Source organism: Anopheles aquasalis, chromosome 2, assembly GCF_943734665.1.
Source record: "Anopheles aquasalis chromosome 2, idAnoAquaMG_Q_19, whole genome shotgun sequence".
NCBI lineage: Eukaryota > Metazoa > Arthropoda > Insecta > Diptera > Culicidae > Anopheles > Anopheles aquasalis.
The window spans coordinates 89,948,673-90,077,004 of record NC_064877.1 but is presented as its reverse complement, the minus strand read 5'-3'; the positions used below and the strand labels follow the sequence as shown (position 1 = coordinate 90,077,004).

The 128,332-nt window shown below is 43.0% G+C and overlaps 15 protein-coding genes and 1 long non-coding RNA gene across 31 annotated transcripts; 8 read left to right on the top strand and 8 right to left on the bottom strand.

The window, feature by feature from the left end:
• Nucleotides 1-8,115: 8,115 nt before the first annotated feature.
• On the bottom strand, nucleotides 8,116-10,140 carry LOC126569343 (uncharacterized). The gene is made up of 4 exons (XR_007607797.1): nucleotides 10,026-10,140; nucleotides 9,156-9,236; nucleotides 8,557-8,867; nucleotides 8,116-8,200 (listed from the first exon to the last, which is right to left on the bottom strand). It is a non-coding gene; the product is annotated as an uncharacterized LOC126569343 (long non-coding RNA).
• Nucleotides 10,141-11,256: 1,116 nt separating this feature from the next.
• Nucleotides 11,257-13,888, bottom strand: LOC126580963 (uncharacterized). 11 transcript variants are annotated; one of them, XR_007609130.1, is made up of 6 exons: nucleotides 13,730-13,888; nucleotides 13,522-13,661; nucleotides 13,314-13,453; nucleotides 13,186-13,245; nucleotides 11,505-11,644; nucleotides 11,257-11,436 (listed from the first exon to the last, which is right to left on the bottom strand). XR_007609130.1 is itself a non-coding variant. In XM_050244328.1 (5 exons), the coding sequence occupies exons 1-5, from the start codon at nucleotides 13,735-13,737 to the stop codon at nucleotides 11,365-11,367; spliced, it is 420 nt and encodes a 139-aa protein (XP_050100285.1). In that variant the 5' UTR covers nucleotides 13,738-13,869; the 3' UTR covers nucleotides 11,257-11,364. The 11 variants fall into 11 exon arrangements, 5 of the variants coding, with proteins under 5 accessions (XP_050100285.1, XP_050100281.1, XP_050100282.1 ...); XR_007609132.1 differs by lacking the exon at nucleotides 11,505-11,644 and adding an exon at nucleotides 12,417-12,542 and having other exon boundaries at nucleotides 11,257-11,411; nucleotides 13,730-13,869; XR_007609129.1 differs by lacking the exons at nucleotides 11,505-11,644; nucleotides 13,186-13,245 and adding exons at nucleotides 12,417-12,542; nucleotides 12,611-12,871 and having other exon boundaries at nucleotides 11,257-11,411; nucleotides 13,730-13,869.
• Nucleotides 13,889-14,846: 958 nt separating this feature from the next.
• On the bottom strand, nucleotides 14,847-25,071 carry LOC126577883 (uncharacterized). Its single transcript, XM_050239892.1, has 3 exons — nucleotides 22,868-25,071; nucleotides 16,033-16,594; nucleotides 14,847-15,955 (listed from the first exon to the last, which is right to left on the bottom strand). The coding sequence occupies exons 1-3, from the start codon at nucleotides 24,606-24,608 to the stop codon at nucleotides 15,064-15,066; spliced, it is 3,195 nt and encodes a 1,064-aa protein (XP_050095849.1). The 5' UTR covers nucleotides 24,609-25,071; the 3' UTR covers nucleotides 14,847-15,063.
• A 2,089-nt stretch (nucleotides 25,072-27,160) lies between these two features.
• LOC126571427 (serine protease grass-like) lies at nucleotides 27,161-30,241 on the top strand. Its single transcript, XM_050229917.1, has 5 exons — nucleotides 27,161-27,799; nucleotides 27,865-28,019; nucleotides 28,093-28,358; nucleotides 28,432-28,622; nucleotides 28,692-30,241. Exons 1-5 carry the CDS (start codon nucleotides 27,727-27,729, stop codon nucleotides 29,093-29,095), a joined length of 1,089 nt encoding a protein of 362 aa, XP_050085874.1. The 5' UTR covers nucleotides 27,161-27,726; the 3' UTR covers nucleotides 29,096-30,241.
• Nucleotides 30,242-30,552: 311 nt separating this feature from the next.
• LOC126571426 (serine protease inhibitor 28Dc-like) lies at nucleotides 30,553-33,153 on the top strand. The gene is made up of 2 exons (XM_050229916.1): nucleotides 30,553-31,363; nucleotides 31,438-33,153. Exons 1-2 carry the CDS (start codon nucleotides 30,885-30,887, stop codon nucleotides 32,366-32,368), a joined length of 1,410 nt encoding a protein of 469 aa, XP_050085873.1. The 5' UTR covers nucleotides 30,553-30,884; the 3' UTR covers nucleotides 32,369-33,153.
• Nucleotides 33,154-33,271: 118 nt separating this feature from the next.
• LOC126571425 (serine--tRNA ligase, cytoplasmic) lies at nucleotides 33,272-35,186 on the bottom strand. 2 transcript variants are annotated; one of them, XM_050229915.1, is made up of 3 exons: nucleotides 33,711-35,186; nucleotides 33,454-33,644; nucleotides 33,272-33,355 (listed from the first exon to the last, which is right to left on the bottom strand). In XM_050229915.1, the coding sequence occupies exons 1-2, from the start codon at nucleotides 35,058-35,060 to the stop codon at nucleotides 33,483-33,485; spliced, it is 1,512 nt and encodes a 503-aa protein (XP_050085872.1). In that variant the 5' UTR covers nucleotides 35,061-35,186; the 3' UTR covers nucleotides 33,272-33,355; nucleotides 33,454-33,482. The 2 variants fall into 2 exon arrangements, with proteins under 2 accessions (XP_050085872.1, XP_050085871.1); XM_050229914.1 differs by having other exon boundaries at nucleotides 33,272-33,644.
• A 173-nt stretch (nucleotides 35,187-35,359) lies between these two features.
• On the top strand, nucleotides 35,360-37,516 carry LOC126569747 (ran GTPase-activating protein). Its single transcript, XM_050227038.1, has 3 exons — nucleotides 35,360-35,550; nucleotides 35,622-35,944; nucleotides 36,019-37,516. The coding sequence occupies exons 1-3, from the start codon at nucleotides 35,442-35,444 to the stop codon at nucleotides 37,345-37,347; spliced, it is 1,761 nt and encodes a 586-aa protein (XP_050082995.1). The 5' UTR covers nucleotides 35,360-35,441; the 3' UTR covers nucleotides 37,348-37,516.
• Nucleotides 37,517-37,623: 107 nt separating this feature from the next.
• LOC126569746 (uncharacterized) lies at nucleotides 37,624-42,072 on the bottom strand. Its single transcript, XM_050227037.1, has 3 exons — nucleotides 41,687-42,072; nucleotides 41,530-41,608; nucleotides 37,624-41,467 (listed from the first exon to the last, which is right to left on the bottom strand). Exons 1-3 carry the CDS (start codon nucleotides 41,899-41,901, stop codon nucleotides 37,751-37,753), a joined length of 4,011 nt encoding a protein of 1,336 aa, XP_050082994.1. The 5' UTR covers nucleotides 41,902-42,072; the 3' UTR covers nucleotides 37,624-37,750.
• A 113-nt stretch (nucleotides 42,073-42,185) lies between these two features.
• LOC126581122 (uncharacterized) lies at nucleotides 42,186-45,067 on the top strand. The gene is made up of 7 exons (XM_050244587.1): nucleotides 42,186-42,400; nucleotides 42,484-42,630; nucleotides 42,698-42,850; nucleotides 42,912-43,053; nucleotides 43,114-44,375; nucleotides 44,446-44,548; nucleotides 44,611-45,067. The coding sequence occupies exons 1-7, from the start codon at nucleotides 42,197-42,199 to the stop codon at nucleotides 45,051-45,053; spliced, it is 2,454 nt and encodes an 817-aa protein (XP_050100544.1). The 5' UTR covers nucleotides 42,186-42,196; the 3' UTR covers nucleotides 45,054-45,067.
• A 417-nt stretch (nucleotides 45,068-45,484) lies between these two features.
• On the top strand, nucleotides 45,485-52,890 carry LOC126573405 (protein pelota). Of its 2 annotated transcripts, XM_050233497.1 has the most exons (8): nucleotides 45,485-45,620; nucleotides 45,709-45,805; nucleotides 45,932-46,078; nucleotides 46,140-46,547; nucleotides 46,613-46,682; nucleotides 46,767-46,959; nucleotides 52,267-52,373; nucleotides 52,443-52,890. In XM_050233497.1, exons 1-8 carry the CDS (start codon nucleotides 45,580-45,582, stop codon nucleotides 52,544-52,546), a joined length of 1,167 nt encoding a protein of 388 aa, XP_050089454.1. In that variant the 5' UTR covers nucleotides 45,485-45,579; the 3' UTR covers nucleotides 52,547-52,890. The 2 variants fall into 2 exon arrangements, with proteins under 2 accessions (XP_050089454.1, XP_050089455.1); XM_050233498.1 differs by lacking the exons at nucleotides 52,267-52,373; nucleotides 52,443-52,890 and adding an exon at nucleotides 51,957-52,216.
• LOC126573406 (uncharacterized) lies at nucleotides 46,981-51,647 on the bottom strand. 3 transcript variants are annotated; one of them, XM_050233501.1, is made up of 3 exons: nucleotides 51,227-51,647; nucleotides 48,475-49,124; nucleotides 46,981-47,185 (listed from the first exon to the last, which is right to left on the bottom strand). In XM_050233501.1, the coding sequence occupies exons 2-3, from the start codon at nucleotides 48,942-48,944 to the stop codon at nucleotides 47,065-47,067; spliced, it is 591 nt and encodes a 196-aa protein (XP_050089458.1). In that variant the 5' UTR covers nucleotides 48,945-49,124; nucleotides 51,227-51,647; the 3' UTR covers nucleotides 46,981-47,064. The 3 variants fall into 3 exon arrangements, with proteins under 3 accessions (XP_050089458.1, XP_050089457.1, XP_050089456.1); XM_050233500.1 differs by having other exon boundaries at nucleotides 51,315-51,647; XM_050233499.1 differs by lacking the exon at nucleotides 51,227-51,647 and adding an exon at nucleotides 50,705-51,174.
• On the bottom strand, nucleotides 52,617-60,400 carry LOC126573404 (maternal protein tudor). Of its 2 annotated transcripts, XM_050233494.1 has the most exons (8): nucleotides 60,321-60,400; nucleotides 59,716-59,822; nucleotides 57,650-59,651; nucleotides 57,369-57,575; nucleotides 56,603-57,258; nucleotides 56,295-56,523; nucleotides 55,467-56,232; nucleotides 52,617-55,397 (listed from the first exon to the last, which is right to left on the bottom strand). In XM_050233494.1, the coding sequence occupies exons 3-8, from the start codon at nucleotides 59,608-59,610 to the stop codon at nucleotides 53,619-53,621; spliced, it is 5,598 nt and encodes a 1,865-aa protein (XP_050089451.1). In that variant the 5' UTR covers nucleotides 59,611-59,651; nucleotides 59,716-59,822; nucleotides 60,321-60,400; the 3' UTR covers nucleotides 52,617-53,618. The 2 variants fall into 2 exon arrangements, with proteins under 2 accessions (XP_050089451.1, XP_050089452.1); XM_050233495.1 differs by lacking the exons at nucleotides 59,716-59,822; nucleotides 60,321-60,400 and having other exon boundaries at nucleotides 57,650-59,661.
• Nucleotides 60,401-60,861: 461 nt separating this feature from the next.
• LOC126569491 (uncharacterized) lies at nucleotides 60,862-62,367 on the top strand. The gene is made up of 2 exons (XM_050226628.1): nucleotides 60,862-61,292; nucleotides 61,363-62,367. The coding sequence occupies exons 1-2, from the start codon at nucleotides 61,203-61,205 to the stop codon at nucleotides 62,359-62,361; spliced, it is 1,089 nt and encodes a 362-aa protein (XP_050082585.1). The 5' UTR covers nucleotides 60,862-61,202; the 3' UTR covers nucleotides 62,362-62,367.
• A 343-nt stretch (nucleotides 62,368-62,710) lies between these two features.
• On the bottom strand, nucleotides 62,711-63,488 carry LOC126569493 (uncharacterized). The gene is made up of 2 exons (XM_050226630.1): nucleotides 63,256-63,488; nucleotides 62,711-63,195 (listed from the first exon to the last, which is right to left on the bottom strand). Exons 1-2 carry the CDS (start codon nucleotides 63,455-63,457, stop codon nucleotides 62,711-62,713), a joined length of 687 nt encoding a protein of 228 aa, XP_050082587.1. The 5' UTR covers nucleotides 63,458-63,488.
• LOC126569492 (secretion-regulating guanine nucleotide exchange factor) lies at nucleotides 63,481-65,406 on the top strand. Its single transcript, XM_050226629.1, has 4 exons — nucleotides 63,481-63,618; nucleotides 63,716-64,665; nucleotides 64,736-64,899; nucleotides 65,308-65,406. Exons 1-3 carry the CDS (start codon nucleotides 63,607-63,609, stop codon nucleotides 64,818-64,820), a joined length of 1,047 nt encoding a protein of 348 aa, XP_050082586.1. The 5' UTR covers nucleotides 63,481-63,606; the 3' UTR covers nucleotides 64,821-64,899; nucleotides 65,308-65,406.
• LOC126569490 (uncharacterized) lies at nucleotides 65,354-67,191 on the top strand. Its single transcript, XM_050226627.1, has one exon. The coding sequence runs from the start codon at nucleotides 65,416-65,418 to the stop codon at nucleotides 66,991-66,993; it is 1,578 nt and encodes a 525-aa protein (XP_050082584.1). The 5' UTR covers nucleotides 65,354-65,415; the 3' UTR covers nucleotides 66,994-67,191.
• The last annotated feature ends 61,141 nt before the right edge of the window (nucleotides 67,192-128,332 follow it).

The following is a 128,332-nucleotide window of genomic DNA, read 5'->3' as shown; positions in this document are numbered from 1 at the left end:
GGAGGACACTTACCACCCCCACAGATCGAAAGGGAAGAGGACACTTACCACCCCACAGATCGAAAGGGAAGAGGACACTTACCACCCCACAGATCGAAAGGGAAGAGGACACTTACCACCCCCACAGATCGAAAGGGAAGAGGACACTTACCACCCCCACAGATCGAAAGGGAAGAGGACCACTTACCACCCCCACAGATCGAAAGGGAAGAGGACACTTACCACCCCCACAGATCGAAAGGGAAGAGGACACTTACCACCCCCACAGATCGAAAGGGAAGAGGACACTTACCACCCCCACAGATCGAAAGGGAAGAGGACACTTACCACCCCCACAGATCGAAAGGGAAGAGGACACTTACCACCCCCACAGATCGAAAGGGAAGAGGACACTTACCACCCCCCACAGATCGAAAGGGACAGAGGACACTTACCACCCCCACAGATCGAAAGGGAAGAGGACACTTACCACCCCACAGATCGAAAGGGAAGAGGACACTTACCACCCCCACAGATCGAAAGGGAAGAGGACACTTACCACCCCCACAGATCGAAAGGGAAGAGGACACTTACCACCCCCACAGATCGAAAGGGAAGAGGACACTTACCACCCCCACAGATCGAAAGGGAAGAGGACACTTACCACCCCCACAGATCGAAAGGGAAGAGGACACTTACCACCCCCACAGATCGAAAGGGAAGAGGACACTTACCACCCCCACAGATCGAAAGGGAAGAGGACACTTACCACCCCCACAGATCGAAAGGGAAGAGGACACTTACCACCCCCACAGATCGAAAGGGAAGAGGACACTTACCACCCCCACAGATCGAAAGGGAAGAGGACACTTACCACCCCCACAGATCGAAAGGGAAGAGGACACTTACCACCCCCACAGATCGAAAGGGAAGAGGACACTTACCACCCCCACAGATCGAAAGGGAAGAGGACACTTACCACCCCCACAGATCGAAAGGGAAGAGGACACTTACCACCCCCCACAGATCGAAAGGGAAGAGGACACTTACCACCCCCCACAGATCGAAAGGGGAAGAGGACACTTACCACCCCCACAGATCGAAAGGGAAGAGGACACTTACCACCCCCACAGATCGAAAGGGAAGAGGACACTTACCACCCCCACAGATCGAAAGGGAAGAGGACACTTACCACCCCCACAGATCGAAAGGGAAGAGGACACTTACCACCCCCACAGATCGAAGGGAAGAGGACACTTACCACCCCCACAGATCGAAAGGGAAGAGGACACTTACCACCCCCACAGATCGAAAGGGAAGAGGACACTTACCACCCCCCACAGATCGAAAGGGAAGAGGACACTTACCACCCCCACAGATCGAAAGGGAAGAGGACACTTACCACCCCCACAGATCGAAAGGGACCAGAGGACACTTACCACCCCCACAGATCGAAAGGGAAGAGGACACTTACCACCCCCACAGATCGAAAGGGAAGAGGACACTTACCACCCCCACAGATCGAAAGGGAAGAGGACACTTACCACCCCCACAGATCGAAAGGGAAGAGGACACTTACCACCCCCACAGATCGAAAGGGAAGAGGACACTTACCACCCCCACAGATCGAAAGGGAAGAGGACACTTACCACCCCCACAGATCGAAAGGGAAGAGGACACTTACCACCCCCACAGATCGAAAGGGAAGAGGACACTTACCACCCCCACAGATCGAAAGGGAAGAGGACACTTACCACCCCCGACAGATCGAAAGGGAAGAGGACACTTACCACCCCGACAGATCGAAAGGGAAGAGGACACTTACCACCCCGAACAGATCGAAAGGGAAGAGGACACTTACCACCCCCACAGATCGAAAGGGAAGAGGACACTTACCACCCCACAGATCGAAAGGGAAGAGGACACTTACCACCCCCACAGATCGAAAGGGAAGAGGACACTTACCACCCCCACAGATCGAAAGGGAAGAGGACACTTACCACCCCCACAGATCGAAAGGGAAGAGGACCACTTACCACCCCCCACAGATCGAAAGGGAAGAGGACACTTACCACCCCCACAGATCGAAAGGGAAGAGGACACTTACCACCCCCACAGATCGAAAGGGAAGAGGACACTTACCACCCCCACAGATCGAAAGGGAAGAGGACACTTACCACCCCCACAGATCGAAAGGGAAGAGGACACTTACCACCCCCACAGATCGAAAGGGAAGAGGACACTTACCACCCCCACAGATCGAAAGGGAAGAGGACACTTACCACCCCCACAGATCGAAAGGGAAGAGGACACTTACCACCCCCACAGATCGAAAGGGAAGAGGACACTTACCACCCCCACAGATCGAAAGGGAAGAGGACACTTACACCCCCACAGATCGAAAGGGAAGAGGACACTTACCACCCCCACAGATCGAAAGGGAAGAGGACACTTACCACCCCCACAGATCGAAAGGGAAGAGGACACTTACCACCCCACAGATCGAAAGGAAGAGGACACTTACCACCCCCACAGATCGAAAGGGAAGAGGACACTTACCACCCCCACAGATCGAAAGGGAAGAGGACACTTACCACCCCCACAGATCGAAAGGGAAGAGGACACTTACCACCCCCACAGATCGAAAGGGAAGAGGACACTTACCACCCCCACAGATCGAAAGGGAAGAGGACACTTACCACCCCCACAGATCGAAAGGGAAGAGGACACTTACCGACCCCCCACAGATCGAAAGGGAAGAGGACACTTACCACCCCACAGATCGAAAGGGAAGAGGACACTTACCACCCCCACAGATCGAAAGGAAGAGGACACTTACCACCCCCACAGATCGAAAGGGAAGAGGACACTTACCACCCCCACAGATCGAAAGGGAAGAGGACACTTACCACCCCCACAGATCGAAAGGGAAGAGGACACTTACCACCCCCACAGATCGAAAGGGAAGAGGACACTTACCACCCCCCACAGATCGAAAGGGAAGAGGACACTTACCACCCCCACAGATCGAAAGGGAAGAGGACACTTACCACCCCCACAGATCGAAAGGGAAGAGGACACTTACCACCCCCACAGATCGAAAGGGAAGAGGACACTTACCACCCCCCACAGATCGAAAGGGAAGAGGACACTTACCACCCCCACAGATCGAAAGGGAAGAGGACACTTACCACCCCCCACAGATCGAAAGGGAAGAGGACACTTACCACCCCCACAGATCGAAAGGGAAGAGGACACTTACCACCCCCACAGATCGAAAGGGAAGAGGACACTTACCACCCCCCACAGATCGAAAGGGAAGAGGACACTTACCACCCCACAGATCGAAAGGGAAGAGGACACTTACCACCCCCACAGATCGAAAGGGAAGAGGACACTTACCACCCCCCACAGATCGAAAGGGAGAGGACACTTACCACCCCCACAGATCGAAAGGGAAGAGGACACTTACCACCCCCACAGATCGAAAGGGAAGAGGACACTTACCACCCCCACAGATCGAAAGGGAAGAGGACACTTACCACCCCCCCCCCACAGATCGAAAGGGAAGAGGACACTTACCACCCCCACAGATCGAAAGGGAAGAGGACACTTACCACCCCCACAGATCGAAAGGGAAGAGGACACTTACCACCCCCACAGATCGAAAGGGAAGAGGACACTTACCACCCCCACAGATCGAAAGGGAAGAGGACACTTACCACCCCCACAGATCGAAAGGGAAGAGGACACTTACCACCCCCACAGATCGAAAGGGAAGAGGACACTTACCACCCCCACAGATCGAAAGGGAAGAGGACACTTACCACCCCCACAGATCGAAAGGGAAGAGGACACTTACCACCCCCACAGATCGAAAGGGAAGAGGACACTTACCACCCCCACAGATCGAAAGGGAAGAGGACACTTACCACCCCCACAGATCGAAAGGGAAGAGGACACTTACCACCCCCACAGATCGAAAGGGAAGAGGACACTTACCACCCCCACAGATCGAAAGGGAAGAGGACACTTACCACCCCCACAGATCGAAAGGGAAGAGGACACTTACCACCCCCACAGATCGAAAGGGAAGAGGACACTTACCACCCCCACAGATCGAAAGGGAAGAGGACACTTACCACCCCCACAGATCGAAAGGGAAGAGGACACTTACCACCCCCACAGATCGAAAGGGAAGAGGACACTTACCACCCCCACAGATCGAAAGGGAAGAGGACACTTACCACCCCCGACAGATCGAAAGGGAAGAGGACACTTACCACCCCCGACAGATCGAAAGGGAAGAGGACACTTACCACCCCCGACAGATCGAAAGGGAAGAGGACACTTACCACCCCCGACAGATCGAAAGGGAAGAGGACACTTACCACCCCCACAGATCGAAAGGGAAGAGGACACTTACCACCCCGACAGATCGAAAGGGAAGAGGACACTTACCACCCCGACAGATCGAAAGGGAAGAGGACACTTACCACCCCGACAGATCGAAAGGGAAGAGGACACTTACCACCCCCACAGATCGAAAGGGAAGAGGACACTTACCACCCCCACAGATCGAAAGGGAAGAGGACACTTACCACCCCCACAGATCGAAAGGGAAGAGGACACTTACCACCCCCACAGATCGAAAGGGAAGAGGACACTTACCACCCCCACAGATCGAAAGGGAAGAGGACACTTACCACCCCCACAGATCGAAAGGGAAGAGGACACTTACCACCCCCACAGATCGAAAGGGAAGAGGACACTTACCACCCCCACAGATCGAAAGGGAAGAGGACACTTACCACCCCCACAGATCGAAAGGGAAGAGGACACTTACCACCCCCACAGATCGAAAGGGAAGAGGACACTTACCACCCCCACAGATCGAAAGGGAAGAGGACACTTACCACCCCCACAGATCGAAAGGGAAGAGGACACTTACCACCCCCACAGATCGAAAGGGAAGAGGACACTTACCACCCCCACAGATCGAAAGGGAAGAGGACACTTACCACCCCCACAGATCGAAAGGGAAGAGGACACTTACCACCCCCACAGATCGAAAGGGAAGAGGACACTTACCACCCCCACAGATCGAAAGGGAAGAGGACACTTACCACCCCCACAGATCGAAAGGGAAGAGGACACTTACCACCCCCACAGATCGAAAGGGAAGAGGACACTTACCACCCCCACAGATCGAAAGGGAAGAGGACACTTACCACCCCCACAGATCGAAAGGGAAGAGGACACTTACCACCCCCACAGATCGAAAGGGAAGAGGACACTTACCACCCCCACAGATCGAAAGGGAAGAGGACACTTACCACCCCCACAGATCGAAAGGGAAGAGGACACTTACCACCCCCACAGATCGAAAGGGAAGAGGACACTTACCACCCCCACAGATCGAAAGGGAAGAGGACACTTACCACCCCCACAGATCGAAAGGGAAGAGGACACTTACCACCCCCACAGATCGAAAGGGAAGAGGACACTTACCACCCCCACAGATCGAAAGGGAAGAGGACACTTACCACCCCCACAGATCGAAAGGGAAGAGGACACTTACCACCCCCACAGATCGAAAGGGAAGAGGACACTTACCACCCCCACAGATCGAAAGGGAAGAGGACACTTACCACCCCCACAGATCGAAAGGGAAGAGGACACTTACCACCCCCACAGATCGAAAGGGAAGAGGACACTTACCACCCCCACAGATCGAAAGGGAAGAGGACACTTACCACCCCCACAGATCGAAAGGGAAGAGGACACTTACCACCCCCACAGATCGAAAGGGAAGAGGACACTTACCACCCCCACAGATCGAAAGGGAAGAGGACACTTACCACCCCCACAGATCGAAAGGGAAGAGGACACTTACCACCCCCACAGATCGAAAGGGAAGAGGACACTTACCACCCCCACAGATCGAAAGGGAAGAGGACACTTACCACCCCCACAGATCGAAAGGGAAGAGGACACTTACCACCCCCACAGATCGAAAGGGAAGAGGACACTTACCACCCCCACAGATCGAAAGGGAAGAGGACACTTACCACCCCCACAGATCGAAAGGGAAGAGGACACTTACCACCCCCACAGATCGAAAGGGAAGAGGACACTTACCACCCCCACACATCGAAAGGGAAGAGGACACTTACCACCCCCACAGATCGAAAGGGAAGAGGACACTTACCACCCCCACAGATCGAAAGGGAAGAGGACACTTACCACCCCCACAGATCGAAAGGGAAGAGGACACTTACCACCCCCACAGATCGAAAGGGAAGAGGACACTTACCACCCCCACAGATCGAAAGGGAAGAGGACACTTACCACCCCCACAGATCGAAAGGGAAGAGGACACTTACCACCCCCACAGATCGAAAGGGAAGAGGACACTTACCACCCCCACAGATCGAAAGGGAAGAGGACACTTACCACCCCCACAGATCGAAAGGGAAGAGGACACTTACCACCCCCACAGATCGAAAGGGAAGAGAACACTTACCACCCCCACAGATCGAAAGGGAAGAGGACACTTACCACCCCCACAGATCGAAAGGGAAGAGGACACTTACCACCCCCACAGATCGAAAGGGAAGAGGACACTTACCACCCCCACAGATCGAAAGGGAAGAGGACACTTACCACCCCCACAGATCGAAATCGAAACCCACAGATCGACCGAAAGTTGACCGAGAAACGCTTCAAAGTTGACCGAGAAACGCTTCAAAGTTGACCGAGAAACGCTTCAAAGATGACCAAGAAATGCTTCAAAGTTGACCGAGAAACGCATCAAAGTTGACCAAGAAACGCTTCAAAGTTGACCGAGAAACGCTTCACCAAAACCCAAGCCCACACACCCACCACACACCCAAGACAAAAAAAAACACACCAGAAGTAACCACCCTCCTTTCTTCTTCCCCCCTTTCCTAGAGGCTTTCAGGCACTGTTCCACCAACCTTCCAGCAATCTTTCCGACTGTCTTCCTTTCTTCTTCCCCCTTTCCTAGAGGCTTTCAGGCACTGTTCCACCAACCTTCCAGCAATCTTTCCGACTGTCTTCCTTTCTTCTTCCCCCCTTTCCTAGAGGCTTTCAGGCACTGTTCCACCAACCTTCCAGCAATCTTTCAGGCACTTTTCCAGCATATTTATAGCAATACTTCGGCATTCTCCAGCAACATTCCAGCAACCTTTAGGCCATTCTCCAGCCAATCTCCAGCGATCTATCCAGTGTTGTTCTGGCAATCTTCCGGGTGTGTTTCTCTACTGTGCCGGAAGGTTGCTGGAAAAGAGCCTGAAAATTGCTGGAAAATTGCCCGAACAACACCCGGAAAGTAGGCCGGAAGATTGCTGGAAGGATGCTGGAGAAGTGGCGGAAGATTGCTGAAAGATTGCTGGATGGTAGGCCGGAAGGTAAGTCGTGGCCTGACAGCGACCTGACCGTAGCTGACCGAAAACCAAAGTCAAAGCTCGGCGCAAGCACCGAAGTCCGGGCCCAACGCAACACCGGACCCATGCTAAACCAAAACCAAAACCAACACAACACACCCAAGACACACCACTAACTAACCACCACCCAAGCCAACACACCAGCAAAACCATACCTACCAGCCCAAGCCCACACACCCAAGACAAAAAAAAACACCAGAAGTAACCACCAACCAACACAGAACACAAGCCACAAGCAACACACCAAAAACACCCAAAACACAAAAGAACCAATCAGGAAGCAACACGGAAACCACGCCACCAACGCTCAAGACACACCCACAAAATGGCGCCCCAGATCGGCCAATGATAGCAAGCCACAAGCAAAGCCACAAGCAAAGCTGAAAATGGCACACAAATGCCTTAAGATGCCATTGCTGGAAGGATGCTGGAAAATAGCTGGAAAGTAGACCGAAAGATTGCTGGAACATGGCCGGAAGGTTGCTGGAAAAGTGCCTGAAAATTGCTGGAAAATTGCCCGAACAACACCCGGAAAGTAGGCCGGAAGATTGCTGGAGAAGAGGCGGAAGATTGCCCGAAGATTGCCGGAAGAACGCACAAAAATTGCCCGAAGAACGCCAGAAAACGCATCAAAGTTGACCAAGAACGAAGAACCAAGAAGAAGATAGAACGCCCGAAGGTTGCCGGAAGATTGCCTAGAAACGCCCGAAGAACGCCAGAAAACGCATCAAAGTTGACCAAGAACGAAGAACCTAGAAAAAGGAAGAACGCCCGAAGGTTGCCGGAAGATTGCCTAGAAAGTAGGCCATACCTACCCCATACCATACCTACCAGCCCTAGCAAGCCACAAGCAAAGCTGAAAATGGCACACAAATGCCTTAAGATGCCATTGCTGGAAGGATGCTGGAAAGTAAACCGAAAGATTGCCGGAGCATGGCCGGAAGGTTGCTGGAAAAGTGCCTGAAAATTGCCCGAACAACACCCGGAAAGTAGGCCGGAAGATTGCTGGAGAAGAGGCGGAAGATTGCCCGAAGATTGCCGGAAGAACGCACAAAAATTGCCCGAAGAACGCCAGAAAACGCATCAAAGTTGACCAAGAACGAAGAACCAAGAAGAAGGAAGAACGCCCGAAGGTTGCCGGAAGATTGCCTAGAAACGCCCGAAGAACGCCAGAAAACGCATCAAAGTTGACCAAGAACGAAGAACCAAGAAGAAGGAAGAACGCCCGAAGGTTGCCGGAAGATTGCCTAGAAACGCCCGAAGAACGCCAGAAAACGCATCAAAGTTGACCAAGAACGAAGAACCAAGAAGAAGGAAGAACGCCCGAAGGTTGCCGGAAGATTGCCTAGTGACGCCCGAAGAACGCCAGAAAACGCATCAAAGTTGACCAAGAACGAAGAACCTAGAAGAAGGAAGAACCTAGAAGAAGGAAGAACGCCCGAAGGTTGCCGGAAGATTGCCTAGAAAGTAGGCCGGCAGATTGTCAGAAGGCAGCCAGACACACTGCCCACAGCGCACAAGCCAGCGGAGAAACACACAGGAGGATCGGAGCACAGTCTAACACAAAGAAACAAACAAACGACAACCAGCCAAGAACGCCAGAAAGATGCCGGAAGTTTGCCGGAAGAACGCACAAAAGTTGCCCGAAGAACGCCAGAAAACGCATCAAAGTTGACCAAGAACGAAGAACCAAGAAGAAGGAAGAACGCCCGAAGGTTGCCGGAAGATTGCCTAGAAACGCCCGAAGAACGCCAGAAAACGCATCAAAGTTGACCAAGAACGAAGAACCTAGAAGAAGGAAGAACGCCCGAAGGTTGCCGGAAGATTGCCTAGAAAGTAGGCCGGCAGATTGTCAGAAGGCAGCCAGACACACTGCCCACAGCGCACAAGCCAGCGGAGAAACACACAGGAGGATCGGAGCAGTCTAAAACAAAGAAACAAACAAACGACAACAAGCCAAGAACGCCAGAAAGATGCCGGAAGATTGCCGGAAGAACGCACAAAAATTGCCCGAAGAACGCCAGAAAACGCATCAAAGTTGACCAAGAACGAAGAACCTAGAAGAAGGAAGAACGCCCGAAGGTTGCCGGAAGATTGCCTAGAAAGTAGGCCGGCAGATTGTCAGAAGGCAGCCAGACACACTGCCCACAGCGCACAAGCCAGCGGAGAAACACACAGGAGGATCGGAGCACAGTCTAAAACAAAGAAACAAACAAACGACAACAAGCCAAGAACGCCAGAAAGATGCCGGAAGATTGCCGGAAGAACGCACAAAAATTGCCCGAAGAACGCCAGAAAACGCATCAAAGTTGACCAAGAACGAAGAACCTAGAAGAAGGAAGAACGCCCGAAGGTTGCCGGAAGATTGCCTAGAAAGTAGGCCGGCAGATTGTCAGAAGGCAGCCAGACACACTGCCCACAGCGCATAAGCCAGCGGAGAAACACACAGGAGGATCGGAGCACAGTCTAACACAAAGAAACAAACAAACGACAACAAGCCAAGAACGCCAGAAAGATGCCGGAAGATTGCCGGAAGAACGCCAGAAAACGCATCAAAGTTGACCAAGAACGAAGAACCAAGAAGAAGGAAGAACGCCCGAAGGTTGCCGGAAGATTGCCTAGAAACGCCCGAAGAACGCCAGAAAACGCATCAAAGTTGACCAAGAACGAAGAACCTAGAAGAAGGAAGAACGCCCGAAGGTTGCCCGAAGGTTGCCGGAAGATTGCCTAGAAACGCCCGAAGAACGCCAGAAAACGCATCAAAGTTGACCAAGAACGAAGAACCTAGAAGAAGGAAGAACGCCCGAAGGTTGCCGGAAGATTGCCTAGAAAGTAGGCCGGCAGATTGTCAGAAGGCAGCCAGACACACTGCCCACAGCGCACAAGCCAGCGGAGAAACACACAGGAGGATCGGAGCACAGTCTAAAACAAAGAAACAAACAAACGACAACAAGCCAAGAACGCCAGAAAGATGCCGGAAGAACGCACAAAAATTGCCAATAAATAAACAAAAACAAACCAACGCGCCAACCTCAATAAGCCCAATAAGCCAAAGCCCAATAAGCAAAAGCCCAATGAACCAAAAATATCCCAATAAACCAACTAAACCCCAATAAGCCAAAATCACAAATAAAGCCGTTTGGTATATTTTGTGTACTTTTAGGCATGTTTTCGGCTGGGAAAAAATTGACAAGTCACAAATGGTGCCGTTTCATATAATTTTTTCAAATTTTTAGGCATGTTTACGGAACTTTCAACTTTTTGACGTGCCGAAAACATGCCTAAATGAGCACAAAATTTTATATGAAATGGCATCATTGACGACTGCTATTTTTAAGCACTTATAAAATACTACAAATCGTCTCGAATCCAACGGTCCAAACGGCGCATTTTTAGCACGTCGGGAAGTATGAGTTTTTGAATTTTCAAAAATTCGAGCAGAGCCTCAAGATGCCATGGAAATGACACAAAAATGGCATGGAAATGACACAAAATAGCCTCAAATGCAAAGAGAATACAAAGGTAATGACTCAAATGCCAAAGAAATGACACAAAAAAGCCTCTAAATGACACGAATAACCCTCAAAATGGCCACAAAACACAAAAAACAAAGCCTCCAATGCAATGGAAATGCCTCTAAAATGGCTAGGAAATCAATAGAAAACTCTCTAAAAAACAACTCACAAAAACTCCCTAAACATTCTAGGATAGTCTCTCAATAAAGCAGCCAGTCAAGTAAATAAAAAAAACCTTGAAAGATTCTAGGAAAAGGGGCAAAGCAAAAAAAGCCTCTTGGAAAGGGGGAAAGCAGAAAGGAAGACAGCGGTATTTAATTTAAGAAATTAAAAAAAAAATTCCGATAAGTATGTCATTTTGCCGAGCTTCTTCTGAATCCGGAACACTTCTTCCTCGACGTTCATGTTGCTGGTGCCTGGCAGAAACCTGGGTGTGTTGTTTCTCGTACCCTTCGCCGCCGTACGCACGCACGCTGAAAGAGGTAAAGCGGGATGATGCGATGTAACATACGGGGAACGGTGTACAAAGCGCCGCACTTACCGAGCCATCCGATAAGGATGTCATTTTGCCGAGCTTCTTCTGAATCCGGAACACTTCTTCCTCGACGTTCATGTTGCTGGTGCCTGGCAGAAATCTGGGTGTGTTGTTTCTCGTACCCTTCGCCGCCGTACGCACGCACGCTGAAAGAGGTAAAGCGGGATGATGCGCTTGTCGTCGCTCGCCGGGCTGCTAACCTAGGAGGGGCTTCCTTTCTTTACGCGGGTCGCTATGCTGGAGTATGCCGCTAACTGGTGAGCCACTACCGGTTAACCCAGATGAAGCCGAGTTCGATGGGCCGTAGACGGTGGATTTAAAGAAAAACTTTTGCCGGAAAAGGGCGCGATCTAGCACCAAAACACGGGACACGCGAAACCGCGGCGGAGGAAATTTTCACCACACGCCAGTGTTGCCATGGCGTATTCACCATCCAGTGTTGCAAATTCAGCAAATCTTTTGATCGATCAGTTTAGGCGGGGTTAGTCGGATGCTTGAAATTCCGGAACGAATTTGAATAGACCGTTCCTCGACCGGATGGAAATACGTGTTTATCTGTTATTTAGCCACAGTTCTCGAAAAACGAAAACACACTTCGCACACACATGTGCACCCGGGCGTGAGAGCGCGAGCGTGAAACCCGAGGCACTCGTTCAAGCTCTCCTGCTCTGTAAATAGATTACGCAAAAAAGATGAAAAGATACAACCCAGAACAGCGAATTACCCAGCAGATTTTTTCCCTCTTGGATTCTTGCAAGTGCACACCCCAAGAACTTGGAATCTTGGCGGAAGATAACGCGCCGCCAGGCGAGTGACTAAAAGGGGTAGTGGAAAAAACATATCCAAGCGTCAAAACTTACCACAAAACTGCGATGATGCGATGTAACATACGGGGAACGGTGTACAATCCATCCGATAAGGATGTCATTTTGCCGAGCTTCTTCTGAATCCGGAACACTTCTTCCTCGACGTTCATGTTGCTGGTGCCTGGCAGAAATCTGGGTGTGTTGTTTCTCGTACCCTTCGCCGCCGTACGCACGCACGCTGAAAGAGGTAAAGCGGGATGATGCGATGTAACATACGGGGAACGGTGTACAAAGCGCCGCACTTACCGAGCCATCCGATAAGGATGTCATTTTGCCGAGCTTCTTCTGAATCCGGAACACTTCTTCCTCGACGTTCATGTTGCTGGTGCCTGGCAGAAATCTGGGTGTGTTGTTTCTCGTACCCTTCGCCGCCGTACGCACGCATCGAAAAGATACAACCCAGAACAGCGAATTACCCAGCAGATATTTTCCCTCTTGGATTCTTGCAAGTGCACACCCCAAGAACTTGGAATCTTGGCGGAAGATAACGCGCCGCCAGGCGAGTGACTAAAAGGGGTAGTGGAAAAAACATATCCAAGCGTCAAAACTTACCACAAAACTGCGATGATGCGATGTAACATACGGGGAACGGTGTACAAAGCGCCGCGCTTACCGAGCCATCCGATAAGGATGTCATTTTGCCGAGCTTCTTCTGAATCCGGAACACTTCTTCCTCGACGTTCATGTTGCTGGTGCCTGGCAGAAATCTGGGTGTGTTGTTTCTCGTACCCTTCGCCGCCGTACGCACGCACGGTGAAAGAGGTAAAGCGGGATGATGCGATGTAACATACGGGGAACGGTGTACAAAGCGCCGCACTTACCGAGCCATCCGATAAGGATGTCATTTTGCCGCCCACCCTTCGCCGCCGTACGCACGCACGCTGAAAGAGGTAAAGCGGGATGATGCGATGTAACATACGGGGAACGGTGTACAAAGCGCCGCACTTACCGAGCCATCCGATAAGGATGTCATTTTGCCGAGCTTCTTCTGAATCCGGAACACTTCTTCCTCGACGTTCATGTTGCTGGTGCCTGGCAGAAATCTGGGTGTGTTGTTTCTCGTACCCTTCGCCGCCGTACGCAGGCACGCTGAAAGAGGTAAAGCGGGATGATGCGATGTAACATACGGGGAGCGGTGTACAAAGCGCCGCGCTTACCGAGCCATTCGATAAGGATGTCATTTTGCCGAGCTTCTTCTGAATCCGGAACACTTCTTCCTCGACGTTCATGTTGCTGGTGCCTGGCAGAAATCTGGGTGTGTTGTTTCTCGTACCCTTCGCCGCCGTACGCAGGCACGCTGAAAGAGGTAAAGCGGGATGATGCGATGTAACATACGGGGAGTGGTGTACAAAGCGCCGCGCTTACCGAGCCATCCGATAAGGATGTCATTTTGCCGCCCACCCTTCGCCGCCGTACGCACGCACGCTGAAAGAGGTAAAGCGGGATGATGCGCTTGTCGTCGCTCGCCGGGCTGCTAACCGAGGAAGGGCTTCCTTTCTTTTCGCGGGTCGCTATGCTGGAGGATGCCACTAACTGGTGAGCCACTACCGGTTAACCCAGATGAAGCCGAGTTCGATGGGCCGTAGACGGTGGATTTAAAGAAAAACTTGCCGGAAAAGGGCGCGATCTAGCACCAAAACACGGGACACGCGAAACCGCGGCGGAGGAAATTTTCACCACACGCCAGTGTTGCCATGGCGTATTCACCATCCAGTGTTGCAAATTCAGCAAATCTTTTGATCGATCAGTTTAGGCGGGGTTAGTCGGATGCTTGAAATTCCGGAGCGAATTTGAATAGACTGTTCCTCGACCGGATGGAAATACGTGTTTATCTGTTATTTAGCCACAGTTCCCAAAAAACGAAAACACACTTCGCGCACACATGTGCACCCGGGCGTGAGAGCGCGAGCGTGAAACCCGAGGCACTCGTTCAAGCTCTCCTGCTCTGTCAATAGATTACACAAAAAAGACGAAAAGATACAACCCAGAACTGCGAATTACCCAGCAGATTTTTTCGCTCTTGGATTTTTGCAAGTGCATGCCCCAAGAACTTGAAATCTTGGTGGAAGATAACGCGCCGCCAGGCGAGTGGCTAAAAGGGGTAGTGGAAAAAACATATCCAATGGTATGGAGCGAGGCCAAAGCGGTTTATTTCTTCCGCCGCCACACACATCAATGTCTTGCAAAACAAGTCTCACAAACTTTCTTTCAAATGGAGTTCTGTACACTTGGAATCAAGGTACACTTTCAATCTGATTCAAAAATAATTCCTTCCAAAAATTGAGCCATAAAAAAACTCTATTCATATAAAAACTTGCCAGTAAGACCAATATTTACTAAACGGTGCTCTGAAATGCTTTTTTGAAGTTTTACTATCTGCGATGGAATCAAAATTATTCGAATCTTATTCCTGCCGATTTGGTTAGTATGATTTCGAAAAACTCATGGCTTCAACTATCCTATCAAAATCCAATCAAATCCATTTCAAAAATCGCATATTTCCTTATGTTTATTGGTCACATATCAGTACAGTAGATGTTGGAGCTAATGATATTAACGATGACAAAAGACAAACTGTCGTGGCCTAGCTTCCAAATTGTTATTAAATAAATACATAGAAGGGATCTTAGTGCTACATCATAATGTATACATTCTTTGGTCTACGTCTAAAAGGACATAGTACTTTTCAAAAATACTGTTCATCTTGGATCAAACACGGGACCATAGAACAATGGCAAACCGGTAGGCTCGTGTCTTACATATATCAGGAACGGCGTGTTGCCATTGAAAAATGCAGGTGATCCAATACGATCGATGAGTGCCGCAGTAGCGGCAGCACCTTCGGTACCTGACTCGTCAACTGTAAGGTCCAGTTTGTGGACTATTTGATTCACGTACGGCTTTTGGCCACCGCCGCTGGCTGGAAACATATTAGATAGATCGCTCTTGGCTGGACTAAAGATTGAATTGAAACCAAGTCGCTGGAAGGACTGCGACAAATCTAAATTGCTGCGCAAGTGCATTTTTGGCAGCCGGACACTCGTTTTCTGCAGCTTCATACGTCCAATCCAAGTTTCCAACGTTTTGGCGTTCAGTGTGCCCTGTAGTCGACGGAGTGTCGTTCGGCTGGAATTCGCAGGTTGGATCAGGTACATTGTTGTGATGTTATCGCGGTACGGAAGTCCCACGATCGTTACATCTGATGCATCATACGTGCGATAGAATGGAAGGCATGCGCTGAGAAACATCATTTTCACGCTGTACGACGATCTATCCATTCCGTCGGGAAAGAAAGCGGCATCCCGTGTTGAGTATCCATCAAACTGTCTCCTCCATTCTGCTTTAAAATAAAGCGCATTGGCAACCACCATGCCGGCACTGCTGCTTATCGGTCCTTCGATCATTCTGCTAATCTTGCCGACTGTCATGTCATTGACCCATCGATTGATGACACCAGCCGAAGAGTCTGCGTTTAGATCCAATGGATACACCAATGATCCATACAGTTCACGAGCTAGTTTAACGTACTGTTGGCTGATGGGAAGGTTGTTGTGGTAGAAAATTGCGTTGGCGACTCGAATGACTTGCGTACTATTGCAAAAAAAAAGCAAAACAGAAACATGTTATCTACACACTCTGTGTTGGTTTCTTTTTGTTGCCTTACTTACTTTTGAGCTGCTGTCGACTGCCCAGCATCATCGTCATAGTCATCTTCCTCGTGGCACGTTTGACGACGCCAAGGGTCACGACGGTTATCGATAGGCGTCGGTGACATCATATTACCCAACACCCCTCCGTAACTACGATGTAACTGCTTCCAATCCATACCGGTTGGTGTTAGCAACTTGTTAAACTCAGTGTGTGTGACGCCCTTTGAACCCAAAAACAACAAATTGGCTACCATCGAAATACTGAGCGGTGAAAATAATTCCGTTTTGCCCTGCTGCTGCATAATCGTATTGCTAAGCCTCAGCATTAAATCCACGACGGATTGTACAACTCGTGGATCATTTTGGGGTGGTTGAGCGAAACTTTTTGCCGGCTGTTCTTTAGCCGGTGCCGCAGTGCTCGACGTCGCATCTGCTCCCAGTCTCGACGCGAAACGCGATGTCTGCCGTACCATAGGTGTGTAGCCTGAAGTTGTGTACCGTCGCGTCCATTGGCATTGAACAACTGCTACTGAGAGCATGCATATTGCTAACAACGTTGTCTGAGGGAGCTTCATATTGGCTGAAAAAATAGATAGAATAAAACGCGTTAGTTCCAAACGTCAAACACATACACCACAAGAAGAAGTAATCATAGGTCACGGAGGCGGCAGCGATAACACTGTACGTAGAGCCGCGATCGTGATCGACTGCAAAGGCAAAGCTCGCAGCATTCACAACACTCTCGCGTTCCAGTTACAAAGCCAATGTGGAACTGGTATTGTGATCGGGAGTTGGAAATTCCAAAAAACTTGGAAAATACACGATACCCCCACGACCAAAGGGTTGGCTGTTGTCGTGCTCATCTACAAATAAATTGCCCAACTAACAGTGGCCATGGCGAGAATCGTGATAGGCGGATGACAACAGTTAATATAAATCATTGTTGTTCACATTTACTTCGATCCTTAACGGTTAGCATTCATCACGTCTTCGAAGTACGTGAGACTACTGGGAAACGAATTTACCTTTAATTGAAACAGAGTTCTAGGTAATGATTGTCATAAGTATGGGCATATCACGGTTTTTAATAAAATCGCTTTAAAGGTAAACATGGGGAAGTATAAAAATTAAATTTTAAAAGAGTGACTGATCTAGGTTGAAAAAGAGTTTGCTTTCTGTTTAACTAGCTTCAAAACATTCTTTACAGTAAAAAACAATGACTTTGTGAGCAACCACTAAATCGATCGTCCCTTCCCTTGTAAAACCAACCGTCATTAACAGCTTTCAATTGTCGAACACCCTTACATATGGAGACAAAACAGACAATTCGCGTACGTAGCAAACGTGTTACGCGATAATTTGATGCACATGTTTAAACGAAGCGCTAAGTGACTGATCTCGCACCCGGTATCCAGTTTTATTGTTTTGTTTATCTCGAAACGTATAAGAAGTAGTATGAAGCTTTCATGTCTCAGAATCGTGGCACACTACACTAACAACTAAGCAGTACCCAATTGTATCATTAGTAACGCATTAGACTATGCATATGCCAATCTTCAATCCTTTAAAAACTATGATTATGTATCCTGCAGTTTTTCACTAAAGAGCATGCAAGAAAAAGGGCTGCTTTGTTTTATGGCTTGTTGTTTCTTTTCAAAGGAGAATTATTTCCTTTAAAATTCTCAACACACCTGTCTCAAGCATATTGTATGATCGTCGATAACATACCGATTGAAACCGGTTTGGTGATCGATAATAAAACGTTTCACAATACATCTGATAACATGTCGTGTGGTAAAGAAGAATTCTAAAATACATCTATAGTTTACTTCAATCACATCACAACCGGAATCAAAAGCACTATGTATTGATCACTACCGGCTTGCGAACTTGTTTCTTCTACATCGAAAATAGCAAAGTAATCGGTTTCACTTTCGAGTCGTATTTATTTTAAGTAGGCAGTAGTAAGGCTGCTTTGAACGCCACATGCATTGCCACTGACATTTAATGATGATTTTTAATGCGGTGGTAACATCATTAACCTTGAAATCGAATTACTCGTACACGAGAACAAATACCGCAAACCAGAGCCAAACAAAACAGCAACCGTGTCCGCGCAGCATACCTACATTAAATACTGTAATGTTACACTACGTCAAGGTCCTGTTAGCTTTATCTAAGCATTGAAGAAGGTTGAAATTACGTATATAAAAAACTCAACTGCTCCTCACTCAATCGAAGTGTTATAGTAGTCTCGAGTTTTGTTGATCACGAATCATTGTTCGCGTACTTCTCACGAGAAACGATCAAAACACAAAGGCACGCGACGCAGTTCACACCAACCTTATCGAAGAAGCGGTTCGGTCTAGATTCAAAATTATTCACTACCCCACAGCCAAAACCCATACTGTGCCCGCGCGAATGGTTGCATCATGCACTCACTGCCATGTATTACTATTTTTGGAAAATTGATTCCACGGAAAAATGATCCAATCCTATCGACGACAACATAATGGGTATTCCACCGTTACCGAACCTAGCAGTTGTTACTTGAACTATCATCATAACCCCTCGGTTTTTGCAAACTATCACATTGCGGGATACATTAACTATTCATTAAATAGCGCACTTAACAATTTCACAAAGGGCAAAGTAATTCAAGACTGCATTCTAAGATGCGCACACAAATCCTGTTTTGCACTAACCTCCCTCCGGTACACCGAGAAGTAACTCACCGTAGCAAGTTAACAACAATTCCGCTTTTGTGTGTCTGTGGAACCGCACTTGATGAGGCACTCACTGGGTTGGGAAGTTTATTTTATGCTGCGGTTGCGCGTCTATCACGCCGAAGCTGTGTCTCACAACTGATGCTGAAATGCGCAACGCTCGTTCACTTATATTTGCCAGACGCTATGACGCGCGCGCTTTGCGGGATAGCTCGCATGGGGTTGCTTCGTGCACGATGCTATAGTTGTTCCCTTTAAATCCACAGAGATAGAATATTCAACAATAGAAGCCGCATAGTACCCTCAGGTTATGAAAGGAGTTACGTCTGATTAACTGTCGAGCAAAAGTTTCACGATATCCACGTGGTTTGCTTTTGTATCCTTGACCAGATGCTCGGAAGTGTTCGATCTCCTTGATGGGTTGCAGTAAACCACGGGAAAACCATCCGATCTTTAAGGTTGACAACATTTCTTGTAGATCACCGACTTTTAACGCTGTTGACCTCTTGGGGGGTCACGGATCAGGCGGACATGTGTGAATATTGTACTCTTTCATTTATGATGTCATACAATTTCGCTACGTGTGCATTCTTCGCTTAAAAAAGTTATTATTGAATGTACCAGAAATATGTATTTAAAAACTGTAACTGTTTATAAAAAAATATCGTTGCTCTATTGTTTTTAATTTTCTTTAAAAAAAACATTTTGACGAACACATTTTTAGCGACTAGTAGTAGAGCATGACTCACATTGCAAGTAACCGTCAATTATGTACAAAAATGTGCCCTAGACCCCGTTTGCACAGCCGTCACCTTAAGCATCGTCAGATGCAATTATTCGAACGTAATTGCGGTTCCTCTATTTGCATTGATAAGCTTCTACGGTATAATGGTGTTTCACGTCGAGGCCCATCGTGTCGGTAACGTCAGTCTAGGTTGTAAACAGATAAAAGCCTTATCTCTTCTTTCATAGCGTCATCGTGAAAAGATGATGCACCCAATGGAGTTCGCTTATCGCGACGGCAAAAAGGAGACATACATTGAACTGAAAATAAAAGCATATCATACGATTCTGATATGATTTTCGAGTTGCTGTTCGAAGATATTTCATTTCGACACGAATTCAAGTTACAGTAGTAATCAACCTTTGCAAGAGAATCCAATAATTTACTGATTTACTCCGTTCCGGAAGTATGACTTTGCATTGTCATCGCCATAAGCATTTTTTTAAACTCATGGCGCTGGGGAACGTGTATCAGATCCTGGTAAAATGCTCATTCAAAGGAAAACCCATTCTACCTTGTACCGAACTCAGGATTCGATTCTCGACATCATTAAATAATGACGCGACGAATATATAAAATTTCACTTTCAACGATCGTGTTGCCTCCTCTTGAACGTCTTCCCTGTTGGGCGATTCGTTAATGATGACGATGATCACCTCAAAATATGACGCCATCGAAAAATGTTTCAAGCATACAGCATCCACGAGGATCGTGAGCGAACAGCACAGCGCATATGGACTTTGAGATGCAAGTGTTACTCGTCATGCAGTGCCAGTAGGTGCGGAACCGAACAGAAACTATAGCAAAGGCTACCTCCAAATACAGTTCTAAGATGGAATCGTGAGTCATGCTTTAGGACTCAGCTACAGCGCTTACAGCTGTACTCATACGCACCACAGTGTCATTCAACGGGGAGCGAATAATTGGGGCTGTATTCATTGTCACAGTTCATTCGAAATAATTTGCTCTAATTTATGGTAATCACTGTGCTACAACGTTTGAATCTTGAAGCGCTCTCCGTAATGGACTTTCCACATGATTGTTAAGGATATTTCTTTGCTGAGCAGCAACAGAAAAGATTAATTGTTCGAACATTTGAATCATCGCACACCAGCCCAAACCATCGTGGAGTCATATTTACGTATCTCAAGCAGAACGCCAAACACATTCAGAAGACAGAACACTGCAATGTGTTTGTTGCTTAGTGACGCAGCACCATCTGTTTGGTAGATGATTGTATTTTAGTGACTATCAGTGGGGCGGAGAGTGACACATTTTTGTGTTTCAAATTGAGAATTGGTTTTCTGTGGAAAATAAATCATGCTGGAGGATGAAAAAATAAAATTACCATTTAAAAATGTGGCAGGGCTGTTTTTGAGTTTCAAATTTTTATTTCTATTTTTATTCCCCTCATTCCCCCAAATTGTGTGTTTATTGTTTGCTAACCGCTTTTTTGTGAACTTCCAGCTAAGTTACCCAGTTAAGTCCTGCACCGTTTATGAATTGTATGCTGATGCAAGTCGCAAGCTTATTGTGTCTTATGGCCCATCCAGGTCGTTCGCTTTCCTTGGTGAAACGATAGCTCGAACGGCCACTAACCGTCTGTGTCGTGGTGGGTAAACCTTGGAAAACATACAGAATACGAATGCATTCAGAGAACGTTTGATGACGGAACATATAAAACAGCTGCTAAAAACAACTTTGTTCAATATGCTGCACCTTTTGCACGTCTATCGGCATGATTGGTCAAATCAGGCACGATTGGTCAAATCAAACACAAATCGTCACATCGCCAACGTGAATGGTTTTCCACCCAATAAAGGGCGGTAGCACAATGTTTGTCCTCGGCAAGTTTCGTGCCTGCTGCCGCTAGAAATTCTTCGATCGGATCGATCGATGAACCTCGCCCATCTCTCTACGATTTTTCCTAAAGTATCGTGGCAGCCATCATGGTGATTAATGGCACATACGCCACTGATAATGCGCCAATCATCATTCGAATAGGCCTATCTGCAGGTAGAACAATGGCCGAATCGCCATTGCATTAAAGGGAAATCAAAGCAGGACAATCACGATTTCAATATGACTCATTCGGCCACTGGCCATTGTTCACTACCTGTCCAATCGGAACACGGCAACCGATAGTGGTGTATATCGGTTCAACCTTTATCCTTTATCCTTTAACCTTTAACGCTGTTTTGGTGCATCAGAATACTGGAGCGGTACACCTCTTCTAACTCAACGAAATCCGCGTGCCCCCACAAGAAACTGCAATCGCGTCCCGTGTGGACACAAGGAATAATTTCGATCGCATGGAATCCGCAATTTTTCTCATTCAACTTGCATAAAGTTCAAAGTTGCATTCAAGTACGATCTAACACGTATTATCGTTTTAGCGTAGTACATCCTTATTATCGTTCAATTGCATATTTGTCCTGTTTTGCACTGATCGTCATTTTTAAATACTGCAGGATTTCCCGCGATTTAAATGGTATTCACGAAGAAAAGGTAGAAAAGAACTAAGAAAACCGTATTTTTTTTCAATTTAGGGTACAGCATTAGTATACAGGCACACCTGAGCGAACAGTGAAAAAGTTTGCATTGATTACTTGCTCTGTGAGCTGTGTTTTTATTGTGATTCGTTTGGGATGCGCAGAAGAAAAAGTGAAGATGAATTTTAAGACATTTAACGATTTCTGAATTTTTTCTTTCACTTCTTTTGTCTTTCCCATTAAAACAATCACCGGGATAAAAGTTTCTTGGTGTGCGAAATAATTGGTGCAAAATACATTCAACTTTACCAGCTATACGTAACATAGTGTTTATTCTCCTTAAGACTTTAATAGGGTACACTTTACACAAGTGTAAGGTATGAGTTCTTTACAATAAGTTCGTCTGCTCAACCACAGTATAGCTTTTCATAATGGTGGCTCCGCCGCTGTAGGCTCAATAAATACGTCACAAGAGCGCACTGTATAACACAAATGAACACCTATTGATCCATCGTAATTTGATGAACTTGTCTGTACTGGAAATTATGATCGCATCCGTGCCCATCGGCTTGTTGCACACACAGCTAGGCATATCTTAATCGCGAATTTTCTCACTAGGTGACTCTCATCAATTTAGGATTCTACGCTTGTAAACTCGGGTGCCTATGGCGCCATGTGATAGCTATCGCTTGTATCAGCAGCAGTCTGGAGGAACGTTCCATGTGATTACAGGATCAACCTATAGTAGTGCAGCAAGTTACGGAAAGTTAGCTTGTTACAAAACCGCAGCTAAATGATCCATGATTAATGCTTTCATCCCCAGTCTTGACGTTTTGCCTATCTTTATGGGGAAGGATCGTAAATTGATCCGTAGAATAACGGAAGTCTAGTTTCGTCGTGTCCAATTAGTAACAGAAATGGTGCATCTGCTCGGAAATGTATTGATGGTAGTGATCGGAAGATGGTAGATGTTGTAATTGCTCCACCCTCTGTGCCCTTTTCATTGATGTCCAGCTCTACTTTGTGGATGAATTCACTAACATGCAATTGTTTTCCGGCCTTGGTCGGTTGCGGTTTTATCCCGCTGGCTGGTTCACGGAAAATGTTAGGTTGGTTACCACCATTTGTACTGCCACGGCGGGCTTCGGTTGGATTCAGAGGATAATAGTCATCGATCGGAAACACCACTGACGACGGATCTGGTGTGGAGCCCCCGAACCGTGTTTCGTAGATATTCAGCGGAACGGACCGTGCAATCATAGCCGATAGATCGCTCTGACCAGGATTGAAGATCGTCCGAAGTCCGAGTCGCTGTAGCACGTCGCGCAGATTGATTGTGTTCGAGATGCGCATCTTAGGCAGCTGTAGATACATCTTGCGTGTTGTCATTTTCACTACCATCTCACCGATCATGGCTGGCGTAAGATTACGCTGGAAGTCTTGCATTCGCTGGCGGGTCGAGTTATTTGGCATGATAATGTACAGGGCCGTTTTGTTGCCCTGGTACGACAGGCCAACGATCTTCGCATCGAACTCGCGTGTCGCATCGTAGTACGGAAAGCATCCGACGGCCGCCATCGTTAGAACCGGTTTCGCAGGTCTTTCGTGCCCATCCGGATAGAACGGCTTCAGTTCGGTTGCTTGTCTCTCGAACATTTCCGACCAAAGACCCTTGAAATAGAGCGCACTTGCTACGACCATCTCTGTTTCGGCCGCAAATGATGTTGACACGATTTCACGTATTTTACCTTCGGTACTACGAGCAGCCCAGCCGTTGATTATATTTGCTGCCCGCCCTGGATCCGTGGTGAACGGTACATTGTCTGCTGTACTGTTGTAGTAGTGCTTGGAGAAGTAACCAAAGTTGCCATCCAGCTGCACCCCATCCTGCACGAAAACAGCATTTGTGACTCGAATGACATCTTTCGTGGGAGGTTCATAGCTCCCCTCATCATAATCGGTGCCGCCCTCATCATCACCATCGTAACACGGATTAGCAGTTCGCCAGTTTGGCGGATGCACGTCGAACTGCGTCTTCGCTAGGTCGTTCAGCATCTGACTGTAAAGTTGGTGCATGTTTTGCAGGTTGTTCTCGAACTGCTGGAAACCAAGTACTCGCACCAGCTCCCGCTTTGTCTCGCCTTCGGCGCCGATCAACATTAATGAAAGAGCGCAAGCAATGCTGACGGGCGAAAAGACTCCCGCATTGCTCTGTTGACCCATGATGGCACCGATCACTCTTGCCAGCTCGGTTACGGCGCGCGACGCTGGGTTGTAGGAAAATGGTAAGCTACCCTGCACATTACCGGACGCAAGCTGCAGTGGTGCCGGAGTTGTTGCACGAGGTATTGTCCTCCGATTAGATATTGTCTGCTGGCGTTGTTGGAGCAGCATTTGTGGCTGCTGCTGCTGTTGTAGTAGTTGCTGCTGTTGCTGTGCACTGATCAGTTCATGTCCTAAAGCCTGTTGGGCTTGCGTTTGATACGTTTGTCCTTGACAGGAAAACGATTGCAGCAACAGCAAGCTCATCACCCCTATGTTAATGATTACGCGTGATGCACTCAGACATCGATAATGCCTTTTCCTTTCCATCTTCGTGTAACAAGGATCGCTTATTTCTACTGAAACAAGACCACACTGATCCAGCCGCGATCCGCCGCAATCACCATAAACAACCACACTGAACTTCACAATGTCTAGGGTGTGCTCTTTTATAACCAACCCACAGCACCACTTTAGTTTGTTCTCTTAACACGCACACTGCAAGCGAAACGTGACGACGAAATGCTCGATCTCTCCCCTTCGCGATGTTTCGTCTTTTCGAATCAATCGATGGATTTCCGAAATGGCGAAGAATTGACGTTTTGGCAAAAAAAAACAACTTGAATGGAACGACGAATTTGTACGTTCGTTTTGCTTTCTACTGTTCATTTATCAGAACAAACTGGTGTATTCATCAGGAGAGCGTTCTTCCCCGATGTCACCATGACTACTCGCACGCAATCACATCTGACCGGAGCTGAGCGAAGAGAACGAGATCGTCCAGTAGATCGGGTGTGAGTGAGGCTAGGTGGCAATCGTTTACGCTCAATAACAAGTAATCCCCACCACGAGAATGGTGCTTTACGAAGCTGAACCCCGATTGAAATACATATGATGAACCCACGAACCATCTTTTAGCCAAGTAGGTGAGCAATGGAGAGAACAAATCATCTCCTCGCGCTAGTGTCCGTACAGTGAATGAAATCGTGGTTGAGACGAATCTCTATGATTCATACACCCTGCTGTAGCAGTCATGTATCAATGGTGGTGCTAAGTGTTTGGCAGACCTCTCCGTGACATCAACGGTCAGCAAAGTCAATGTGGTCCGGGTGTATTTCGCGGCAAGCATGTATTTACAAATGCCGGTGGAGTAAATGTGTTGGTAGTACGGACTGGGAAAGTACCGTCTATAACGTCGACCAGTTTCAGGTAGCAATCCTCATCACGGGAAAACCAGTAATCAATAGCAAGCAACGAATGCGTGTGGCGATGTTACAGTTTCGAAAAAATATATAAAGACGTTTGACACTCTTTTAGCAATATCTAGATTGTGGATTTCCTATTTGTTTTTTAATCAGGTATTGTCTGAACATAAAAAAACTAAGAATTCCGTTGGCCAAAAAATCCCCTGGGTTGAGACCAGTTGAGACTAGTGAGTAAACTCAAAAGTACGTCAAATCATTTTATTTTTTTTTTCTCTAGTCAATAGTCTAGTCAATTTTGCAACATATTAACATACAACACATACACATATTGCACATATTCTCTTCTCAGACTCTTCGTCCTCCGTAGTAAGAACAAATTATCTGCAATTTAAAACGCCCTGTGGACGTCTCTAGAATTATTCATAAAAATCACTCCGAAAAATCAAAATACCGCATGCTAGGCGCCTCCATCACATAAAAATCATCGATCACGTGTCTTTTGTTATAATAGTACAAAGCAGTGGAGTTTTTTTTCATTTAAACCATTCAGTAAACAAATTTATAGCACATGTCAAATGTTATCTCTTACACTATTTATACATTGCGGAGAAGTATGTTGTGATACTCTATCTGTTTATGCAATACTTTTATACAGCAAATGTATTATTTTATTTTTTTTAAATTACTCAATTGTTTTGCAAAGTTTAAAACAGACACTGCTCAACAACACTTTATGTTTCATTCGATTTTGCAGGAAGAAAGAATGCAATTTTCTTAACTTCAAAGTTAAGTTATGCCAATGTTAACGTAAATTATGTTAAGTTTATGTCAAACTAAAGGGTATTGATGTTCGAAAAGTTATAAATATTCAACAATCATTAACGAGTTTGTATCAAGAACCGAATCCATTAGTTGTGTTAGAACAAAGCAGAAATTCATTAAAAATTCCTTAAAATTATTCGGCAGCATACCAATAAGTTCTGTAAGAGAATAAAAGCTGCAGCTGGTATGTATTGGTAACCTGTTGACAAACTAAAGTTTGTCGCTAATGAATCCAGTGGATATTGTCTATGGCTCGGTCGCTGTGAACTCAGATAGCATCGGAAGAACAGTAGACTATTAACTCTTTTACGAATCGAGGGTTTTACCAGCCGAAAACCTGTCAACGACAGAGACGAAAGTACGCCTGTAAGATCGGAAGGGCTCCGGAGGAAGTGAAATGACCAGTTGCAAACTGGTCTTTCGACGAGCAGTCATCCTTATACGATGTTCAGTCAAATGGATATCTACAATGGATACAACTGCTTGAACGTGTTGTCGTATAACGCACCATATAAATACAACCACACTACCACATCAACGACGCGTCTTCATACGCTTCCGCTATGGACTTCACATGAAATCCACAACTGCGTCGATAAAAAAGTTGTCAAACACGTTTCCGAGTTACGTAGCTCCGGTGCATTTCACGGTCAACTTCTTGTGGTCTAGTCGTTCCAAGCTGCTGTTATTAACAACGCCAAACGCATTAACATTTTGTAATGGAACGTGGGTGGTTGGGACAGGGAAGAGCGGGAGAGGGGATAGATAACGATGGCGATGACCGCCCTCCTCCAGAAGTGCACACTCTGCCGATCGTTAAGTCACTTAAAACATTCCTGTTGCATATTTCCGATCAGTTGAATCAGCAATGCCCTGTAAGTAGGTTGTCAAATCATCGATCGTCAATCGCATCATTTAAGAAGCACGAAGCTGCAGTCGACGAACCTCTTCGTTCTTACGATGTGAGCAGTTTTGTGGGGGAGTTTCTCAAATGCTCCCATACCACAAAAATAGCCAACTGTAGGGAAGCTTGTGGGTTAGATAGTTCATTGTCTGTATGCATTCTAATTAGTAAAAGAATGTGGACTATTCCAGACGCGTAGTATTGGTGCTGGTCGACTCTGGTGAATTGGGGTGCGAGTGGTGGTTAGTTTTTTTTATTTCGTAGGCTTGGTGGCAAACCTACAAATACCGCCATACATCTGTCTGTCGTTGCGCCGGCTCAGGGGTCCCCGAATGTCCGAAGCAGGTTTGTCCCCGCGGGCTCGGTTCTTCTCTCTGTGTGTTCGCGTGCACGATTATAAAAGTAGCAGCTACGGTATCAAGTGCTCGCACAACACACGACGAGCCTCGATCGGAAGATCTTTTTAGTTGCAGTGAACATAAAGTCACGCGGAAGCAAGAATCAGATCTCCTTAGCGATGGACGCGATCCGATGTCTATTCGCAATCATCATAGTGCTAACAACGGCTTGCTGTCAGCCGGTTACTGGACGTAAGTTGCAGTACAATGCTTTGAAAAAAAAAAGATCGCTAAACTGTTTTATCGGAAACCTTCAGAATTTAAACAGTGCGCCAGGGAGAAAGACTGTATCGATATCCGAGAATGCGCCATGTTTGGGCCACATTTCACGGAGCCAGCCAAGTGGACCGACAGCCTCAAGTTCGAATTCGGTAAACGAGTTTGCAAACGTGAGTCAGTGAATGGTGTCAATGTAAGTATCGGCAATCGTGTCAAATGGATGCTGGAATCTTAGATAAACGAGGGTTTCGGCGTGTGCATCATAGGTGTTTAAGGTTTGCTGTCCATCGGAAGTAACCAATCTCGGAGATAGTGGTGGAGCTAGTGGTCGCCGTGGCATGGACCTGCTGAATACTCAGGATTGTGGCTCAATCTCCGACGATCGAATAGCGCACGGGAAGACTGCCAAGTTGTACATGTTTCCATGGATGGCTCTGTTGGAAAATAACATTGGGAAGTTCCCGTGTGGAGCGACACTGATTGCCGACCGATACGTACTGACGGCAGCCCACTGCGTGCGCGATGGAGACGTGTAAGTCAGAATGATTTAGATACAGATGATGGAAAACCATAATCGATAGATTTGTTGCGGGTTTTTAATATAGCGTTTCGGTGAGGTTGGGCGAGTACGATCTGGATAAGGAGATCGATTGTGATAAGGGTGGTCAAGATTGTGCTCAACCTGTGCAAGACATTCCCGTTGAGCGTGTAATTATACACGATAACTACAGCAGCCGATTCAAGCGAAACGATATTGCCCTGATCCGACTCGCAGAAAAGGCTTCATTGAATGACAGTAAGTATGAAAAAACAACTAGAACTGCCTGTTAGAGAACTAAGTCCGTTACTTTTATGACTTCCATAGATGTAAAGCCAATCTGTTTGCCCGTTGGACCACTGATGCGAACTACCCAGAAAAATTATTTTGTCGCGGGTTGGGGTAGCACACACAATGCCGACAAATCATCCAAGCTCCAGTTTGCAATTCTGACCTTAATGCCAAACGACAAATGTTTGCAACGTCTGCGTCTTGAGGATAGATATGTTAAGGTAGAGGATAGTCAGATGTGTGCGATCGGAGCAAATCTGAGTGACAATTGTTCCGGAGACTCAGGTGGACCATTGAAAACGATCAGTCAAAGTGCCCAGTTCGTGCAATATGGGGTCGTGTCATTTGGGCTGAACACCTGCGGTAAAGTGAGTGCTCCGGGTGTGTATACACGGGTGGATAAATACATTGACTGGATTCTAGATAATCTTGAAGAATAAGATGGAACTCTTACCAGTCGATAATTTTTTCATAGCCCAACCGTAGGTTGATAGTCGATAGCTAGAGCTCCAGGACGAGATCCTTTAGATCGTATGTGCACAAAAGAACGTTATTTTATGTCTAATTGTAAGGCGCTTTGAAAGCTGAACAAACCACTCAGATATTGACACTCAGAAATGTTAAGAATTTTACTTTAAAAACAAATAAAATGAACCCAACAGATAGCAAAACCCCCGGTTGTTGCGTTGTCTCTAGCGTGCATATAAAGTTTGTTTGAAGATTATAAAAAAAAAACTGATTCACATCATATATAATGTTCAATTTCGTTGGAACAGTGATACGAGTCGATTCTTGGTGTTGACTCAACCAGTTCTTCCCCATCATCTAGATGACGCAACTCTTACGATCATCCTAGAAACACAAACGGGAACAACAAGAAAGCAGATGGTCTAACGTTATTCTACCGTGGCTGAGTAGTTCTTCGAATCCAAATAATTCATTCACTATCGAACAAAATTTTGTAACTGTATTTTGTGCTGTATCTTGGTGACAACAACATTCTAATTGCACAAAAGCAGGTTAATAATAATTTAAATACAACAGCATATTTTTTTAGCTGATACCTTACAGAATAGCATATTTTATATTTCATTAAAGTGGAATTCTACCATTCGTTAAGAAGGGAGGACTTCCAATGCGAAAAACCCAGCAGTTTTTATTTATGGAAAACCCAACGATTGTAGGAAATCCATTGAAGACTCTTAAAAAATCAGAAGGCGTTAGAGCAATTGCGGGCAAGTATGGCATAAACCTTTCATTCCTCGGACGAAAGTATATACAACCAATTTTAAATTATGCTGTAGATCAACATTGTCCTATCATTTGCGTCTTTGGTTCCAACATATTTGGCTTTAATAAAAAGTTAAAGTCGCCGCTTAAATATAAATTTATACGACACTCCCAAAGATCATATCTAATTGCTAGACAGACTATCAATTTTCGTTTCTAATTTTAAACCTGTTGAAATATGTTGATGATAATTTTCCAAGTTTCAAATTTTAAAAGAAATCCAAAGCGAAAGAGTCCAATTCGCTAGTTTTGTATGCAGACGCCAGCTTAAGCTGTATATAATTGAAATTAGAACATATATTATGCCAAACAAACAGCACAAATATATCCCACAAAAAGAATAACAGCCTTTTTCAACACTAATAGATCCAGCATCCGAACCAACACGTGCTATGGTTTGATCATGCTAAGCGATCGGCCACGATCGGCTTTAATGAGAGAGATCTTCCGAGAGATACATTCTCTACCCCTCCCTACACAAAGATGGCGAGGCAGGCAAGCAACACAAACACATGATCAACATCAGCTGCTTTTGTGGAACATGAGATCAAACCAGTTCCGAGATCGTCCCACCACTATTCCAGCCCGCAGCAGTGGCTACAGCGAACAGAACTAACCGATACGAGGCATTATTATTCCGTTTCAAAACTTCAAAAGTGAAACACCACACTACAACCATCAGAACAGAATTGTGATTGTTATTATCAGCAACAGGCTGAACTTTCGCGACCTTCAACCAGTAGTAGAAGCAACATCAGCAAACGCTTGGTTCGCCGTTAACGGCGATCAGTTAGTGCATGGATCGCTTGACTGGAAACAACGCTGGAATCGATTCTCCTCAACTTCTCTTAGTTTCAATTGTGATCTGAACCGTGAAGCAACTGATGCTTCTGAAACCGTATAGTGTACGGTGGATTCGAAGAATTCGTGGCAGAGAGAATGCAAAGAGTGTCGATGAGGACCAGCACCCGCTACGGGTCTCTACTGTTACTCTGCCTCGCCCTGCTCGTAGGGAACATTGTTCCGTCGGTATACGCCCAGAGTGCTCCGTCAAAGACTGTGAGTGAGGATGTGGTTGCGTCGATCAACAATCTGGCCAAGATTCTTTGTGAGAAATTGGCAACGCCTACCAGCAAGACGGAGCTGCTATCTCCAATCAGCATCGGCAGCATGATGTTGCTGCTTTTGCGAGCCTCAAAGCGTGGTACGCGCGACGAGCTCCTCAACACGTTGCAGTTATCCGCGTATCGTAAGCGTGCCGGGGGCAGTGCGATTGCTAAAAATTTCGGCCGTTTGTTGAAAGAATTTTCGCACGATATTGCCGGCCCAGGTATATTAGGTGAGCTGCCGGGATGGCAGACGACCCGCAGCTGTAATCCAATGATTGATGATGATCCGGATTACAACGATGATGATGAGTATGTTTCTCAGGACAGATGTTCTAGCGACTAAAGTTCAGGGATTATGTCTAACTCTCAGCATTCCCCTTCAGATTTCTGGACGATCCTCCGATCCAATCGAACATAGTGCAGCTGGCGAATGGAATATTTTTACAGCAAGGTCTCGTGAACAACTCCAGCTTCGTCCGAATGGCCAAAGAGCTATATCAAGCACAGATGGCGCATGTTAACTATCGTGATGAGCCAGAAGAGGCACGCAATATTATCAACCGATGGGTGAACGAAACTACACGCGGTCGGATTGAAGAGATCATCGTTGATAACTTCGACCGGTCAACGCAGATGGTGGTAGCAAATGCCCTTTATTTCAAGGCTACCTGGGAGACATTCTTTAATGAGCCCCAGTATACTCGGCCACAACCATTCTTCCCGGATGGTGAACAAAGTTCTTCTGTGATGGTGCCAACCATGTTTACGGCAGGTTGCTTCCCATATCATAGCTCGCCCGAGCTGGATGCTAGGATTATGGGATTTCCGTATCGCAACCGTACTACATCACTGTACGTAATTCTACCAAACTCGTCAGATCGAGCGAAAGTGCGCCAGCTTCAGGCACGCCTCGATTCGGCCAATCTTGAGCGGTTGATTGGACAAATGCGACTACAAAAGGCTATCGTTCAGTTTCCCCGCTTGCACGTGACCAACAGCTACGATTTGAAGCTTGCACTACAACAGCTAGGCTTAAGAACGTTGTTTAATCGCTCAAAAAGTAATCTGCGAGCGTTGCTACCTGATAAGAAGGTACCCGAACCCGATGCTAATTTATACGTCACTGATATGCTACACAAGATCGATCTAGAAGTGAACGAGCAAGGTACCGAGGGTGGTGCAGTCACGATAACGGCCATGGAGCGATCCTTGCCGCCTGTAAATTTCCGTGTGAAAGCTCCGTTTCTCATCGCTATCCGCCACGATCCCACCAAATTGCTGCTCTTTTACGGTGCGATCTTCGATCCGTCATAATGAAGAACTCTGTTCTTATCAGTTTTGAGAGCCGTTCGCTGTAATGCAAAATAATCAAACGTGCACACTTTGCCCAACGTGCCCAAGTTGATTTCAATTGCAGCACACATCGGATGTACATTTGTCTAAGGGAGGACTACGCGTGACGGCGTGACAGTATAACTAAAAGGTAGTCAAAGTTAATAATTACTAGTTATAAATAAACCTCAATATGGGACTGGATGGAACCACGTTTTCATTTGTTTAAAGAATGATGAATATGCGTCGTAAACCGTACCCTAACCATGCATCACTTGGCTCAAGCGATAATGCAAATGCTTTCCAACATTCTCTGTGTCACGGGGGGCAAACTGGTTTTGCAGCTTGTTGACGTTTGCATCGAGTATTGAAGAGGCTTCCTGATGCCTAGCGTAATGTACACTGTTCCTTTTAACGAGTAACGTCTCGCGGTATTTCTATTGAAAGTCATTCAACGAAATCAATCCAGGAAGCGGGAAGCTACATTAACAATCGACCTCAAATGTTGCTGTTCATGATGCCAGCTAATCTATGAAAAATTCCTTTCGATATCGACAGATCAACATGTTGGCTAGGAAACAGGTCTAGATACAGGCCTCACTAGCTACAATTCACCAAATATCAATGTAACTTGCTATGCAGTGTTAATAATGAGTCACAGTGCACGAGAATTCAATAGTCGGTCCTTCAATTCAATACCGCGAGCTTGCCACACAGATCCGTCAAATCTATGAAGATTCTTCACATTTGATCCTGTTTGACCACGAATTTCTATGCAAATCTAAGGAAATGAGATAAACTGTAATAAATAATGTACACAATATATCAAAATTTCTTGCTTTGCTAGTCGATAAGCTGATCAATCAGACGCTGTTCCACGCGATATGTGAAACGCGATGTGAAGCATCTTTATTAACGCCCTGTAGAGATAAAATGCACTATTGATCGCTAAATGCATCGGGGCCAATTCTTGAAGTGATATATGTGGAGAAAAAATTCAATAAATTAGACGACGTCATTTGGACTGCTTCGTCAGTGAGCGTAAGAGAGGGTAGTATACTGCGAACCTACTGGTACCTCTGTTGAACGATTTCATTTAAGCGGCGTTTCCAGACTTCTTGCCATCGCTGCCCTTCTTGCCGCTAGCAGCTTTCTTTGCTTCAGCTGCAGCCTGTTCGACGTCGATTGGTGCTGGCTTAACGAACGGAATTTCCTGGCGGTACTTCTCCGGCATATATTTCTGCAACACTTCCGGAACCTATATACACAGAAAAGGGAGAAAATTAATATGTAATTATGAGATCGCCGATCGCATCATCCTTACTTTGATGCCAGTTTCCGTTTGGTGCGTTTCCAGGATCGCACAGATAACGCGTGTTGTTGCACACATCGTCGCGTTTAGCATGTGTACGTAGTCAACTGCCGCATTCATCTTCTTAGTCTGGCCATAGCGTACAAGCAGACGACGAGCCTGATAATCGAGGCAGTTGCTACATGAAACAAGTTCCCGAAACGCGCCGGAACCGGCGAACCACGCTTCTAGGTCGAGTTTTTTTGCAGCCGCATGATTTAACGCCCCGGATACGATGTTAACAACGCGGTACGGAATACCGAGCGATTGGCAGAAGGCTTCGGCATTACCGATCATCTCGTCCATCATCTCCCACGATTTGTTATCATGCGGTGAGGTAAGTACAAATTGCTCTACCTTCTCAAACTGATGCACTCGAAAAATGCCGCGCGTATCACGCCCATGCGATCCCACCTCCTGCCGGAAGCAGGTTGAAAGTCCAGCGTACTTGATCGGCAGAGCGCTCTCCGCGATCCATTCATCGCGATGGTAGGCCGCAATCGGTTGCTCCGAGGTAGCAATCAAGTACTTTTCATCCGTCGCTCCCTCCTCTCCGCTGCTCTTTCCAACCACCTTGTACAATTCCTCGTCGAACTGGGACAGTTGGGCAACCTCCTGCATCACTTCTTTCCGCATAAAAAACGGCGTGTAGAGAGGTGTGTAGTCCTTCGCGTACAGACTGTGGAGCGCATGCTGAATGAGCGCTTGCTCAAGGAAAACAGCCGGTCCGGTCAGGAAGTATCCGCGTCCACCGGAAACTACCGCCCCCTTATCCCCGTTCATGCCGTCGATCATGACTATCAGATCGACGTGTGAGTACCGTTGCCGTTTTTCACAGTCTCCGAACGTGCGCTCTACGCGATTCTCGTCTTCATCGTTGCTAATCGGGACGCTTTGGTGCAGATGATTGCCAACCTCGCGTAGCGCCGTGTTCCGGCTGGATTCCGCCTCCCGCATGAGCTGCTCGTTCTCCAGCACGGCTTCATCGATGCGAGCGCGGACCTTCTTGATTTGCTGCACGGTCAAGGACTTTAAAGAAGTAAGCTGAAGATCCCGCAGCTCCTGCTCCACCTGCTCTGGCAGCGGCTCTGCTTCGTCTCCCTGCGGTTCCTTCTTTTTCATCTTTTCGCCAATCTCCTTGCTGCACAAGTTTTTCAGTTTGTTATAGTTATCCACGTTGAAACGGCAGGCACGCCACTTCTTGTCCTGCTCAATGACCGCCTCAACCAGGGCCACATCCTTGAAGCGGCGCGTTTGGTTCTCGCGTATCTTGGCTGGATCGTGACCCTTGTCGCTGCGGAACAGATCGAGGTCGAGCACCATTTTTCACCCTCTTTCTCAAACGGTACCACTTGTTAGGTGAAGATGATGAAACTTTTCTCTTGCCCGGACCGGTCGCTTTGCAGATGTTTTTAGAAAACGTGGCTCCGCGAGGGGAAAGAAACTGACACTGGCATGTCCAGCCACCGCCCAGTGTGCAGTGAGAAGGTTTTTGGCTTCCCCTCTGCCTGCGACAGCCGGGTCCCAGTGTGCAGTGAGAAGAATTCTCACTACGGCAGTCCGGTAAAATTCCCGCGTAACGCAAGTAACGCATCAACATAACCTTAACTTTTTTTGTTTGGTCGTTGGCGCACCGCAATTCGGTTTCTCGGCTCGGTTTTTCGCGGTTTTCTCGGTTCGCTCACGAATTCAGCTTTTACAGAAATGGCCCTAGCCTTCGATTTCGGTTCGATCACGAATGTGCTTTCCGATCTTGATCAATCCGGCGTCCGTTGGGTTGGAAAGGCTTCGAAATGGGGAACTGCCGCCGAAGGTAAGCCGGGTGTAAAATACCGCTCCATCGGAAGAGTTTTCATTGTTATATCGAATTCCCGTCATTCACAGCACAAGCCCTCATCGATGCCATCGATCGTTGCAAAGTTCTGCGCTTCCTGAACCTCGAAGGGAACACGCTCGGCGTTGAAGCCGCTGGTGCCATTGCCAAAGCGCTAGAAAAGCATCCGGAGCTGCAACAAGCACTCTGGAAGGATCTGTTCACCGGACGCATGAAGGAAGAGATTCCAATCGCATTGAAGGCACTTGGCCAAGGAATGATAACAGCCGGTGCACAGCTAACCGTGCTCGATTGCTCGGACAACGCGCTTGGTCCAAATGGAATGGTCGGTTTAGTAGATCTCCTCAAGAGCGTCACTTGCTACTCGCTAAAGGTTTGCTTCCGTGTTTTGTCTTATTGCCATGAACCTTCTGTTTAAACAACATCATGTTTCATACCTGTCCGCAGGAGCTCAAGTTGAATAATTGTGGCCTTGGCATCGAGGGAGGTAACATGCTGGCAAAGGCGTTACTTGAAGGGCATACCGGTAGCAAGATCAGCGGCAAATCACTCGCCTTGAAGGTGTTCATTGCAGGTCGTAACCGGTTGGAGAATGCTGGAGCAAAGGCACTGTCGGAAATGTTCGCCACTATTGGTACGCTCGAACAGATTGAAATGCCACAAAACGGCATTTACCACCCAGGCATCACGGCCCTCTCGGAAGCGTTCAAAACAAATCCGAACCTTCGTATTTTAAATTTGAACGACAACACCATCGGACCACGTGGTGCGGCTGCACTAGCCGATGCTTTGCCATACCTGCAGCAGTTACGAGAGATTAATTTCGGCGATTGTTTGCTGAAAACACGGGGTGCTCTACTGATCGGAGAAGCTCTTCACGAAGAACATTTGCAGATCGAGCTTCTAGACTTTGGATTCAATGAGATAGGACCAGAAGGTGGGCTGGCGTTGGTGAACGCTTCGGCCAACAAGGAGAGGCTTCGATCGATTGTCCTTAATGGGAATGCCTTCGGCGAGGAATGTTGTGAACAAATGGTAGAATTAATGCATGACTATGGGAGAGCAGATGCTTTTGGGCCGCTTGATGAAGATGCAGGAGATAATGAAGAAGACGAGGAAGACGATGATGACGAAGATGAAGAGGGCAGCGAAGAGGAAGAGGAGGAAGAAGAACCCAACGAAGATGAGGATAATGATGAGACCGAAGAAGAAACTGCCGAAGGATATGATGATGAACAAGCTCACGAAGACGAAGATGAGGAGGAGTCATTGTTGATCCGACGAAGAGATCACGCCGCCAACGATACATCGACTGTTTCTATCGATCTCGATGCTACATTACCCAATACCATCGAATCGTTCTGCCGTGTCAACTTCCCGACGGAAACTATGTTCCTTAGCCTTCCTGATAACGACCTGGCAGTCGGTTTTCGCGAATATCTTCTTGAAGCAACAGCACAGAATGATGACTATCTGACACACGTGGCATTCACGATTTTGAAATGCTCAGAGTTGGCTGAACAGCATCCGAAGGCTTTGGCGGTTGCGGTTGCACTGTATCGCGATGCATTCGAGTACGCTAGGGCCAACCAAAAAATGGCGAAACTGCGAAACTTTGTTTTAATACAACTCGGGTTGCTTAAGAGCGAAGAACGCTACAAACCGACATACAATGTGCAGAGCTGTCGGTATGCTCTCCGTATGGCACTTAACCAACAGGCTGTTCCAGAAGAGGAGCAGACGATCTTTCGCACATTCCTCGAACGTATGGAGTGAAATGAATGAAGAAGATAAGAGATGATTGTAGTTATTAATCGCTTGCTTTTTATTAATATTTTATGTTACTGGAAATTAAACAAATCTCACTAGTAAAACAGATTTCTTTACTGGGCACTAGGATGATTTGCAAGAAAAATAAAACCAAAAACAAACACGCTATATCCAATTAATGTTCCATAATATACCAGCGAACCCGCGACAAATACATTTCTTTCGATCTTTTGATTCGATGATCGTGAGAATGAGAAGCAGAGCGTCGATTATTTTGTACGAAAATGTTAAAGCGCGTTTATTATACTAAACAATGTACTGTACAAATTACCTGTTCACTAGAATGCTTAACCATATCACTCTTGATAACGCAATGATACATTGACACGGGTCTGTCTGTGCACACAGATCACTGCTCGATGAGCACACCATCCTCGGTTAGTGGATTACCATCGGACGAGCGCTCTGATAATAGCCGACGCCGCTGGAAGATGCGCATTAGCTCACTGTTCTCGCTGAGGCGTAGCCGTGTAATGCGTCTAATAGTTCGCTCCTGAGCACTTCCTGCTGGATAGGCATCTTGGAGACCGGATGAATTATCATCCACCTGGATTGTCCTTTCCGCAGGGTTTGTACAGATAGGCGGAAATTTTGCATCGTCCTTAGAAGCTACCATCTTCTTATCCATTCCGTTTGAGGAACAATTGCCCACCTCAATCGAGGAGAATATTGCCGCTCGTAGCCGATTCATTTGTCTATTGCGTTCGTTTTGCTTCTTTACAAGCTGCTGATCGATGCTCATCCTCTCGGCATCTAATTTCATGATCTCAGTATCGATATCCATTTTTCGTCTAAGCAGCACCATTGTTTCCAAATCGATCGATTCTATGCCATCCAGCGAGCATGCAATGGATTGCGCTAGTTCCTGTGGCATTTTATATGATGAATCGGAATCAATTTCAACTGATCCCTTTGAATAGTCAGTCATTTTAGTTCGTGATGGAGATGGTGAGTTTAGAGCACGTTGTGAAGAAACCATTTCTTGGTTCAGTTGTGAGTCTTGTTCCGTAGCCCACGAGTGTACACACACCATTGGAGAGCCACTGCTCTTCTGCTGTGTGCTTTCTAGGATGTTAGATTCATTTACAGTAAGGCTGGCCAATGGAACGGTTCGTAATTGACGAGTATTTTCAATAACATTTTCTATCATCCCAGTTTGCACTTGGCTTATTCGTTCTGTATCTTGAGTTAAACTAGAGTTTTCGAGAGCAACGCTATCTTCTTTTCGAACACCTTCTTTTTCTAGCACGTTGTTATAATATTCTTCAGATGGATTATCGGGTGCAATACCCCGTGTTGGTGTCTCTTTTCCATCATCAATGGAAATGTTATAAGACAAGGTTTCGGCATCATTATCGCTGTCGCCCACATCGATTGCCGAAAGTTCGTTAATTATCCCTGGCAATGCATCTGAATCCTTTGGCGGTAAACTATCGATATCATTGGACTGCTGGTATGTTTTATTGCTCGACAAAAAAGGACTAGCAGATCGATCATTGGAAAGATGATCGTTTCGAGTAATTGCCTTATCTTGTTTCATTGAGCACCGCTCAGGTGGTAGCTGATGGTCGCTTTCTGGGATTGCAGCTAGTTCGTTATCTTCCGGCTGTGGATCCTTGCGATAATCGTCACCAGGAAATACATTTTCTCTCTTTGGCTGACTCAGTGGCTCATCTGGTGCAGACAAACATTGCTTTTTTTGGATATTTTTTTCCACAACTTGAATTTTGTGAACCTGCTGTATATCTTCTATCCCAGAATACGATCGGTCCGATTCTTTCGGGAGAAAAGAGCCAGTTGAAGCTAGCACATTAGCCGTTTTTGGTGATGGAGCATGAGATTGCAGTTTGTCACGCCTATTAAGTAACTTCTCTTTTATAAGATTCTTCACTTTTTTTGCCGATGGTTCAGAGTCGACGATAGGCAGTGCAGTTTTCGGTGAATGTCTTCTAGATCCGTTTGTCGAATCAGTGACTCCTTCTATTGGATTGTTTGAGTGTAAACTGTTTGTTGCATTCAAGGTCGATGTATCAGATGGTTCGGCATGAGTGGATATTGCTGTTACAGGTTGATCAACTGCAATATGAGATTGGTCAGAGGAAATCCTGTCCGTATCGCTTCCGTTAACAGTCGGTACTATATTCCGATGATAAGCCCTAATATCACCAGGTTTCACTATCCATGGATGTCGTGTTTTACGACGGGTTCTATCCGCCTGATGCTCGTACGTTAGCGAGAATCCACCGAGAGACACATATTGATCACCGACCCGTGCATCGAGTCGTTTATCATTCGCTGATAAAAGGACAGCTACCGGTGATTTTTGTTGGTCCGTGCTGATTGCCTCATTGTAACGCCGACCCGAATGACGGCTCCATGAGTATCTTGAGTTATGCCTGTCCCACGGCCTTAAATTCGAACTAACTTCCGGATGAATTGCCACTGGTGTTGGTGATTTGGTTCGGAATTCACTATCATGCGATGGCGAAGGTATGGAGCTAACGGAAGGTTTGGGATTTGATGAGACTGCTCTCTTTCGTAATGAAAGATTCGGTTTAACGATGGTTCTAATTCGAATCGATGGTTTAATAGGCTTAGTTGAAACGCCTAATATCGGCACAGCAGTAGGTGATTTCGTACGCAACTCTTTGTCCTTGTGAGCCATGATGTTTGTCGCCGAAAAAGTATTTGCATCGTTCGTTAAGGAGCAGATGGAGTGAGATAAAGATACTACATCTGTCGCAAGATTAGGCAAGATTTTCCTGAGATCGCTTGTCTCTGAATGATTTTTATCCGTGATTGCACTGGATTCATCATTTCCCATTGCGCCTTTTTTCACATTTACATTTTTATTGCTGTTAAGCTTTTGACTAGTTGCAATATTACGGCATTCACTTTGGGATTTTTTACCCATCGAATTTTTATACTTCTTAATCTTCTGCTGGTTGTCAGATAATAATGAAATGCTCTCGTTTTGGAACTTCTGCCCCTCTTTCTGGGTGGATTGTGTTGCATCTACCATAATTTCTGGTTTCAGCCTGCCTTTAACAACGTTTGCCGTGGAAATAACTTCTGGTAACTTTTGGGATGATAAGGTCTTAGATTCTGGAATTCGGCTCAACACAGCATCATTATTTGCAAGGGGCCCGGATACCAGGTTTGCTTCGACTGATGGTATGGCAGGTGCTTTATCAGAAATTTCGCTGGTATCCATATCGACATCGGAATCACTTGGCACATTAACAAAATCCTGACTAGATTTTGGCAAATTCATCGTATCATGATCTACTAGAGACAGGGTTTTAGGTTTACTATCAATCTCATCCACCGAGTCCGGGATGTCCATCACTATTGGTGTGTGATCGTTACCCGCATCTTCCGTTTCTGGATCAAGCTGATTGAAGAACTCAAAATCCAACACTTGGCCAATCTGTTGCAATAACGCGTCTGGTATCTTATCAGCATCGATTGATTCGTCGGGCCGAAAATTTCCGACTTCTTCATCCGGTCGGGAGTTCGCGGTCAGATTAATGTTTTTCAGTTGGCGACGAATCTCAGCTCTCAGCTTATTGCGGGCATGATTTTTTAGCGCCATTTCGTACTTAGTGCCAGGATTATTGATCATCTCCTTTAAGTTTGATTTGTTCATCGTGGCTAGCTGATCAATAAGCTTGCGAGTAACCTGTTCAGCACTGCGTTCCAACAAAACCCTTGACCGTTCACCGATCGTTGACGATGTACTCAAGGGCAAATCGCTGGATGATGTGTTTGTCGCTGCAGGCTTCTCTGTAGGAATACTATCGTTAGCATGTGTTTCAGATACTTCAATTGATGGTATGTTTGATGGCGGCGTAGTAGCTCTTTCCGGCACTTCCGTTATCCGAGACTGGTGCTGAATATGGTCAATGGTATGGGAATGGTATGGGGGTGGTGGGTATGGGAATAAAATATTGGGCATCGGGCGGGCAGCATTCGAAATCATTCTGTATGCTTCATCCATTATAAGCCGATCAATCAGCTCATTTGTACACGTGGAGCCAGTTTTCTGTGACGAACCCGCAAAGTTCTGCAAAGATAATGATAGGATCACAACACGTATGGCCTCTCTACCACAGCAGTTCAGCTTACCAAAGATCCGGAAAACGGAAACATTGTAGAATCAGCCGCAATATCATAGTAATGTGGCTGAAATAATGCTGGTCGTGTACTGTAATTATGCGAAAGAACCACAAATCGATCGTGCATCATCATTTAGTAAATCAGATAAATTCTCTGTATAACTTACGCCATCGGTTCTGTAGCAAAGTTTATATTGTTGTAACTACCAGATGGAAGCTGTGTAGTATTAATCGGGCCGTTCCAACTACTCGTTTCGCGTTCTTTTTCATTTTTCCGCCGGTAAGATTCGGAGGTATTGAATCTGGAAGTAGATGGGTTGGGGTTGTCCCAGCGTGAATTGAAGGACCTACCACGCCAGGATCTTCGATCGGGGGCACTCATGACGATTTGTACGACAAACACAGCAAATCTCGTGTATCAATTCCTAGGCTTTATAGCTCGTAGCGGTGGAAGCGGCACCTTTTTTCGATAAAAGTCTTCGTGGGAGCATTAAAAACCAGGCCGTTTCGGAAGAATTGAAGAGCGATTTTGTTTTCGCGTAATCAGTTCGCGGTATTAACCCTTGAAGTTAACCTCGAACCTCGAATGACACCGCTTTGTTTACAATTTTTTTTGACGCCCCGCTTCAAGCGTTTCAATTTTTCTTCAATTTTTGGACCAGAAAAGTGTAAAAACCATGAAGCCGAGCCCGAAAAAGTCGACTGCAAGGGCGAAACAGCGGACGAAATCATCTAGCAACAGCAACAATAGCCATACCACGCATCAGCAACATCCATTGGCTGCAGGTTTTAACCAAAACTCCCAACAAGCATTCCAATCTCCGCATCAAAAACAAACGGCTCCACACAGTGACTCGTCTGGAAATGATCCCAAGGAGAAGGTATTTCCGTTCTTATTTTCCAGAGAAAAGGTACTCCCTCTTAGGACACCTCATTTATTTTATGATCATCTCGCTCGTTGCAGACATCCTTCAAGGCGTACGCGGGATTCAGCACTCGCTCCGTGCGAACTGCTTGGGAGCAGCACGATAAGCAGGAGACCGAAGTGTCCGCCGATGTGTACGAGAGGCTGGCCGAAGATACAACCTACAAGCTATGGGAGCTTGTTAACGTAAGATAACTGTTCACTACGAGTACGACATTGCCACCATCCGACCATTGGGGTTTTTGGTTTTCAGAACATAAAAACGTACAGTAGGCACTCGAGTGGACGAGTCACATACGATCTGGTGAATGAAGTATTGAAGGACTCCGATGTTCCACCAATCGTGGGTGCTAGCTGCCAACCGTGGGACAAAATCGAGTACGATGGAGCGTACTTCTTTAATACGGTTCGTTGTTCACCATACTAACAATCAGCCGGAATGTAATAATACCATTTTTCCGAGATAGGACGAGGTTCTCGATCTTCGCGAGGAGTACATCAAGGACGTGACGATGGAACAGTGTAATGTAAATTTGCTTTCTACTACTTGGATGGCAGAAGCGGAGATTGCCGAAGATCTGATTGCAATGCACAATAACGTCTGCGATGGTAGGAGCAAGCAACACGCAATACTATTTCCCGCATAAACCTTGGAATCGTTCCTCTCAGCCATTTTTCTAGGCGATGAAGACTGCTTTAACATGGCAATCAATATTTTGCGATGTCATCCGCATATACCCTCGCTGATGAAGTTACTGCTCACGAAGGCGATCGAAATGCTGGGCTTCGAGTACACCGAGGACACTCTGCGTCGTACATTGGAGTATCTGGAAGCGTTGGTGGAAAACTACCACGTTGCTCATTCGGACCTTACGCTTGAACTGAGCTTGCTCAGCCAACTATTCGTCAATCTGCTGCTGGGCCCAGTTGGTTATGTCCACTCAAAAGTAATTCCTTCAGCAGCCGACCTAGTAGGAACGCAAACATCTGCCAACATGGAAACGCCTGTTAATCAGCAACACCAACAGCAAGTACTGGATACCATTTCGCCATTGTTTAATCAATCGATGGCCATGCTGGAGAACAATCTGCCCTCTGCGGACGATTCCAACAATTCCAATTCGAACGCTACAGAGGAACTTTTACGGAGCATCGAAAATATTAAACATGGCGCTGACGGAATGGACATCACCATCAAGGACGAGTACGAGGCCTTGTTTTCGATGGTCCAAGGATTAGGCAAACAGGAAGAAGGGCCGGTGGAATCCGTTACTGTTGGGGCGAACGTTGTCGACCAATTTCAAGGGAAACCCGCGTTCGATCCAAATACGTATGATACGACCGGGACACAAAATTACATTGTGCAACAGACGCAACAACAATCACTACCTCACCCAACACCAGCCACGACAACACAAGATGGGCAGCATGCAGCTTCTAATTCCTTGCTTACTAACGATATGCTGAACAGTGGTCCACTAAGAATAGAAGACAGAGCTAAGCAAGAGATGCACCCACTTCGGCCGACACCGATTCTCCTTGATGCTGATCCCGAGGAAAACGTTAGTCAGCCCATGTCTGAGAGCAGCGATGGCGTAGAGGAGGTTTTCAACCCCAACTCTACAACGCTAGAAAGCGAAAACATAACGACGCTGATCTGCGATGATTACCTAGTAGAGCGTGTTTGCCGTGTGGTTGGACTGTGTGCCGGGAAATGGGGTTTCGTGGAGCAGGAATGCACCTTCCTGTTGGTCGAGCGCTTACACCGTTATTTTCAGGAACGTAAAACTGTATCGATCGACATGAATTGGTTGTCGCGAGTCTTGCGAGGATTATGGGCCGTTGGCGAATATGCATTCCGCGAACTGCTACCTTACTTCTACCAGATCGATAGTCAAACGATTCCGGAATCTTTAGTGCCTCATTTCAGTGTAAGTCGTATAGAGGGGTTGATTTTCTATTTGACTAAACAAATAATCACATCGACTTTTTTCGTTTCAGATTGTTGGTATATTTCTTAACGGTCGATCCGATATCTTTTTCTATGAATATCTGAGTGATATCTGTGGCGACAGTCTGGAACCGTTCTTATTTAGTTACGAGCGTATGTGGTACCGGTTGGAATATATTGGTCTCATTAATTTAAATATACTTCTACACTTTTAGAATTCATCGAAAACTTATATCGTAAGTATGGCCGGCGAAGCCTGAAGATCATTGCAGCGAAAACGTGCTACAGAGTGGAGGCAAAAGTCGTTCTAAAAAGATTGCCGCGGACCAACATTCATTCAGATAGAAAGTGTTTAATGCTTTCCGAATGCTTCGAAGAGCTGCAACTGAAACGATTACCATCGTCCTCCAACACTATGCAGGCTCCTCGAGCACGATTCGGATTTCGGTTTCCCGGCTGCCGTCCAATGTCGACGAAAATGACTCAAAATTATACAAAGGCACTCTCATCTACTATCCCAGCAACATTGAAACAAAACGCCGATCTTTTAAATACCTTCAATTCGAAAGTAGTGGTCGCACGCAGACGAATGCTAAAAACAGCAACGAATGAACCTCCAAAGAGGCGTGTCTTCTGCTATGGTTCGTGTCCAATATAGAAAACTTAAACGAGGATTCCTAGCAGCTAAAATATCATTATTTTAAGAAAAAAATTAAACCGCCAGTCGTTGGAGATTGCATCGTTGGTACAGTTCATTGAAAATCTATTTTCCGAACTAAATCTTGGTCGCAGTACTCGGCCTTTGGTTGCATAGCGGGTTGTCGTCTACGTTGCCTGATTTTGCGGGTGCATGGTGTGCTAATTCATCTTCATAAGAAACAAGGTGCTGCTGGATGAGTCTGGGAAAGTCGGCCTATTCAAAACGGTTGGGGAAAACCTTCGACTTCCGAACCCCGGTGCGTATAAACCTTGATTTCCATTTTTATCTCGCTCTGCCCGATTGCCTGTAAGAAAGAGTGAGTGAGAAAAGCATTTTCGTTACCTTTCTGTGCTAAAGAAAGTGTTGAAATCCGCTTTTCCTAAATTGATAAACAATAACATGCCCAACTCGCTTGAAAAATATCTTGAATGTCTGTGACCCGGGAAGCGGGTCTTTTAAATACCTTCAATAAGCAGCGGCAGCAATGAAACTGGTTCGGAAAAACGTGGACAAAGCCGGAGAAGGGTGAGTGTTGCATTGAGCCACTGAGAGAACTGAAGAGCAGCATTTCCAACCCGGGCCGGCCGATCGGTTCCTGTTTCTTCTATCGTAGGAGCGTTACCTTGGTTCCGGAACAACCCGAAGATATTTGGCACGCCTACAATTTGATCGCCGAGGGTGATCAGGTGCGTGGAAGCACCATCCGAAAGGTGAGATGGGAACGGGACCGTACGATGCTTGCTGCGGATCGTTTCGAGGCCGAGGTCGATCGAGGCAATAAGGAGACGATCAGAGAGTAGTCATAACATGATCATATTCTGCTGTTTCTCGTTCAGGTTCAAAATGAATCCTCGACGGGTTCCTCAAGCAGTAGCCGAGTCCGGACCACGCTTACCATTAGTGTTGAGGCAATCGATTTCGACACACAGGCCCAGATGCTACGTGTCAAGGGTCGCAACATCGAGGAAAACCAATTTGTTAAGGTGAGACGTTTCCGAGGGCGAGGAAAATGTAAAACCATTGATTTATCTTTTTCGCTTTCAGATGGGTGCCTATCACACGATTGATCTTGAAATGAACCGCGCGTTTACACTTATGAAACCCGAATGGGATTCGATCGCTCTAGAACGAATCGATATGGCTTGCGACGTGACGCAAAATGCCGATGTCGCCGCCGTAATCATGCAGGATGGTCTAGCCCATGTTTGCCTCATCACGGCCAGTATGACGCTTGTGCGCAGCAAGATCGATATGACCATCCCACGAAAGCGGAAGGGATTTGTACAGCAACATGAAAAAGGACTGACTAAATTCTACGAAGCAGTCATGCAGGGCATCCTGCGGCACGTAAATTTTGATGTGGTCAAATGCATCCTCGTTGCCTCCCCCGGTTTCGTGAAGGATCAGTTCTACGAATACATGTTCCAACAAGCAGTTAAAACGGATAACAAGGTACGAAGGTGACTCAATTATCGATGTTTCTAGCATTTTGACATGGTTTCTATATTTCCCGGTAGGTCCTGATAGAAAATAAAAGCAAATTTATGCTCGTCCATTCATCTTCAGGCTTCAAACATTCGCTTAAAGGTGAGATTTCCTCTTTTAGTTGATACCGAATATGATCGCTCATGATTCGTTCTTTGTTGTTTAATTTCTTTTCTTTTAAATTAGAGGTTCTACAAGATCCGGCTGTGATAGTGAAGATGTCCGATACGAAGGCTGCTGGCGAAGTGAAAGCACTTGAAAGTTTTTACACCATGCTTCAGCTGGAACCGTCGAAAGCATTCTACGGAAGGAAGCACATCCTCAAGGCGGCCGATGCTCAAGCAATAGAAACTCTGCTGATTTCGGATAATCTTTTCAGGTAAGTTGTTTACTATTAGTATTATTTTAAGCATCAGTGTGACCTAATACACTTTATTGATATCGGCTGTTTCATTACGGACACGATCGAATCATGTTAGGTTTATCAGGTGGGCAATGGAGGTAACACGAATTGCTCTGCTTTTTGAGTAAAACCAAAAATGTTGCGGTCATAACTTCGTTGATTAGATAGTCGATTGTCTAATTGCGCGTGTGGCTTGGAGCACCTAGAAGAAGAGAACAATAATAGAACCCAATTAATCGTAAACTATTTATACACTGGATCGACGACGGATTTTGTTTCTCTGTAATGAATTTTGGCCTCAAAAACATTCAAGCGATGTAGCAATTGGGCCGATTTTCGGCGAGCAAATGACCGCTTGAAGTCCTCGATCGGCCGCTTGAAGTACTCGATCGGATTGATCAGCAAACCTCTATCCTCGATTGATTTGTTTCTTCCCAAGCGCTTATCAAAAAGTGCAGCAATACTAGGCTCGCGCAGGCCGTAGGTTTTACTCTCTTCATTTGGTTTGTGACAACGAAGTTGGTATCGATAATTGTTATCCGTGTCACAATATACCAATAGTTTACGCTAACAATACTTCCCATGACGCCCTCGACGGTTCATATATTGTCAACCTTAAAAGGAAGCAATGCGATTTCTCTCCCAAAAAAAAAATTTCCTATCCTTCACCATCGTACCCCGGTCACCTCGCGTGCCGCTAAATCATTTGATAACGCAGGGAGCTAATGGATGTTAGTGGACTTCGATCTTCTGGGGTGTGGACATCAAACAATCAATCCATGATTGTACAGCATGCCCCGAACGTTTAATTTGATTACCGTGCATGTTGGTGACGAAAACAACTGTCACGATAAACCCTGGCTCATTTGGCCACGACTTTGTACATCTAAAAATCGGACGAACGTTGGATGTCAGCACGTAAATCCATATTTAGCGTTTGTTAAAAGTTGTTATAGTAATTGTAATCCACTAATTTAAAGGGATTGTGAAGCCTTCTTCTACTAACAAATTACGCCGATGCAGTTATAGTAATCAGCACAGTGATCAGTATGATAATTCTATTATTCTATACAGAAATTAGTAAAATTTGTAATATAACGTTTGCTCCATTTGTACGTTTGTAACGCTGCCAAACGTTTAGCTAAAATAATGAATTATGTTTAGACCAGTATCCCAGAGGAAAAGTTATGGATAGAGTGGATGGTGATACGCATTATGCAAAACTGGCATTTTGAACACAACACCCCGCCTAGCACCACCACTCTGAAGTGACCTATTTGCGTGCTAAAGTGCTCGTGTGTGAGAAATTTTTAAAACTCAGCACTGTTGTGCTACGTAACTGCTACTGGAACTTCTTATGTTTGTCTTTTTTTTCTAAAATGGTTAAGAACTGGCATTGCATACGAGTAATTGAGTGCTTTAACAAATAGAATTGTTTTAAAATACTTATGACTGTTTGAAAATTAACTGTTTTAAAATATTATGACTTACTTGGGTTGAACCGGCACTACAAGACTTCTGGTAGAACCGTGCCTTGTATTGGAAGATGTTGAAGTACTGCGCTGGTTAATGTGATGGGGTATGCTCCTACGCTTACGAAGTAACACTGGTGAGAGTGTCTTTGATACTACGAGACTATGACGAGTAGCAAATCTGCTGTTTGTCGAGTTTATGGATGATATCTCACAACGTCTGCTGTCGGCTATGTTGTTGCTGTTATCAGCGGGTTTGCTACTGGAGGGAGCTTGAGGTACCGAGCTATGGATGACCCTTCCATTTTGGATTGCTAAATTGTTCAGACATTTCACGGTTTTGTGGTTTCTCACTCTCATTTCTTCGAAGTATGACTTGTTAGGAATAGCTGCTGAACGGAAATGGGGGGTTGGTGAGTTAACCCAGTGAGATTCCATAGCGGGTCTTCCGTTGGATGCTATGAAGTAGTCAGGTTTTCTTTCCAGCATCACTTTTCATAGATCCAAATATCAACCGACGAAGATTCAAACGCTTCCAAAAGAAGTTTGCTTTTCGCTCTTCGTTCTGGTAACTCGCTACTCTCAAGGTCATCGACTTACTGCTGTGTTCTACGCCACGGCACTCCAACACCAGAATGATTTTTCGGTTCTGTTTTATGATGCCTCTGACTGGAAGCACAAACAAGAGGAAAAACAAGCGGCAGAAAGAATATAAAGCATGAAAATTAAAAATTTCAATGAGCGTAATACTACGGGATCTGTCTAGTCTATACATTTTTCGCGCAGAAAATGAGATGACGGAGCAATAAGAGGTTTTCTATTTGATTGTAACGCATCCACCAAATCTTCTATCTCATTAAACAAATATATTTTCGTTTTTTTATCGCAAGTGTAGCAGACAACCTAATACCGGGTGGTCTCATATTGCAATGTTTATTGTTTAGCGAAAAATTAATGGAATAATAGTAGTGGTGCCCAGTAATAGAAAGTATGCTACCAAATCACCCATTGCTGTTAATCGGAATGATTCAAACGATTGAAACATGGTCAGTTACGGTTTTACCACACCGTTTTAAATGATCATTTTCAAATCCTGCTGACTATACCTTGGTAGTGTATTAAACAATTATTTTTCAATCCTAACCAGCAGCTTTCACTATTCGGCAATTGAATTGTTGCAACAGGAATTTCTTGGAGACCTTGAAGGCAGAGACGCGATAAGAATTCAAATCAATCTTTGTATCGATGACAGTCAGTTCTCTCCTACCAACGCGCAATCCAAAAGGCATACAAGCACATTGGTTTAATATTACAATCTCGACAGCTTGGCTCAGCTGTATGTGGGTGACAAAACCGGATCAAGGGTGTAAATCACAAAAAAACTGAGAACTGCGTGATCGTATTTTATTTATTTTGCGAACTGTGATCTGTCTCAAGTCTCAATGTTTTTTTAAAATGTTGAATTCTGAATGGAAAGTTGTGATTTGACGACCTACACACTTTTAGAGGAATCTGGGATCAATCTATTCTAGTTTCAATTCTAAGATGGGCGTTATCATGGCAGTATCATCTCTATGCTACTATCCGTTTTAAATTGAATCGAACAATCCAGATGGAATCTGGATTTTTCCGTCATCCATCCATTTTTTAGCTACACAATATGATCTATCTGTATTTATGTTCCTGCAACTCTCACCGGTCGTCACATTACCTATATCCATCGCTTCATAGAACACCCCATAACGATCCATCAATGCATGCGTCGCCGATCGTTTGGTGAATGGGAGTAGACGATCTGTTTTCAATTTATAGTTTTGGGTTTGGGTTGATTTCATTCGTGCTTTTTTACGCAACGAAAACATTCCTCAAGTCAAGACACGCGAACAGGAAAAGTAAATTAAGATAATTTGCTGGATTGATTTACAGTTACTTCTGGCGTATTTGCCTCATAGAACTGGTTCTTCAATGGATTGTCCATATACCGTGCAGGCCATAGAACCGAGCGCGCATGCGGCTTTCAGTCCTCGTTGCATTAAGATAAAACATTTCCTCCAAATCGTGACATTTTTACGAACATTCACTCAATCCTTTAAGTACGTACCACAGCACATTTTGCTAAATATGAAACAAGCCTGCTAGCAACTAAGCAATTGCACTTAGCTACTTTCGCTCAAGGCAATAGCGAGCGATTCCATCTTATGATGTTGCTCACGGAAGATCGAAAGAACGGATTTATATGTTTTATTTACCGTAATGAAATATTCCTGATCGTGTTTCACTTGCGTCTTTCAGTTGGTATTCACAGGCGATAAGGCACGAAGGCGACACTTTCTATAGGCGTACACTAGGCCTGTTTTTAATCCGGTTTTTCTACCACGAGAGAGTGTGGAAAGGGCTGTGAAACCATGTAGGATGCTGTGATTCGGTTTTCCAACCAAAGCAGGGGAGCAATCGGTAATGCTGCTCCGAAGGCGACTCGGCACGAAATGGGTTGTTGGCTATCTCCACGGTTCCGTTAACCGTTAAACTGTTTCATGGTTTAAACGAATGGAGAACTCTCCACGCTTGGAGAGCTATTATTTGTTTCTCTCCCATTCTCTTTTTCGCCTTAAGCATTGGTGACCGAATTTTCGCGTCTAAAAGGATTTTTATTACTTCGGAAATGGTTGAAAGCACGAATAAAGCAATATCACTATAAATAATAGCGAAGCATCAAATCCTTGTAATCCATTATCATGTTTTTTAAAATAATATACAATTTAAAATTTTACTCATTTTCGCCATATGACGGACTGCACCAAAGTTACCCTCCCATCGTTACTACACAAACCAGCAAAGGGGAATAATTCTTTCATTCACCAGAGCAGATTAAACTTTCGAATGCCATTTTGCTGATCCACAGCAAGTCAGGCACATTTAACAGCTGATGACACTGCAATGTAGTCAATTCCTTTACTCCATTTTTTAACACAACCACACGCGGTTTTTTATTGTTGATTTTATCATTTTTTTGTTCACCCTTCAGGCACCCTTCGGAAATTCTTTATTGCAGAAGATGCCATCACTGTTCCTTATGAATACTGGTTAACATTATAGCATAATGCAAGGGTCTCCTGGTTTCAACAAAGCAGTCTAAATGAAATACGCGGTCGAAATCAGTGCCAGAAGTAGTGCTGATCTTTATAAATAGATTCCTGTGGTTCCATCTCTCTCTCTCTCTCTCTCTCTCTCTCTCTCTCTCTCTCTCTCTCTCTCTCTCTCTCTCTCTCTTGCTGAAGATGCATAAACCTTCACGAGTTTCTCTTAAGAATTCTGATTTCAATAATGCATGAAAAGCATAAATATTAGCAGGCATAGTGCGTTGGTGCGAATGCTATAATGGTTTTTAAAGTATCTATGCAAAGAGAAAATGGTGGAAATGGTACAAATAATTTTGAATCCGCTTTCACATAATAATGTTTTATTGCACTTAACTATGTTCTATTCATCCCGTTCCCTAAGTCTACATGTTTAAGCTGCGGCCTGGCGTCCCATTCACTGAAGCACGTGGTGCCATTTGAACGATGCACCGTGAATCATCCCAACGAATACTTCGGCCCGAAATTTGTCGCAGAAGCAGAAGTTGTGGAAACGTTGTCACCACTTCTATTAATAAACTGTTTGTCGACAATTTGCATTAACAGACAGTGTATAACCAAAAAGCTCTTAGTAATTATGATAATGATGCCCAATTTCGATAAAGAATATTATGCCGATCTTGTGTGTTTATAAATATTTTACTTACATTTTACATCTCAACTAAATATCACAGATGCCAGGATGTGGCCACACGTAAGGAGTATGTTCAGCTCGTTGATTCGGTTCGTGATTCCGGCGGTGAAGTTAAAATATTCTCCAGTATGCACGTCTCTGGGGAGCGTAAGTTGACGTTGTTCAGGAACAACCTGGATTCTGTTTGTAATAATTCATAAAATTTTATCCTTGCAGAACTCGCACAGCTTACCGGCCTTGCAGCAATTCTTCGCTTTCCAATGCCCGAACTCGAGGATAGTGATGAGGACGAGGAAGATGGTAGTGATCACTCGGAGTAAACAGTAACCCATCTGAATGGCGGTTGAAGTGGACGATCTAATCATTTCCTTTAAAAACCGTCTCGCTATTAAGTAGGGGAACCTTTATAACCTCAGGAACGGGAGTGAGGAGTAGGGTTAACGTAAATTGGATCGTTTTACATAAAAGAACAAAGAAAAATAAGATATCGACCAACCCGGAAAAGGCAAAACATACCATACGTTTTAAAGCAAAGTAAATTCGAGACATTTTATGCGCACAGAACTGCTATAATTTATCTTTTCCATTCTCTCCTTCTTTTACTTCCGTGTTTGTGTAAATAAAGCTATAGTTTCATGCTCTACGACCGATCGCGAGAACAAGATTTGTATGCTCTAAGTTATTTATTTCTATTGGATAAGCACTGGTGAACGTGTTGTGGTGTATAAAAGTATAGTAACACTTTTTCTCATTTATAAATTCTATAATATTCGCTCTTTTTCTTCTCTTCTGGACACTTGTTCGATAAAAGTTTCCTCAAAATCGTAACGCTAGCCTCTAGTTCATACCATTGCATTAGAAGAATGTACATGGATTATATCCTTTGATTCTCTTCATTTTCACTTCTGCTGTCTAAAGGAAATTTTTTCCCAACAAAATTTATTTGTGGTAAGTAAATTCGTACTTTTCTTCTATAACCCTATTTGCGACTTTTACTGGTTTTCGAATGGCGCCTTTGAAATCAAGGAAAAGCAAAAAAAAAAACATACTACCCATCCAATTTTATGCAAATTCTCAACATTCTTCAGTTCTCAATTAGTGAAAGAGATAAAAATATTAATTAAATGATTTCATTGCTACGGACGCAATAAGCGATGATTAAACATTTCAGTACTTTCCCAAGAAGTTTCTAAAATTTCCTTTTGATAAATCAGCTTATTTTTCTTCCTTGGTGCCATGTTACAAATATAATATAATGTCAAAGCATTAGAGCACTGCGATTGAATGGTTGAGTAAGAAGCATACATAGTAAAAATATCTGTTCCATGAGCTGTAATATTTGTTTGATGGACTGTATTCATCGTTTTAATTTCATTCCTGTCCTGCAAAGCTTTAGTGTTCCAAAAAGTCGAAGTCGCTATTAGTTCGGAAGAAAGCTTGCTTGGGTTTATGGCGCTTGAGTGAAGTGTCCTCAGAGGACACATTTACCACAGAATCCATTTCGATGTTTTCTCCTTTGATGAGATCCTCTACATTAACACCCGATGAATTGAACAGTCGTACTATCATGGGATCGCAATCATTGCGTACGATTTGGAATGAAAAAACTTCCTTTCCCGAATCTGTCAGCTCGATGAAACGGCTACGAATGCTAGCCCAACGCTTAGCTCCTAGTGCCTCCTCGTCCGTTGATAAATAGTGCTCTAGGCAACACTTCTTGGCCAATCTCGAAATTTCTTCGATACCTTCAGGCATTCGTCGAAGCTCAGTTGCCGTAGCACGGTTACCGTAATCGACCAGTAGTACTTGATGATATTTGGAATGGCCACCACTTACTTCCGAGAGCACCAATCCCCTATAATACTTTCCACTGGTGGCCAGCTGGGCTAAACAAAACAATCCATTATGGATCTCTTCACCAGTGACTACCTCACACTGGGCCGCCTTAGCCGCGAGCAACTCTTCCATGTTTCGCAAAGCGTCGAAGCAGTTGGTAATTTGAATGTAAAATTCCGCTGGTGAGATAACGTGGCTAATGAGGGCTTGGTCGTCAAGCTGATAGCTATCATCAAGCCGGTTTTCCTCACAGAGCAAATAGAAACTGGAATTCATTGAATCCGAACCAGTGACATTCAGATTACCTTTCTCACATAATGTTACCAGCTGTTCAACAATGTTACGTCCCTCGAGGAACAATTCCACAGTGGCTGAGTTTGGTCCCGGGCTATACAACTGAACAGTGACCACCGTTTGACCCATCGCAGTAAGCTCCAGAAACTTTGCCTCGGCTTCAGTTGACCATTTGCGAACGTTTTCTGGTAATCGAAGGCAACATTTAGTGCAAAGCCTTGCCAATTCAGCAATCGATGTATCCAGTGCTTTTAGTTTGCGTACGGTTGATGTGTTGCCGTAGTCGAGGAAGAAAACTTCATACTCTCCGGGACGTGGAATAGCGAGCAGCTTCGCGCGATACCATAGCTCATCGTCTTCATATTCTGCAATGCAGATCATCCCAACCTGTGGTTGATCCACATCAGGAAACTTGCTCACATCTGAGAGGTAATTGGACATCGTATCGAGTGGATATATATCGCGCTCAAGTTGTAGATAGAATTCGGAAATCGAGTCGATGTGGCTTGTGAAACAAAGCTGACCCGATGGCACATAGTACATCCGTACAGCCAATTTCTTCTCAACCAACATTTCCGCAATATCCTTTTCACCGCTTCGCACGCTGATGTAATGCACACCCTGCGCTTCTGCGAGAAACTGCACCTCTACTTCTTCCAACGAGCGCAAGATTGTTGTCGCAACCTCCTTCCAAGAAGCATTCTTCTTTCGTCCCGTTTCTGCCATGGACTCTAGGCTCATTGGCTGCACGAGCAAGGCACATTGCTTGGCGTATACTTTCCAACGCATGAGATCATCATTTATATCGCGTAGCGAGCTCTTTTTGTTGCTTGTTACTACGTCTGTGTGACCATAATCAACGAATTGTATGATGAGATCATCATGGCTGTCAATAATCAAGGCACGGTACCACAGATCGTCAACGGAATACTGAGCGATGCAGTAGCGATCAGCAGAAAAATCACGCAAAGGTGGCAAGGAAGATGAAATGATTTGGAGAGTTTCCTGGAGCTGATTCAAATCACGCATATCACTTTCCAGCTGCGAAAATACAAGATTGATTAGTGATTTATACATTGTGATGGCATGATCTAATGGCATTTTGCCTACCTGGATGAACAATTGGCATGGATTATCCACGTGACAAATACGGGCCCGATTTCTTTGCGTATTACCCTCATGGTCCTCGACCGATGGTCGCACCACAGCTCCTGGAACCGGTGTAGCTATCTGGCGTTGATTGAATATGCTTTCGTGTTCCAAATCGGCGACAAGTTGCTTGTCCTTCAGCACGTTTACAATGCTGTAATCGTCGTTCGACGTAATATCCACAATCCAAATATCATTTCGAAATTCCAACACCTTAAGCGTCAATTCGAAGCCTTCCGTTAGCTGTGTGATCTCTAGCTTGATTCGCTCCTCGTCCATACCGGAAATAGTTGCCATTGGTAAGTAAACCCGATGAGCGAATGCACTGTAGTGAATGAAACACGGTGCCAAACGTTTAAGGTCACTATGCTTCACATGCATAATGCTTCCATAATCTACTAGCAGCACCTCGATGTGTTCGATGTCCTGGAGCGAGACTATTTTGACACGATACCAGTTTCCGTCATGCTGCGACCTTGAAGCACAAACTTCACCCATCACCAATTCGGCTAGAGGAACGGACGGTTGCTGACACTCGTAATACTCATATAGATCATCTATCAGCTTAGTCACACGGTCGTTCCACAGGACGTTCTGAACGTGAAGACAATTGGGTGATTCAACGTGAGTGACATAGACGTTGAACTTGCTCAGTAGGATGGGCATTTGAGTTATGTTTGGAAGCGCTTGACATGTTAGTGAGGGTACCAGTAGCGAAAGTACCAACCTTTAAAAATAGAACGGTCAGCATTTGATTGATTTCCTTTCGTAGATTTAAAATAAACTTACTTTTCTTCATTTGTTACATCGACCACCTGGGCCGTACAGTATTTATCGATGTATTTGCTTTGCAATTCAGCTACGATGTTAGACACGTCAGCTTGAACATCACAGCCATCCTGACGACAATTGAAAATAGCATCATGGCCAAATAATTTCACTCGGAAGTTAGCTAAGCTTTTTAATTCTACCAGCTGCACTTTTAATGTTTGTCCTTTCAAACGATAGAGATCTACATCTGTAAATAAGTGATAAATATAAGTTCGGGATTTTCAATGTCGTTACATCAATGATTAATTAGATATTTTAATACCAACCGACAAACACTTGCGAAAGCAAACCATCGCTGATGAGCTGCATCTTGAGGTCGTTGCCCTGTGATTGTATCTTGCAGTGATATTTGCCATCTCGTAGTTCTATAAACACAGCCTCAATCAGCTGATCATTGCTCAGGTAATTATCGATGCGGTTCTGAAGTTCTTTCACCTCACACTGCAACCGGACTTCGGGCAATGCGCATGAAATCGCAAGTGGCGCCAACCGCCCAAACCGACGCTCCAACATCCAGAGATCGTTAGGCGAAACGATGAGTTTGTTGCCACCATCCACAACCTCCACCTTGTATCGTTGATTAGATTCATTGTATTTCAGCAAGCGTGCTCTATAGTATGCATTATGCTTTGGGTGTCGTACAACCACCAACGACCCAGTGGGCAGTTTCGATGTCCTCGGATCTGGTTGTTGATTTTGCATAAGTTTCTGGTGGTGTTGCTGGTTACTTTTGTTGCGATAATGCTTCTGCAGTTGTTTCATGAGATCTTGGTAACGCTCTTCGTCAATGCGCAAACGCACGTAAAATTGTTCCGGAGAGTACCACCATGAGAGAACCACCTCCAACTTTGTATTTAAAGGTACGATCTGTTCTGGCAGCATACTATTGAACGGTAAGTAATCGCCCGATGCTGCTTTGTAGCTAAGGAAAAAAGATAGACACGAGAGTTTTTTAATCTATCCTCATCGTAAATGATGCAGCATATCATGTTAGAAACAGATTTAGTATGTCTATTATTACAACTAACTCACCTTTCGATGATTTCAGTCGGAGCAATATTTTGTTGTTGATTTTTGGTAACAAATTCAGCTGATGCATGTGTTTGAGCAGGATCATGTAGTGACCCGAGCGAATCTTCAGATTGAAATTTTTCTTTAGCCTTCGGCTTCGTTTGAATTACACTATCTGGTTCCTGTACGCCACGATCATCATGCTCGTAGTAATGCGGCGTTTGGATTCTGGAGAGAAATAAGGGAACAATTCTGATCAAATTCTTACACATTCTAGATCAAATTGGTCGCATTTTCCATACCGTTCCTGGCTGAACCTTGGAATGTCATTCGGTGCTACTGTTTGGGCAGATGGCGTGTATTCACCGGCAGACATCCGTTTAGCAGCATCTGATGGTTGCTGTTTAGCCGTGTTTGCAGTTGAAGACGACTCGTGGCTGTTCCTACTATTTACAGTATTCTTTTTCTGCAAGAGCTCATTACTAGCTGCCGTAGTCGGCTGCTGAGGCGGTGGCACTAGTTGCTCATACCCGGAGCTTTGATTACCCGATCCTGGCCCAATCCACTCTTCGTCCGTCAAATCAATGTAGTCACTGGCTATTGCCGACGATGATACACCGCTGGAGGAGAATACTTTAGCTGATTCCCCACTGTTGGACAGTTTTGTGTTCAGACTATTGGAAACACTGACGGGCTGCTGTTGCTGCTTCGAATACTTTTGGTGATTGCTCTGTAATTCTTTGTTGAATTTGATGGGATTTTTCAGTTTTAGAAGAGTCTTTGACATGTTGGCCACCGGCGTTTGAGATTCGTCGAAAAGATTGACAATCGTTAGTCCCTCGCGTATATCACAGACGATCAATTTAAATGGTTTGCGTTCGCTGTCTGCTGTTTCCGATAACATTTCGAGCTGTTTTGTGGACAAATTAATAGTCTCCTCATGCGGTGGGGATTCCTCGATGGATCGTTCAAATCCTTCCAAGCAGCATTCATAAGCTTCAGGGCGCTGGTGTGTGAAGGCAGGTGAAAGTCGTCGTAGCATTCCACGTTCGACCTTGAGGCTGTTTCCGTAGTCCACCAGTCGTACCTTTAGCACAGGGCTGGTTTCCTCTACAATCGCTCGATAAACATCATCTGTACCGAGCTCCACAATGACGGCATCTCCAATGTTCACTGCAGTGGGTATCAAAGAGCTGCCACCGTTCCCTTGTCCATTGTTACGACAATAGGTGGCCAGATCATCCATCATCTTATCGAATGCATGGACATTGTCGAGCATGTGAACGTAGAACTGCGCACAAGATTCTATGTAGCGTATGACAACCGGATAGCTAGCTCCTCGTACTAAACTTCCCGGACCAGGAAAACGGTACAGATTCAATTGACACATCGCAAGTAGACGATTAAAAACATTCTCGCCATTTTCATAAAGCTCACAGTACGAAACAAAGGCAGCTCCGTCGGGGGGCATTACTCGCAAGGTCAATGGCTTACCGGCTACAAGGCGCGAGAACAGACCTGCAACATCTGCGTTGATATCTTCCAGTTTCCGAACACCAGCCAACGCAAAGCGCGTCGAAAAGATCTCATAACGTAAGAATTCTGGCGGTATCTCGTAGAGATTCGCCGGATGAACAGTTTCGCTGTGGCCGTAATCGACGTACGAAACGGTGCACGAACCGTCGCGACCGATTGCCGTTATTAGCGCACGATAGATTGTTAGATTCGGAGTGTATCGTCCTAGGCAGGGCATTCCGAGCTGTAACTTACGGGTGATGGTTCGCAGAGGGACGCGAGCCAAGGCACTCATCATCTGTTTCAAAGTAACGTCAGCGGACCGCTGTTGAACCATGAACTGTTTTGGACCATTCTGGATGTAGGACACGGTAACCTCGTAATGCGCACCGACGGATAGTGTGCTGGCGTTAAATGTGAGGCTGCCGGTGGCAACGAGTGTAGGTGTGGAACGTCCTGGCAATAATCCTGGCCCATCTGAGAATCCATTTCCGGTAACCGGTGTCCGAAGAACGTCATGCTTTCGCGATTGGCTGCTCGATCGTACGGGATGCGTGGAGCCTGCTAGATTGCCGTTGGCATAGGTGCTGCCGGCACGTGAAGTGGGTTGTTGTGGACGGTATGGTTCAGCTAAATGCGGCGCGTACCCATAGTCCCCCAGAGCGTTTCGGTTCGGATGTAGATTTGGTGTGCGCAGCGATCGCGCCGGCTGCAAATTCTTAGCGGCTTGGTACCGGTTGACATTCATCTTTATGATTCCAAAGCAACTTGTTGCTGTTCCAGTTTTAGCTGTAAATAACCGAATCACTAATTAATCGATCTCATCAGACCCAATCCGATGAATAGTACTCACAACGAGGTACACGAAGCGAAGGCAACTGTGATGCGCGTGGGTGAAAATCGTTCGTAGAATCTCGATCGGGAATTGGAGTTAGTAGGACCGTTTGAGAGAGAGCATTTCTGCGAAAGTATTCGGAATGAGGGCGGTAGAAAAATAGCGATAAGTGAAAATTCAAGCAAAACGTCTGGAGGAAAAAAGGGTCACGCCTCAACGCATCGTGCCTCATTTTGGATTTCTCCGAACAGCGGCCATTGTGCCCGCACCACTATACCGTTAGTATTATCTGGTGCGCAGAGACCATGTTGGGAAAGAAATCACGATTTTTCTATGGGCTCTGTTCCGGTTATCCGAAACAGTGCCGACAAAATACGTACGGCCGATGCGATCATCGCATTAAAGCGGTTCATTTCCCGCATTCCTAGGCGTGGGGGGTTGAGTTGCAGCGACTGCAAATAAATTCAACCACTTGTCGCCTAGTTCGGCATTTTGCGTTGATGTGCAGAGTGCAATTTAACCTGCAATCCAGGATAACCGGGACTTGCGGAATCGCACAATTTCCCATTTTTCAAGCTCTTTCTAGACTAGTTCCGCACAATTTCTCCGCGCTCGATACTTACCAAAAATCTAGCCCCAACAAGCGGTTCGGATTTTCTTCGTCTCGAGGATCGCAGAAACACAGGAAAATGATCTTCCAAGAGCCGCACGCAGAACTAAAAAACGCAGAAACGCAGAAATAAAAATAAAACATCGCGCGAGGGGTTCACCGCTGATCGTCGGGGGGCCTTTGGAAGCGTTCAGCCGGTATCATGCAGTACCATGGTTGCAATACGTGCGGTACTTGCGGCAGTTCAGACTGGTCACCACCACATCAAGCAAACCTACATTTGTTTTCTTGGACTTTGTAACACATTTTTCACTTTTCATGCTGCTTAGATTGTTCAATCATTTTTGAAATAACAAGTAACAATCAAAGAAATGTTCTAAAAGTCTGTGAAGAGAGAAACCCACCTTGTATATGTTTGTGTATAATACACCACAAATTCGTTTTGAAAGTTACGTCCACACCTTTTGGATGCGGCAGATGCAGCACTGTTGTGATGTTGTACAGATTCGCCGCAGTTATCGCAAGTGCCGCTCGTGCCGCACGTACCGTAACCAGCCTGCCAGAGCCTTTAAGCAGTCCCCGCAGGCAAAATAATACAGCAGAATAATTCGGTTATCATTTTGCCCGCAGGGATAGTTTCATGTTTTGGTTGGTCAGAAAAAATGATTTCCGTAGAATTGTAGCGTAAATCGTTGTAAAAGCGGAATATTCTCTGCTTAACCTTTCGTCCATCTCGGAAAACGATTCCCGGCGTCGTTCTATTCAGCTTCACAAGAAAAGATTAAACATCGTGATAAATGATGCTCCGATGAAGAGTCGGCGGGAATAACAACACCGCGGCGTTAAACAACTGCACTTTTGTTAACGTAAATTAATCTCAGACAGCGCCCCCGCGATGGAATCGCTCGAGAGCTTCGAACCGCTCGTCAACCCGATACGAGTGTACCGCAACAACCGTAACCGGACGCTGAAAACCGGCCAAGAGGTGAGCAAATCTCCGTCTATTGATTTTACCTGTTTCCTGTTTACCTGAATTTACCTGCTCCTTGCTACAGAAACTGGCCGAAGTATTGGCCAAGATTGCTTCGATACAAAAGTCCGCCAACGAAACGGGCATCGACCGGACGAAGGTTCGTACTTACGCAGTGAAACTTCGACTAAAGAAGAGTTATGTATTACGCTACAAGTGTTACGACTGCGGCAGCTGTTTCGCGAATCCCGAGTTTCTTGAGATGCATGAAGAATCGCACCTGGAACCTCGTGGTGACATCGATCTGCGGCAGGAGACACCGGCCTCCGGCAAGCAGAGAGTAAACCTGAAGCAGAACGCTTGGTTTGTGGAGGACTTTGAGGATGATTGCGAGGAGGGCGATGAGGGCGACGAGGACGGTGAGGAGGAACATATCGTACAGCTAGACTGTACGGTAGAGGAGGGCGAGGACATCTTCGACATCACGTTCGATCGGACCAAGTGCGAGAAGACGTACACGATGAAGTACAAGGTAAAGAAGGAGCCAGTGGGCAAGTGCGAAGTCTGCGAGAAGTTGTTCTATTCGCACGACTGCTTCAAGCTGCACAAGCTGGAGCACGAAAAGTTTCTGGACATCGCAAACATAGAGCCAAGCATCAACATAATCCGCTCCCCGCGGATCGAGGAAAGCACCATGACGCTTGATGATAGCTTCTACGAAGCGCTCGATGTAAGCGACATTCTCGAGCGCAATGGAAGTAAAAGTGCATCACCCGAAGCTGGATTCACTCTAAAGTGTAGTATCACTCCGAGATCTTCTGGTAAAGGTGCCCCAAAGGTATTCAGTCGGCTCCAGTGCCAATTGGCTCCGGCGAATGAAGAAACGTTGACCGTGAAAATGGAGCCCTTCTCAGAAACACAGGTAAAGCAAGAACCGGCGGACCAGATCGTCGACCCGGATTTCGATCTGAATGATCGTGGTGCAACGCTTGAAACAGTTTTATCTGTACAAATTAAAAAGGAAGAACCTATCGAGGAGCCAGAAGAGAAAAGGATGCGTATTGATCTAGCCTACGAATGTTGATGGAAGGTGGTGTATTGATAGTATTCTTAGACGGTCAGTGATCCGCTTTCGCATCAATCGACTCTCTAGTAGCGAGGTGCTCTTGCCATCAACATACCAGTGTGACCAGACCGTCCGATTCTTATAGCTTGAGTACGCAGATTGTGCTAGCGTACATTTATGGTTCCGCTAGGGAGCTTTTATCATAGGTTGTTCGTCTTTCCAGATTCCAGCCTCCCTCAACAACTGGTCGAATGTGGCACAAATGAATACTCACGCTTTTTCGCATTTTTCATAAATTTACTTAGTGAAATAAAGAAATTCGATTTCAAATCATAAAACGGTTGGAAATGGTCCGTTCCGTCGACATTCATTCTTCCATCAGGTTTATGAGCTGTAGAACGCTGTGTTGTAATTTCATGATAATCTGCTCAGTTTCCCACCGCGGTTGCAATGCCAGGTTGACGATCGTTATAGCCGCAGCGTTGGAGGAAAACAGTTCCGGAGCTGCACCCGGCACGGATGAGTTGCGTGTAAGACAATTTCTCAGATCCTCCGGTAGCCCAGTGATATCGTATGCGGCGCCACAGTTTCTGTGCAGATCGTTCTGTCCATCTAAGATCGCGTAGGCACGACCTATTGGATAGGCTATGATTTCATCGATCAGCTCATTCCGTAGTGTAACAGTCGTTTCCCAAAATGGATTGGTGATTCTCTCTTCGGCCAAATTTTCCTTGTCAATGAAATCGTTCTCGTTAAATTTGTTCGCTGATGGTACGGCACGTTTGATCGCTGGTATGTATAAACTTGGTACCCAATCGGGATCGTATACATCCCATAGTGGTGCGCATCGCCCTGTTGATGGAAGCCGATGGGTTAATGGACTACTAAAGTGCTGGCTTAAAGATAAAATACCTGTGAGGAAGTGTTGTGAGCAAACCCACAATTGATGCAGCATTCGCGTGTGGTCGACACCACAGATGCGACACCACCAAAAAAAACGCTTTTTGGCCAGTCGTCGCAGCCGATCGCAGGCATAATCCGTCACAGGAAACGGAAAATAACGTACCACCCCAGCTGGACCCGAAGAATTGCAGTTTTCAAACAAGCAACGCATCCTTGGCACTCAACTGTGGTCCTGGAAACGGAAAACGTGAAATTGTTCCTCAGGATATCCGTTTCCCCAGCCCCGAAACCGTGCAGTGCTTGGTTTGTTTACTGTAGATGTAAACAAACCCTCAAGGCCGTAACAGCGAACGCGCTGAAATGTTTGCTTGGGTAAGTCTACGGGTTATTCGCTAACTAACTTCTCTTAATCTAACTTAATCTCTTAATCTTAGCTTAACTTCGCTTAATTTAACTTCTCTCGTTTTAGGGTGCCAACAGCCACGGTCAACTTGGACTCGGATATTCGTCGGAGCAGCAAGCACCACAAGCCGTCACCGATGTGCCTTTCAGAGAAATTCGTGAGCTACGTTGCTTCGCCGCCGGTGGTGGACACACTTTGTTGGGACTGAACGATGGACGATTATACGGCTGCGGCTGGAATAGTCGGGGTCAGCTCGGAATGGGGCACACACAGGATGTGACACGATTCAGTCGGATTGGAGGAGAGCCCGGGTTCGTTAGCCTTGCGGCTGGCTGGGACGTATCGGCAGGCGTAAACGAACAAGGCGTGCTGTTCGTATGGGGCTCCAACGTATGGCAGCAGATTGCGGAGCCAAAGGTAAAGATGGTTCTGCAGCCACAGAAACTGCAACTACCCTGCAACGGCCGTGTGCAGAAGGTTGTCTTCGGTCTCCAGTATATGGCCGTGTTGATGGAAAGCGGCCAGTTGTGGGTGCTTGGAAAAAGTAAATTCTTAGACTGGCATTACCCGATAGTCGGTGCTAATCATCCAACGATACGTTGCGTCGATGACCAGGGTTCGATCGTAGATATGGCTAGCGGCGAAAATCACTTGGTGCTATTACTGGCGACGAACCGCATAGTTTGCCTCGGGACCAATAAGCATGGTCAATGTATGGACGCGCCTTGGCCCATCGCTGCACAGGATCTTTTGAAACTAGAATCCGGGTGGACTCATTCAGGCTTTCTAACGCGTAGCGGTGAGGTGCGACTGTGGGGACGGAACAACCATGGTCAGCTGGGGCGCTCCGGGGAAGCTTCGTCTAAACCGCTTCCACTAGAAATACAGGATGTAATGGAAATTTCCGACATAAGCCTCGGATCGGAGCATGGCGTTGGGTTATCGACGAGCGGACATGTGTACTGTTGGGGCTGGAACGAACATAGTAACTGTGGAACAGCAAACACGGATAGCGTGTAAGTATTATTCATATTCAATAAGCATTTCATGATAATTACATTCAAGTTCGTACGCATTCCATTATAGAACGACCCCGAAGTGCGTCGAGTTACCCGTTCCCATTTCGAATGTCCTTTGTGGTGCTGGCTACACGCTTGCATTCACACGCTAACAGTAACAACGATCATTCACCACTCCATAAACCAACGAGTTCGAGGCAAAGTTCGAGAGCAAAAAACGCCGAAAATCTGGTAAATAGTAAAATCAAAGAGCAAGGAGTAAAATTAACAAAATAACCCAAACCAAGCATACCGTAGCGCTTGGTTACGATACAACGCAGATTTCAGCAGATTTCATTGTTAGAGAAAAGGTAGAAAAAGACAAAATAGCAAATATTTTCTCCCTTGTTTATCCCTCCCGTGTCTGTGCTGGCGAGGCGGAGGTTTGCTAGTTGCGATGCTAACCGCAATAATGGAAGATAATACACTACCTTCTTGGTTACTCTTGGTAGATGGATAGCTCACTTTGTAAATTAGGTAGTGCGTAGACTGGTCCACCGTGTACCCTGATCTACCTCTATGGTCAAGCTATTTGACATGGGACAGTGCGAAACAGGTAGAGCACCTTCGAGGTAGTAAAATGATCCGTTTGTTTTAAAGAGGATCGTGCTGGCGGAGAACAGCATCATTCGTCCAGTGATCGTCCTTCTCGTGCAACGAGTTGCAGCTCGTGCTTCAGCGTTTATCCGTGTTTTCCATCAACGATAGATGGGCATTGGAAGCAGTTCGGTGGTGAAGCGTGTAAATAATCAGTTACCAGTTCCCTGTGAAAGGCACATCGATAACGCCGTCATGACGAATGGTGAGGTGCCACAGTGTACAGAGATGTTCTCCCGGGTCGTTACATCTTGTACGGTTCCCGTTAGTGAGGCGCTTAGTGGCTACTGCACTGGTAGTGGCCACCACTGGCAGAGTCAACAGCTTATGCTATCAGATGCCTCGATGCGACAACCACGCTCGAGACATCGTTCATCGTTTGTGGATTCACGACTGCACAATTCGTACGTCGATGCAGCCGCGCAAACTGCCAATACTCGAATCAGTGACATCCGCCGGGTAGAGGAAAATCTACGAATGGAGAGTTTGATGCTTAGTCTGAACCAGAATATTCCGATGCCTCGGTGCTCCAGTCCAAGCCCAGCGTACTGTTTCCATTGCGATCACGACCATCGAGAACGCTGTTGCTTGTACGTTGGAGATAAGCCAGAAGACGGTCCGTACTATTCTCGGTGGAAGCGTGATCTAGAAAATCCGACCGTTCGGCCGCAGTACATTGCCAAGATTCCGGAAGCGGTCTCCGGCAATAGCACTCCGTTTTGGTTCCCGGCATTCACGTACACGAAACCCGAGGACATCAAACAAAAGATGATGGAAAAACATCCACCTGTACCGCAGGTTTGGATGCGGCAGTACTACTATCCTATCGTGGGTTACGGGCATGAGCATCAACTACTGAATCAAGCCACCCTAAATCCACCTACACCGTATCAACAGTATCTGCAACAGCATCAGCAGGAAGTTTACCGACTATATTATCAACCACATCAGCAGCAACTCCCTGGTCATGGTCTGAATCTTGCCTGTAGCCATGGTACACACGAGTGTAAAGCAGGAGGTGTTATATCGCCTGGGTCTTTGTGTGGTCCGGCGCAATATCGTATACCTCAACATGTGCCGATGTCGGGTGACGAATATGTTCAGCAAGGTAGCCCGACGCCTTGCCATTACTACCCAACCAGCTACTACTATGCTGTGCAGCAACAACCGCCACAACAGCATTACCTGCCGATGGTTTATCCAACTGTTTCACATGTCCCACCGGGTTATATGCATCCAGGGCACTCGCATCACTATGCACCCTCAGCCAACTACCCAGCTACGGCTTTACCACAGCGAGAACCAACACCTCCAATCCAGGCAACCTCCACCCCACTCTGGCTCCTGTTTTGTCAGAAGTTGTCGCGCAAGTTTCCTGATCGTTGTAAAAAGAGCTCACCAAGCAAGGCATCGCGGTCGACAGGTAAAAACTACCATCCAGCGCGTCACAACCCTACAACAGTAAATCATCAATTGCTTCCAACATCAACGATGTCTGACCATCTGCCGCCAAAGTACTCCAACATCGATCATCATCTCCATCATCTGCAGTATTCGGCCAGCATTCAGCAGCCCCATTATCCTTCTCCAGTTGTTGTTCCCGGGCCTCACCCTACATTCTACAGTCACGTCCCGCCACAAGGAATGAACGATATGGGAATGTATTACGTAACACCCGCGCCGGTGTGAGAGGAATTACAAGGAACAACAAGAAGGTGTATATAAGCGGTCATACGCAAGGACTCGGAATGATTGACAAAGAGCTGGAAGCTTTTTAATAATGAAGCAAGAAAATTCCCTTATCACTCGCAATAATAGTTATAGATATCTAGTTAGGTAATTTATGTGTTCTAAATAAACCATTCACAATAAATTCTGTTGCATACACTTATACGTGTCGGGTTGTTCAGTTGATCCAACGGTTCATGCGGATATGCGAACAACCTTCAAAAACATGTTACAGCATTGTATAAAGTATTTTTTCACTGTTTTTCTAACTACCTCCTTACTGTTGATTTGTACGTTTGGCATTCAAATCTGTTGACGGTGGAAGGGGTTTTGTTTGGAATTGAAGAAGATAAAATACAAATGCATTGAACTGGTAACGACAGGTAAATATATGAGGCACATGCACTTGGAAATCCATAGTCATTACCTCTTTTTTGCTTTGCTTTTTACCCGTCCCATTGCGGTAAGGATTCGGAATGTTTTAAATTTTCAATAGCCAACCTTCCAACACGTGTTCCTTGTTCGTTTTTATTAAAGGAATTCCATGAAAACGAATCTGTCATAATGTTATGTATGTTGTTATATGAGGTATACATATAGATATACGATTACTTATATATATACGCTAAAGGGACCAATGAACCCACTACATTTTACTAACCAACAATCTCACCAATTTCAGATAAAATGTGTGCAAATGAGTAATGAGACAATGAACCTTCGATGCTGTTATTCGATGCTATTTTGGTTGATATGATTATGATTTCAAAGGACATTATCTGTGGGGTTTGTGGGAAATTCTTACTAGACTGTTCAGTTTCGACAGTCAAGCCTTTTTTTAAAATAATGTTCGCGTGATCTGCTTTGGAATGCTTTATCCGCGAGGAATGCTTTATCCTCTAATAGGGATTCCATTTTGTGCTCTTTAAGAGGTTGCTGGAGTTGGTGCACGATTGGCTACATTCTCAGCTCAGCCATTCTCCATCGTCGCTTTAGTTTGCCACTGGAAACAGATACGAACGACTTCGTTACGCTTGGCTGGTACCTTATGAGCGGGCGTGAAACCCCAACCGCGACCAAATCTGGGTGTGGCATCAGCGAACCATGCCGGATTCCTCTCTGTTGGTTCTTTGGTCGTTGCTCCAAAAAAGAAAAGAAATCTGAACGGAAGCTTGGTAGACTGCTGCGGCAAATGCCTAAGCTCAACGTACAGATCAAACCAAGAACTGTATATGCTCCAAACAGCGACATTTCTATATTTTGCAGTATTGATTGACTTGCACTAGCGAACAAAACGAACGAGCCCTTGCCAATCAAACTTCAAATCAACTACTAATGGATAATCAGGTCAGTTGATTGTGATTATCAGGCAGAATCGATCAGAGTCGCAGGTGGTCTGAAGCACCTGACTTTCGAGTCCCGAGTATGGAGAATGACCCCCACATTCTCTTGGTGGTCTCCGAATTAGGCTGTGAATGTTGGGACGGACTGCTTCCCGGATCCCAAATCTCGTCAAATTGCGCCTCGAACGCGACTCGTGGTGTGGGTGGACGGTCGATCTGGATTGAAGCATCTGAAGTGGAGGCGGTCATCGAGAGGAGTAAAATAAAGCCAACAGCAGCAGGAGAGTTTGCTAGAGGAGTAGGAAGGCGGGAACTCATAAGAAAACAACAGACGAAGCAAATCGCCAACGGCCACCGTAACCGATCACTAAGCGGTCTTAGAGGAGTGGAATGGGAGGGGCCGATTTCGTGTGACTTTACAAATTGACCGCTATTAACAGGGTTTATGTCGCTTCCTTCGTTGCCATCGGAGCCATCTGACCCCATGGAAGCACCTGAAACACCATCAGCTCTGGACGGTTGACCAACGGTGGACGAAGGATTAGTAACCCCCTACATCATCTAATTCTCTCTTTCTTTCTCTCTTTTATCTGCTTCTTCCTTTATCTGTCTCTCTACTGCTCTTTTTCTAACTTTTTCCAGCTGATCTACTTCACGGACCCTTTTCGGTAGAGGCATCGTCGGCTTTGACAGCATGTCGTATGAGCGGCACATTTTACTCATCGTTAGTTTTCTCTCCTCCCTAGGCCGCTGGGCCGTGATCGAGGGCGCGAAAGGGCATTGCACGTCTCATTAAAAATTCATTATGAAATTAATATCACCGTGGGCGATCGTTTAACGAGTGATAATTATTAACATGTTTAATCTGCTTTGCCAGCCCACACTAGCGTATGAGTCGGGAAACCATCATTGTCCAAAGACTTAAAAGAAATCTCGATGTTCGTCCCACAGATTCACGTGTATTTGTTCGCAACGTAGTCGGAATTAAATATTTGTGAAGGAATTGAGGAAAAGAGGACGAAATTGAAGGTGTTATCTTTCAAGATTGAGAATTACTTTCTTATAATCAACAAAATTAGGAACACTAAAATCAATAATATTACAACAGTACGCTACAAGAAGTATCAGAAACTACGATGTCCAAACAATCACAACCAAGTGATTGTTTCCAGTTTCTAGTGTATCTGATGAAAACGTTAATTTTAACAGATCGCATTTCTCTTTCTTACCTAAAGATTCTCTTGATTTTCATTTTTATCGCTATCTTATGCGTCTCGGAAGGATTTCCGAGGATTTCCGACGTTATTGTCTTTTTGGTTTTCGATTTCAAAGCTCTTGGACGACCGCATGCTGATGCTCGGGAGCTACACAATTTGCCCAAAGGAACGGAGCATCCGTGATTCATCATTAGCTCGGCGAATGAGATAATCCGGTCAAACTCTACATGGTATGGAGGGGAGGTTTTAAGGGTTTCTTGCGGTACCTGTATCAGCGAAAGACAGATTGGACGAGCGAAGAAATAAGACTTGATTAATGAATCTTTAGTGTAATCGATATTTCCCCGCTCATCGCATCCAGCCAACCAGCCAGCATGCACCCAGCACGCTGTCGAGTGGGTATCGGGGTTTGCTGCTTTCCCGCTTGCTCCGGTCTAACCAGTTACGCGTGCGCGCGCCCTATCAAGAAGAGCTACTGAAGCTGCTCCCGATGATCGTAAAATTTAGCAATCGACAGCTACCGCTAGTGGTAACGAGTAAAATGTTTCTTTTGCCCATTTTTTGAGAATCAAACAGTGGCGGATCACAGGAAGGCTCTGTCTGCTCCTTGCCGGAGAAAGATATCTTAATTTGAATCAAATTTGAATGTGTTTTTATTATGACTCGCTGCTTGATTTGCTGGCTAGACTTGCAGAGTGAACAACAAAATTCGAAATTGAAGGTCCGCCCCTAGGCCCCTAGGATAGGTGTTCTGCGTACCACGGTTCCGGGTTTTTTCCGGATAGTGGCGGCATCGGCAAAGCGCTAATAATTAAGTCATCATCATCACCAAGATCGTAACAAACACACGGCTAGTCTGGTGCATGGAAGCTGTTAGCCATGATCCTGCGTAAGGACTCTCGGAGTTCGATGAAAATGTACCGTTGATTGAAAGGTCAAGTGGAGTCGCCGGCATGTTAGCGATAAATCAGCGTGCCTGATCTCGATCAGTGAAGGCATGACTGGTAAGTAGTCTGCCAGGGCAATGCAGATGGATGGAAGGGAGAAAGTGTGAGAATCAGAGAAAAATCCTTTGTTACGGTAAACAGACAACCAGTTTCAGGTATGGGATGACGTTCGCACTAGATTTGCGTTTAATGAGATACGTTTTGATTCCAATGCGGCTGACTGGGAATGAAACTACGTGATTGGACTTTAAATAATCGGAATTCGGTTTTCAATCTGTCACTACTCTTAATAGCACAGATTACCGACCCCTAACCACCCAACACGAAACATCCAATGTAAGTGCACACCATTATCGATCACTGGTTCAACGGACTTTGAAGAACTTCAATTTAAAACAAATCAAATCACCCCTGGATATTTTGGCACTATTGTTTCTACTAAAAGAGCCTGCGAGGAAGTAGTTTGCTGAACCATCGGCGGAGAAGATGTGACATGAGACCCTTCAATCATGCATCCAACGGAGTGCACTTCCGGAACTCATAATTGCGTCTGCTTGTGATCAGCATGATCATTTCTTACATATTTCACACAAAACCCATCAACTGCTCAACCAAAGCCTCACTTTTTAGATTTAAGATCGCCGTGCAACACTCGAACCGTAGCATTCTCATTCACGTTCCACGATCACATCAACCTGTTCGTTGATGCATAAAAATGAGAACCTATTGTTCTCGCACCGTGGTATAATGTTTGGGAATTAATGCCGGGTTGAAGAAGAGAGAAGAACGCGTTGAATCATAAATGGTGAACCCATCTTCCCGTGTCACACATGAGTTGGCATTCTTCCCTATGTCGGGTTTCCTCGACCTGTTGGCTGCCCGCATTGTACCGATTATGATCTAATGAGCTGAATCATCCGAAACCAAGGTGGTGACCTACCCCGTGATTTTAAGTGCCGTCGTCTCTGGTAAACCTGTTGTTACATGTACACCTACGTCCGGTGGAGCGTAAGAATTCTCCTAAACAATCCCTGCTGTGGCAAAAAAACGAGCTTATCTTTGTTTTTTCTATACAATTTGTCTCTCTGTATCCATTTAAATTGCACTAACCAATACGGGTGAGGTAGCATCAATTTTACTACAGTTTTCCTGTGCTCTTTAATACATAGCCGAATAGATGCTGTCTCATGAACGGAAAGAATGGATGCATGTCTGAGGTTTGGCGATACCGATACAGGAAGTTGCCGTATATCGAATGAATGTGGATGTATATGGTTGTTGTGTTCTGATTCGATAATTCATTTTTATTACCTACGCTTATTAGCAATTCGATACTAGTTGCGTGTATTTGGTATATGCTTTTTATTAGAATAGATATATTTTATCTTTCTTCTGGAAAGAGATAGTTAAAACGGATCACGACAGTTGCAGGAGTGTACGCTGTACAGTAAAAGAGACATCCACACGATTCTTCTGCGAAGGAGTGTGTAGTGATCGTGATCTTCGTAAACGACATTGTTTCCATCCATTCTCGTCACTCGTAAAAGTATTTTGAGGGAAAGTAGTACTTGCTCGATGCAATCTATTCCAAGATCGAAAGACAACGCAGAGTGCATCGTTGATCCTTAGTGTGTGATAATGGAGAATCGATTGTTTTTCTGCGCTTTCTTCTTAGCATCTAAGGGTGCGTGTGTGTCTGGGTGAACTATGCACTTCATTCGATAAAATGTCTTAGGTACTCTGCAATAGAAAATGAAGTTCTTTCCTTAAACAAAAGAGATGCTCGTTATCGTTCAGACAAATAAAGATCAAACAATACATCGCATACGTAAGAATCATCCGCCAATCGGTGGAAAGAAAGCAAATTGATATTAAGCACAAACTAGGGACCGGAACCGAAAAACGTTTGTAAGAAGTGTTTTGATCGAAAACATGCCGGTGCTACTGTTATTAAAAGAAAAGCGAGGTTAGCGAGGTTATTTTGCTCTGGGAAGCAAGTATATTTGTAAAACTTTCAAGGTCCTCCCCGATTAAATGCCTTAAACTTGTAATCTTGATTGTAGCGAATAACATGGCAGGGATCATATCGTTCTGAGTGAGTCAGTTGTGAATCATCAATCATTCAATGTACAGAATCTTGTGTGGTGTTTGGAAATGGTGGTGTGTTTTGTCGCTCTTAGTGACCGTTACAACACTGTTAAGCTAGGTTATCTGTTAAGCAACAATCGATCGACACAACTACGATCAATTGATCTGTATACATTTTTCACTTAACAAACTCACCCTCCGTGAGACAATCGCACAGCCCATATACACTGCATCTTCAATGATCAGTTGACTGAGCCCACCTAGGAGCGAAGAAGGTGCCACAGCGTTGACGCGAGTGCATAGCGGTTGACTTCTAACCCCTTTTCAACCGAACTTCCTTTAAATGCATTTCATATGGGCCTGCACGGGGAAGTGAGGTGCCAATGGAAACATTTATGTTGGTTTTGCTTGGATTAAAACGACGCCATCGAACCCCACAGGAAGACTGAGAAACGGTTCTAACGAGTTAAAGCTCCCATATTCTGGGTTATTGAAGGTGTTTATCGATAGTTGCGATCTTCGCAGGTTAAAACGAGCACATATGTAGGTTTCCAAGCAGTGATTACGAGAGTAACCGATCAGTTCACGAAGGCACAGAAGCAAAAAGGTGTAGCGCTTAATGCGCTCAAGATGGGTGGCAGTCACAGTTGGTCACCTAGTGCGGATTGCGTTGCTGCTGCATAAAATACTTACCCTTCGTTGTAGACTTCTGTACAAAATCTCGATCGCTTGGGTGGTAGACCACCGAAGTGCCTCCTCCTGCGCTGGCTTCGTTGGCGACATCGAAATAGTTCAAGGTCAAGAGAAATCATAGCCTCCACGGGGGAAGTGGAAAGGTTTGCAGAACGACGACGGTGACCTAAGTGATGCTGCGGCTGGTGTGACGGGCCGGTAACCATTAACCGGTCACCATGATTTAGCGGATTGGACTTATTGCCGTTCTAAAATGATGGTCTATCCTACATGTCTTTGTCACTGCCCAGATGTTACAGGGTCGTCGACGGCAAAGGGTTAACGTCACTGTGCCATGCTTGGTCGCCCACTTCTGCAACGGCCAAGCTTATCTTGACTCATTTAAATAGTCCACATGTAAGATCATTAATCCAAAAATAGCACGGATGCAAAAAGAGATGAAGCACTACTGTTTGATGCAGATCAATTGATGTCGCAAGATATTTCCAAAGATGCTTTAGTATTGAACACGCCAGCTTACAATTATAAACATGTGTGTATCTATTTTAAATAAGGCAATGTTGTTAAACAATAGTTTTAATGTTCTATTAAAACTCATGTTGATGCTTTTGCCCTGTGTAAACGGATCGTGAAACATACGGCTCGTCCGTCCTTATATATGTTTAAAAAAAAACGGATCGTGAACAGCATTAAAGGTATCGATGAGTGTTTTAGACTCAATCCAAGCCCATTGCCATTACCAAAGTGCACCATCATAGTTGGAGCATATTGTGGGTTGGGATTCCTTAATGGGTTCAATTCGGGTAGCCGATTTGAAATGTAATTGACGGCTCTCGTTAGTATATCGTTAGCATCGCAGTGGGAATTTAAAACGATAAAATTGTAGCTGCTCCTGTGGGTTTTATTTCTAGATGAGAATTAAACGTATCAGTTGCTGCAACTCCCACGGATTTCCCACAGTGTTGCATTCAGTTATGAGTAAGTGGTTTTGATCTTTCTTTTCGAATCTTTCGAACCAACACTTTTACTAGAAAGGTAGAGTGTCATGCCATTTGATCTCCCAGTGTAGACTACATAGATCAGCCTTCCTTACGGGAATATCCCTTCTCGAGTGATGGTTATCGAGAGGACCACCGGTGAAGTCGTTGAGAAGCTGCATTCACGGCAATAGACAACAATATTGATTTACATCCAATTTAGCATTCTTAATTGTTCGTTTCGATTCCAAACCATGGTGCTTTCTTTGTACCTTGCGGGTCAGGTTTCGCTGCTTTCAAGTAACATGCTGTGCATGTCGAGTTGTTCGTTTGTTGGAGAAAATAAGTGTAAACTACTTTGAAGTATGTTCTTTTTTTAACATGTATAAGGTCGGGCGATTGGGCAATATTGCGAAATGCGAAACAATATGAGCTTTTAAACTTCTTTGCACAATGGATAAATCAGAGTTCAGAAGCAGTTAAGTTTATAAAGTAGCGCCTATCAGAGTAGTGACTATTGAATAGGGCAACAACGAGACGGCAATAACAAAGGTGAAACAAGTCGCCTCATTCGGTGTACATAGCTTTTGACGAAATGTGTGATAATCTCTGCTGATCAGCAATCAGCGTTTCAAAAAGCTTCATTCCTCTAGAAGCCGTTCAGTCCCATCTTGATGGACGGAAGCTCCAAAGAGGACAAATTATGATGGTTGTTAGAGCAGGCCTTCCACACCCAGTTGAATGTCGTCCTTTCGCTTCGAACCGGCCGACAACGCTCACCTGTTTTGAAGATCGGGTGTGTTGTGAGTTGCACCATAAGAAAAAGGAAACGAAAGGTAAGAAGGTACAAAATTATCGATTGTGTCAACGTGCACCGTGCATGTTTATATGTTATTCGTGTGTATACCAAAGGGTCGGCCAGCACTTCTAACGCCCACGGCAGAAGATGCGATGCCATAACTTGGGGCATAAACTTTGTGGATTTGTACGATTACATCTCGCCATGTTATGCCGCGTTGGTCGATGTCGATCTGTTTGGCTACTGTACCGCTGCCAGTTGGAGACAGTAGTGATGATCTCGGTTGGCATCTCGTTAAATGGCTATAATGTTACCATGTTCGGCCCGGACACGGTCATGGGTTGGTGAGCAAACTAGAGTGTCCGTAGATCTCCAGATGATGCTGTTGATGGCAGTAGTAGTGGTTGAAAACAGTTTTTGGGATTTCTCTTCTCTTTCAGAAGGGGGGCAAGAGGATGTAAAATGGTAGCCTGTGAAAAAAAGTCAGTCTGCCAGACTCTCAATGCTCAATGGCGTGTAGTGTCGAGTATGTTTGATTGAAGACGGATCATAAATTTGGTAAAAAAAATCTTCATTAGTTCTTTTTTATGACGATGACACGATGAACGGTAAATTCATTGTATAGCAAACAGTAACTTGTGTGTTAAATTGTATGAATGTACATTTGGATTTTTTGCATTACACATCGTTGCAAAACATATTGTACCTCACAATTGTTCCGTTCCGTTTCATGTCGAAAACTAAATGACAAAAAGGAAATTCATGGTAGATTTATCCACTTAAGCTCCAGAAAAAACTTCTATGAAAAACTCCAACAGCGGTACCGACCGGCATCGAAAAAAAGTCGTAACTTAAATCTCAATTTTTATTAGACAGCAAAGGAAAATGATGTTTATTCATGAAAAGACGATTTCAAGCCTTGTGGAAGTGAATTTGCCATCTACTCAGGCACCTAAAACATACGTCCCTACCATTTTTATATATAAAAAAAATAGATTTTGTGAGCGTTCTCCGAGGCAGAATAATTTCATTTTATGAAATTTGAAGCCAAGATGGTGAATTTAGCGTAAGTTTGCGGTAAATGTCTTTATCGTCTGAACACAGATACGGAGATAGGAACGAAGAGACATATCATGGTCATGTGTATCATAAAACATCGTGCCTCACAACATGCCGATTGCTGCTTTGGTCATGGTGAATCGAGATGGTCAAGTGCCAAAATGCTGATTTCGGAAGCTGTTGGCTCAGATTGGTCACCATGGTGTCGAGTGGCACTTGTGTGGCGTTGCTAAGCGGCTTATTTTATTATAACGCACCGCGGATTTTGGTTTCTCTCCTCACATCTAAACATGGCTCTGGATGTCTACCAGCGACCCGATGGTCGGTAATTCGGTGGCAATATTCGTTGGATCACCATTAGCTGGTGTGCTAAATTGAATATATCATAAAAGTTGAGAGCTGGGTTTCTATACTGATATAATGTCGATTGATGGCTGCAACAGTACGGAAGCCGAATAAAGAGATCTAGCTGTTTTCGTGTCGATCGATTTAACGTGGAGAGTAGATGGCAGAAACCCACGGAGTCAATGAGAAAGATAAATAAAATTAAGAAATTTTTCCACAAGGCGTGAAATTTCTTACGGTCTGCGGGTGAAAATATATAAAAAATGTTAATGGAATGTGAAGGTTAGCAGTGTTGAAGAAATCGATTCATACGATGAGAATATGTAGAAATCGGGAAAGCTGGACACACTTTACTAGGGTAGACATGTGTGAAGTCTTTATAAAAGCTAGTGACTGTTAAAAAACTGTGTTAAAACCGATTTAAAATATTTTCGTCAACGAACGTAATATCGGTAACGGTCGGTAATAACGAACGATGATAGCAACCGCAAAGTTTGTGAAATATCTAATTGATCTACTATTCTAAGATTTTGAAATACTGCAACCAGTTGTTTTAGATTCTTACATATACTCACAATCTCGTGATGGTAGGGGTGACAATGAATGCAACAAATGTCTTCGAATTGCCGAAAAACTCGCTGCCAATTTAGTTGATTGGTTGGTAATTGAACGCGGGAACCGTTACATTGCTCGCGGAGGCCACGGAACTGCCGGGACCTTTCGACCTTTCACATTCTTTGCTCTGCTTTCAGCTCAGCTAGTTCGAAAGATCCGACGGGGTGCTAAACCTGCAATCTACTTGTTACAGGCGCCTATTGCAAACTGATGTTTTAGGGTGTCCCGACATGGACCTACAATTTTCGAACAAAACAGCTGATTCAGCCTGATCGCTTGCATAAGCGAGAGACGGAACACCCAACTACTACGTAGTCTGATGGGTAAATCTGAACCGATCCGTTACAATGTGTGCTCCGACACCATGCAGATTGTACAGTTCACCTGAGATGACGACTCAATAGACGATCGGAGTTTTTAATGTAATTACCATGAAGTTGAACCAAATCGTCGACTTTTGCCGGCATCTTCCGGTGAACTCAATTGGCAGCGATCATTTGATCTCTATTGAAAAGGTTGTTCTACTAAGATCGAGAGATCTCCATCACATGGTAGAATGAAACAAACATATTTAACTTAAATAAGATAACCATCGAAAAAATTAAACGCAATGCAAAAAATGTCAGTTCACTTCTTAATTTTGTATAAATTGTGATTAATAACAATCGCGATTCAATGCGCGAATCGGTGTGAAGTGCCGCCCTATATGTCAAGTGGCACACTATGCCATGTTAAAGTTACAACAAGAAGCATTTTTTCATTTTGTCCGCATGGTACTGGTTATGTTGGTTAGAGTTTGTAAGAGACATCTTACCGTTATACATGAAAAAAGTATAGACAATTGAATTCAGCATCTGCAAACACTTCCTTTCCTCACTGTGATTAGAAAGATGTATTAGAAATTTAATGAACGATTTGAGAGTCTATCGTGGAGACAAAGGGTTTCCCAAATCCACACCTCCGTGATGGACCCGAAACCAGTTGCCTATGCTGTAGGTAGTTCATTCAATCAACTCACTGGTAGGATTGGCAGGTGTGCAAGGGCGTTGAGGGTCGGTAATTCTACGTTTTGCTACACCATCGGAACAAGGCCCCTTTTGGGGTATACATTGAAGGAGTGAGTCAATAAAGTTGGTCAGGTGAAAATTGGAATTCTTCTTCGGATGGAACCTGGTGGCATGGTGCGTTTAGATTTGATCACCTAGTACGGCTTCGTTGTTTTATTGCCAGGTATAAGAAAGCCTGCTGTTGATTACTAGATGAATTAACCCCCACTCTGTTGTTTGTTTTCAATCTGATTGCAGCAGTACTTGGTTGAAACGACTTGTTCCATCATTAGCGGAACAAGTTATTACTGAGACGAATGAATACGCAATACGTAGTTGATCAGATCGTTTCCTCGGTTTGGTGTTTCTAGAGACTAATAGAGACCTCGTGTCAACTATCGAACGAAACGTAAATATAAATCGATGGTCACAGTGTGCACCTTTCGCATTTTTGCATTTTTGTTGAGAAAATAGGTAGGGGTTAGCGTATGCTTACTAGTTTGGAACTTTAATATGATTAGCCAAAGCAATCATTTGCACACCGCAAGGGCTAGGCCATTCACTAAGCACATACCAGGTGTATGCATATGAAATCGACCGAACGATATAGATCGAACTGGGGCGCCCGTTGATTTTACGTCTAGGTAATGAAACAATTTAATCAGAGTGAGCGGGTAATTTCTTTGATCGAGTATCTATACTTCAGGATCCTCAAGATCGGGGGAAAGGATCACAGTATCCTTGATGAATTAATTTTTATCAAAGAGCAAAAATCGATTAAATAAATTGCTCATTGATGCTTGGGCCTTGTTCCGATCATTTGCGAAGCTAACAGCTGTTACAAATGGGAAGCACAATGGAAACAAATTCGATTCGCTGAGTTATTCAGAATGCTACACGCACTGGTGACAAAATGAGAACATGAAGCGGCTACATGTACTTCCAGTTTGAATTCAGATTCTCAGGTCAAAAGTGTCATGGGTGGCACACGTTATTTTTAATGGTAGTGGTGCTCTTTATTAATTCTAATTCTAATAAGATGAAAATATGTTATGTTAATATGTTTGATTGCCACGAACCAAAATATTAAAAAAATCTATAAAGAAGAAATTCAAGCCACACAGTTTACAAGCCGGTTAACAAAAGACTAAATAATGATGATTATCTTGTCGTGCGAGGGGTTTATATTACGTTCTTTCTCCGCCGAATCATTTCTTTTGTTACTGTCAAGCTCTTCGTTGTGGATTCGAGTTTGAACAAAACCATTAAAAACAATAAAACTGTTTATCTCGATCTGGGGTGGTTGATGCTTAGCTTAAATGTTCATAAATCTTACATCCGGTGACACTTCGTCAAGGAAATACTTGCCTCAGGTGACATGTTGCGTGTGTACCAATCAAAACCACATACAAAGCAAAAGGCGTAAAAATTGAATAAAAAATGATGATAAATTATTTCGTTCATCATTTTGAATGCCAAAACGAGGGAACACTTACGTGACAATCGAACACACGTCTGGAAGTAATGCAAGTGTACCACACACAGGTAAGATGTCTCAAAGGTTACCGCTCGACCCGACCACAGTGCGTGACGGCATTGCGTGAGGTCAGCGAATTGTGGTTCGTTCACTCTTCAGTCTTCATGGGAACTCTTTGCCTTGTTAATCGGAAGAATCGTTGAGGGAAGAATGGAGAGTGGAAAATTGAGAGAAAATACCCGATCCCCCGTGTGCTTGATGGGTACGCATCAAGAAACAAATGAGGGAAAGAGAAAATGAAGACGATAGATAATTTGTTGATCATCTCAGAATCATCTCATTCACTAAGCATTATGACTGGCAATTGCGCGATCCCTCTTTGAGGCCGGACAAAAATGAACTGTTTGTTGAGCTGTGTTGATGGACCATAATTTCAGATTTTTCTCTTGCGATTGCTCCTCGTCGCTCGAACAGGTTGAATTCCTCATTTACTGATAACTACAGGAGAGGACGGAGGCGATGTGTGTGATTTGGTAAATAGTTGGATCGAAACGTATGTGAGATAACGAATGCTCTTTGCTGATCCCCGATTTTAGTTCATGGTCTCATTGTATATTGACGGGCAGAACACAGATCAGTTCAGGTGATGGAGAATAGTCAATGTTATACATGATCAGCAATTAACCATTGTCAAAAGTGTATGTACGGATAACATTGCCAAACATCCTTAAATGCATTAAACGGATGATACAAATGAGATTTACCGTTATTTTTCTAAAATTTTTGTTTCAAAACTGTTCAAAATATTCCCAATATACCAATTTTATGCCATCAAGATGTTGATATCTACGGAGAAGACGGAGGTGGAAAGCATTAAAAATAAGGGCACAGATCAGGTAACCAGGCGGACGGTATATGTATGCGATTATGTAGCTGATTATGGATCAGGTACAGCACGATCATGGAATTCATGATACCACATGCGGGCACTACCGAAACCAGAAGAAATCGATCTAGACGGCCCGTGATCAACGGGAGAAGTTGTGTTCAACCAAAAAATCAAATTAAAAAATTCCTTTCCCAATCTGGAGCTGCTGGGGCCACCCGCTGTCGATGGTGTTGGAGGCTGTTACGTGGCGTATCCTCGACCATCAATCGTTGACCACCAAACCCGGTAGAGTTGCCCAATGAAAATTTGGCATCCACAGAACTGCAAGCGCTATTTGAACTCGTGCCCTATCGAAGCCCTCAATTCAGTTTTCGGTCCACGACACCGTCACCGGTGGCACCTTGAAAGTCGAGCGATGTCTTTGGTTGTTTCTTTTTGCACATTTCAGCGCATTTACCATTTCGACTGTTGTTGAGAAGCTTGGTCTCGTGACCGACTTTGATTACATGTGACCGGACGAGCGCCGATGAAGAAACAAACATGTTAGGGTCTACCAGTAACTCTGTTGGATACAAAGCTCGGCGAAGATGTAATACACTGAAGCCCGATAGCGGTTTATTCCTTCTTATTCGTGTCCATATCTCAAAGAACCGCTATCATTCGTATTCATCAGTTTATGATGATTATTAGCGATGGTTCAGGATCATCTGGTGCTGCTTGTAAGTAGTAGTCTTAAATTACCAATGTGTTTAAATCTGCGGACAGACTATGTGTGCGGTAAATTTTGGGTGGTGTTTCAGTTTGTTGAATCATATTATGTAATCTACCTATCGGTATTTCAAGTGCGTTTCGACATCGCACTTGTCAAAAACGCATCCCAACAGGTGTTCGTCAACTTATATGTATTGTGTAATAGTATGTTTTGGGGTGAACGTATTTTCTTCAAAGGCCCAAACCTTGAAATGCAGAGAAATGTGTGATGTTGTAAAAATTTCATTGTGGATTACAGCGGATAAGGCATGATGGAATCACGATCGCTCATCATTAGGCCGAGAGCTGGTGCGCCCTCCATAAAACAGCATCCTATTACCCATGCGGAATGATCCGTTTTTTGATGACTATATACCCGCTAGGAGGTCATCAACGATCAGTGAGTTGGACGCTTGGCAGCATGACGAGAGACTAATTAATTGTCTTATTAACATATTTCATCCGCCCATAGGATTACCTACGATAGCGAGGGCATAGCGTACACAAGGTTGGTCTTCATTGTAGTTAAGGAAATTAAAGAATAATTTAATTGAATCGTCATTTGTTTCGGGATATTACCGAAGGTGGATTAGACGCCGTAATTATTACCAAGTAAAAAGTAAGTGTAGCTTCGTCAAACGTATGTAAACTGTCAAATTCCAAATCAAACCCCCCATCACACCCCCCATCACATCTGAGCATCAAGTGGCAGTGTTTCTAAATAACGTTTTCGATCCTGCTATAACGGTGTCAAATGGGATTGACTCGTGCGAGAAGATACCAACCTTGATCGATGTGCGGGTTTCTAATGCAAACCCCGTTATTGAAGATTCCCTGAAAATGAAGAAGACAAGAACTACCATTAGACCACAGCACGGTCAATGAATGTGCAATGATATACATTTGTGCGAGTAAGAATAAGATGCTGTGGCCACGATGCCGACGGTTTTGGTGGTGCAACAATAGTATCAAAGCCGAAACCCTAGGATGGCCGCCCTCTACTGTAAACATCGAAGGTTGAGTAATTATGGTCTTCAACTCGGCGAAACCGTTCCATTTCAATTACGGAGCTGGATCGTCAGAAATCTCTCGGATTACTAATGATCGGCGATTTGATCGAGGTTTTCGTAAAGCCCGAGGTCATTTGCATAGAGCGCGCAAGGTGTCTAGCTACACACGCTTTATATTATTTTTCCATTGAAGATTATATAAAAAGAACCATAATTTAGGTGAGTGATCGTGATGATTGTCGGACACCTGGTACTTGGATTGCGACTACGCAGGAGTTTCTTTATAATGTCGGATGAAGATATCGATTGAGCTCCTATTCGTTGTACGATGTGTTGTTGGGACCGCCTACAGCCTCTACATCAGTAACATTTGTGCCAGACCTCTTCGTTACTTTCTCGAATTTTTTTTTCAATAGAAGACAAAATACGCACGATCTCGTGAAACGTTAAGTATCGTTAGACGTTTCTGTTCCACACCCCATTTTTCTGGGAGGGTTTTAAACGGACTCTAGAGAAGGGGAAAATTTGCCGCGAACATAACGCAGTCGCAAACATAACACTAGTAAATCATATAACAATACTGTTAATCACAATGATCATTGTCCGACTCAGTGAGTTGGAGTTTGTGATAAAAAATCTATAACTTAACCATAGCGGGAGCTATTAGTAGTTACCAAATTCTCCCTCCGTTTTTAAGCGATTGATTCAGGTCACAATTCAGATGAGTGAAAGGAATACGCAGCTATCCTTTTCCCTAATGTTTCAAGTTTAGATCTGTCGTATAGGTGTGACAAGGGCTTATGCCACCGAACTACCGGTGCCGAATAATTGATCTAACACGGGAAGCATTCCATCAACATAAAGTTGACCTCTGACTTCGATGCTGGTCGATGGACCGCGTCCAGCTAAACATCCGAATTTCCGTAGACGGAACGGTACGGTACATGCATGTGCCTGCGAGTCAGCACATGCTGCTGTCTAACCGCCGTTTTTTCGATGATAGAGCCGCTAACGGTTAGAGTATCAAAGGAACCACCTTGTCTATTTTTAACGTGTCTGTGGCTATGGGAACGTGTGTTTGGCATAAAGCGACGTCTTTAAATCGTTTTCTTCAGCAGGTTTATTTCCGATAAAAAAGAACCATTTATGATATCGGTTTAAAAGTAGTTTTGAAAAAGGAGAGATGAAAGCGGGTTTTGTGATCTATCTGCTGTATCGAAATAAAGCATCTTATTGCCAAGACGGCAGGCTTAGCTTAGGAGTTGAGGATCAATGTTATCAGCTCGACAGACCGGCGAGGAAAGGCACCAAAGATCGAAATGTCTTTCGCATATTACTGCCGTGAAAAAAGACCCATTCCTTTATCATTTATGGATGGAGGTTTAGTTAATACGGTCGGTGAAGTACTGCAGACCATATGCCATAGTATAAATAGCTTAACGCTGCCTAGTTGTGGTGCCTATGCCGCAAATTTTTCGGCACTTTTCTGCATCTTCGAAGCATTACAATTTAAAGGGGAACTTCGGTATTTTCGGGCCAAAAAAAGGGCCGTTTTTGACGATTTTTGTGACGCAACCATTTAATTCTTAATTTTTTCAAGTGAATGCATATTAATCTACAATTTTTGGAGAATATTTGGTTATGTTTTGAGCAACATTCATTGAAAAATTAATCAGTAGCAACAAATGTTGGTAGGCGTGTCGTCGCAAGGATACTTTTTCCGGTGCCCATCGTAGCTGCGTGATGGGTCATCAGAAAAATACAATTCGATATTTGTTAGAAAGATTATAAGTTTATCTAGGTAGCCCCGGAGAATTTTTTTTAAATTTTCCTATTTTTCGATTTTTGGCAGATTTTTGAAGTTGAAAAAGTGATGCTTTTTGCGATTCTGCTATAAAAACACGGTAAACATATTTGTTTAAAAATAAGTATCAACAATTTTGAAGATATCTCGACGGGACTACCTGGAAATTAGTGTACAAATTATGTGTTAAAAATTTCAAATCGATCGGCCCAGTAGTTTTTACGGTACGATGGGCACCGACTTTGAAAACGTTGGTTTTGAGAAATGCTCTTCAAAGAAGCGAGTTGTATGGAGCCTTGTATGAAACGCGGATTTTCAAACATCTGTATCTATGTCAGTTTGTCCTCGATTGATTCAAAATTTTTACACAATACTCTTGAAAGGATTAGCTTTCAGGAGAAAATGTTAAAAATATGTGTCACAAAAAAATAAATACTGAATACCCCACTTAATATAGCTGTGCAATGAACGTTGTACTAAAAGGGTTAATGTGGGCTCTAATGAGGTTAAAGAAGCCTATCACAGAACTATAAGAAAGAAAATTTAGCATATTTTACCACCTTGTTCGAAAAGTCGAATTAAATGTCGGCTGTTTGAATTCAAAAATGCAGTCGAAGCAAAATTAATGACCCATCATTAACGGACCCCATAGTCGGAAGCATTGTGAAGTGCGCTCCAAATGATGGGATGGTAGCCTGAATAGATTGTCAAACTTTTTCGAACTAAATTATCCATTGACACTCGGGTGGCAGTGAAACAAATTAGGCTGTTTGAAAGGGTCCGTTTGCGATCGATTAGGACTTTGCGATTGAAATCGGTGCACATTGGTGACGATCGATCTACTCCGTTTCCAACGGTTACCGGTTACCAGCGTGTTTTATTGATAGATGATTTGTGTCGAGGATAAAATGATGACTGATTTGGAATGATTTTTTGGCGTAATAAGCAGACAATCGAATCTGTTACCATGACCAAACATTCAGGGTGGAGCACAAGATAAAATCAGTTCCGTAGACTTGGACAGAGGCAGACACGACCTCCCCAGTCGACGAATGGTTTGCAAACCAAACACAAACATAACTGCGTGTTCGTAAACGAATTTGATCGATGAATGGGTTCCAACTCGACCGATCACTAATCGGTCGATCATAGCACTCCAAAAAGCAAAGAAAACAAACCTAGAACCTGAATTGGATATCGAGGAGGCGATCTGGCAGGTGATTGGGCCACTTCCATTCGAAGTGGTGGCTCGTGCCGTAATCGTGCTCTTACCATCGAAAATTCGAGGCTAAAGGCTTCTCCAATCAGTAATGGTAGGGGCACTCGAGAGTGATTTCAATTATTTAATTTTGGAATACCTTCAAACTCTTCCAATGGGTAAATCGCACGTGCTGTAACAGGATAGAATGGTCGGTCAAGCGCCTCCAGCGTCGCTGGTGGTCAGGAAATCAATAAACCCCAACACAGACATTAGATGGTTCTCAGCTTCCACGAACTGAATAAATAATATATAAACATGCTTCTAGCCGCTTATTATATTATAGAATCGGGTTTTTGTAGAGTAGACTTTTTGTTCACAACATCGTCTGAGAATCATATAGTAAGGATAACCTAGCGTGTCAAAATGGAGCACTGAGCTTTAAACCATTTAACGAAAATGATTAGTGCAAATGTGGGATTTTATAAGGTGCTTAACAGTGTCCTTACGATCCGCAGTGTATCACTGCCTACGATGATCATAACACTACATTAGGAAAGGCACCTGATTTGCTTTTACGCCATTGATTTGTAATGAGCAAAGAGCGGACTCTCCCGATGCCTGCTGAGTAAAAATACGAAAGCGAAGGTTTAGGCAAATTACTCAACCAGCTTAACAACTGGTGAAGCCTCCTTTCCATTGATTGTTTGGATATGTTAACTCTCATCTTGCAGACTTCTCTAATGCGTGGTAAAGGGCGGTCAGTTGATTGGATGTGAACGCGCACCTTTTGAGAGGAATGAGATCATCATGTGCTGGTTGTAACTATTGGTTCGAAGGTCACTCGTACTGGATGAGTTGGTATAGGTGGTTCACAGTACGTGCTACTCTAAAGGATCATCTGTGAATGACTTTCATACGCGGCATTTTCCAGCTAACAGAATGGTGTTGGAGAGAAAAATGAACCAAATCGAATTCCCGTCAATCATGGGCTTCAATTGGACGATGGTGCTGGCTCACCCTTTACTGTGGCCTTTGTGTCCACTGTATGCTTTTTCGCTTGAGATCTTAACGCTATCCAACGCTATCCGGCGAACGGCGAATCGGATCAATATTACGAAAATATTTATCTTTTAAACATGGTTACGCCTGTCGTACCAAAGTTAATTTCTCTTCGCACCATTTGACACGAGCAATTTGTTTTCATAGGAAATGATTTTCGATGATCCTACAACGGTGATGGTTGATGGTTCCTAGTATTTTGCCTTTCGGAACTAGGCCATTGAGCTTCTTTAAATACTACATTTATGTTATTCGAGTAAGATAATGTAGTTTACCAATTTAGGTAAATATAATATCCATTTGACAATTTTCATCGTTTCAAATGACTGTTTATACCTTAAGTATCGTTTATTTATTTAACATAGTGATAAAAATAAATATTAAACAAGCAGGCGATTAAGGAACGAAACCACAATAGCAGTTACTATTGTGTCCTGAAAATATGTCCTGAAAATAGCTTATTTGCTGTTATTTTTCAGGGAACTTTTTGGAATGGCGCAATCCTCTAAAAGCATACACACTCATGACGTAGCCATTTATGCCTATGAAACATAGTTATAGGCGATAGGGTGAATGTTGATTTAATTATGCTTATTAGTTATCAATCAATCAGTTACTCAAATGTCTCATCTGAAAGCACCCGATTCCGGCGTCGACAATGTGCTTTACATTTGCTGTGGTTTATTAGAAACCGTTAATTCAACTTTCTACAAACGAACCGAGCTGCTTTCGGAACACCCACGATACGCTTTTCAATACTTTCCCTATAGGGCAGTATCTGCTAACACTTATAGGGGTTCCGGATACGGGAGGCAGAGCATACACCGCAAAGACCACTGGACGTCGGTGCTGCAGGACAGGTTTCTTTTAAAGGTCTGGACAGTAGAAGATTTAGATCATGTTAAGGAACGGTAAGGTGTGGTTGCTGTGCTTGTGAGTATCACTTGAACACCTAAACCCAATGACCGCCCATCGACCTTGTTTAGGGTTTCAGTTTGATCTCCTCTTCACTCATTTTAACGTGTTACCTATCTGTGCGGTTCATATTTTGTGGTCGAGCTATCTGTTCAGTGTTGATAATGATCTCTTGGGCCCGAAGATTCATAAACATAACTGGGTAAGAAGTGATGGGGTAATTGATTATTGTCTGTTCTGTTAAGTGCAGGAGTAAAGATAAACTTTCGAGTCCAAAAGAAATTACAGCTATTAAAGTTCTACTTTTACTATTATACATTATTATAGATAGATTAAGATGATGATGGCGATCATAAGGATGATTTTTTTACTCCTAAAACCTCCTACAAAGCTAGATACAAATTTTACTACGGAATCTCACACTGACTGATGATAATGACACGTGATGACAAACGCGCCTACCCACGCATCGCACATTAATAATCGCGAATCGCTATTCCGTTTGATATCGATTGAGTTAGAAGAGGTGTACCGCTCCAGTATTCTGGTTTTAATGCAATATAAAAATGGAAACGGTTTTTACTGTACTGATGCTTTCAATATGATACTGATGACCAACACCCAATAATTGCCATCACAACACACGACATTTAATTGTACGGGATCGTAAAACAGCGTTAAAGGTTAAAGGATAAAGGATAAAGGTTGAACCGATATACACCACTATCGGTTGCCGTGTTCCGGTTGCCGTGTTCCGAACAATGGCCAGTGGCCGAATGAGTCATATTGAAATCGTGATTGTCCTGCTTTGATTTCCCTTTAATGCAATGGCGATTCGGCTCTTTGTTCTACCTGCAGATAGGCCTATTCGAACGATAATTGACGCATTATCAGTGGCGTATGTGCCATTAATCACTGTGATGGCTGCCACGATACTTTATGAAAAATCGTAGAGAGATGGGCGAGGTTCATCGATCGATCCGATCGAAGAATTTCTAGCGGCAGCAGGCACGAAACTTGCCGAGGACAAACATTGTGCTACCGCCCTTTATTGGGTGGAAAACCATTCACGTTGGCGATGTGACGATTTGTGTTTGATTTGACCAATCGTGCCTAGAACGATAGACGTGCAAAAGGTGCAGCATATTGAACAAAGTTGTTTTTAGCAGCTGTTTTATATGTTCCGTCATCAAACGTTCTCTGAATGCATTCGTATTCTGTATGTTTTCCAAGGTTTTCCCACCACGTCACAGACGGTTAGTGGCCGTTCGAGCTATCGTTTCACCAAAGAAAGCGAACGACCTGGATGGGCCATAAGACACAATAAGCTTGCGACTTGCATCAGCATACAATTCATAAACGGCGCAGTTGTGTTTTATGTGTTACACAACTGCACCAACAATTGAATGCATGGTTTGGAGACAAAAATATCCCTTTATCCAAGTGTGTAGTATGCATTTCTTATTGCAATTACATAAAAAAGCGTTTTGGTTTTTATTTGGATTGATTTCTTAAAAAAATCGGTAAAATAAAAATATTTCAAGTTTAAGTCAGGTCATTGGCGACTGTTACACTTAAATTGAATAGCAAACCCATTAAATCTTATCGGAACCCATGGCAAATTATAGTTTTGGATTTGTTAGAAATGTAGGCAGTAATAAAAAATACCAACTTGCAGATTGCTCCGTGAAAACTATTTGAAAAATATGTTTTTCATAAGGTGCGGCTATACGAATGTCCATGTGAAATTTGAAAATTTTCTCATATTTTCTCGAAAACAAGTCCTACACGTTCTTCGTCAATATGTGTTGTAAACAACGATAAAATAAACCTTTTGTATTATTCCAAATGAAAAAAGATCGGCTAGTTTGAGAGAAACGAGAAAAAAACTCGAAAAAACTACCTGCGGCTATACGAATGTCTACCACTGTATACGATCCTGATAATGATTGCATTGCTGCTTTCGTCTTTCGTTATCATTAATCCTTTCTCGGTATTCTAGAGATCTTGATTTCGATTTTCAGACATACGCAATTGAAGCTGAAAACATGCTCCCGTTGCTCAGAGGTCTGGTTTCTACGGCGATTAGTGCCGGTCTTTTTGAAATCCGCCTGCGCACTCCTTTACGCGATCTTCTGATTGAAGGCATTTTATCTGTCTATGAAATGACTCAACTAAAATCAGATAATTTTATTTTTATCACACATTGTTCTTGATGTACTCGCCGTAATTTTTATTCAAAACCACAATAATTACCAAATTTAAATCACTTGACGAATTTGGTTGGTTTGCTCAAACCAATCGCTCTTTGGTCTGATGGGAGTAAAAAATTAAAAACTGATTGTTTGATCACTGCAGAAAATACCACAGTAGACGACGATGATCAAATTAGAGCAACAATATTGAATTCAACGCAGTTGGCATAGGAGCTGTTTGCCATCCAATGTTTTGAAACAATATCGAGTGAAGTAGGCTGTGAAGTGGAAATTCGGTGCAAAAATTAGATCCAATTTGCCGTAAAAGGACAGAACTTTCTCCAAATTTCTCGCCGTATAAACCTTTGGCAGAGCAAGACGAATTCATTGGTCCAAGAATGAGTGTAATCGGCCCATCCGTTCTCACGTGATGTGTGTTCGAAAGTACGAGATTGTAATTTATATATATAGATTTGTTTTTATGTTATTTTTTGAACAGCGATTTCAATACGCTATTATCTACTATGGTGATTGCTACTCAAGTGCGAGCATAACTATCGAATAGAAGAATTGCATGTGCTTAGTCTCCGTATATCACTGCCAGCATAATGAACGTTAATGTAGGCGAACCGACTTGAGCTGGATAGATGTACCTTAATCCAAGGGCGCAGCAATTTGATTAAATTAGTGGAAACATTTTCCCACAGAAATCTGCTGTTCATGTAATCAAGTAAAGCCTCGAACCACCGAAGGATACTTGGTGTAATACGTGAACATATTATGGCAACCAAAAGCGTAACAAAACTACACTCCAATGGTCCGCGTGCACTTGCTATATCTACCTATTTCAGGACTCAGCGTTTAATAAAAACATTTCACAACACTTTAACCGTATAGCCTGTTAGCCATATAGTATGACATATAGTTTTATGCGTACCTATAGCGTACCATATAGTTTTATGCGTACCATATAGTTTTATGCGTCGCTTTGTGGTGCAATGTGGCACAGTTCTAATAGCATTGAAGAACCATGAATTCTATTTCCATGTTCCAATGGAGAGAGAGAGAGAGAGAGAGAGAGAGAGAGAGAGAGAGAGAGGGAGGGAGAGAGAAAGAGAAAGAAAGAGAAAAACAGAGAAAAGTTCAGTGTTATGTATGTGAATTGTCACAATTTATGTTTAAACCAATATTTAAAGAAGAACACTAAATGAATTTAACCTGTTAACAACGAGTATAGAATAATAATCCAGCTAACCACGAATGCTTAGAAAAACGATAGATTAACACATATTATAGAAATAAATATGTTCTTTTCTCTTTTACCCGATGCCTTTGCATCGTTCCAGCATTCTGGTATTCAGGTAGGATTGATAAGTGTAATTGACAACAATCATTGTACTTACTCGCACATGCGCAAGCTTTTTCTCGGCAATTCCGCACACATCAGAAACAGCAAAGATGTGCTCCCAGGAAAATGTCTTTTCCTCACAGACATAGTGATCTGTTGTTGCATTGTAATAAAATGTATTGAAGAGCATCTTTGCGCCGATAGGTACATGTGTTCGCAAGCTATTTGTGCGATGGTGGCCAAGTCATTCGCTCTGCAGCTTCGCATCCAATGAATGATGAAGTTCAAGTGCAATGTTTCACGCGGCTTGTTACACAGTCAATGGCTGTCGTCCTTTGAGCAAGCCGACGAGTATCTATACAGTGTTAAGAGTGTAGGTTTTGTGATTAGTAGTTAGTTAATCTTGTATTTCTACCCCGATGTCTCTCTTGATTGTGGAAAAAGGTGGGGTGACTGTTGCCAGTCAGAGTCGGAGGCAATTTCACGGTTGTTGAGAGTAGAATAGGGTTTAGCTATACTAGCTGTCAGCTGCACCCACCCTGTATGATGCTGGGTCGGAAAGGAATGATTCTTTGATCGGCAGAAACACACCATCGTTGGAAACCTATGGCTACAATCTCATTATTGTCGAACGATTTTCTGATGGACACGCAGGGAAAAAACCTGGCGAAAGTTGTTCAATAGTATTTCATCGGTAAGATGGTGTCTTTTGCAAGTAGCAGTGGTGCATTGAGCACTGTTAAGTTATTTACATCTCGCTCATGACTTTCGGAAGGCTGAATGGAACTGAGAAGTTTGCTTATTGCAGTTGTCAAACACTTCCATGATTTAATGATTCACTTTGTCATTCTGCTGAATCATTTCAGATCGTGTGAATGATTGTTATATACAAGATGTGAAAAGGTGCCCTCGCGATGAAGCTTCTAGATTCTAAAAAATGATAATTATATCTAAATCATTTTAGGAATACATTTTAGGAGCAACGAGCGATCAGCAACCCCGACAGACCATCGAGATGAATGATTCGTATGAACGAATTGATTCATGGAAGAACAAAAAAACATAACAGAGTTGTTAGAAAACATATTTCAATGATTAACAAATACCGCCGAATAATAATTGCCGCATCATTTGACCATTACAATAACATCGTATTTCAGTGAACGATTCGCTGTTATGAATCCAACCTATGGAAACGAATGTATTTTCTGCTCAATTTGTTGCTCATCTTTCTTTATCACAATTCCCCTTTTTGTGCCCTGGTAATGGTTTTCTCATACCCCACACGCCTGTAAGCGCCATGAAACACGACGGGGTAACAGTATACACACCTTTAATGATTTAATTAATTGGTTGTTTCACATCATTTCTCGCCATTTCAAAGCAAATCGGAAATTAGCGGTTAAAATCCCCTCGGCTCGCTTCACGAAAGAGTAATGGCGTTTGCGAACCCCTTCTTTGTTTGCTCCAAATTATTCTCTCGATGAAAAGGTATGCTTTATTCCGTTTTTGCTCGTTTCTTTAGAATCAGTTAATTGGAGAAGGCAAACCGTTGAAGATAAGGTAAATACTGTTAATGATTGTTTGTGTGTTCTACACTGTCAGAATATAATGAAATTTAAAGGCAAAAAGTCGAGTTAGCAATTTTACTAGTGGTCCGTGAATCGAAAACCTGCTCATGGAGCATAACGAAGTATTTCTGTCACAGGTTCTCAATGCTGTGATTAATGTAGTAAAAATATGTTTTAGCAGGCCATTCAATGAATGATTATGGATAAAATTTGATTGAATTCAAATAATCTGGTTAGCCCTCGCCGTATGAATCCTCATCAAGGAGCACCTAGTATTGGAAACGCGGGTTCATAACATTCCCACAACGTCCCTGCACTGATTACAATTGGTGCCGCGCATCCTACTCCAATCTCGTTGAGGTAATTGCTAACAAGTTAATAATCTTTTATGTAATTACATGCATGAAATTCGTTACAAAACGCAGCACGATCTTGTTCACTGCGGGAAGTATGTCGAGCGGTGGAACAAGCAAGATGAGGAGGGTGAAGTGGTAAGGGGTTCCATTTTGAGATGCGAATGTGAAAGACGATGAATTCATGGTCGAGCACCATTGGTGTTACCTGTTTGCGCGCGATATTGAGACGAAATCTATCATCTATCCAGCGTTCGTTACTCTCACTTTCCAGGCACAACATGGCACCATATCCCATGTTTTGGGGTCATCCCCAAAGCATGCTCTTTCTTCTTTTTGACAGTTGGATGATCCAGCTATTTACAGATTCGTGCGCCAGACTCGAAGATTAATTGATCCACGAATACTGTGCCTCGTCGCTCCGTAATCTATAGAGGGATAGAAAAACGTACCGTTCCACCGTTTTCTTCTCTTTTTAAAAGCCCTGCTTTCATTCATCATACAAAAAAAACAATGAAACGCTTGATTTCAGAGCAGCGCTGGAATTGACTGATAGTTCACTTGTCGTTGATGTGGAAACATCACACAATCTAATCAGTGTGTCCATCAAGCAACCATTTTGGCAGAGTTTAAAAAATCGTGTCTTGTTAGGACGACCATGTAAAACTATGCGATGTAAAATAGAGCAACTTCAGTTTATCTTCTTCTTCTCTCTCAATTTGTTCGCCTTTTTCTCTCTTTATTTTATTATCTCTCAGTTAACGGCTAATTCAAATTGATAATAAATAAAAGCGATTGTTTTATTAAGATGCTATACTTCGTCTACGACAATAAGACCTGTTTTTAAAGCATTTTCCGCTGATGGGCCAATAAAACTGAATTATGCTATAATTGGCAGTGGCTTGAACTGGCAAATGCTTCCTATACCGAAGGTTCGTGAATTGTAGGAGCGAACAAGATACAGTGAAGTAAGAGGAAGACGCTGGAATTTGAATGTAAGCCCATTACTTGCTGCAAAATTAGAAGCACAATTTTCATGGATTTGAATTTACATAACACTAAATGACTATCAATTACGAGAAAAATACATTTCTTGGCTATTGTTAAAAAGGCGGTCCTAATTTAATAATACTTTGCCAGGAATGGTTATTAAAGATCCGTTAAATTAATAGAGCTTAATGTCTTAATTATGGTTTTGGACATTTATTATGTAATTGGATTTGATGTTTCAAATTCTTTGGTTATTATGCTTTTAAAATGAAAATTTCCTACAAATCACAAATTTTAGTAATGAGTAACGCTGATTATGACGCTGAGTGTCAGGAAGCAAGTGGGAATGACAAGTGAGAACGTACAATGCACGCTCTTTCAAAGCTATGGCGTGTCGCAAATTACTTTTGGATCTGCAACCTCATACCTGTGACGGATGGCACAAGCGAAAGCAAACACGCATCTGTATGTTGATAACGTTAAAACAGTTCACACAATCACCAGTCAATTTTCGATTTATATCTCTACATTGGAAGGAATCTGATTATTTCGTGCAATTAATGCTTGATAGTAATTTGTTTGTAATCTGTTTTCTTTTTATCTTTCCTTTTTATTATAACATCGAGTTAACCCTAGTTGAACATTGTTGAGCTTGCAACATGTCATCATTTGTTCAGAATATGCTGTGTATCGTGGATGCGGAATTCTTTCAGTATTTTATTAAATATCCATAAAGTAAAGTATTAAATATCCATTTAATACTAGAAGTTTTCGATACAAGGTACAATATACCGTTCAAACGAATATCATAAGCCCAGAACTAAGAGTTACTAGTCAAAGTGACCAAGACTGTTCAACGAGGGATTGGAAGCAGAATGTCAGCGAGACCGTAGATGGGGATTGTTTAAAGTCAAATGGTATGCAGAGCGCATTTGTGCATTGAATAATTAGAACCACATGACGTTCGGCACGGCAGTCCTTTGAACAAAAGGAAAACCAAGAAGGACCTGGCGATAAAAACCATGTATGGGAATGTACTGAGTTTGTACATATGCTGGTTACACCAGCGCACCATCGATTCGTTTATAGATGACCTTCCTTCCTGACCAAGTACCGGGAAGGAACTTTGTGATCAGTTAAACGCGTGCGTGATCCGAGGAAGACAGTGGACGTTGGTTTATTACTAATAGCAAGTGGCGCTAGGAGGGCTAGGAGCAATAAATCGTTTTCATGAATTGGATGAGATCGTGAAATGTGAGATGGAGCTTTGCCAAGAGACCATATGGCCTATCAACCATTCCTGGAAGGTTCACAAATGGCATGTTGTTTACCCAGTATGAGCGGTAATACAGTGTCGTTTCGCACTTGACATTCATTCAAAGTGCGTGTTAATCTGAGCAATATGTAAATAGGTAATCTCAATCGTTGTGCTTTCCAAAAGACTGGAGCACTGATCAGATTGGTTTGAAAGAGTTTGGAACCGCATAAGTGAACTTTTTGCAGGACTTTAGCACAGGCCTGAAATAGATTTTTTTTAGAAAGGATGTATATTTGCTAATTTCAAATCAAGTTACAAACCTATATGCCTACGGTTAGGTCTTATAGCCTATGCACTCTTTGATCTGATGTTCGCGACTAGCTGTCCTGTTTGAGGCAACCAAGAAGAAGAACGTGCGAGCGTGTTAGTTTTGACGCCTACTTCATGCGGCCGACTGGCTGATAGATTGCTGTTTCGCAGGAAACCCCATAAATTCTGTTGTTGGTTCACGGTCACGGTCATCTAGAGCAACATTAGGACACTTAGGTTGATTCTGTGTCGTGCAATATTTAAATTTCTCTCACTTCATCTTTTTGTTTCTCGCTTTATAACAATCATGATCTCCAAGTATTATTGCGATCGATTGAACGATAGCAAAATGGTTGTAATTCTTGGCGCTTGTTTTCTGTTAACCGATAGGAAGCGATACGATCTGTTCTGGCCATCACGGTTCTCGATTTCCAGAAAAGGACATTGTGGCTGGGTATCTGATAGAATCGCATCACAACATTGCTATGCATATATCGGATTTGTGTTTATTGGACATTTCCGGTCAGCTTGGGATGGTTAGCTGATTGAAATTATTCGTTTTAAACCTAGCTGGTCATGTACAGGATTGTCGAATTCGTTCATTTTACGAATTATAGAAACTCCATGCGACGAATGAAATTTTGACTTTTGATCATAATTTGATACGATGTTGGATTATTAATAGCCTTTTGTGTGTAGTGATTGCGATTGCGCTTGACTCTTCGTGATACAGCTGTCTCCGCCAAATTGAATGAATCTGGCCATTGACGGGGTTTTTTGCAGCATATAGAGGGTTTTTTACGTAGCATTTGATACAAAAAGATTTCATGTTTCCTCAGAAGTCTCCAGGACAGAGGAAACGGGAAAACCGCACAGAGGAACAAAGGTGGAATGTAAAGCCCTAAGTGGTGATGGACAATAAGTTAGCTTGGTCAAAGAGGACATCTTGTCTAACCTGCCATGGCTCGTTTCTGCCTAGTGCAGATCGGTATGAGCTTACAGCAAAGATTAATGTTGCCTGCAGTTAGAATGGACAGGCTGAACATGACATTTTCACGCCAACACTGACAGTGAAGAACCAATTTACAGCCGCTTGTTGATGGAAACTGCGGATGAGATGATCATGATAGTTATGGTGATGATCATGATGATGGTATTATTCTATTGTACAATTGATCACTGGGAGTGTAGCGAAGGGTACTAAAAAAGTCTCTGCTATGGTCTAAATGTATTTAGCAAAGCTGGTGAGGGGACTAGAATGTCATCTTGCCTAGGTTAAGAACGGACGACGAATGATCAACGAAGATAATTTGCATAGGATTTTTGCTAGGCGGCACAACAAACAAATCGTAAAGTATCGATGAAAGCATATATCTAAAATTGTGGTGTATGATGCTAGAAATTATCATTCTCATTACCCAAAACGTTTGTAAATAAATACGATCAATCACATATATTTCTTGTTTTATTGATATTTAAAAGCCTAGTATAAAATTTCAATGTCAGTTAAACGTTAAAAGCGATCATCGTTGGTTTGCAGAGATCTAAAACTATTTGCACCCAACTGCGACCCGTCGGTTGGTTTGGCATGCAAGAAATATGCTTGTCAAACGCTGTGGCCGCATACGCGGATTTCCATTGGTCGGTATATCAGATTGAAACGATATCCACGGGGAGCCAAGACTCGACTTCTGAACAGTTCCTGCTTACCCAAACACTGGAGTAGCATGGAGGAGTAGAGCAACAAATTGATTATCAGTATTCGACTAAATTTAGCCATTATTTATTGAAATTGACCGCTACTTCTCATCGATTGGTTTGGTTTGGAGAGATACAGCAAGCCGATCTTGCTCTATTGCGATTGTTGTTGTGCAATCAAGGAGCAGTTCCGCCGATCAATTTCTCCTACGATTGGTGCATGGTTTCAGAAGGGTATCGGGAACTACCTCAACGGTATCTGGCCACCAATAGCAACCAGCTAGATCACCATGGACAAATTACTCACATCACAGGTTCACTGGACGACAGTCTAGTACCGACGGTATGCACGTTTTTGAACGAATCCAGTGCTGCATGATCGCCGACCGTAGTCGGCGAATTAAGTACCAAAGCCCCTCGCTTTATGTGCTGTATTGAGTTGAAAGCTTCTTCGTTAAGCGCGATGGGAGGTACGATACCATACGGCACCGGAGGCTGTTGCACATTTAGAGAAATGGTTCGAGGAGGACTATCCCGCCGATAGGGGATTGAGGATGCGGAGAGATAGGAATAAAAATAGTGACGAGAAACTATGCTATGTAGTTGCCTCAACAGTAGGGAATCACGCTGCGGGTGCAGTTATGACCTCGCTGCCCTGTTCGTAACGATCCAACTATTAAGGTACGTATGCCTTCCAGGCCAATGAGAGTACGATGGAAAACTCTTCAGTTTTCGCTGGTTGCGTGGAGATAAAATCCTATGGACTAGTGTAGGATGCTCGAATGGTGAAGACGATGTAGCTAGTATCACAATAGCTTTGCACGTGACATTGTGACACAGAGGTTCGTTGGTAGGCGCCTCACTAGCAGCATCGGTTTAATTTGCTATATATATTACGTGATTGTTACTCTTGGACATCCTGAGTTATGTCTGTTTACATTAATCCAGCTTTACAACGCCTTTTCCATACTATAATATTTTGGCGAAAAATATACCTTAGCCTTATAAACATTTCTAGAGATGATCGGAATATTCATCAAAGATAGAGCAGCTGTTTAAATTTAACACCATGTTGTGGGATACGAGCTTGTTTTATGTACTTATTAGCCTGTGTTAAAGTGTTACTAGTTTGACAGGACAATACGTGAGTCCCACTTGTTAAGTTCGATTAAGTTGTATAGCAAAAACCACTTTTTGTAGTTTTACGTAGTGGAAGTGAGTATGATACTGCTTATTATTATTAAATTTTGATTATGATATTTCTATGTAGGAGTTCTTTTTAAATTAGCTTAACTTTCTGCTACGATCGTGAATTAGTTATATTATGAATTAGCTATCTGTGACTTGGTGCTGTTCAGAAAACTACAGAAAAGGACAATGAACATACCGTTGCTGTGAGTGTGTCAATAAGGTTGGGGAAGCTACAACACCCGAACATCCAAGCAGCTCCCATATAGCGGTCGCTATGTGAGATAGACAGACGAAGTTGTCGGAATTAATTGCTGTACCTTCTGCTTCCGAAAGATATCTGGCTTGTTTCAGAGTTTTGCATCGTTTGCTAGGTACCACATATGCTCCCTTATACTCTTTGTGGATTCCTTGTTTGTTTCGTTTGTTGTGATCGTGGTCGATGCCGTTGTTCTCGCGCCTGCAAACGTCATGCCGAACACATTCTGAGACAGTTTCTACACACAGCCAAAATTTGGCGGCTAAAGTCAAAAAAAGAGAACTTCATTTTTCCAACATTTTGGAAAAAATAATGGCAGATGGAGACAAATCTACATCTACGGTACGGCCTACACTGGAGCGCAGCATTATGTGTCTGCCGATCAGCTTAAAGCATATTACATTTTAAAAAAAGCTGTTTGCAGGTGTGTTAAAGTTATTTCGCGATGATTCTGTAGTTTTTCTGAAGTTCTTCTTTTCAAGCGTCCCTACACACACCATTATTTTTTTTATATGGAGCTTTTGACTTTTGCCGACAATTTTGACTTTAGCCGCCAAATTTTGGCTGTGTGTAGAAACTGTCTGAGTGTCTTGCCGTCCAGCCCGAAAACATTTTTTGTTCAAACCTGTGCTGGCGTGGATGGTGTCCTTATCGCTGTTTTGTGTTGCGATGTTACCATGTTGAGTACCAAATGCTGAGGTTTGCCATGTCGCTCTAGACACTCACCAACGGTCGCTCCACACCAATGCTGGTTATCGATGGCTTTTAATTTGTGGCATGGAATTCGAATCAAGTGTTCTGACTACCACGGTTAGGCACAATGTTTAGCAACATGTGTTCAAGACGAATCAACATTTGTTGAATTTATTTTCACACTTGATCGTTTAAGGTGTTTAAAGAACTTCGCCGTTGACTTACTTTTGTTGGTAACTGCCAATGAACCGGTTACAGCAATCGGATACAGCAGAGATATAGCAGAGAATCCGTTGTGGCAGTGCTTGCCTTCCTGCCAATACTCTTCCAAAAAGTAAAGAAAATATTTTGCTTTTCTTCAGAAGAGTGGAATAGTATTGTGATGGGTGGTGTTGGAAAAGAAGTGTTAGTTAATCGTTAGTGTGTAGTAAAAGGCTAGAATTTAAGAAATGATTCATAACGTTAAATGAATATTTTCCATTAGGCAAAATAAAGGCTTCTTTATCTGCTACAGTTATGCAGCATTTTGTGGGCAGGGTGAAGCCTTAGACCAAGGCAATTAGACCGATCTGTTGTAACATAGTACCATGCTTCTAATTGATCTGCTTCGTAGCTTCTGCCGGTGTGAAGTGAAATGGTAACTTAGATTGAACCAGAATGACCGGTATCAGAATCGCCTTCATACGAAAGGTCGAAGTATGCTTCGGGAAAAGCTACTCAAGCATATCTAAACTTCAACTTCCTAAATCAGTCATATGCAAATTAGTTTTCTTGCAAGTAAACTGGTTGAAAACTGCCAGCACTCATTTGCTACAATTGCGAGAGGAGTTTCCCCACCCGTTGTGGTTGCGGAATGCGATTTTCGTGATTCTGATAAGCATCAATGGTTCGTGTACGAACGAAGAAGCAGTTCGTGCAGCCCCCATGGGATGGAGAGACAGTTTATTATGCAGTATATTTTACAAATCGGTTTAAAATTGATAAGTGAGGATTTTACACGGAGTAGTTCGCTCCCACAGGGAAGCACTCCTATCGCTATTTTATAAAATAAATCTTATTATTTGTTTATCTACAAAGAAGCATTTGTGGAATGAATATCACTTTGTCCTGATACAAAGTGTAATTGAGGATGTACGGCATACGACATATTTCCTAGTCGTTATTTATCTCGTTATGTCACTTAGCACAAAACATGTTCGGTTGTGAATGGTGCGTCAACAAACACTTGTTTCCCATCAGCCGGTTGCTGTTCTTGATGACTTGAGAGTTACAACATGTGTTTTGAACATTTTTTCGAACCTACCCACCGGTGCATCTTTGTTCGTCTATTATTTCCAAAATCCAATTCCAGTTTTGGTGCATATTAGTCACACCAGCAACCACCATGATGAGCTCGTAATTGACGATCTGGTATAACGCGGGATACTATACACCGTCATACTTGACCCCCTGTTTGGAATCGATTTATCATTACTGCCATCGATGGTTCATCCCTTCGAAGGGTCTTTCTTATTCAGCTTCTATCCTGATGCCTGTCAGATGGTATTCGGTGTTAGTAGTGGTGTTGGAGATTGTGTTTGGACATGTCTTATCCTTTTGCGTGTTGCGTATCGAATCGATATGGTATCTAAATATTATTAATGGCAACTTTTCTGTCGGTTGCACAGGTTGTACGCGAGTATATTTAGACCTAGTGCCAGTCAATCGAGATCCTTACCGGATAGATCGTCACCATATGTGCACCGTTTCTAGGTTGCATTTCAGGATGCGTCATTGCCCTCCCTAGTTCTCCCTACCTTGGCATCCCCTACTGAGGAGGTGAGTGGACTATCATATCATAATGAAAATCAGCTCGTGTCATATTGCTGCGATGGTTTCGGGGGTGGTTATTAGAATTGTGCGATCATCCTGGAAAGTGAAGATGAAAAATATTTTATTGCGAGTCTTATTGCAGTAGCACAGGGAATCGCTTGATCAATTTTCGATTATCAGGTTTTAAATCGACCCTTGGATGCATAAAAAATTGAGAACTTTCTTCTAATATTAGACATCAATCCGCTGCAGGCGGAATGTAAGTAAAACTGTATTTAATTAAGTAATGTTTTTTAAAGGTATGGCCAAGGTTCCCTTTCTGGTACGCGTGTCAAGGGTTCTCTTTCTGGCACGCGATACATATGGCTTTGCGAAGAATGCCCAGTTGGGGTTTTATGGATGTAATAATTAAAACACATGACTCTTTGCTGATGGGATTGGGATCATGATAGGCAACGTCAGCTGAACTGGGCATAAGCAGTGAGGGCGTAGGTACCATTCGACACGCCTTATAGCTCGAGATGGCCTACGGAAACCTTTTTTTAACGATCCCCGGAGTTCATAGGCCAGTGTCGGGTGAGCCTTTATGCAGCTCACCTTATCGCATTGAACGGGAGGTTTAAAGACCTCTTCTTTTGCCTTTTTTGTTTAGGCAGAACTCACACTTTCTGTACCTAGTGGGAACTATCACACTGTATTATCATGTCATAAGTTATAGAAATTTATTGTCAAACTCGAAATATGTTTTGTGTGCCAGACTTAGTCCAACCGCTACAGATGGTGTTAGGTAAGACATGTCACAAGAAGTTTTATGCTTTGTTCTTAGGCTTATTGTTCAATGACGCACTGAAACAGACAGAGGTGTTGGTTCAACAGGTGAGGTTTAACAAGAGAAATGCATACGGCGGTTTTAATTATAAAAACAAAATTAGCGTGATCCTCTGGGCGTATTTTTTTTTAAATCAAGATGTCACGGTTGACATTTTTAAGCATTCTTGGAAGACTGTTTGATTGGCCGAGTGCATAACACCATAATCAGATAAGTCCTCAGTAATAAACATGTTTCATGTATGGTGGCTGTTGTTTGAGTAATGTTTTACATATCACAGTTATCTTTTTGGACTCTGTGATTGTTAAAGTATGCTATTGAATGTAAAAGTATGTCAGTAGGTCATAGTATAGTAAATGAGATGTAAAGTACCCTATAGCGTTTATTTTCAATAATAATACATTTTTTTAATAACACTATATGGCACATAAATTCAATAACATTGAAAAGGACCTTTTGCAAAGATGCTCTCACACCTACGAATCATCTTATGAATTCTACAACATGTAATTGAATCCTTTATAAAACGATTAGCAAAAACTATAAAAGTACTACCATCGAGCTTTGTGAATCCTATATAAGTTAGTTTGTAATCTTTGTGATGCGCAACGTAACATCTAAAATATCATCATCGATTTGATTGAATGATTTAACATTGTTAATGTATCTAAATCAATGTTACGTGCTCATTAGAGTAGAAATATCATTTTTCTATACAATCATACATAATTAGCTGCTTGGATTGTTTGTAAATAATTCACTAAATCGAAAATTATTTTAGAACCAGTCGTTGGTAGGCGAGGATAACGAAAGCATTACTTCCGTATTGGGTTCCTAGTAGCTCATAAGGTTCGAATACTCTAAAAGGGTTGTAGTTAAGGTTCCGAACTTTCCAAAAAAGAAAAAAAAATGATTGAATCCACTACTAGGCCTCTTCATCATTATGCGATGAAAGAAGAGATGTGTTTAATTTTTGAAAAGCATTTTTAATTTATTCGGTTGTGTCTCATGCGTTATTCGACACTTTTAGCAAATTTACTTGCCTTCTGAAGAACTTTGGCATACTCGAGTAGTGAGGAGAGCTACAAATGTATCGGAATCCCTTTTACATTAATTTTGTTTTTGTGCAAAATTTTCGTAGAAATTCAAGAGGCAAAATCGAGTCGCCCTCCGCTAGCAATAGTAAAATAGAAACAAGAAGAGTAAAGAAAATCACCTGCAATTCTCACGTGAACCACCTCGGGTACCTCCGGTAGACAAACTTTTTTCTCATCCGTTGTGTTCAGTACAGAGCATATGGGCAGGGATTAGATCGTCGGGCATGCTGTCGGTTCCAGTTTGCTAGGTAGGAAAGTCTAGAGCGAATCGATAGATGACATCTACTGAACAGGTAGCAACCACTTTCCCTACCTTTGAAGACCTGATGAATGGAATCTTCTGAATTAGCTGCCGCAGCGTTAGACTTGCGAAGAGGCTCATTCAACGTTTGCGTAGAGTAGAGTTTGCAGGTATCTTTAATTATCGGTGGGAATTTTCGAACCTTCTTCCATGCCCATCAGGAGAGCCTATCCCCATGATAATCACATCACGGTCAATCGAACGAACCGATCGATGGTCGCAAACCGTGACGAGTGAAGTTTCCCACGTGCTAGGACAAAGATGATTTCTCTTCAAAAAGTTAAAAGAAAATTTTAACTGCTCGGAAACAGCTTGGCTAGAAAACATCAATGGGTGTGAAGATTAGTTTGGGGCAACGACCCGCGTGGCCCAGAACCTGTGCTGTCGGTTCTTCGCGGTCTTGTTGTTCCTTAAACGAGTCGTTACACTTCGGATTGGTGGACTAGGTTAATACTTTTCAATCTGTCTCAACGGTTTGCATCTAGTGATGCGTTTAACGGAGTGATCTCACTACTACAGTACTAAGTGCCAATAATGTTTAAATGATGATGATGATGATGAGTATGATGACATTATCTTCAATAGAACAGAAGTTTGTAAAAACATGTGTACGTAAACTAATGTCTACTTTAAACAATAAATCACTCTCGAACGATCGGTTTGACGTAGTTATTGAATGCTGTAGAGTTCCTGCTCGTTATATACTACGCGATATCTTGGAAACGTTTTTTTCGAGTATCGCTACAGCTAAACTCTAATTATTTGACTAATTTGTATGATTACTTCATTTCTTTTTTGATAAATTCGATCCTTTGCTCCATGATTTGAGGGACTTTTGTATTCCATTTTTCAGAACTGCTATCTATTAAAATGTCTTCCACTCAGAGCTACGGGTGTGATTCCTTTTTTGTTTTACTTTCTGATCATGCTTTTGAGCGATGTGAACAAGTGCTCGTCCCTTTTGGTGAAGATCCCGACAGACCGTTTCCTTTATTTGGCTTCGAATTTCAACCTGTTCTCTGTTTCCTTTTTGTCTCGTTTATATTGAGGATAGGAAGGTATGGTATAGGGAGTTTCGGGATCATGTCGATCCTTCATCGTGCCAAGGAGAGAAGAATCTCTGCCGGAAAGGAAACACTATACCCTACAAGGGAGTTTGAACGATTTCCCTAACAGATCAGTCGCTCTTTCGATGGAATGGTCACATGATGTTTTTTCCCACTCCTTTGAAATGCTTTCCCATAGAGCTGCAAACAGGGGGTCCCATCATGGGACTCCCATGTCCTTTTTTTGTTAGAATATGAGGCCCATAGTCACCTTATGTGAGTTAGTTCTATCCTACAATAATCCCTTTTCTGCATATCACACCCACGACGGTTCTGTTCATGGTTTTCTAAGCAACATCCGAGTAAGGAGGAATCATAGAGAACCCGGTGAAGGAAATGGGAACAAAAAACATATCTGAATGATCCTTGTCCTTCACTATGATTGTTATGTTTGTTTCCTGTGATTTTCCGGGATTTTTTTTCTTCCTCGAGCCTCCTTGATCAAAGCGGATTTTCGATCAAACAGAAGTGACTCATGGTGCTCAGTAAGTAGAGTATGTTATCTCACGCTCAGGGTGCACGTCGGAAGCGAGGGTCTATTTCTGCTGAAAGGGGCTTTAAGTACCGATTCATTACCATATCATTATTACCATTACTTCGCAACGTGTGTAAAAAAGAACAGAAACCTTGCTAGTTACAGGAAGTTCTATTTTTTATACTTTTTGTAAAGCATCTCAGCGTAGACTATTTCTAGTTTTTAATCAGGGCTTGATTGAAATGGGACGTGCTGTTGAAGAGTGCCTCCATTCGATATTCGATTCACATCGTTTCAAATGTTGTTGGGTTTGTGAAATACTCTTAAATGTTTTGAAATTCAATTCAATGTTCTTAAAAGGGTAATGTTTTCGTTTGTTGTTTCATAATCTGTAACAAAAATTAAATGTGTAAGCTGTACTATATGCTTAATATATCAAAAGAATTTACAAATGACTTAAGTAAATGTATTACAAGTGCGTTTGCCGTTTTATCAAACTGTCAGGCTACTTAATGGTCTGCCGTTGGTCAATGATCGGGTTATCCTGGTATCCACTTAATGATCCAACCGTTTCTCTTGCCTACCGCAACTGCCGATCCCTTAATTGTATTGGGAAACGATTGCACTTGTCTACCTTCGTTGCGATTCTTAAGAATCACATTCGATCAGACTTCCGATACTTGGTGCTTCCCTATTGAGGACAATGTGGGAAAGTGATTTACGAACACGTCTCAACACACCTTCTCGAAGTTTTCGTCGCGCTTGTTTCGTGGCTTTTCGTTATCGTGAAACTTTCATCGGTTCGATCGGATGCCCAAATTCTCCTTCGAATAAATCGCCGCGGATAGCCAGAACAGCCCAAGCACAATGTGGATACTACACCAAATTCAAACCAACCTGTCATCCTTTTCCGAAAGGCTCGACTGCGATATGTCGCATCTTTGGATTACCAAAAGTAGCATACCAGCAGCGACGTGTGTCGCCAGTATTTTCAAATTCAGCTGGGAAGGTTCAAGAGGTCTTTCGGCGTTTGGCTGTTCACTCACCACTGGCCCTTTCGGCTACTTCCGATTTGACTTTATTATTATTGAATTTTCGTTGACTTTACCCGTCTTTTCTTTCTATATCTCCTTCTTTGAAAGGACCTGTTCAATGTTACCCGACATCGGTCGGCACTCGTGATGTGCTGATTTGTTTGTGGTTGCCGTGACGTTTTGTTTCGTTCGTCCTCTTTGCCAGAGTTTTGCTCGATATTGTATTCAAACTTCATGAATGTAAGCATCTCGGCTCGTTTTTGTTTGAAGGTCTTCGCTTCATTTCTGGGGTTATACTATACTTTCTTCTTTATCCATTTTCCGCCTCCAAGTCATTGCTTACCGTTGATCTGCTTGCTGTATTTACTTGATACAGCGGAGCAATAAATCGTTTCTTATCAATAAAATATGTACGACAAAAGTGCATAAAGAAGAAGGTGCTCTGCCTGCTTTGTTTATTTCTTCCAGGACTGGTGGTACAATGATGCTCCTTTTTTAATGCAACTTTTAGGATGCGCCTGAATGTGGCGTTATTTTGTGACATGATCTACTGTAATCTGTTTGTTGGTAAATTTCCATTTTAGTTTGGGTTATGAGTGGAATAGTGCAATGAGTTGACATGCTTTTAGTAATCAAATACTTCATCAAATAAAATCAAATCCATAAATTTAAATTCTCATGTTTCACTTACAGAGTTCCAAGATGAACTTCTTACAGGAATACTCCATCGATCACCAACGGTCCATCTGCACATGGCGGCAACAACGGCAGCTGCTGACTGCAGGTTGGCAGGTCGACTCGCTATTTATCTGGCTCGTGCTTTGAGTATTTTTCACGGTTTTGCGCGAATGCGCGTATTCTTCACATAGGTAACTCAACGAGAATCGCGTGGATTTACTCGTGCTGTCTTATGTGTATGCTTGTGCCTCATGTATTTTGTTTTATTTTCGTTACTAATCCGAGCTACCATGTTGTGCCACAGCTAACAGGATCGAGTCCGTGTGCTTATTAAAACCGTTCAATTCGTGACACTGAATTATCATAAACACGTACACTGTGTCCAATTAACCTGTAACATTACGAAAGAATAAACAGGCTGCAAAGACCGATCGTTTCTGCGTCAAAGGACAGTCGTTCTGCGTTCACTATGCCTGCTAGTGGGTTATCTTATGAGCATAGCCGCCTACCAAGGTTCCGAGTGGGATTTGGTTTGTGATCTCTTTCTTGCTTCCGTTTCGTTGCTTGGTGGCAAACCGGAGGAAAGACAAATCGTGTTTCGGGCCTCGGGAATCGTTTGGCACGACTTTGAGTGGCGAAAGTAACAGGTTGCGGGTCGATCGTCTTCCCTTTGGTACAATGTGTTTTAGGTTCACTGAACCGAGCCGAAATGCAATGCAATGCAGGTTTCTTTCCATACTTATCCATATGAGTGAGAGTGGAATAAACATTCGAGCTTTATTGTTTCGTTTTCAGGCTCGTATAAGTTTATTTTAAGTAAAACGAGATGAAGTAGCCCCATTTTTCATTTGGTTACGAACCAAGCAATGCTCCGTGATTTCAATTCTCTTTAGTGTCTTATGCAAATCGGATGGGTATTGTTGACAACCAACCGTGAGCATCACGATGTGATTCAAATTTGAACATTTGCTTAGAAGCACAAAGATCTCGTGTCGAATCGTTTTTGGTGTGCACGGATCAACTCATCCTCGGGATGGTGAACTCAGGTTTCATTGTGATGGAAATTTCCTTGCTAACTATACCGTCTCTTATACGCTAGGTGACAAGGAACACATGTTGAACCCGATCTAACCATACCTTACCGGAAGCCATTGGCGCGACAGACCTTTTCCCGTTTCTTCTCTATCACTTTGTAAGTGCACCACTCGGCAGCAACAAAAGAACGGAGCAGGTCGGGCCACCGGATGTTCAACTTCACAGGTTCTTTAAATCCGGCCTGTTATGCCCTGATGGCCGCTTATCGCTTAGACGATGAGAAGATGGATAGAACTCTGAAATGAGGTTGGATTATGTTTACTGTACGACTGCAAGAAGCATGTATGTAGGACGAGTGGTAGGAAATTGCATTTTAATATCTTTCGTTGCACCTAACCCAATGACCTTTATTCGGCGTGACAGGACCGGATCTCGATGCTCACTGTAGTGTTGCTTCTTTCATCTTGAACCGAAACCCTTTGATCCCAATTTGACCTCAATAGTTGTCACAAACAAAACTCATGTAAATCAACTACCCGGCCACGAGTTCGAGAGTTGTAGAAAAACGAATGAACGCAATTCTCCAAAGAACAAAGCAGAAAAGAGAGCGAAGAACATTTTAACACCCAGTTCAAATGTGCGTGCACGATCGTGGTTATGGTAGAGTCAAATGAGTTAAGCAAAGAAAGAAACATTTAATATAATATAGGCTGATGTCAGGTTATCCTTGATACAGTATTTCTCTAAATAAATTTGTTTGCATTGGTATTCTTTTTGAAAATTTGGAGCTGGAGGATTATTTTTTACCAGCTCAAATATAATAATATTTTTCGATTTCCGTAGCAATCTGAAATATATTGAATGTTATGAACATTTGACCCATTTGGATTGTGTTTTAGTGAGGCGAAGAGCCGTGTCGTTAATGCGAGCTGACAAAGGATTCAAAAAGTAAATGAACAGTAGAATGAATCGAATGGGTATCGATCGATTTGTTGAAGATCAATCGAAGACGCATCAGCATCGTTGAAGTTCGATCCGGCATTCTCGAGTTTCAGGATTTATGTTCTGCATTAAAAACGATAAAACGTTTAAAATTAATCTCTGATCAAGTGATCGAGACGTAATGTATGCGGGCATAAGGTAGGATCTAAGAAAATCTTTGTTGATCCTGAATCAGTTTGCTTGGCATAATTAGTGGCTCGTAAAAGGTTTGAAAATCGAGGCTCAGGGACTGTTTTGGTGGGAATGGCTTGCAACGATTGCTTAAAAGTTTGGTGACATACGACATTTTGCCGATATAGAATCGATAAACGTTTATTTTAGGATAGGAAACAAACCACAAATTTAAACAAGCATATCTTAAATATTCGAAGGAGTAAATCTATCTCTAAGCTTTCTCTTAGCTTCAATTTTCAGTGCAGTGTGTGTTTGTGTTGTATCTCATGAAAATGATGTTTGTTTTTGTAATATAATGTATATTGAATTGAAAATAAAACCTTTTAGTTTACACAATTTTTTCGATTAGTGTCCCAACATACGAAAATCAAATAAATGGTGAACACAATGTAAAGCCTGGGATAGACGAAAAAAGCAATCGTTGCAAGCCTGGGATAGACCTGGGATAGCGTAAACTCTAGCGTAAACTCAGAATGTAATGCCAAGCCGTAATGGTTAGCCGTTTCTTCCTCATCTCAAGGATGTTATTTCCAGTTTGATTATGTTGATGAAAGAAGAGAGAAAAACGAATCGAGAAGGCGACTAACCAGGGGCATGGCGTGATGTCTTCGTTTCGAATGTAGTAAACACCTCTAGAAGAAGGTTTCGAAGTCGGTGTATCACATGTTAGCTGGGCAAAGTGCATCTTCGTTCTCTTCGTTTTGGATATCCAGTATTGGAATGATACCGATGCTGATTCGTATTCTGGTTGGAAAATAGAATTGAATTCAAAATCTATCTCTAAGCTTTCTCTTAGCTTCAATTTTCAGTGCAGTGTGTGTTTGTGTTGTATCTCATGAAAATGATGTTTGTTTTTGTAATATAATGTATATTGAATTGAAAATAAAACCTTTTAGTTTACACAATTTTTTCGATTAGTGTCCCAACATACGAAAATCAAATAAATGGTGAACACAATGTAAAGCCTGGGATAGACGAAAAAAGCAATCGTTGCAAGCCTGGGATAGACCTGGGATAGCGTAAACTCTAGCGTAAACTCAGAATGTAATGCCAAGCCGTAATGGTTAGCCGTTTCTTCCTCATCTCAAGGATGTTATTTCCAGTTTGATTATGTTGATGAAAGAAGAGAGAAAAACGAATCGAGAAGGCGACTAACCAGGGGCATGGCGTGATGTCTTCGTTTCGAATGTAGTAAACACCTCTAGAAGAAGGTTTCGAAGTCGGTGTATCACATGTTAGCTGGGCAAAGTGCATCTTCGTTCTCTTCGTTTTGGATATCCAGTATTGGAATGATACCGATGCTGATTCGTATTCTGGTTGGAAAATAGAATTGAATTCAAAAAATGGAATTCAAATATTTTTTTGGCGAACAACGCCGGAGCCAAGGGCGTTGATGGCGCTAATTGAACTGGAGAATATTGGCATGCTACTAAAACTGTTCAAGCATAGCATCTGCTAGCATGTGGTTTTAATTTAATTTAAGACGCAACAAACGGGTATCTATACATTTTGATAAAATTATGAAATGATACTAAATTATGCTTATTAAAAACGGAACCGCTGTTATGTTGCACTTTGACCTGGCTCTTTCGTATGCGGGTTGGCTTAGAATTGTTGGTCCGCTAATGCTGGGGATGACAACTGGCGTTTAAGAGGAGACGCGAGGGTTTATGTTACCTTTTTCCAGAGACCAAACGATGAAGGCATGATTTTGGTTAATAACGTGATTGGGAACCTCTGTACAACGTGTGCCGGGCAAGTACGGTATGTTGTGCCGATTTGGAATGGAATTGGTTAAAAATCGGTTTTTACCTAAACAGGACGGGTTTTTTAAGATCGGAGGATGATCAGTAAGCCGCTGAACCTGGTTGTTTGTAAAGATATACGTTTGGTTTTGGCCTTTGCAACAGGCGTGATTTATGTTCCTGTTATGGTTCGTGAACACTAGTTTAATGAATTCATTGAGTAAAATAGTATTACATATGAATAACAAGTAAGCTAATGAGAAATTGACTAATTGTTATGGGATATGCTGTTATTCTTTAGAACACGCTGTGCTCTTAATAAACTTTATTTGGCTATATTTGCACAAATGTTACAATACGAGAAATCTTTATTCTATTATCATACATTGTAAGGCATTTTTTAATATAGTTCAATGCAATGCATGTCTCAAACGAGTGGTACTTTCAAAGCTTTAATAGTATTTTTTCAGAAAAAGTAGTTCTTAAAAATCTTCGTTAGTCCCGAGCCACTTCGCTTGAATTATTGCTTAAGGCGGTGCTAGCAGTGATGCCACCCAAGGAGCTATGAGCAAGCTAAGTTGTTGCAGACACCATTTACCGGTGGTCCGATTCACTTAAAACTTACCGCTCTAGATCTTCACCTGTACACGGTAGAGTTGAGCGCAAATTATCTAGTCAGGAGTTGCAACATTGCATTCACAAGATCCCGTTAGTATTAGTTTTTTGAAAAATAGAGCGACACTGATATCTGTCAACTGTGACCATTCCGGCTCACACAAACCGCTCAATGAGAAAAAGATCTTACGAGAGATCCATATAACGGAATACGTTGGTGTTTCAATAGCAATGATCTAAGTGAAAAGGTGAGGTTTTATCGTACCGCATCCGACCCAGACGCCAAATGAGTTATGATTATTAATAATCATCGTAAAACTATTCCACACCGCATTGCGAGGACACTAACGCTCATGCTGCTTTTCACTGCTCTGGCTTCATCTAGTGACGTGGTCCCTTTGAAGATCGGTATGCGATCTAGTTCATCATGCTGTGGTTGATGGTCGAACAGACAGGTGGTAAGCGTTGGAAGCTGGAGAGAAATGGCAGCCGATAGGATCGATCATGGTTAACATTCTATAATACGTTTACAGCAAGTACAATAATTATTGAATAATAATTTAATATTAAAATTAATGAAAATCTATACGTTACGTATGTTATGTATGTTTGCTGTTTTCGCAGGATTTGAAAATATAACATATGCTATAACATATGATGAAATCGTTATAGGTGGTCAATCAGATCTGTACGGCATCGCGTTAAGAGTTGGGGTGTCACGGATTGAATAGCCGACTGGCCCTAATACTGAGCACCAGCAGTAGCATGACTTGGGTTTATGGTGCATGACCGTGGTATCTGTTAAGTGCAAAATTTTTGGAAAGTATTTCAAGTTATACTTTTAGAAAACCATCGTTGACTGTTTCTATGGGCTGTGATGAGCCGTTGTGTCGAAAGAAAAATGTTGTACTTGTCATGCGGGTACAGGTGACTTATTCACGGTTTTTAATTTATAACTAGAGAACGAGTACTTGTAGTAGTCGCCATCGCTGTCCTCATTTTGATACACAGTACAAGATCTTCTCTCTGATTCGTGTTTTATATGCTTCTGCCCGGTGTGAGATGTCCTTGAAGTTTGCCTACAGTCCGTGAGACATGGGGTGTTATTTGTGTAATGATCCTGGTAGGCAGGTTGTGCAAGTTGGGTTGGATAGTTTGCGAGCTGACACGAACCAGTAACCTGATCCAGGTGAACTAATTGCTCGTGCACAGTGTAAAGTACTCAAATCAGCAGTACGATGTGGCGAAGATCTTCATCTTCGTGGTCTACGGGAGCAAGAGCCGTGTTTGAATAAGTTGGTGGCATGCTTATGAACTTTCTGTACTTGAATCATATGCGGTGGCATTATACTATGTTCTTAAGTCAGCTCGATCAAGACCAGAAGCACTGTACTCCATCATCATTGCCTAATCGTGACGATCAGTGCGATCTGGATCTATGCAGTGCAATGAGCTTTAAGCCACCTATCTACAAGGATATTGGCTAGAAATCAAGAAAGAATGCATTTGTGCTGCTGCCACGATAGGGTTCCTGCACTGTAAGTAGAAACAGGGCAGTAAACAGACTAGAACAGCAGCAACACGATCGCATAGGCCCTTCTGGACACTCTCGCCATACTTGCAGTACGGTGAAAGATGATAGTTAGGGTTTCCTCCTGCGCTGAGAAGACATTCGTCATAAATAATCTTAGCTCGTTAGTTCAACAGTACTGCATTGCTCTGTACTGCCGACGGTGTCGTGATGCTTGCGCTAACACAATTGTGCTCTGGGTTGGATTTTGTTCGTTTTAGCTGCCTTTGGCACCCTATGGTAACATTGTGCGGTAGCTTATGCTTGGAAACAGTTCTTGTGGGATAAAAGAGGATGAGCAATGCCGCACATGTTACAACGCCACGAATTTTTCTTTTACGTCACCGTGTTTACTGTTCGAGAAAGCGAACCAAATCTCACTCACGAACCAAGAAACGTTTCCGACGGGTTGTGGTTTTAATATGCGCACCTTTTCCCAGGCTTTCACATCTAAAGAGGAACCACTTAGGTTGTAATAAATATGATTGCGTAGCATTGAGTGGTGCCCATAGCTGCAGCCCTTTTTATCAAATTATAAAATTATCTTTTTATCTAAGTGTCAGTAAATTTAATAAATTCTACACAATTCTATATGTATTCAACAGTTTGGAATCGTTTTCAGATGTGTAAATCTTTATAAATAAAACTCAATGCGAGTAATTTTAATGAAAATGGGTAGCAATAAAATTTACTAGTATCTAAAATGTTGTTCGTGGCTCTGCATCCAAAGTTGTTCTTGTAATCAATACAATGATCAGAGGCAGCTAAAATTTGATACTATCTCCATTTGTACCATCGACGGAAGAGACATGATTGCATTTTAAATCAAAAGAAAGACAAACACTTGTTCCATAAACTACCATTAGTGCACATCTACTTCACCGTGTGCTATTGATTCTTACAAACACTAAAACACTAAACCAATATATTGGTTTTGCGATAATGATCCTTAATGAAACGATCTACTCATTCTACTGATTTTATTTATCCTTCCGCATAGACATGATTTAGTGCAGAGTTTATTCCGTTAAAGCAGGCAGTAACACGTCAGAAAACTACGCATACAAACGTATGTTATATCTAGGTTCGACGATCATCGCTGTGACGTTAATGTTTACACAATATTCCGAATGCTACGAACTATTGATAAGGTTGGTCAAAGAAAGAAACAGAATGTGGAACATTTGAAGCGTTTACGCTGATGCGCAAATGTTGATTTGCGAAATCGAGTAGAGTGTCAAGTTCCTTCTGTTTCTTTCCAAATGATAAACAATCCTTCCAGGGGTTCATGAGCGTCGTTAGACCTCCCGTGAAGCCATGCGTCTGAGGCGCAAATTAGTTTTGCGTTACGTCTGAGCCTGTGAGACCACCACGGCAAACGGCATTGGCGGCTCAGCAGCGATACCAATGAAAAGATAATCTCTTTGGTTGGTTTACTCTATGCTCTAGCCGCAGCATAAGCTATCTATCGGTAGAGATCTTAGCGAGCCTCCCTTTCCTTCCTAACTATTCCTACCTGACTGCTAATCTGAGACACCTTCAAAGAAGCGCTTTGAGCCAGTTTTGTTGGTTTACTCACGACTTTCCTGGCACTCTCTCTTGTGCATGCCATACCGCGTCTTTATGGAGGGAGGGTCAACACCCAAAGCGGACAACATGTTTCAATATGTTGTTTAATTTTTCAAATTTTCTATCCCCGTGTGTGTTTTCCTGTGCTGTTTCTCGAGTTTGGTTCTGGCGGATTTGATATTTTCTCTTCGCTATCTTGCATACATAGTTCCATGAAATAAACATAAACATATTTCGCCTTAGTAATCTGTAATTGACCGAGCACGTGGTGTGGCTAGTGGCTGTGATATGTGTCGCAGCATAAGCTGACCTTGGACAATATAGTAACTGTAACCACTGTGTGCGCCTTCTCGTAGAGTGGCGCCGTTACTGTTTTGATGTTTTCATGCTGCCAGCATGTGAAACCAAGCATGCGGCTTTGATCAGATCCGATTCGTTACTCCATCAGGTGTTGCAGAACAAGTTGGTGACTAATTTCTTAACTCGACATTTGCAACTATAAGCTTCATTCTTCAGTGCAACTATCAATCGTAGGTGATTCATTCTTCTGCTATTTTATACTTTTGGTGGAAGGTATTCGTCTCAGGTTCGTTGGAGCGCGTTACGAATTGCGTTAAAGTTTATTAATAACTGAGTAAAAGTTACATTATTCGTCGTAATATTAAAAAAAACTAAGAAAAAAGTAAGACTTACTTAATGAAACTTGGGTGAAAATATACTCACTGGTATATTGATTGTGGATAATGATTGCATTGTTTTTATGTTGTAGTTTCTTTTACGAATAGTTATTGACTGTCTAATTTTAATTTGTTATTTTATGAGCTTATGATAGAGTACCAAATAATATCAGAAAGAGAAAATAAACTTATATTCATTGAATAGCTTGCTCTCAATGTTAAATATACCACCGAAGTAAGCTATAGGTTTTCATATTTGGAGTATATATTTGGAGTTCCATTACCATTTCATCTATTAAGCCATTTAGATGTATTGTAATTCGATGTGTATCTTGGGTGCTAAGCTGATTTCATAATCAAAAGTTTACTCTTAGCTTTGTATGCTGCAAAATAATGTTAGAAATGTGATTTCATCATAATTCGCAATCGTACAACAGATGTAAAATCAAATTGTGCATTTCGTTTTCGCGTAATGCTTACGAAAACATCAAAATGTGTTTCCTGCATTAAAAATTTAAATACCTGATAAGCGATGATAAGCATGTGTCGAATCGAGACTGCCAGAACGACAAGTTATATGTCCGACCGAGCGTTATCATTTAATTCAGTTTTTTGTGTAATGCAAAGGAATGCACAAATTGCCATAATGTAGTTAAATATTAACTACAGATAAGAAATATGTTCATGCAAAAGGCTCATCGTTTTGAGAATTATATCAACTTCCGAAAGACGTTGAGCCAGAAGCGGGTTGATGTTGGTAGGATTGACAAAAATAGTATGAACTTAATGATTTGAATTTGTTAGATTTACAATAACATACCGATTCAATTCACCCCATATATCATATTTCCGAATCGTGCCAAACACCTGTTACTGATATGCGTACGAACTTTAATAATCAAGTATTTTTTATCGATCGTGAAACGCGGTACACCAGCTCATTCCCATGTAGGGTCCATCTGAGGCCATAGGATTGGTATCTGCGCTACTCCATCAGACACGCCCAACAATAACACAATCAGCATACAACAACTGTAGACCATATATCACAGCAGACCAACAGGTTGTTAGGTACTTTATTCTTCTTTCTATGCAGGCACGTTGCCTTAGATCAGGGAAAGTTGCGTAGCCAGAAAGCGGATTATAACTCCTATTCTAAAAGAAACGATTGTCTGTAGGAACTCAATGAGAGCGATGCTGTGCGACCACACAGCACGTTGCTTTGGATTACTGATATGTGTGGGTCGCCTGTGCGGGTGAATTGATCACCCATATCTTGTTTGAAGGTCACGTAAAAGTTCCTTACAGCAGATGACAAAGACGAAGAGATACATGTGATTAATATCACCGCCTTGGACGAAGCCTCCTAACGGTCATTTTATACCACTTTATTGGACAATCATCGACCCTAGGAGGTCGGATCCGATGCGTCACAACTGCTCTCCTGTAGAACCCAGCTGCTGTACTATACCGATCGCAAGAGACTAAACAGAGCCATTCGCACCCCTGGAGGGGCTTAAGGAAATTTATGTGCGCCTTTGGTTGTAGCGTTTGCATCGCCGCCGTTGCCGCTGCAAGTGCCGATGAATCGCTCCAGGGCATGTATTTTTGCTTTCCCCGCGCAGTTCATGTGACCAGCTGAGAGAATTGAAAACGGCAGAGATGCTGCTGAATTACTAGTTTTTTTGTTTTGGTCATACTAGGATTTACCATCACGAGGTAGACTTGTGCATGTGGCAACAAGAGCGCATCATTGTTTTGAAATCGAAAACTTGAAGTTGTTTCTTAAACGATTTAAAGCTATCGCAACAAAGTTTCCATGCAAACGACCATTGACTGACAGAATATTTCTGATGAAAATAAAAAACTTTAGCCTAAGCAAATATTCAATTCGACTAAACGTTCGATAGAGCAGCAAAAGATGAACTCATGCCGTCACTAAGTTTCGAAAATTAATTTGTTAAAAAGAGTGTTGGGTGATATTTATGTGACATCGCACGCCATGAGCTGGCGACTGTGGAAGTGACGTGTTTGTATACCTGATAGTTAGCCCACGCGGAATGTCGTGGATATCCTGCTGCGCGTGACGGCAATCGTGGCCTGCCACATCCACGTCCCTATGGGTGGTCGACGGGCTGTGTGCGCAAAAACGGAAACGCTTAGAGCTAATGAGCGACCTTATTGAGACCTTATCGGCTATGGGAAAAGTGTTTAAGTTTGATAAAGGTGAATTATGGATTCATGTTTGTATGATTAGCTTTACCAATTTGAAACTTTTTCAGCTAAAGATTGCATATATTTAAAGAGGGGAAATATAACCACTTTATAATGAAGCAGAAGATATGGTCATTGATTTTAAGAGAGATTCTTTATATACACTTTATATACATACCGTACCAATTAATCGATTGCTCTCTTGGATAAGAATAGGTAAGGTTTGAATTTTGCCATTACTTACATCACTCCAGGAATAGGATCATCGATATTTATTTTAATGTTTTGAATGCATCGATCGGTAGGACGCTTAATACGTGAGCAAACATATCTGCGATTCAACTTCCTTCTCATGCAAGATTTACTTCTGCAATGCAAAATGTACTGAGCCCCCCTGAAACCTATTCGGCTCTCAAGAGTGTTGGTTGGGATACCAACATTTCTGAAATTTATGAGTTGAATAAAACAATAAAATCAGTAGTATCAGCTCGTAAATGAGGACATAAATTTTACCATTGGTTAAAAAAACTGTCTTTGGTGTCACTGACATCGCAAAGTGTTCTGTATTGACTGTTGAGCTGTGGACGCTGGGAAATGAAAATGCTGTAGCATATATATGATATACGATTCTGCCCAGTTTAAGGCAGAATGCGGTGTAGTTATGTGCTGAATGTTGACACAGCATAACTATCGCTGTGAGATTTGGAACAATAAACACTTCAAACTATGTAGCATACGAATCTTAAACTGATGTTACATAAGCTCTTCACGGTGTGCGAAAAATTCGTCTCGTTTTACATAATATCCTCTGATCATGTTGATTTTAAGGGTTTAGTGAAATTCCAACACTTACATTTGCTATGATAAATGAAATGTGTATATAAAATCAATACATATTATTATTATGAAACGTAAGTGATTGTATGTGAAACCCGACCACCTTGCGAAATATTTTTAAATATTTTCGACCGGTCTTAGAATATTTTGCACAAGTCATAACGCTAATCATGATTAAAAAACCTTTTGGTTGTCTAATAAGTGGTATCTCGTAAACACCTTGCCAGTCTTGATCGCAGAGCTCAATGAAGAAGTCCTACCGTTTAATTGATATCATTACTTCGATAACAACAAATAAAGTATGTTCTTGTGCACAAAACATTCATCATCAACAGTCTGTCTATTGACACCACGCCAGCAACCACTAAACCATCCGTGGTGGTCTTGGTATTTTGTTGAGACAGTTAATTTATTGCGTAGTGGTGCAACGTGGGCCATATGATTTATACAGCTTCTAATGGTTCTCTTCTAGTGATTTTCTGCGTTCTTCATTTGTGTCCTGTCGCGATCAGCTTGTCTGTGCATGTTTTTGGAAGCGATATTTGTGATTTTTTTGGTATTTTGTTGATAATAAATCTTTCAGGCGTTGGATGTGCTTTCGCAAAAATATAAGCACATCGTTTTGCATGAATCGACGGTGGTCCGCATGTAAATATTACTGAAAAATCTTTCTTTATCGTAAGAACGCGATTACTGGTGATTAATTAAGAAATAATTATTATATTGTAATTTTAGCTACTAAATCTAAATTCTAAGTTACAAATTGTTTCTTGTGGAAATGTCATTGATTGGTTTGAAACGGTTGAATCTGTTGATAGATACAATAAAATACTTAATAGAACGATGTAATTATCAAAAATGAAAAGATTAGCTTTTTCATATTGAGATGAAAAGGGCAAAAATGTTCAATTTGTTTTTCTACGTAGGGCCATTATAACTGTATCTTATAAAAAATCCACATTCAAAAAATATCAAAGGCGTTTTATAAATACAATTATGTTAAACAAACGTGACTGACTGTTGAATTTATAACTGTAAATAAATCCCGAAAATAATGTTTCGCCATGGAAACTATTTCTGTATCAACAGAAGATGCGCAAGAGGAGTTGTGTAAATATCTCGTTTATACCCTCTCCTTCTCAACTTGTTGGCCATTTTCAAGTAAACTTGGCTTCGGAGCCACGGTGCCTTTTTTAGGAAACAAACAGTGTGACGATACTGGAATGATCAGTGCAAAAATGTTAAACATACAAATGGTTTAGTGCAGTAAGTGCGTGACTGTGTAATATGTAACGCATGCATTGTATTTACCGATCAGCAGGTAGCAATGGAGAAAGAGCAACAAGTACAAGACACATAGATAGTAAAGAAAGAGAAAGAGAGAGTGAAAGACAGAGAGATGGCAGAGAAAAAGGGGATACGCTTAAGAGTAACATCGTGCGATCTTAAATCGATACGCGGCGCCCTCCCATCGTGAGTAGTCCAGATGGTGGCTTCCGAAGAGTAGCTATTACCCGTTCTAGTTGTAAGGCTCAGGTGGATGTCTACAGGAGTCGAAGCGCAGCTGAACTGAGAATCGTGTAAATGTGAATGAGCCGTTGAGTTGCCGAGTTTAGCTACTTACCGATGTTCTCCGGCTTAGCCGACGTGCTTTTGGCCCGCATAAGTTAATCGCAAGCCACAAGTCGTCGGTCGCTGCGGGGGCTCTAGCATCAGTGTAGCGGTCAATATTGTTTGCTGTTAGGCTTCCTCCTGTGGCCCTCATCTTGGATACGCTTATCGTCCACCTGCGAGGCCGTATCTTCTGCAGTGCTGCATTACATGGTTCGCTGCTGATTCCGCAATCGCAGGGTGGCAATGCTAGAAGCTGGAGGGTTCAGGTCTTTTGCGTTCTACAGTCGACCGAAGATAATATAGCGAACACGGCACTGAGTGTTTATTGATTTTTCGTGTTTTATCGATTGGTATACGATCTTTCACAGTATATTCGTACCTTCTATTAGCAGTTGCAGTCTATGCGAAGCCAGATTCTCGATGCCGGAGTGAGCAAAAGGTGAGATTCGAATATGTAGGAACGACACAGATAATCATCGATATCGTCGTTCTACTAGCTAACAATCATGGAACTCAAGTTTTACTTTGTTAGTGTCATTTTTTTTTCAACTAAGAATTTGGGAATATGTAAAAGTAACCTTAGATAATAATTTGGCTTAAAAATTTAATTAAAATGTCTGTTGCAGTGAGTTTTCTGCAGCAAATGATTCGAGCGGGGAAAAGAGCTCTCACGTTTCTTATTCATGAATGAGGTTACAGCAGCAAAACAGAAGTTATTTTGACCACGAATGGTTAATCCCACGGAGTGTTCTCGGGTGCTACGATGAAACGTGATCTCGAACATGCTTTTATGATGCTCATCGATTATTTTTCCGTGAACCATTTGTTCCTCCGGTCAGATCATTCCTTGTTACTTTTGGGAACTTTTGGTGCGAGGCTGGGATAGCATTACTTACTCCTTAGAAAGATTTTCTTCTGATAGGCTTGCAACTGGAGCGTGCTTATGGGTCATGTTTATGCATGATTCACACAATCACTTCGGTTGGTTTTCGGACAATAATTATAATTTAAGAAGTCATGTGGTATTATTTGTTATTGTTTTTTGTGACATGCACGTTGGGGAGTAGCAATTCTCAATGCAGCATGGAATCGGGACATCTTATCGTAAGTAGCGTTTGAAACGGTTGTATCCTAACGGATTATGCCTAACATGTAGTGCTCTATTGTAAGGCATGAAATCTTTGTCGCCTGAAGGTGCATGGCTACGATAGCAACTTTCTGTTAAGATCTTTAAAAAAAGATGAACCAAAGATACTGGTGAGGCCGAGCACGAATAAGAAGATTTTTTTTCTACTGGAAACTTCTACTGGAATTTGATCTGATTCAATTTGGTTAGGAATTTGCTTGAAGCACCCGCCTTGGCGCTTTGTTGGTAAGTGTTTAAGAGTCGTAAAACAATATTTTACCGTGGCCGTGTGCCAAATGACATCCGATGAAAATGGTTAAACTGTGAAAGTAGACATTGGTGGCACGCACCTTTATTGAATATAATAGCCATTGCCAACTCAACAATGCATCAATATATCGCTTTTATGTAAAGCTTGTTGAATTTGTTATAAAACAATACTTTATTAATGAACTTGATATTTTTTCTTTTAGACCGGTAACTGAATATCTCAGGTGTGGCGTATACGAATAGTTAGGTATATATATGTGTATGTGGATACGAATGTATGTGAGATTTGGGTGGTGAATAGGCAGTTGACGTTTGAATACAGACGAGCACAGTATCATAGGTGTAACTCTAGGATTAGGTAACTGAATATCTCCTGAAAGCCACCATGATTTAAAATAAGTGGGAAGTAAATGCATTCTATTCAATTCTAGCGCAATCAATCGCGCAATAATGGTAACGTTATGGTAGATCGATAATTTTCCGACGTCTATTGTTTTATTCTAAGCCAGTTGTTTTATTCTAAGAGGATGGTTACCTTTTTGAGAAAAAAGTGGTACAGTTTGGAGCTAAAATTGCGCAAATAACATATCTTTTGATTGAAGGATAGTTATGTAATATGGATGTGTCAGCAATGTTCCGATAGTCTAGCAATCGATAATCTGGATTCGGTGATGATCTCACAATTTCTTCATTAACCGGTTCAAGAAGATACAGCAGTAAGAAGATTTTGGAAGATGGTAGTGGGTTGGTCCTACAGTTTTTTAAACTCCATAACGCCAATCAGACCACAAGAAACAGTTACGCGAAGTATCTGGAAAATGGGATGGATTCATGGCTTGCAAAACGCCTTACCAGCGAACACAAAACAGAACGAACATAGAATGGCCATAATGGGTGAAACGTTGATGCAGACCGAACCGACTCAGACAAGTGCAGAGGCTTTGAACTTTGGCAGGTCATTTTGGGATGTTGAAGCTGTTGGAAATTACCGTTTCTTACGGACCAGAACATTATTTCTTCCTTTGGGATTTGTCAGACTCCCATTTCAGAACACTTGATGCCTCACTCGGTATGCACACATTTTCGTGTTCGTGCGTGCGCAGATAGGTAACGTTTTCACGGAGCGTAGCTTGGGCGAATCTTTAGTTTGCTCAATTTACATAAAAGCGTAGGCTGGGCCGGTACGGACTGTGTAATTAAGCCCGCCATTTGAATGAACCTCCTGTACAATTACTGTTTTTCTGTGTCTGTGTTTCTATGTTCTCGTGTATCGATCGCTACTCTTAGCCCTTATGCGATCGATTCTAAATGTTCGTTTTTGATTACCGGTCGACCCTTTCGGAAGTGGGTTAGCGGTGGACACGGTCCTGAAAACCAGAAATCGCAGCCACCATCATCAAAAGTACCGTTTTACCAAAATAAGTGAATGAACTTTGATGTTGTAGGTGAGTTAGCATAAACAATGAATGAAAGGAACAGCAATCTTTTATATCGATGATTTCTATGTCTGGAGGGACTGACTCAATGATGACCTTCCCGGATATCACTGGTTTAAATAAAGTAAAGATAACTGTGCCTCCCGCTAAGACAATGGATCTACTGATATTGATAATATTGAGATCAGGTCTAATGGTTTTGATCTGCTGCATACATTGTTTACGTCATTACAAAACGTCACAGGAAGCTCATAAGAATAGCGTAGCGAGAGTTGAATAACTAAATTGAAACGTAATGTGAGAAGAATCTAACAAACACACGTTTAATGAGTGAGCATCTATTAAACTGTGATTATATAAATATTATACATAAACGTTATATAAACATTTTACAATTTCTTGTGTTAAGTTACAATCCGTGATCGAAAACTGAGCCCCACAAACCACGTTCTTGAATGCTCGATGGTGACCACATGGATTGTTATGTCAAGGACTACGCTAAAACATAAAAAAATCATGATATGCTATGTAAACCACTTCTCTCACAACTAGTATCAATCAACCTGACCGAACTCCTGATAATATATCAATTTATATTCATAGTTTCACTCAATCGATTGCTGATAGCGGTGAATTTTCTGTTTCAACATCTACGTCCTGATTCTCTAATTGGAAGTGACAATCATATCGGATACCACTATACAGCAATTTGGGCAGCATTTTTTAAACATTATAAACTCGCTTTAGATAATCACATCAGAAATAAGAAAAACATTAATCGGAATCTATTATCACAGAATGTCGATCGAATTCTGAAAGAGAAGGAAAAATAGACAAACTAAAAAGCGGAAAATGAAAACCAACCATCACCATATACTATTTCAATAATTTTTGTTTTAATCGATTACCATTAGCATAATGTCGTATGGTGATCGGAAATGGAAGCAGCATTATTTATTGAAACTGGTATGCTCCTTGGATCACCTCCTGTTCCTACTTTTACTTCATCGGGAACATTGTTAAAATGCAGCACTCATAAATTTCACCTGGGATGGAACATTAGAATACAAAATCTCATCCTTGTGTCGCGGCAACTGACAGCCGGCACGCTTCGAAAATCTAGCGTGTATCTCATCAGTTTATTTCAATGAAATTAATTAGAAAGTGATGTTAAAGACATATTTTATGTTTTAATTTGCTCGTTGCTCTTGACAACGGGCACTTTGATCAGAGTTATGAGGTTGCTGTCATCGTTATCGATCAATTGAACTCAAAGGATAGTGTAGAGTTTCATGTGTCATCTCATGCGTGAACATCACCATAAGTATGCAAAGAATGTTTAATCAAAATATATTCGTTTTGATTTGTTTATTCAAAACCAGACAAGACGTTCGCTCCGTTTGTACCTGTTCTCGACAATATATGTTGCTTGAATGATCAGTTTTACCACAGTTATCAAGCAGGGAGTAGAAATGAATGTTATCAATTGGAAAGGAAGGGAGAGGGGAAAAATTAGACGCAGAATATGCCATTTGGAAAATTATGTTTATTGTTGTAGTGCGTACGCAAGAGATGAGCTTCGTAACCGCCTCATGTGATTGATCGATCGATCGTCGAACTTGCTTGACTGTATATTTTCATTTGCAACGAGAAGAATCCGTAGGTCTAACGGATTGACACCGAGTCGAAATCCAAACCACTCCAATTCTTAAAAATATATAAGCAAACCTTACTGGTTTGTTCTGCACGAACAATGCTTCTCTTCTCATGAAACCACGAGCCACGGCCATCGTGAAGTAGATATTCGTAAAGAACTTTTAAATTTTAACATAATTCCTTCCTTTTTACGGGTTAAGAGATGCGACGGATTCTTTTTCATATTCCGATGAAGGCACACAGTGCTGTGTAGCACATCTTTTTTTTTATGTCATCCGTTTTAAGGCAACCGTTGCATCCGTTTCTATGAAACAAACATTCCAAATCGTCAAGATGACGAAACATTATCCGCTATGGGATGACGTTAGTTTCCTTTTCGTTAATCAGTAGCGTCCAAGAAGCGGAAACGCATCCCGGCTCAACCGTCGTGGTTCATAAGGGCAGGCACATAAAATGTGTACTTATGAAAGAAATCATACTGTATGTCTATTTACTCTTTAGTCAAAAGTTCGACTGATTCCTATATAAGTGAGGAATGAGCAGGTAAAGGAGTTCAATTTCATTCATAAAATTCTGCTCCCATTGGTCATGGACACCGTTAAATGGACTACGTATTAGCTTTTTGACGATCGGAAGATGAAATGTTGATTGAATTTAGCTTGCTTTGTGTTGGTTATGACTGACCATCTCTTTCATATCATCAAAGTTTTACCCGAGCGGTAGGATCGTAAACCAAGTGTAAGATACTTGACTATGGCATTGATGTTCGTTGATCGTTGGTTATGATTTACATTACAAAAGTGGCCACGTTTGCCCGAATGGTTTATAGCGGTTAAAGAGTTTATTTTCACACGCTCCAGGCACGAAGTAAGGTCATTGGTCGGATAAAACTTTTGGAATTATGAAGATAATTGAATGTTTCATTCGAAGCCTTTTCGACGTAGATGTTCGGTTGACCTCATAGCTCATGAAGGGATGTTAATGTTATTTCGGGTGAAAAAACGACAAATTTTTTACCATTTTTCGTGAAGAAACCATTCTACTATAGTTTTTCAAGTTAATGTCATTTTCATGACACTAATTTTAGAAAGGCGTATCTGAACTGTACTTTGTACGTGTGGTAATGTACTTTTTGTACTACACAAATCAATATTCTTTTCATAGATTGTAAGCTTAGCAAGGTAGACCCGTCGAGTTTTGTTGAATTTTCTATTTTTCGATTTTAGAGTGAAGAGTCAGTCGATCGAGTATAGAAAGAAAGGATGCTTAGAATCCGTGACACGTTTCAATGCGCCACATTCGCAACATGTATTTGTTGAATAGCCAGGAATAACGATGTGTAAACTCAACCCGAACGAGCAGCAGCTCATTTTAATATTTTTCGAATAAACTTTCAAACGAGGACCGGCGTGAAGACCACCCCAATTTGCATCAGCATCGCGAAGCTCCGTCTACAGTCTATTGTAAAATGGATGACTCAATCAAGAGTGCTCGGCGAGACCAAAGCGGAATTTACAAATTTATCTCAATTTTGGCACAGCGAGCACTTGTTATGCGAGCACGGTATAGTGTGGTCTGTAGTGATTCGTGAAGCGGCCACAAAACGATCGCATAAAGCGATATTAACTTTTAGGACAGGATTGAAGAGCAACTGAAACAATGGCAACTCTTTCATACCACCTTATTCTATTACGTTATGGACATCGTTAATGATTACGCGGCAAATCTAGCACCCTTTGGCTACGTGAGAGTGTGACGGGAACGCTTCGAATAGATTGTGGCTCTTCTAATTAATGAATGTGTTCCTTTAATTGGATGAATCTGTTCCTTAAATTGCTTCTCTTTTGTTCATATCAGCCTTTTTCTGTGATCGATCGATGTTCGGGCCACGCACGCTCCCGATCCCTTGCTAATGCTAATGACACAAATTTTATAAAATTGTTGTCAAACAATCTGGAGATTAGCATGAAGCTATTGTTTCCAAGAAGATAATGGCCGAATTCTTTTTTTAACATATGCAATGACGGACGAGCCGTGTGATTAAGCCGAATTCTTTTATATGAAAAGCTTTCCTATGTGATGTGATATTTATTAATGCTTTATTACTTACTTCATACCTGTATACGGTACCATACATGTATACGGTACGGTTTTTTCCCATGGTTCATCTTTCTTATCTTATTTCTAGCACGATATCATTTGTAGAATCTATCGCGTCAATTAGTTTGAGTTTTATCTTGAGCGTATGCAGGTAGTAGAAGATACTGACCAAAATTAGAAGAGTAAAAATAATTAATTGACATTGATAGTTCATTTGCCCATTTAAGCAATGTGTAGGTAATGAATGTTATCTTCGTTAAAACAACAATTTAATGGTCACGCTGGATCCGATATCATGTGTTAAACATCGGTGTCAAGTGAATTCTTGTTGCTAACTGGAAAGCTATGCTCTCCATTTCCAAACTCATTTTTCATTTGACGGAAAAGCCATGCATGCTGGTATTGCAATGATTTGTGTCTTTAAGCCGGGGATACATGAAGCGTAAACTCTGGTATAAACTCAGAGTGTAATGCCAAAAAGATTATGCTTATGTTAAAAAGATCATAGGCCCGCGGAGCGTAAATCCGAGCGTAAAAGCAAGCGTAAACTTAGCACCAACATGAAGCGTAGCGTTATGACGGATTGAATGTTCTACAATCGCTAATATACAGCAACAACATCTTAAAATATATAATAAGATGTTCAGAAATCAACTTATCTCGTCGATTTATGTTTTTTGTGGCCAAAAACACATGAATGTAATAGCATAGTGTAATTGCAGGTGCACGAATGTAATTGCAGTTGACGTTTCGGTATAAACTTTTACGCGATTATGCCTGCCACACGAAGCGTAAACTTTTTGTTTACACTCTGAGTTTATACGAGAGTTTACGCTTCATGTATCCCCGGCTTTACACTTTTCATTCAGGCTTTACCAATCCTGCTGAGAGGGATAAACACGCAAATTGTGCAGCATATTCATCGAAGTTGGTTTTGGCACCTTTTTTTGTAAGTGGTAGATTTACTGTTCTCTTCTCTCCATTTCTCTCTCTCTCTCTCTATCTCTCTCTTTCTCTCTTTCTCTCTCTCTCTCTCTTTATTTCTCTCTATCTCTCTGTCTATCTTTCTCTCTGCCTCTCTCTTTCTCTTTGTTTTTGAAACAAATTGGGATTAAATAACTATAGATGGACGAAAACCCAACTATTGATTTAATCTCACCATCAACCTGCTTTAAATAGGGAGGCATAAGGGAAAGCGAAGGCTGAAAGAATGGAGTAAACTCCGCTTGGATGTAACCAATCAATTTAGAGACCCTAAAAACATTAGAAATGACACCCATATTGCTCTAGAAGGGATTTAAAGGATAGGGCCGGTTTGTCCACCTCCCTCCAAACTTTGTCACATGGTATCTAAACCAACCAGCAACAATTGTAAGAGTTTAGTGAGCTTGAATACGTGTGGAGTTATGAGTTTTCCTAACACGAATTGCGGAAGTGGGAGAAGGGAGGGGAATCTTGGGAAAAGGACACCCGATGTGATCATCTGGGATGATAAGCTAGTTTTGTGCCAAGTTTGGTGAAGATCGGCCCGGTAGATTTTGCGTGATGCGCGAACATACATACTTACACACTTGGTTTTATTTATAAGATTAACGACGCTTCACATTAAATACTTGGCCCTTCCGTTTGTATATCTGCAAAATCGATGATCGATTTTTCATATGCATCATATTGGATCGATCATTCGTAGTCCTGATAACCTGATAGTGGAATGCATTGACTGTCTTTTTATTTAAAAACAAATGGCTATTTTGATAATCTATATGGTTGGAGATCTAGAGAAATTGTGGTTTCGTGGAGATTTAATTAAAATAGTTCGCAGAATAAAATCAAAAACCGCAGAATAAAATTAAAATTGTGGGGGGAACATTCAGCTGTTGCAGGAACGGTGATGAATGTGGTACAATATTTTCTCTCTGTAGGATGATTCATAAGGAAAACAATTAAAAATCATTGTAACCCATTGCCAAAGGGGAACAGAAGAACTAAAAATTCATTAAAATCCTCCACAAAGAAACACATCAATTGAAGGTTCCATCATCCTTCCATCAGTTTCTACTGGTGGGTTAACGTAGCGGCTGCTGTTGTATAAAAGCTATCAATGCTCCACGAAGCGTTCCTTGCCTCGTCCAGACTGCACTGTCTTACAAGGACATTAATGAAAAAGGAAGCTTGTGAGGTATGAAAACGCCAAAAAGTCATTTAACAATACAGTCGAAACAGGGGGCTCAC

Excerpts from the sequence above, each read along its gene's own strand:
- LOC126569493 (XM_050226630.1), bottom strand. The coding sequence starts at position 63,457 with ATGCGTTGCTTGTTTGAAAACTGCAATTCTTCGGGTCCAGCTGGGGTG. Across the intron at positions 63,196-63,255 it reads CTCACAACACTTCCTCACAG|GGCGATGCGCACCACTATGG; the intron begins GTATTTTATCTT and ends TTCCATCAACAG.
- LOC126573404 (XM_050233494.1), bottom strand. The coding sequence starts at position 59,610 with ATGAATGTCAACCGGTACCAAGCCGCTAAGAATTTGCAGCCGGCGCGA. Across the intron at positions 56,233-56,294 it reads GATGTAACAAATGAAGAAAA|GTTGGTACTTTCGCTACTGG; the intron begins GTAAGTTTATTT and ends CTATTTTTAAAG. Across the intron at positions 55,398-55,466 it reads CATGCCAATTGTTCATCCAG|CTGGAAAGTGATATGCGTGA; the intron begins GTAGGCAAAATG and ends GTATTTTCGCAG.
- LOC126571426 (XM_050229916.1), top strand. The coding sequence starts at position 30,885 with ATGCAAAGAGTGTCGATGAGGACCAGCACCCGCTACGGGTCTCTACTG. Across the intron at positions 31,364-31,437 it reads GATTACAACGATGATGATGA|ATTTCTGGACGATCCTCCGA; the intron begins GTATGTTTCTCA and ends ATTCCCCTTCAG.
- LOC126569746 (XM_050227037.1), bottom strand. The coding sequence starts at position 41,901 with ATGAGTGCCCCCGATCGAAGATCCTGGCGTGGTAGGTCCTTCAATTCA. Across the intron at positions 41,609-41,686 it reads TTTGCTACAGAACCGATGGC|TACACGACCAGCATTATTTC; the intron begins GTAAGTTATACA and ends GCATAATTACAG. Across the intron at positions 41,468-41,529 it reads TTCCGTTTTCCGGATCTTTG|AACTTTGCGGGTTCGTCACA; the intron begins GTAAGCTGAACT and ends TTATCTTTGCAG.
- LOC126573405 (XM_050233497.1), top strand. The coding sequence starts at position 45,580 with ATGAAACTGGTTCGGAAAAACGTGGACAAAGCCGGAGAAGG. Across the intron at positions 46,079-46,139 it reads AGGAAAACCAATTTGTTAAG|ATGGGTGCCTATCACACGAT; the intron begins GTGAGACGTTTC and ends TTTCGCTTTCAG. Across the intron at positions 52,374-52,442 it reads TATGCACGTCTCTGGGGAGC|AACTCGCACAGCTTACCGGC; the intron begins GTAAGTTGACGT and ends TTATCCTTGCAG.
- LOC126569491 (XM_050226628.1), top strand. The coding sequence starts at position 61,203 with ATGGAATCGCTCGAGAGCTTCGAACCGCTCGTCAACCCGATACGAGTG. Across the intron at positions 61,293-61,362 it reads CGCTGAAAACCGGCCAAGAG|AAACTGGCCGAAGTATTGGC; the intron begins GTGAGCAAATCT and ends TCCTTGCTACAG.
- LOC126580963 (XM_050244324.1), bottom strand. Across the intron at positions 13,454-13,521 it reads CATCCTTATCGAATGGCTCG|CGTGCCTGCGTACGGCGGCG; the intron begins GTAAGCGCGGCG and ends TACCTCTTTCAG. Across the intron at positions 11,437-12,610 it reads CATCCTTATCGGATGGCTCG|CGTGCGTGCGTACGGCGGCG; the intron begins GTAAGTGCGGCG and ends TACCTCTTTCAG.
- LOC126573406 (XM_050233501.1), bottom strand. The coding sequence starts at position 48,944 with ATGCTGGAAAGAAAACCTGACTACTTCATAGCATCCAACGGAAGACCC. Across the intron at positions 47,186-48,474 it reads GTAGTGCCGGTTCAACCCAA|GTGCTCCAAGCCACACGCGC; the intron begins GTAAGTCATAAT and ends CTCTTCTTCTAG.
- LOC126569490 (XM_050226627.1), top strand. The coding sequence starts at position 65,416 with ATGGGCATTGGAAGCAGTTCGGTGGTGAAGCGTGTAAATAATCAGTTA.
- LOC126581122 (XM_050244587.1), top strand. The coding sequence starts at position 42,197 with ATGAAGCCGAGCCCGAAAAAGTCGACTGCAAGGGCGAAACAGCGGACG. Across the intron at positions 42,401-42,483 it reads GAAATGATCCCAAGGAGAAG|ACATCCTTCAAGGCGTACGC; the intron begins GTATTTCCGTTC and ends CGCTCGTTGCAG. Across the intron at positions 42,851-42,911 it reads GAGCGTACTTCTTTAATACG|GACGAGGTTCTCGATCTTCG; the intron begins GTTCGTTGTTCA and ends TTTCCGAGATAG.
- LOC126571427 (XM_050229917.1), top strand. The coding sequence starts at position 27,727 with ATGGACGCGATCCGATGTCTATTCGCAATCATCATAGTGCTAACAACG. Across the intron at positions 27,800-27,864 it reads CTGTCAGCCGGTTACTGGAC|AATTTAAACAGTGCGCCAGG; the intron begins GTAAGTTGCAGT and ends GGAAACCTTCAG. Across the intron at positions 28,359-28,431 it reads TGCGTGCGCGATGGAGACGT|CGTTTCGGTGAGGTTGGGCG; the intron begins GTAAGTCAGAAT and ends TTTTTAATATAG.
- LOC126569492 (XM_050226629.1), top strand. Across the intron at positions 64,666-64,735 it reads ACAGCAAACACGGATAGCGT|AACGACCCCGAAGTGCGTCG; the intron begins GTAAGTATTATT and ends ATTCCATTATAG.
- LOC126571425 (XM_050229914.1), bottom strand. The coding sequence starts at position 35,060 with ATGGTGCTCGACCTCGATCTGTTCCGCAGCGACAAGGGTCACGATCCA. Across the intron at positions 33,645-33,710 it reads AAACGGAAACTGGCATCAAA|GTTCCGGAAGTGTTGCAGAA; the intron begins GTAAGGATGATG and ends CTGTGTATATAG.
- LOC126569747 (XM_050227038.1), top strand. The coding sequence starts at position 35,442 with ATGGCCCTAGCCTTCGATTTCGGTTCGATCACGAATGTGCTTTCCGAT. Across the intron at positions 35,551-35,621 it reads ATGGGGAACTGCCGCCGAAG|CACAAGCCCTCATCGATGCC; the intron begins GTAAGCCGGGTG and ends CGTCATTCACAG. Across the intron at positions 35,945-36,018 it reads TCACTTGCTACTCGCTAAAG|GAGCTCAAGTTGAATAATTG; the intron begins GTTTGCTTCCGT and ends ACCTGTCCGCAG.
- LOC126577883 (XM_050239892.1), bottom strand. The coding sequence starts at position 24,608 with ATGGAAAGGAAAAGGCATTATCGATGTCTGAGTGCATCACGCGTAATC. Across the intron at positions 16,595-22,867 it reads CGGATCAATTTACGATCCTT|CCAATATGAAGCTCCCTCAG; the intron begins CCCCATAAAGAT and ends CTATTTTTTCAG. Across the intron at positions 15,956-16,032 it reads CAGTCGACAGCAGCTCAAAA|TACGCAAGTCATTCGAGTCG; the intron begins GTAAGTAAGGCA and ends TTTTTGCAATAG.